The sequence below is a fragment of the Mastigoproctus giganteus genome, chromosome 2, assembly GCF_048544385.1.
Source record: "Mastigoproctus giganteus isolate SK-2022 chromosome 2, ASM4854438v1, whole genome shotgun sequence".
NCBI classification, from domain to species: Eukaryota; Metazoa; Arthropoda; class Arachnida; order Uropygi; family Thelyphonidae; genus Mastigoproctus; species Mastigoproctus giganteus.
In genome coordinates, this window is record NC_143576.1 from 90,831,808 (window position 1) to 90,962,394 (window position 130,587).

The 130,587-nt window shown below is 37.3% G+C and overlaps 1 protein-coding gene across 2 annotated transcripts; it reads right to left on the bottom strand.

The window, feature by feature from the left end:
- Positions 1-14,905: 14,905 nt before the first annotated feature.
- LOC150089412 (ribosomal RNA processing protein 1 homolog A-like) lies at positions 14,906-98,979 on the bottom strand. Of its 2 annotated transcripts, XR_016546666.1 has the most exons (6): positions 98,852-98,979; positions 92,549-92,628; positions 75,726-75,869; positions 58,652-58,846; positions 37,099-37,254; positions 14,906-14,967 (listed from the first exon to the last, which is right to left on the bottom strand). XR_016546666.1 is itself a non-coding variant. In XM_090368575.1 (5 exons), exons 1-5 carry the CDS (start codon positions 98,973-98,975, stop codon positions 37,237-37,239), a joined length of 561 nt encoding a protein of 186 aa, XP_090224701.1. In that variant the 5' UTR covers positions 98,976-98,979; the 3' UTR covers positions 36,997-37,236. The 2 variants fall into 2 exon arrangements, 1 of the variants encoding a protein (XP_090224701.1); XM_090368575.1 differs by lacking the exon at positions 14,906-14,967 and having other exon boundaries at positions 36,997-37,254.
- Positions 98,980-130,587: the final 31,608 nt, after the last annotated feature.

Sequence of the window (130,587 nt, forward strand, 5' to 3'; positions counted from 1 at the left end):
CTCTATTTTCGCTGTTAACAACTTTTTGTTTTTACGCTTGCTTTCTGTTTGGGGGGGGGGGGTCCCTGGACAGGCGTCTTCTGTGTCCTCCTGTTGTACACGACATCACACAAATACAAAGCCCACACACTTTTAAATCTCTGGCATTTCCCAGTGAACTGGTTCACCCACAATGAAAGCAACGCGGAGATGGGGAAACCCCTGGTGCCGTTTTCACTTCACTACCAGATATTCAGTGGAATGCAAAAGGTGTCATTGCCCGGCGCACAGTGATGCCTACTATTAATTAAACTTCAAAGTTGAAAACGATTTCGTGTTTTTATTCGTTTATTATTGAAATGATTACTGGAAATAGAGGATGCGCATACTATAAGCGGGTCCTGTTAATAAAAATATTCACTGCATTGCATTGTTTTTCATATAACTCCGTTAACTGTATATCTCGATTTAAATAGCTGGGGGTGCTGCAGTGCCTATGGACGAGCCGCCCGTGTGTATAGTACGCGAAGATAGGGTGAACCCGTGTTGCTGTTTGACACTAAACACAATCAACTTATAAAAGATTGTTTGCATGGGTGTTGTTGACTAAAGTAAAATGGCATTTGTTAAATCATGCTCTTCAGCAATAGTCTCTGATATTAAAATAAAAAAATACTGTACGATGATGTGCCAATAAAATATTCCGGCTAGAAATAAATGGAGAAATTATATTTTAAATTTAGAGATTTAAATTTTAAAAATTCATTTGTTAACATTTGGAACGCATCAGAGTATTAAACAAGACTCTGATGCGTTTTGATAGCAAAATTCTCTCAAATGCGCTGGACCACAAAACAATAACTGCTCCACGTTAGGGATCTGGATGTGACCCGTCGATACGTATACACCTCAGTATACCCCGTCGTACTGTATGCCTGGGAAATTTGGGGGTCCGCGGCCCCTACCAACATCAAGCGCGTGTACTCCGCCGAATACTGGCTCCTTCGTTGGATCACGCAAAAACATCGTCGTCCACCCCAGCAAAGAACAACTGCGATGGCGATGTCACTTCAGTTTGCCCGACTTCCAGATTTTGTATTTGAAAAACGCCTTGTTCTCACTGTCAAGATGACAACCGGAATGGTCTCGGAGCGAAGCATCTGGGAACTGTGTGGCTGAAGGATCCCTCTACCCGGACTGAGGTCAGCTCACTCTCGCTCAGTCGCTCAGAGACCGCTTTCTCTCCAGGGAGATGTTCCCCACAATCGTTTCAATTGACGGCGACCTCTGTAGGTTTGTGAAGGATCGGAGGTACCGAAGACAGATCCTTAAGAACCTGACCTTGGCCAGGCAAAGTGCGCATTGATAAGAGCAGCATAATAATGCCCAATATATTGTAAATAATGTTGGGCATTATTATGCTGCTCTTATCAAGAATATCTTGAAATAATAAAGAATATCTTTATTATTTCATTGTAAATACTGTCAAAAACATATATCCTGTAAATAATCTGACACTGATTCCATTTTATTGTTGGGTCTGGGGGATGAGCCCGAACTCCGATGTGGGCCCCGTTCCCCCAAGGCTATTGTCCACCAACCAATGTAAAACCCCTGGCTTTGCTGCTGTGAAGGTTCTATTGTATATACCATGTTTTATACAATAAAGATTATATATATAAATTTTTAAGACAGCAAGAGAGAACGTATGCCTTACTGCTCTAATGGCATAAGAAATTTTTATCAAATAAAACACGAATGAGGTACAAGAAGCGTAAACCACGCACTTTCTTATGAAATTTGATTGTCCCAGGAAACAATCCAATTCAAATTGATGAGATTCAATTATTGATTTCCAAAAATTAAATGAATAGCCTGCTAAGCCGCCCTCGGAATTATTTCCATTTTTTATACTTCCCTGTCTGTTTCCTGTTTTAACTGAACTTCACTCTGTAAACAGTTCGGACACCCCTTCAACACTAAATCAAACACGTCCAATGGAACGTGTGCAAAGTAGTCGTGGCTATAAAATGACACAGAGCAGCCTTCTTACAAATAGTAGTTTCGAAAATTAATGAAGTGGTTCGTTTCTAGCATAATGGAGGAGGCATATTTTCGAAGCCAGTTGTAGCCGAAGTTCTGATCACTTGAGTAATCTCTACTCTTCGGGAAGGCAGTATTACATTGATGTTTACAGATAATTATGTCTGCAGCATCCGTACGAAATTGTCTAGCTTTAATTTTCATTGAGAACTGACATTTACTTCGCATATGTCAACTACAGTGAATGGTTGGATGTCTTTGCTTGGCTGTAAGCATTAAGTGGGTTTGGCGAGTGAGTGAGTGCGACGATATTTACTCGGTGCAATTCCGGAGAGTGAAACTAGATGAGGATAGTGGTACAGGTGTCGCGATTCTGAACACTGAACTTCTCCGCCCACTTATGTGCTACAAGGTACTAATGAAAGTGACTTCAAGAAAAAATACTAGCAACAGGGATCGCAGTGAGTGCCTATCTTCAAGTGAGTTCCATTGTGGTTGTAAAGTTAATGGTGCGTTCCAGATAACAGTAATCGTGTAAAGAGAGGAGATAATTAACCAGCCGGAATTGTATCCTGTAGTTCAATTATCTTTAATAATATCAAATCTGCGTTTCAGCACTCTTCGCTCCTGGATTTGGAAACAACTACACTGTTCCATTCAGTTCAGAGCTTGATTAATGGTTTCAGAGAGAATATAAGACACTCATCCCTTCTACAATAATTTGTGTTAGGAAGTGTTTTCTACGACGTTGCTATAAATTTACCCTACTTTCTGCTGTTAACTGCTATTGTACTTCTACACATCAATTAAGTGGATCCCACGAGGAGTTTACCTTGATCCAAATCATGGGGCTCCTAGTAATGAGCAGCCATGATCAAATCAATGATGCAAGTTCAACGTGCTGGACGGCGCCTCATGTGGATAAAAAAGGCCAATTCAGCTAGCTGTCCGTAAGTCTTAAAATTATTGTGCTGTATTAAACGAAACACGACTAATTGTCTGACTAATGTTCACCTTGCAGTTTTAATTTCCTTAGAATGAAACTTTCAAATCATCCACTTAAATTTTTTACATATAATTTTCTTCAATTTTAAAGAATTGATACTATTTTTTTCCCTTTTGATAGGAAATGAACAATCCGTAATTAAGAAAATGATCCTTTCATTCTAAGAAGTCTTTCCTTTGTTTAATTTCAACAGAAAAATCTGTAAAGAAAAGATCTCGCGACATGCTTTGAAGCAACCACCCCTGGAACATTCTATTCAGTCGATGTGTTGGTACCTGCTCCAATTGTGATGCTTAAGGTTGTCGTTTAGTACAAAATTTATTCAGTCAGATTCGCTAAGGACTTAACTCCGCAGTATCTTCGACAAATCTGAAGACATTAAGGATTATTTAGGGCTTAAATTTCTGAATTTATACTTCATGTTACACTTTCTTTGAGAATTGGCACTGGATAAGCTGAAAGGCCATGTCTGTCTATAACGCAATAAGAATAACTAAGATTAATCCCAGATAGGCTGACTTTTCAATAATATTGAATGCAATTTTATATGAAGCGCAAATCTCGGGGAGATGAACTTGACAGGCTAATAATCTTAAAGGTTACCAATCTATTATTCCTACGTGATATAAACGAACGAGATTCTTTTTCACAAATCGGGATTTAGTTATCACTTTCAGCACGTAACAATCTTTGTTGGTTAGTTCCTCCACTGCTATGTACTCTATCGATAAGAAGCGGTAGAAAAATGCGTTTTGCTCAAACCTCAAGCGTTCGTTTTTCTGACTCCGTGGATGCGAAATGTCTGATAGTACTGCCGCGTCGTATCTACCTCTCAATAACTTGCAGAAGATATGTATGTTAGGCCTGATTACAATAGACATCTAAGGTGTCTGCTCTATATTTGTATACAGAATCTCTTGAGAGAAAAGTAGAATTGGAGGTCTTGTTTAACCACTAAATAAGCGATATTCAATGCTTAGGAAGGCTTTAACTTACGTTTCTGGGACCAATGACCAGAACGTTTTAGACGACCGTGGCTATACATTTGGTGTATTCTTTCACCAATTGAGCATTATGAGCTTCAGTCAATTCCTGTCATGATAGCTAGATGGCAGCTAGGGTTTATTCGTGTGGTTTTATTTTTTTTCTTTGTTAGTATTTTTCGGCAAGGGACAGAATTCAATGGGAAGAGGGCAGTGGTTCGAATTTTCTTATTCTGTATTAGAATAACATAACTTCTATTCAGGTAGACAAGGTCCAGCTTTTGATTCTGTCATGTTGACCTGCAAAAAAAGTTCCTACCAACTGATGAAAGGAGGATATCAAAGTCTGCTTCTGCAAACTGTGGGAGGGGCATTGAAGTTCACTCTCCGATGATAGTGGAAACACTATGAAGTACTGGGTCACCCAGTTCTAGATTTCTTATTCTCTGGGGGAAAGATTAAGTGGCTTTGAATGCTTAGATTATTTCGACATTATATGGTATATATACTTGACTTAGGTTGCACCCAGGATAATGCCCATCTCCACCAATCTGTATTCACCTAAAACTTCTAAAATAGGGCTTCAGTGTAACATATGTTATTTGTTGTCGAACAAGCTACTTTGCGAACGGGGAGTTGATCACATGGCATCAGCTTCCTGGTACATAGTCCAGCCAGGGTTTGCTCTTGTGTCTACGCATCATGCACATTAATCCATCAGTAGTGCAATACTGGTGAGTGCTACCAGTCTCAGGAGGTTGACACCTGAGGTTTTTTAAAGTAAACCAACAAATAAAATCAATTATTCCTTCCCGATCCTCGGACAAAAAATGAAAACTTAAGCCATTAACAAATAAAGTGCAACTGAAACCCCAAAATTAAAATTCCTTCACATTTTCATAGACAACGAGGAGAAGTACAAAGGGTACTAGGAAAGTTTTGCAATACAGCTTTGTTTATTTAATTTTTTCAAAGTAATTTCATCTACATTCAATACACCTCTCCATCCTCCGAAACCAATCTTTAAACCAGTTCTGCGAAGTTTCATTAGGGAGTAAAGCACCCTCGTTGTCCCAAGCCCGTAGAAGGTCCTCATCACTGGAAAACCGCCTCCCTTTTAGCTTCATTTTCACATGTGGGAACAGTGCAAAGTCGCAGGGAGCACGGTCTGGCCTGTAGGGAGGGTGCTCGAGAAGTTTCAGTCCTGTCGTGGTCAAATATTCGGTGCAGGCTTTGGCGCGGTGAGCTGCAGCATTATCGTGATGGAGGTACTAGTTGTCCATTCTTGACTTTGGCCGCAGGTTCTTCATAGATCCAATGACTTTAGGCAGGCATTGTTCAGTATACCACTTAGCTGTGACTGTCTTCTGTGTGTCCAAAACGACACGTTCCACAATTCCACTCGATTTGAAAAATACAGCTATCATTTTCTTCTTTACAGATCGTAATTTTCTGATAATTACGGGTGTCGTCATCATCAAAGACCCAAACTTTGTTTTGAGCCTTGGTCGGCAGATCGTAATAGTACAGCCAAGTCTCGTCACCTGTCACGATGTTGTTCACATACCGAGATTGTCCCTTATCAAACTTTTTTAACATCTCCCGGCACCAAGTCACACGTCGTGTCATCTGCTCTTCAGTCAGTTGATGCGGCACCCAGAGAGAACAAAGTTTCTTCACGTGCAAATGATCTTGCAGAATCGAACGAATTGCTGGTGCATTTAGCCCCAAGTATCCTCTATCTGTTGGTAGGTCACTCGCCTGTTTTCGTCAAGCATTTTCCTCACAGCAGTAACGTTTTCCTCCGTAACTGACGTTCGTGGCCTTCCCGGCCTCTCCGAATCCTCCAGAGTGGAATTTCCCCTTTGGAATTCTCTATACCACCTGAATATCGTTGTACGATGTGGATAATCATCATCTAGTGCAAGAGTCATTTCTTCTAAGCACTGGTCTATGGTTAAACCACGCACGAAATTATAAACCGCAAAACTGTCCTTATCTCATTTCGTGACCACGATGCCATCGCAAGCACTTTACACTCTCACTACTAATGAATAACTGAGCCCATCGACTTGGCGCGGCGGCTACTATGCACGTATGAACATGCAGCAACAAGCAGCTTCCTGTGAGTCATTGTCGCGTCATATTGCAAAACTTTCCTAGTACCCTTTGTAGACTAGTTGGATGGCTTTTGCCCTGTGATGATGTGTTAAAATAAGTTCCCTGGATTTATCTGTTTTCTTGTGTTTTTTGGCCCTCCCCCAGTGCAAGTATGAGTCCCTGAAAGAGAATTTTGTGGTGAGTAAGTGGAAACTATTGTCATGTTTGTCAGTGAAGGAGAAGAGACATACTAAATGAAAAACTAAATTCATTTTTCTGCGTTTATTTTGAAGTATTTCAGCATTATAAAATGGCTGACGCTTAACGTGAAATTTCCTTCATTGACCTTTTCTTGTTGTTGTTTTGACTTCTGGCTCCCTGTTTAGGGGTGTTTGAAGTCTTGTCACCTTTTTGGAATATCAGGGAGGCTGATTGGAACTTTGGGAATTTGATAGTGTATTTTATTGATGTTCATAGCCAGCCTAGTGAAAAATATAAATTTTGGCAGTGCCTACATTATTTCTAAAACTGTTGTTGTTTGGAAAAACGAGCGGACATCTTGTCTTCTCCAAATTATTGTCCAATAGGAATAACTGAAAATAATTTTGGCGGGAGAGCATTCTGCAGCCATTATCTGAATAAAACGTCATACTAATGAGTTGCCATGACTACCTTTTATAATTTTGAGTGTTACTGCTGTCTAGGTTATCCTGACTAGAATATATGTTTAAGTTGTATAGTGCCTGGTAAAAAATATTGGATATATTTAAATATGGCTGCCTCCATAGTTGCTGCCATTTTAGTTTTTTCTGATTAGTGGATTCATTTATAAGTTGATAATATGTATATTTTGCAAAAAATAGTGTTCCTTGGTAAGTTCTCTATGGTGTATCCTAACAGGCCCTAATTGGGCTTTTTGGGCTATTTTTGTGGAAAAACTCTAAAGTGTGATATCTTGACTTGTAAGGGCCCGATTGGGACAATCTTGGGTTCCCTTAATTTGTTTGAAGACCCTCTTTCTATTTATCAGGGTGACAGCTCCCCCTGGTGGATAGATCACTAGTTAGATTTTTTTTCTCAGCTCCTACTTACTGAAACTTCTTGAAACTCAGTGTACATGTTTCTTACTGAGGTTTACACCAATATACAAATTTTCGACCAAATTGGATAGTAACTACCCAAGATATTAGTTTCCTTAAATAGGCTCTTTTAATCCCGGAAAAAACTTCACTTCCGCTTTTGACTGACAGCGCCACCTGGTGTCAATTTCCTGAACATTATACTTTTCTTGTTTTAGCTTCGAATTCTACAATGGATGACTTCCCTAAGCTTGGGTCTGCTGGTAAATTACCTAGCTCTGAGCCTAATCCTACTAAAGCTCCTTCTGAAACTTTATCTGAGGATTCTAAGGTGGAGGTTAATTCCCCGCTTGTTGAACTTATAGATATTATCAGGAAAGATGATCCTGTCTTTTTGTTCCGGTCTATGGTAGTGCCTAAAACTTGCCGCTTTATTGGCACAGAACTTACTGCGTCAATACGTAGTGTGATGTCTTTGAAAGCTTTAGAGGAAGAGTTTCATACACTTTTTGAAACTGATCACACGGTTACTCCTAAATTAGTAAACGAGGCTTCTCATCTTTGGTCTCAGGCCATGAAAACTTGCCTTAATTTGGCGGTGGACGGCGCTAAGATCTACGAAAAGCTGGTCAGGTATCAGGATTCCAATACTAGGCTTGCAGACAGTGTTAGACTTTTTGACAAGGAATTGGAGAATTATAAACTACGGGAAATGTTTCACTCTCTGCAGATTCTAAACAAGCTCCAAATCTGGAGCTTATTGAATTAAAGGCTTCTAATGATGCCCTTACTGAGAAAATTGAAAGGCTTAATGTTGAACTAGAGCATACTATTGATAGAGGGCGAAAATGCTCTCGAGGAAAAGAAATTGAAACAAACTGAAAAGGGAAAAACTTAAAGCTGCAAATGACTCCTTGTCGAAATAGATTCTCTCAAAACAGAGTTGGAAAATGTTAGAACTGATAAGAACTCTCAATTTTTAGAAAGAGAAACCAATTTGAAATTAGAAATTGAGAAACTAAAGGCGGCAAATGATGTTCTTGTTGCTGATTCAAAATCTCTTACCTTGGAATTAGAAAATATCAAATTTAAAGAAAATCTTTCGGCTGACGGAGATTTAAATTCTAAAATTGCTGAAATTAATGAACTACAAGCAACAAATAATCAGCTTGTTGCACAAAATAAGATTTGTGTCCTTGAATTAGAAAACTTTAAACTTAAGGAAGAAAATGAAACACTATCTTATGAAAAACTTATTTGTTCTAAGGATAGGGAAATAGCTGTTCTTCAGGAACACATAACCAAACTAGCTACAGAAGCTACCTTAAATCTTAAGGAAATGGAAATAATAAAACTAAAGCAGAATGTAAATGATTTTCTTACTTCTGAGTCCTCTGAAATTTCTTTCGCTAAAGCCACTTCTAAACCTCCTAGCACTAATACAACAAACTCTTATTCCTAAAGGATCTTCTCCAAAACATTGTCCTTGTTAAACCAAATGAAAAATCCACTATGGTTACTAGTGAAGAAGTATGCTCAGCTCTTACCAACAACCTCAAAGAAGATTGGAAGCATGTCAGAATTAAATCAATAAAGAAAACTCGTCAATGTGGAGTGGAAATTGAAACTGCCTCCTCCACAGACCTGTTAACTCTGAAGCAAACTCCTAAAATTGCTGAACTGAGTCTTTGTCTAGACTCACCTAAAAGATTCAATCCTACCCTAGTAGTGTATGATATTGGTTCTGATGTCACTGAGCAAAACTTCTTTGAAGTATATAACAAGAATTTTGAAAATTCTACTATCTCTCTGGACGACTTCAAGACAAATCAAATTACATTTTAAGATGGCTGCTCGTAATAAAAATAATCGGCACTGGATCCTTGAGGTTTCACCTAGGATTAGAAAGTTTCTCCTTGACACTAGTAGCAAAATTTACTTTGAATGGACAGTACACACAATTAAAGACTTTTTTATCGCCACACGCTGCTTCAAATGCTTGCAGTACGGTTATACCTTTAAGTACTGCAAGCAAACTGTTTTTACCTGTGGACAATCTGGGCACAAAACTACAGAATGTCCCTCCTCTGAAAGTTCCCCATCCTGTTCAAATTGCAGGATCAAAAACAGATGCTGCTAATTCCTACAAGGATCTTAAGTGCCCTGAATTTCAAAAGGCACAATTGGCAAACAAACTTAAAACAAATTTTATCCCTTAGTTATTAAATCAAATGCAACTAATTGTCTAATTTTTCATATCATCTTGTTTGATATCTTGGTTTCGTTTGCCCTACCTAAATCCAAATTTAAACCAAGGTTTTAAAACCTTTTGTTGTTTTCGTACTGGGATTGAATACCTTAAGTTATACCATTTATTTTGAATTGTAACCTTGTCAAATTGTAATGAAGTTCCCCTGTTCCCGGTTGCAATTTACTTGATTATTATTATATTGGGCCTAATATACTATGTTTAACTTTGCTTATATCTTAAATTAAATATACCTATTAGACTTATTCTAAATTATTTACTTAAGAACTATTTTCAAATTTTAACTTCCAACTAGTAATTTGATTTTCCTTCTTGGGCTACCAGGCTTTCTGGTACCCCCCTTACTTTCGCATCTAGTTCCTGGCTAGGGACAGGAGCGGGGAGTCGGGCATTGGGCATATTGCCTCGGCTCCCCGCTGCTAAATGCCAGGCGCCGGCATATACACACAACAGTAACAACACTATACACACATTTAACTAACATTTCTTGTCTTCTGTTTTTACTTCTATCCTTTTTTTTTTTCATGCCGGCATTTGGCGTTTTCGCCTAATATACGACGGGTATAAGGGAGACCTTGGTTACCGTCAATTAACCTCAACAACACTTTGAAGTACCCTTTGTACACGTGACTAATTTTAATCAAACAATACAATAGTAAAGCGATCCCTGCTGTCCGATCTGACTGATCGAGAAAAAAAACGCTATCCATACTTCAACCTATTCTAAAACATGCAATAATTAACTCAACAAAAAATAAATTTACATTCGGCTCATGGCTTCAAAAATCATTCTTAAATTAATTCCATATTTTAAGAACGGTATTGATGAATTATAAATATTTAAAATATACATAAATTATCGAAATCTATTTCAAAGAAATAGTATATTAGAAAAATATTTTGTTCTCTTTTCAGTGGGAGCCATCTTTATTCCGAGAGTATTTTTCATGTGATTGACCAAATGGTCGCTCTTTAAAGTCACAGTGCACCATTGGCGTATGATTGCATTCTTTGATGTTTTGAATCAATATGGTGGGTTAGTGTATCACTTCTTGCAAATGTTTTTTAACAGGTGGCAAAAATTCTTTTCCCTAGAAAATTTAAAGAAAAACTAAATGTGGTAGAAACTTCGTTTCTTGTAAGCGCTTTTTTAATAAAAATTATAAACTGACTAACCGAATTTCAGATCTAGGAATCTGGGTTTTCTCAATCCTCCCAGATAATTGTAATGACTGGTCATGAAATCTAACTGGTTTACTTACAAATAATCAACTCCTAGCATTGAACTGTGTTAATAATTGCGAAATGTATTTACTTGTTTCTTCTCGTATGGAATATTTATTTTTCAATTTGAGTGGGCTGGAAAAGTGTTTTTTTTTTTTTTACAATTGTGTTTAGTAGTTGCCTTAAGTACGTATCGTATTCCAAGCGATAAATTTACCGATCAGATACAAAATAAGTCAAAAATTATTTTAGTTGGCTAGACTTGTTACTGTTAGATGTAGAAATCCGCTTGTACGAGGCTTGGATGGATAATTGCCGGGAGGCAGTAAATGATTCGTGTCGCCATGGTCACCTGACCGCAAGAACAAACTCATAGCGCATTTGCCCTCTAGCCGGAAGCGGTAGATATCTGGTCAGCCGTGAGTAGCAAAACAGCAAATTTTTCATATAAGAAAAGAATAAATACCTGGATGTCCAGGTCGCCACACAATGGATATCCTCTTGTTCAGCGTCAAATTAGGAATACATCAAAATCATCATATAAACCTAAACATAATTCTGTTAATTTAACTGATTAACAGGAGCAACAAAGACACAGCCGTACAATTTCTCCCAAAAACCAAACAACAACAATCATGCAATTTCTTATGAAATTGGATTGTCCCAGGAAACAATCCAATGAGAGATTCAAGTACTGATTTTCAAAAAATAAATGAATAGCTTGCTAAGCCGCCCTCGGAATTATTTCCGGTTTTTACACTTCCCTGTGTGTTTCCTGTTTTAACTGAACTTCACTCTGTGAACAGTTCGGACACCCCTTCAACACTAAATCAAACACGTCCAATGGAAACGTGTGCAAAGTAGTCGTGGCTATAAAATGACACAGACCAGCCTTACAAATAGTACTTAAGAAAATAAGTGGAGTGGTTGTTTTCCAGTATAATGGAGGGGTCACATTTTTGAAGTCAGTTGTAGTTTAAGTTCTACACGCTTGAGTAATCTCTACTCTTCGGGAAGGTAGCATTACATTGATTTACAGATAATCATGTCTAGAGCATCCGTAGGAATTTCTCTAGCTTTAATTTCCGTTCAGTACTAAAATTTATTTCGCATAATGGGAACTTCCGTGAATGGTTTGTCTTTGCTAGGATGTAAGGATTAAGTGGATCTGCTGAGTAAGTTTGACGATATTTACTGGGTGCAATTCCGGAGTGGGAAACTAGATGAGGAAAGTGGTTCAGTTGTCGCGTATCTGAACACTGAACTATTCTGCCCACTTATGTGCTACCAAGTACTAATGACAGTGACTTCAAGAAAAAAATACGAGCAGCAGCGAAACAGGGATCCCAGTGAGTTCCTACCTTCATGCGAGTTCCCTTACGGTGTTAACGTTAATTGGGCGTTCCAGATAACAGTACTTGTGTAAAGAGAGGAGCTACTTAAACAGCCGGAACTGTACCCTGTGTTTCGGTATTTGCATATTTAAAGTTATTGAAGGTCTATTCAATCTGCGTTTCAACGCTCTTCGATTCCGGAGCTTGATTATTGGTTTCAGAGAGAATATAAGCCACTCAACCTTTCGAGAATAATTTGTATTAGGAAGTGTTTACTTCCTATGAATTCGTCCTACATTCTGCTGTTAACTACCATTGTACTTCTACACATCAGTTAAGTGGATCCCACGAAGAGTTTACCTTGATTCGAATCAGGGGGCGCCTGTTAATGAGCAGCCACGCTCAAATCAATGATGCAACTTCAACGTGCTGGACGGTGCCTCATGTGGATAGAAAAAGGCGAATTCAGCTATCTGTCTTAAGTAAGTCTTAAAATTATTTTGGTGGATTAAACTAAATATGATTAGTTGTCTGAATAATATTCGTGTGCACCTTCCAGTTTTCATTTACTTGAAATGAAACTGTTTCAAATCATCCACTCATAAATTCACTACTTATGATTTTCTTCTCTTTTGGAGAATTGATACCGTTTGTTTCCCCTTTTTGAGAGGAAAAGAACAGTCGTTAATTAAGAAAATTACCCTTTCATTCCGAAAAGTTATCCAATTCCAACAAAACTCTTTAAACAAAAACTCCCGACATGCTTTGAAGCAACCACCCCTGGAACATTCTACTTCAGTGGACGTGTTGGTAGATGCTCCAATTGTGATGCTTAACGTTGTCGTTCAGTACCAACTTTAATCAGTGAGATTGGCTAAGGAATTAACTCTGCACTATCTCGGACAAATCTGATGAGATTAGAGATTATTTAGTACTTTAATTTTTGAATTTGTACTTAATGTTACATTCTTCTAATCTGGATATCGAAAAAAGATTATCTTTCTTTGACAATTGGCACTGGATAGGCCATGTCTGTCTATAACGCAATAAGAATAACTAAAATTAATCCGAGATAGGCGGACTTTGCTACAATACTGAATGCAATTTTATATGAAGCGCAAATCTCGGGAAGATGAACTTGACAGGCTACTAATCTTAAAGGTTAGCAATCTTATTCTTCCGTGATATAAACGAACTTGATTCTTTTTCACAAATCAGGATTTAGTTATTACTTTCAGCACGTAGCAAAATCTTTGTCGGTTAGTTCCTCCACTGCTATATACTCTGTCGATAAGCAGCGGTAGAAAAATGCGTTTTGCTCAGACCTCAGAAGCGTTCGTTTTTCTGACTACGTGGATGCGAAATGTCTGATAGTACTGGCGCATCTTATGTACCTGTCAATAACTTGCCCAAGGTACGTATGTTAGGCCTGATTACAATAGACATCTAAACTGTCTGCTCTGTATTCGTATACAGAATCTATTGAGAGAGTGAAGTAGAATTAAAGGTCTTGTTTAACCACCGAAGTAAGCAATATTCAATGCTTAGGAAGGCTTTAACGTACGTTTCTGGGGCCCAATGAGCAAAACGTATTAGGCGACCGTGGCTACACGGTTAGTGTATTCTTTCACCAATTGAGCATTATGAACTTCAGTCAATTGCTGTCATGATAGCGAGATGGCAGCTAGGGGTTTTCTTTGTTAGTATTTTTGGGCTAGGGACAGAATTCAGTGGGAAGAGGGCAGTGGTCCGGATTCCCTTATTCTGTAGTAGGGCAACATAACTTATATTCAGGTAGACTAGGTCCAGCTTTTGATTGTGTTCGTGTTGGTCTGCAAAAAAAGTTCATACCAAATTAAATGAAGATTTCGAAGGTTTTTTTTTGCGTCTGCAAACTGATCTTCTGAAGTCAACTGTGATGTAGTGGAAATACTTTCAAGTGCAGGTTTAACCAGTTCTAGATTCCTTATGCTCTGGGGTAAAGAAAGATTAAGCAGACTTGAATGCTTTGTTTATTTTGACATTGCATTGTACATATACTTGACTTAGGTTGCACCCAGGCTAATGCGTTTCTCCACCAATCTGTGTTCACCTAAAACTTTTACAATAGGTCGTCAGTGCAATATGTAGGTTTGTAGTGTTTATTTTTGTTGTCAAACGGGCTACTCTGCCACCAGAGTTGATCAAAACACATCAGCTTTCTGGTGCCCACCCCGTCGTACAGTCCTGGCAGGGTCTACCCTTGCGTCTGCGCATCATACACATTAATCCATCGGTAGTGCAATACTGGTGAGTGCTAGCAGTCCCAGGCTATCCACACCTGAGTTTTTTTTTTTTTTTTAAAGAAAACCAACGAATGACATCAATTATTCCTTCCCGGGCCTCGGACAGAAAAGAAGGAAACAATTTAAGCCATTAACAAATAACGTGCAGTTTAAAAGCCCAAAATAAAATTAACAAATTCCTTCCCCTGTCCCAACCATTGACAGCGACGAGACGGACACGTGACTAAATTTAATGAAACAACAAAAAATAGGAGTAGTGTCCCTCCGCTGTCCGACCTATTCTTAAACATACAATAATTAACTCAACAAAAATAAATTTACATTGGGCTCGTGGCTTCTAAAATCATTAAATTAATTCAACAATGTATTTTAAGAATGGTATTTATTGTTGAATTATATAAAAATACATAAATGTACGTACGAAATTTATATTTCAAATAAATAGTATATATTAGAAAAAATCATTTTGTTCGCTTCTTTTCAGAGGGAACCACCTTTATTCCGTGTGTATTTTTCATGCGATTGTCCAAAATGTCGCTCCTTAAAGTCCCAGAGCACCATTAGCATATGATTGCGTTCAATGACGTTTGGAATCAATATGGTGTGCTAGTGTCACTTCTTGCAAATGGTTTTTTGACGGGTGGCCAATTTTTTTTTTTTTCTGTCTAGAAAAGTTAAAGAAAGAGCAATTAAAATTTTTTTTTTTTTTTCTTTCGTTTTCAAGCGATTTTCATGAAAAATAAGCATGGTCATGAATAATAACTAATTTACTTACAAATAATTAACTCCTAGCATTGAACTGTCTGTTAATTATTGCGAAATGTATTTACCTGTTTATTTTCGTACAAAGTATTTATTTTTCAGTTTGAATATAATAATTTAGTTAAATAAACTAAAATATGATTATTTTAAGAAAATGTAGCATATAAAATTCTATTTCATAACTTATTTTAAATGGTATTATTGATGCATTTCGTTTTAGTCATTAGCAAGACAATTATGGAGAAATGCTGATGAGAATTCTTTCAAATTCCCATGTTTTAATGTATGAACTGTTAGCTAAATTTACACTTTAAACCTTTACGTAAATGAAATATGAACAAGTCGCTGAGTTTAATTAAACAAAACTTAGATGGAGCTACGATAACCTCTTAAAGGTAGATCAATTAATGGAATATGAAAAGACAAAATTAACCTTTATATTTACGGAGTCTTTTCAAAGCAGCCATTTTATAGAATCTTTAATCTGCGTTGGTGGCCAATTTTTCGTCATCGCAAAGCTTTTTTTGGCTGGTGAAGCTTGCTTTATATCATAAGCACTGAAAGGAACTGTCCACGTTCTCGTTTCTTTTCCGGTTTCAAAGAACGAATATTAAATGAGCACCGAAACTCTAATTTAGTTTTGTAATAATTTCTAGGTTATACAAGTCTAGTTTGATTCCGGTGACCACTGCAGATTAATTTTATTTGCCTATATTTAATTTGTTTTGTGTTAAATCGTTATGACAAACGGTTTGTCTGAACGAGCTACGAAACTGTCCTAATATCATATTAGCCTGTGCATCAAAACTCAAGGTGAATCTGGGATATAAGGTCTTCCAAAGATTTCCATTAACTATTTGTATTCATGGAGCTTAAACGCTCAGCTCGAGAAGGCAAAGTAAAGCGAACCTTTACTTGTGATCCAAGTCTTCTAATCTTCGGAATATTCCATGCAAATTAGCTGTATCACGGAATTTTCTTTGACATCTGGTTTTAAAATATCATGACATGTATACAAATCGGAATTGGTTGAACACATGTTGGCTGCAGAACTGCTATACAAGAAACTCAAAGTATGAAAAATTACAACCGTAAAACGACTGAAACTTTTTAACCTTTGCTTTAAATTTATAAATATTCCTAACTAGTCAGATTATAATTAGCCTCATTTAATTTAGTGGTCATATTATTCATTTATTTGCTGTTAATCTCAATGGTTAAATTGCTAGGTTTCGCAATTGACCTCGAGGCTATTCACCACTTCAAACCAGAGTGGAATTGTTATGCATCTTTGAAACAAGATTATCTTATGTGACTGGAATAAATTTGCCATTTCGTTTTTGCTTTCCTATTGCCTGGGTGAAATCTTTGTCCAACCACAAGACGTAAGTGTTACTGTGAGACAAATTCCCTTCACGCAATTATATCCCAGGGATTTATATTTAATGAAATATAAAGGAATTTAACAACACCACTGAATACACTATACGTGGTTCGCTTAACCACAGCATTGAATCAGTTATTTCAGAACGCACAGAACTGTTAAGCAGCAGTAGTCAGAGCGAACAATATCACGGTTTTTTTCCAGTGCTTTGGATCTTCTATTGGCCTTTAAAGGTCAATTTCAAACCATCTGTGGATTGTTTCCAACGCCTTGGCTATTACGAATCTATCGGCAATCTTCAACCTATTAGATTTCATCCTCTGTGATTTGGTACCTCTTCAACCAGACAGTTGGATGTCACTGGCAGTGCTGCCAGAAGCACGGTGATGTTAACCTCAATCAAGATGACTGGATTGATATCAGTCATTTCCAGGCAATGTCTGTCAACAGCAGTTCAGCAAGCTGCGTCGTCCTTAACTGATGGGAGATGGTGTTTACTGTTAGCCTGCTTCCGGACCCAGATTCAGTCCCATGTAAACTAATGGGAGTAGGGGTGGCTGACTCCTACAATTCAGCACCATACAATACAATTGGCAAATGCACCGTTATCTTGCGGTTGTCGGAGTTTGCTTCCAGTGCAGCAGTTGTTTGGTTATCCAATGTAGTTTAATTTCTTTGCAAGCCTGTCAACATGGGCCGTGAACGCATGTTTGGTGTCGGGTCATTCCCTGATCTGATTTGGGACAAGTATCCCATTTTGTTCTGCATGTACGAGTGTAGGTGATTTTTGAGAGAATGTCATAAAATAATGCATTTAATAACTTGTCACGCGGTAATTTTGCTGTTGTTGCTTTCGATTTTGATTCCTTCAAATTCTTTCCACTTCAGCACGCTCAACTTTAGCTTCATAATTTCTTTCAGAATTTATCAAATTACCATCAGTCATGCAGGTTGAATTTCTTTTCATCTGAGAAAATAACTAACTTCCACTGCTCGAGGGTCCATTTGACATGCTCCTTACACCAAATTAATTGGGCCTTTTTCATTTTTTGTGTGAGGAGGGGCTTCTTCTTAGGATGACAGGCTACAAGTCCATTTTTAAAGAGGCGTCTTCTGACTGTTACTGCACTTGCTACCAGTCCTGTATGTTCTTTCCAACTGCTCAGAAGAACAAGCGTTACGGTTTTTAAGGCGTAACTGCTTCAAAATGCAGTCCTGTTTTGCCGTAGAGACTCGTTTGCATCCAGTTCCTTTTTTTTTTTTTTCTATCAGCAGAACTAGTATTCTTGAGTTTGGAAAGAAATCTACCACTGTCGACTGATTACAAGACACTCTATAAGCAATATGACGGGAAGAACATTGCTTCCTCATGTAAAGCAACAATAGCACTCTTTCTTCGTGGCGTCAACTGCACGTAACTCGCCATGTGACACATTCAACGAATGACTGCAAATCTTGCAGAGCATGCTTATATAGCTGAAAGTAACAGCTGATGCAATATCACGTCATCACCTACGCATGTCGATCTTACCTGATGCAATCGGTAATAAATATGGCCATATACTTATGTTATTCAGACGACAATTACAATTTTAAGGGGTGATGCACTTTCTTTGAACACCAGTGTATTTATCCTTGGTCTCAGGCTTGGTCCTCATGCCTGTGACATTAATTCTGTAACAGTGGACATAAGTCCAGAAGAACCTGCACTTAGATTTTCATGTTGAAAACATGAATGTTTAGTTTAAACATTCAAATCCAACTTTTCCCAAGAAAAATAAAAATAGGTTACCATAAGCCTTACTGATAAAAAAGCAAACATTCATTCTATTGTTAAAATTCAATAATGCAGTGCATTGTACAGTATAATGGTACAGGGTGTTTCACATAACACTGGCTCCAGTCACTGCAAAATAATTAGAGAAATCTAGACAGGAGCAAAATGAGAAACACAAAAAAACTCTGTCAAAAGTAACTTTATTGATTGTCTTCAAATTAGATAGTATGAATCAGAGCTGTAATACTCAATACGTTCTATGTTGATAATAATATTTGTAAAATAATAAGAGCAGTTTACCTCAATGTAGTACGTAGAACACTTCCGTGTTCTACGTATTATATTGAGGTAAACTCCTCTTATTATTTTACAAATTCTCTTCGAATATAGTTATAAGAGATCCGGAAATGATGTCCTTGTGCATCTATTCACTTTTGTGAACGTGTAATCACCTTCAAGGTGACCCGATGTAAAACAGTGATGTCGATAGCCTCGATATTTCTTTGAATGCTGTCCTTCAGTTTATTTGTGTGGAGGCTGTGCTCATAAACTCTTCTTTTCAAATATCCCCGCAGGAGGACAAATCTAGAGAATGTGGCAGCCACAATCCTTTGCCTACTGTGCGTTCCTCTGTGAACCTGTCATGAACACAGGCCAGTGACTCACGAGATGTGTGACCGTGGCACAATCCGGTTGAAAATAGCAGTTTTCACACTCGTGTTCCGTTAACTGGGTGCAGAAGTTCTCAAAAATCTGAAGGTAAACTGCTGTGTTCACCGAAGTGTCAAAAAAAAAAATATTGGGCCAACGATTCGATTGGCAGGAACAGCACACCATACCCCTATTTTCTGGTCATGAAGCGGTTTCTGATGTAAGTTGTTGGAATTTCCAGCAAACCAGTATCGAGTGTTATGAGAATTCACATGACGACTATAAAGATGGAACCACGCATCATTACTCATGAAATAAAGTAGTGGGTCGAGTTCACCATCTGCAATCTTGTTAAGGAGCCACTCACAATATTTCAGACGTTTTGCTGCATCAGGTGGCAGTAATTCTTGGACACATCACACGATAGGGTTTTCAATTTCAGGTAATGAAGTACACAAAAACAACAAGTTAGTTTCACTCCAGTTTGTTGCAACAATTTCCTGATAGATTTTCTGAAGCTACCTAAAATTCTCTTTTGAATGTCCAATGCTGCCTCTGGAGTCCTAACAGAGGGTAGATGGTTTCCTGGTGCATTTAAAATGGAATCTGTTGTCACACATTTTGCAAGTAAGCACTGAATAGTAGTCTTACCTGAGATGGTAGCAAGAGGAAATTTCTCACAAAACAATTCCTGTGTTCCCTTAAAACAGCCAGTATGTACATAGGCTTCCACTATACAAATTCTTTTTTGCACAGAATATGGCATTCTTGACGATATGCTCACACACTGATCACTTATGAGAGGCAAATGCCAACTGTATGTTGAGCAACACAAACTGAAATGATTTGCTTAAATTCATTCTTTGAACAACTTCGTGCAGTAGTTATTCAAAAATGAATATCACACCGGTATGAGGAGAGCCTGTTTTACATGGGACACTGTGTATAGGGAATATGTAGTAGTACAGTTCAATATGTAAAAATAATATATGACCATATCTGTAATTGTAATCCAATAGGCATTTGCTTAGAGGAAACATTTAACTCCACAGATACCAATCAAAAAGAATTATGCTTTGCAGAAACTGTGGCACATGGTGTAGCTGTCTTAGTGTTCCAGGATATAAGTGCTAGGGGTTTTTTTTTCAATTTTGCCTGATGCTGTATAAACTTGCTATCTTGCATAATTTTCCATTAATAATGGCCTAATTCTAATGACTTACAACAGAGTGAGCTAAGGAAGCTATGAACTTAAATGCTAGACTGTTGATGGCTCACCCGTAGTCTAATATTTATCTCATACTTAACTTTTCCCTTTCCTCAGTTCTTAGTTTCCAGGTGTCCACTACTGCACCTATATGTCATAATGGCACCATGACCACTTGGCTGCTTAATAGATGCCTTGGATTACAGACAGAAAACAATACAGGTTAATAACCTCAGAAAATATGGCAAAGGCTTACCTGTTGACCTGCACCTGGACTGACATGTAAAGAAATGGAAGTCAAAAGCCAGTATATGTTAAAGTACAGATGAAATTTTCGTAAGAGAGTAACTGAATGTAGAGATATATACAATTTTTCAAGTTATTCCAATGCCTGAATTGAAATACAACACTGTAATCTTTCCTACTTTTAAACAATGAAAATATTGGTTGACTTCCATAAGTTCTAAGCAATTGCAGTTAGGATATGTATTTTCTAAAATGAAATGAATTTTAAAAATATTCTGTTTGATAGTGAAAATATTAGTCAACTATGAGACAAACCAAGAGGCCATGTTTCTTCACAACAGCTCAATCTGACAATGCAGAATTTAAAACTGTACTATTTAAATCCATGAGAATGAAAAAGTGGTGATACAAATATAACTGGTAGTACAACTGCAAATCCACATTATCTAAAGTTGGTTTCATTCACTCAGTGAAGGAATTAATATAACTATGTACAGTATTTCTTTACTTCTTTTGCATACTTTTGTCTCTTTCTTTTATAACCAAAACCAAGTAGGAAATAAACATCAAACTTTATTTTTTAAATACATAATCTGAAAGTAATGAGATTATTTGTTTTTCTTTAACTTTCTCATCTTCTTCCACTGACGCTTTTCAATGGAAAACGTATCATCATTCATAAGTCTTTGCAGCAGAAGAAATCCTTTTGTTTGTTATTGGAACACCTGCATCTGACACTGGCCTATCAAATGGGTTAATGCCTTTTAGATACATCATGAAATCTGAAAAAACATACCGTTTAAATTAACACTGACACAGATTTTCAGTATTGTGGGTGATATTATTGCACCAGTGTATTCAGTGAATTATGTCTGTACATAGGAGTGTTTATGGGTTCATTTGCATACTGAAAAATTTGGAACTCAGGTGCTCGTCATCTTTCTCAATTTGCATGAGATCACCTAATTACCTTGACCTGACTGTACAGACCTTTAAGAAATCTTCAATCAGAATCTTCTCTAATCGTTTGAAACCTTTCCAAATAGTGTGTGTATGTACACACACTATGCCAATATATATATAGTGGGAATGGCAATTAGTTAACAGTTATAAAGGTAAGATACAATCAGTGAAAACCTAAACAAAAACCTATCAAGGGTGAGAAGAGCTGATTAATGCCATCAGTGTCTAGATAAAATATTACATCAGTCTTAATATCTATGAACATAGTATGAGTGAGCAGGTGGTAACTAAGGGCTGTCATAGCTGACTTTGGTCCTTGGTAATAACCTAGTAGGGAAACATAATTGTTATAAAAAATGAAACATAAGGATAATTACTAAATAATTGTCATGCCAATTGTAGTAAAGATTGGGGGAGACACATTGCAAAGGACTTTATCAAGGGCTAACCCTTACAATGTGTCCACCTACAATTAGCAAGCTATCAGTTTCTGTTGTCATCTGCCTGTTAATCCTGATGAATGGTAAATGGGTATCATAGGGATATCTATTAAGTTAAGATTAGACTAGAATATAGTAGTGGATAGAAGATAATTGATTAGGGGGGGAAACGAATTTAAGGTGGTTAACAAGCCAGATGACTTTAGCCTGACCAATAGCCCAGACAACAAAATCAAAGCAAAAAACCAAATAATGGTGATAGTAGAGAACCAATAATACTTTATATAACATGTTATTTGATGACAAAAGATAGTCAGCTATGCTAAAAGAGAACGGAAAAGGTGATAGGACAGTGATAGGACCTCAATCCCCCTCGAATTGCTCTAATAGTTCTTGAGGTATGAAATGTAGAAAAAGATCCTTAAAGTGAAGGACGAGTGGTAAAGCAAAATTACGTCGGAAAATACCGGGACCGTAACTTCCTGTCCCTTGTAGTAAGAGAACCTGGTATTGCATTAGAGTTGTAAGCCAATTTGGAAGGTATAAAATGTATTAATGAAAGAAGAAAGGAATGGCCAATTCCTTATTACTTACGGCGTAGTATAACGAGTAAAGTAAACTTACCACAATGACAAGACGCGGGAAAAAGACCAGGTTGTGGCAAGCGTGTTAAAATGTATATGTAATGTATAAGATGCCAGCACCCTCTTACTGGCAAGTGGTTAGATGGGAAAAAATATATATTATAGCTTAAACCAAGATAGATCGCGAGCCAACTGTAAGCTAGTCTAGTATTAAATGGTTCTCATGAAAATGAAGGAAGAGTAAGGCAAGAAGGAAGCCAAGAATTGATTACTGCCTTAGAAGCAAATACAGGCTCAACTTTTTCAATGAGCATAAGCTGTATTAAATATGCTCCTAAGGCAGTGCCTAGTTATATACATATTTACAGTCTCTGTATAAAGTCAATCTTATATAATCCAGTGGGGAAGAGTTACTTCCTCAAAACAGCAGTTATAATATGATGGTGGTCAAGGTTATTGTGGTATTTTTTTTTTTAATGCTATCAACATGGCAGTATGTAGGTTTACGTTTATGAAGCATTTTGGGAATCCATTCTCAGATAACTTATGCTTAAAGTCTGTAAGAGTTCTAATTATGTAGTTTGCATTATTGCATATTTTAACTAATCTAATACTCTGGGATAATATTAAATTTTTTTGAATTCTTATAGAGATGTTAGAATGCCAGTTGGTAAGGCTAATGGTGTTAAAGCCAAACATATTTCGTTTGTCGTAGACGCAGGTATTTAACTGATTATTGTGCACTTGTATGTTGATATCCAAGTAATTGGCTGTTTTATTGCTATCTATGTTGGTGGCAACTATTTCTAAATCCGATGGATAGACATGGCCAGAATCAGTGAGAAAGTTGGGATGATTGAAAACGATTAAATCGTCAATATATCTGTAAAAGGTTATATCTTTATTAATATCAACTTCAAAGTAATGTAGGTACAGATTTGCCACCAAGCTAGAACTACAGGCACCCATGGCAATCCCAGTTTTTTTGTTTATATATATTGGTGCCATTGTAAATGTAACTTTTGAAGATACAAATATTTATCAAGGCATTCCAATATAGAAGATTGCATGGTAACAGGTTATTATGTTCTTTGTAATAGTGGTAGAGTACATGATTTAAACTATCGTGTGGAATGCTAGTAAAGAGATTTTTAAAGTCATAAGTGCTGATATGTTCAGTGCTGTGATTATTGTGTTTTAGAAATTCCAGAATAGGGTTATTATTGCGTATAACTCTAGAGTTATAAATGCTGTTGAAGATGATACTTAGTAGATAGGCCAGTTTTTTATGTGGAATTTTTGCATAACTATTCCTGCAAGATGTAATGAAGCTGATAGGTGTTTTGTGGAATTTTGGTATACAGTAGACAAATGGAAAATTAGTGTTTGGGTTGTTAAATTTAAATTTTTTATGCATAGCTAATAGTTTTTTCCTGATGGTGGTGCTATTTGTGGTCTCAAGTATGTAGGTAGAACTGTGGTTCAGTTTGTTTAGCACTGTGGTAGTATAGAATTTTTTGCATATAAAACTGTAATTGTTAGCAGCTTTGTCTATGGTGGTGATGATAAATAAGGCCTGCAACTTTTTTAGATGTTGCTTAGCTTTGCCCAAATCAAAGGTCTTGGCTGGCAGTGAGTTTCTATGTAGGATAGCAAGCTGTTTATGAACCACTTGATAAGTGAGGGATATCCATTTTTGGAAAGGTTCTAATGGTATATTATACTTATAAGATAATTTTAGACAAAAGTGCAAGAAGTCCTGGTATATAAGTTTATACATCTTTTTGGTGTTGCATGTAGTGTTGGGCCTAAATTTAAAACCGTAGGAAAGTTGCGTAAATCAGGATCTGTAATGATGTTAAGGTCACCAGTAATAATGTGTTTGTGATCTTTGTCTACATAAGTGAGATATTGAGGCAAATGGCAGAAACATTCAGCCTCAGCATCACTTTTGTCTAGGTTGCATACTACCTGCTTATAATTACAGACAGTAAGACCTATAGGTTTATTGTAACTGAATCTGGTACTTATAGTCAAATTATTGATGGGCAAATCTTGTTTATAAATATTCATGAGATGGTTAAGGTTTATGCGATCTAACAAGATGTAACTAAACAATGTTAATGTATTCTGTAGTAGCATTGTAGTTCTTACTGAGTCTGTATCTGAAGATATCTTTCAGTAGGTGATTCAAATGTATGTTAATGTGGTTATATGTAGCATTGGCTTTAGCTAAGGCTCTGAGTTTACTCAGTTTCAGGCTGAAGATAGTGTCGTGTATAAGCTTGACAGGTATGATAGGTACATCCCATGAGCTTAATACGTCTTCAAATCTGCCCAGGGTATTGTATGTGCTGCTATTTAGGTATTAGAAGAGGAATTGTTAGCTGTAGCTATTTTATATTTGAAGGAGGGTCTTTTGACCATGTGGAATAAGTTGTAGACACAAGTGTCAGTAGGTTTATTGGTGTAGCAGTGCCCGTTAAATAGGCTATTTAAACCATAAGGATAAATGGATTTGTATTTCAGTATGTTGGAGTTTTCTAGTTTAAGCCTGGTTCTATATTTATATTCTATATCTAAGATGGTGATAGTGATGTCATTAAAGTTATGCTGCTGGAAATGTTGTATTTCTATGTCTTTTTGGTTAACATTATTTTTGATGTGCGATCTGTGTGTATTAATTCTGATGTGTAATTCTCCTCCAGTTTGTCCTATGTATTTAGCCAAGCAAGTGTTGCATGTAATAAGGTAGACTATGCCTCTAGCATGGCAGAAGGTAGGATCCTCGTCACAGTTAGTGACGTGTTTGGTATTCATCAAAGGGCAAGTTTGACATCGAGTATTCCTGCAGGTATTGAACTTTAAGAGATTAAAGTTAACTAACGGAAGTTTGTCCTTAACCTGTGTGGTATCTAGTTGTGATCCGTGGTGATCATCAAGGTCTGGTGTATTCTTAATCATAGTATAATCAGATGCCACTGCATTAATATCATGGCGATTCTCCAGTGGGCCTAAAGCATTAGATGCTGTATGGCTAGTAATGAGACTTATCGGACCACCCAGTGGTATCCGCGGTACAGATTATCCTACGCGACCGACGTAGTATTTTATTATTAATTGTGGTGTAAAGACTCATGGTAAATAAATTCAACAATAGTGCAATGCCCTCTCCAGATTAAACGCAATGGACCAAGAGGTTGCTAAGATAAGTAATTAAGTTATGGTATAGGTTATAATTAATATATCTACATAGTAGATATACATAGTCAATTCAGTGTGTGTGTGTATATATATATATACACACTGAAGAACGGTTAACATGAAAAAATAAATCTGATCATAAGAAAATGCTGTGATTTCATACATTTATTTTCTTTTAACATGAAACTAAAGCACTTCACATGAAAAGATTTTGCATCTCAGAAGAACAAAAATATACCAGCCGCCGCATCGTCACTAAATTTTTACTCTTCATGACTTTAAACTCAACTTTCTATTGATTAGGCCGACATCTGATAATAAACAATATTTAGATAGTACAAGGATATTCCCCTTGCTGCACTCCACCCTTCCCATTTTAAACATATGGGATTACCCGTCAGCGGTGAACACATTTCATTTGCATTCTTGAAGTGAGTGACGTGTAGTGTGTAAAGTGGTGAATTTCGTGTTTGGTGATAAATTTATGGATTTTTTTACTAATCAACCGTACAATGGAAAAATCAAGGTGTAAATAAAGCGCTATTCTGCTTTGTTTATGCCCTGTTAAGTTAAAATGGAGTTGCTTAAAGCACTAGATGTAGGGATTCTTCGAAAAGACATTTGTAAAGTTCAGAATCGTTAACTCTACGTTGTCGGCAATCATAAAGAAAAGAGACCAACTTGCTGCAATGTTTGAGCCAGATAGGAAACGGATCAGAATGGCCAAACACAGATTTGGAGGCTGCATTGCTTGTTTGGCTCAAACAAGCTGGCTCTCAGAATACTCCAATATTGGGACCTCTATTAATGGAAAAAGTGGATGTGTTTGCAATTCAAATGGGGATTGAATCCAGGCTGGTTGGAATGTTTCAAGAAAAGAAACGGCATAGTTTTTAAAAAATGTTTGTAGTGAAGCAACTCAAGTTTCACTGAGTATGACATCAGACTGGGTGCAGTCTACATTGCCCACAGTGCTTGAAGAATATAGCGCGAGAGATGTCTTTAACGCCGATGAAACGGGGTTGATCTACTGCTGCTTACCCGATAAAACTTTATCGTTTAAGGGACAGCAGTGTTCTGGTGTCAAAAAAGTCCAAATAGAGCATAACAGTAATGGTGGCTTGCAATTCGGACGGATCTGAAAAGCTGCCCTTATTTGTTATTGGGGAGAGCATGAATCGGCACTATTTTAAAAAAAAAAAAATAATACTGGTTGAGTACATGGCAAACAAGGTGGCGTGGATGACTTGCGACAACATTTACTGATTGGGTTTTGAATTTAAATAAGTGCTTTTTACGCAAAAAACAAAAAGTTGCCATGATTGTTAATAATTGTCCAGCTCACTCTGAAGTGAAATTAAAAGCTATAAAGCTTATATATATTTGACTCCAAACACTAAGAGCATTTTACAGCCTTGTGATTGAGGCATAATACAGAATTTAAAATTTTATTACCAAAAACAATTGCTAAGAAAATATTTGAAGGCAATCGAAGAAAAGAAGATTTCTATGTAAACTTATTGGATGCATTGCATATGTTGCGCACTGCTTGGAATCTTGTAACACCAAAGACTGTCAAATTGTTTTTTCATGTGGGATTTTCCAAAAAGGATTTAATACCTTCTCAAGAGAATCAAGATGCTGAACCGACATTCAGTGAAATGTTTGGGCATGTTTCATCTCTTTTAGAAAGTTCGATATCTTTGGATGAATTTGTCGCAGTTGATGATACTGATTTGTGTACAGCACAGATTTTAACAGATAGTGATATTTTGGACATCGTATGACCTACGGAATGGATCCTGTGGGTGAAGATAGTGATGATAATGTAGACAATGACATCAATTTGTTAGTTCCTGTTCCTACTACATCAGAAATGCAAAAACTGATAAAAAGTATGCGCAGATATTTACATGTACATAAGAGTGGTGAAATGATGGACAATATTGAACAATTGTAGATAATAAGATGATAAATAACACAGTGCAAAAAAAATCAGATTTTTTATTTTTACATATTGTGTGTTTTTTTTCTTATGAAGTCAATGTTAATAAAACTGTTTGTAAAATGCCCCTTGTGTAGTGTTATAGTGCATAAAATGTTAACTTGTTTAAACTTTATCTTAACTCTTGATTATTATGACATCAAAAACATTGTTTTCTTTTTTGTTTACTTCTTTTAACATGAAAAAATATTTGTCCCCATGGTTTCATGTTAAATGATTTCCACAGAAGAGGTATACAGTAGTTGTTAACTATGTACTTAAATACTTGTTCTTAACTATGAATAAAATTTTGATAGAGTATTTTCTAAACATGTTACTCATTATTATAACAATTAAAATCTTTTAAACACATTTAAACGTTTTTCTGTTAATTGTATATGGTTGCATAAGTGTTTAGGCATACATCGAAAACAATTGGGGCTATTTGGGTGAGTGAAGTTTTTTGCAGAACTTCATGTTTTCACGATAGGTGTTGACATGTAACCCCTGCAAATATGAAGACCCAACTCTGTGTGTGTGTGTGTGTGTATATATATAAAATATTTAAGAGATTGTATTAAAGAGTAAAAACAGATAAGATATCTGAATGTTAAATAAATAGGATATGGCAAATGCTGCAAAGCAGCAGCAATGGATGCAAATGTAAGTATGTGCATATTATAAAAAAGACAAATAAAGATGGTAGTACGAAATGTCCGGAAAACTACAGGCCAAAAAGGAAGATAGCCTTTTTGCGCAGATATTTACATGTAAAAAGAAAATGGGAAATTTTTTTTTTTGCAAAAATACTTCAAAACAGGGAAGAAAAGAAAATATGCAATTAATAAAATTAAAATAAAATCTGATGACGGCAAAGTGAATATTGATACATGATCATCGGGGGCTGCACTTAACCATGCATCAAAGGACTGCATTTCATACTTGCTATACAAGAGAAACCTTAAAAATAGCTATGCAAGAGAAAATTTAAAAATGTAAACAAAATAGAAAGATATCTCTTCCACAGTATGGACATGGTAGTCCCTGTGCAATTTCTAAAATTGAAGATACAAGTAAAAATTAGTAAAATTAAAATAAAGCTGGAAGATTAAACAATTATACCTGAAAATGGTGACTAGAAAATACACGAGGTCGAACCGATAGCTGCAAACAAAGCAGTAACAAATAGGGACAAATCTATTAAATAATACAGCAACTAACGTGACAGAGCTGTTTTTTTTTGTTGGCTTCTGCGGCTATAATGCACCTCCCAAAGAGTTTGCATTTTACTCTGATCCAAGCCCGAGGCAGGATTCAAAACAGCGAGCTTTGGGTTGCCAGGCAGGCACTTTACCCACCTGGCTAGCCCGGTCGGCCAGAGAGCTATGAAAAAAATGGAGGACTGGTGACCTCAATAATAGATTTTAAGACAGTTTTTAGAAACAAAGAAAAATAAACTGAATCTTGTTTGGACAAGAAAGGTAAGAATGTGGCAAGAAGTGCAACAGATAGGATTATATAAAAAAGAAATAAAACAGAAGAGGCTGTAGTTTAAAATCGGCATCGTGCAAAGCAGCAGATTGCTAAAACTTAAAGATATAAATAGTGAATTAAAACCAGTGGAGATAACAGAAAAATAAAAATCATTTTGCCAAATCAAATGCACTAAAGCACATAAAGCAGCAGCAAAGGATGCAGAGGTATATATAATAATAAATGCCAATGCTAGTAACACTAAAGGCCACAAGGAAAAGTGTAGATTAACTATAAATTAAAGATTAAAGCCAGCATAGGCTAAATGGCAAAACAGAGTTACCATCAAAAGACTGCAAAACATAAATGGGTAGATTAACTATAGATTAAAGATTAATCTATAGTTAATTTAATTTAGTGTTACTAGTATTCTTAAAAATACACCCAATTTATGTTTTGCAGTCTTTGGATGGTCTTGTTTGTAAATCCGTTTTGCCATTTAGCCTATACTGGCATTAATCTTTAATCTATTGTTAATCTACTCTTTTCTTTGTGGCCTTTAGTGTTACTAGCATTTTTTTATTATTATTATTATTATATATCTATTTATATATATTATATGAAAGTGGCACCTAGTGCAAAAATTTTCAAAACTAGATCCAGAAAAGAAATTGTAAACGATGTATGGTATACTGATGTACACTTTTCTTTTTTTTCATATTGCTGCCAGATGGCATTATAAATATACACCAATGAGCCAAAACATTGACCAGCGAGTCGTTATGCAAATCGAGGTAACTGCAGGTGAACTACAGAAAGTGTGCGGATCGAGACACAGTATAAAAAACACCTGATACTGAGCTCCGTTAATCAGTTACTCTTGTTCTTCAGATGGGAAAGGTAGCGGACTTAAGTGAGTTTGACAAAGGCCAAATTGCAATGGCCAGACGACTGCATCAGAGCATATCCGAAACAGCATGGCTGCTGGGGTGCTCACGGTCAGCCGTGGTTAGTACCTACCAAAAGTGGTCCAAGGAGGGGAAACCCACAAACTGTTCGCAAGGTGTTGGATGAACACTGCTCCTCGATGCTCGAGGTGAGCAAAGACTCTCCCAGATCGTATGTGGCAACAGAAGGGCTTCTGTGGAGGAACCCGCCAGTAATTGGAATGCTGGTGACGGAAGTAACGTGTCACAACACACAGTATATCGAACCCTGCTGAAAATGGGGCTGCATAGCAGCAGGCTGCTCCAAGTGCCCAGGCTAACCACGGTTCACCAGCGACAGTGCCTACAATGGGCACGCGAGCATTGAAACTGGACCTTGAGTGATTGGAAGAAGGTAGTCTAGTCTGATGAATCACATTTCCCATTGCACCATGTGGACTATTGGGTAAATATGCATCGTTTACCTGGAGAAGTGATGCCGCCTGGATGTGCCGTGGGATTAAAACAAGCCGGTGGCAGCGGTGTCATGCTTTGGGCGATGTTCTGCTGGGATACCCTGGGTCCAGTCATCCATGTGCCAGGCACTCTGACCTCTACCAACTACCTAAACATCATTGCTGACCAGCTATACCCTTTCATGGCAACGGTCTTCCCTTCTGGCGGTGCAGTCTTTCAGCAGGATGCCACAGCGTCCGGATTGTTCGAGACTGGTTCGCGGAACATGAGGAAGGTTTCCGGGTATTATCCTGGCTTAAATTCCTCAGACATCAATCCGAGTGAGTATCTGTGGTTTGTGTTGGAACAGCAAATCTGATCTGTGGCATCTGAACCATGGACCTACCAGAAGTTAAAGGATCTGCTGGTTATGTGTTCATACCAGATACCACAAAACATTTAGAAATCTTGTAGCATCCATGCCTCGCCGGGTACAAGCTGTTTTGGCTGCACGTGGAGGACCAACATCATATTAGGTAGGTGGTCATAATGTTTTGGCTCATCAGTGTATGTCAGTTTTAGCAAGCATGATTCACTAATCCTTACAATTTTGTCATAATCAAGTTTCATTGCATTTATTTCTTCCCTGTCATACTTTACTGTGTTTATATACAGTAAAGTGTTTTTTTATCAACGATTTATATGTGCATGTTACCATGCCCCTCAGTGAATATAAAACACAAAATAAATTTTACATAGCTTTTAATTAAGCTGTACATGACATCTCTGTTCTTTTTGCAAATGCCTTCCTTTCTGGCATATTTCAGAAGGAGATCTCCAATTGCCTCATAATCAAACTACAAAAAAAAAATTGAAAAAAAAAGGCATAAGCTGTAAGGCGAGCAACATGACCATCAATCAAATATTTCAATTATTTATTAAGGTTTTCAGTCGTTTTACATCTCAACTTGTAGCTTTTGTTTATTTCTGCCACTTCAAATTTATTAAAATATTGAAAAATGTGTTTTATTTTGGCTCTTTCAGTCAATATTTAATGATTAAGCATGCCTGGCAAAACAAAGTTAGATGAATTATTTTCATACAAAATAATTCTTCAAAGAGGCCTCAGGGGTTGGGAAAGTTCTGACTCATAATAACTGCAATGGAATTCGTCAACCATTTATGACTGAAACTTTATTAAAATAATAATAATAAGATAGGATAAAATTGTTGTAAAAATAAGATACACTGACAATTGTAGTTAAAAGCGATAAAATTAAAATATGAAATATTACAAATTAAAAGTGATAAAACAACAGCTTTCAAATGTGACTACCACCTTTATCAACAGTAAAACTTTTCTGTCCTGGCACATCCTTAAATAACATCAGTGGGATCATGGCTCACAGCACTTGTTACTGTAGGAGCATGGGCATTATCCTCCAAACATGCACGGGGACCGGAAATGGCTTGGGAGCATGCTAGGCAGAACAGATCGTTCCGTCGAAGAATTACGGTTTCAAAGAGGGAATGAATATGGACTCCCCCATCTCTATTGATGGTCTTATGTCCCAAGGAACAAATCCACAAGCTCAAGCCATTTCTGGTTCCAATACCTAAGTGAACGATCAAAGATGACGGAATTGCCTGGAGAAATTTAGTGGTTCTCCTCCCAGAAGTATTCAGCCACAGCAGATTTCACACAGTCTGTGGCCTTTATTGTCACTAATATCTTCCTCCATACAATCTTTAAACCTGTTCTGTTTCTCCAACATAGTATTCCAGACATTTGATCTCATATATAACCCCACTTGTATGCTCAATAGGTACAGGATCTTTTACCTTTTGATATGACTGTGTGCAATCTTTGCCCTTGCAGCTGCACACAGCATGTCTAACAGGTGCGAAATATTCTAGAATCTGCTCTATTAAGCCTGGACAGCATTAGTAGAGGCATACGATGCAAGAAAGCAAGCTTATCTAGCATCAGCCAAAAAAGAAACCACTTGCCAATTCACCCATCCATTCACTCCAATTGTTTCTCTAGTTCTGCCTTGAACCTATTTAAGTTGTTGACCTCCACTGCAATAGATGGAAGTTTGTTCCAACTATCAACCACCCACAGGCTAAAGGCATTCCGCACATCAGTGCTAGCAAAATTCCTGTGTATCAATGACAAGATACCATGAGGTACTCTTGCAGCCTGTCTGCACTGTCAGAAAACTTCATATCTGACTGCACAATTACTCCCAGATCCTTTTCATTCTCCACTACCCTGAGCAGTGTTCTCCCCAGGATCTATCAAATGGGTGCACCGCCAGGCTAAAATTTAAGTGATTCTCTTGGTACAGTATGGTACTGCTCACCGATCTCCATCAATATTAATTTGAACATAGTATGTGATCAAGGATAATGCAACAGGAGCATATAATGTTAAATTATGCAATTAATTTTTGCTCTGGATTGCTTAAGTTGCATTTATAAGTAACAGAAAATTTTATAATATTGAAAAGTATTACATTTCCCCACCCAGCTATTTCATAATGCCACCAGGCTGGCAAAATTTTCTGGGGAAACACTGCTGAGTGTAGTACCACCCAGTTGGTACGTTACCCTGGGGTTACTGCTACCCATATGGAGTACTTTACATTTGTCAATGTTAAACTTCAGTTGTCTCAGCCCATCTGCTCAACTTTTTTTTAGATCATATTGCAGTAGCATACTGTCATTAACAACCTTGCCAACCTTCATTTTGTCTGCAAACTTGGACATTAAATCTGATACACCTTCATTAATATCATTGATAAATACAGAAAACAACAATGGGCACAACACTGAACCTTGGGGGAATCCACTGATAACATTAGTCCACAAAAAGCAATGTCAACTGATTACCACTCTGTCTTCTCCCACACAACCATCCCTTTATCCATATCAGCAACTTACCCTTAATGCCATGCTGCTCCAATTTGTACAGTAGCCTTCCATGTGCAACAGTATTAAAAGCTTTCCTAAAATCCAAGTATATATCAAAATTATTTTTTTTGCATCCAGTTCCTTTGTTTCCACATCATAGTATCAATTTTTTTTCTTGTCCTCGCCTTTTTCCCATTATTATATATGAGGTCAGAGTTTTTACTGTTTTTTGGCATGAAATTTTTACAGCTGGATGCCCTTCCCGACGCCAACCCTCACCCTTTTATCTGGGCTGGGGATATGCGGTGGTCATTTCCTGACCTTCCGCATCCCCCGTATTTGGTGGTCACGGGCGTGAACCACAGTCAAATCAGGAAGCATGTGCTATGCACTGCTGCTACTGCCCACCTGGCTATGGAGGCACCCCATCATAGTATCCAATTAAATTAGTCAAATAGGACTTCCCCTTAACAACCCCATGCTGTGTCTGAACTATAACTGCAATCTTGTCTAGATAATTCTGCAATGCTTCTTTAACCGGTGACTCCATTATTTTCCCCGGAACAGTAGTTAAACTAACAGGTCTGTAATTACTCGCGTCACCCTTTGACTCTCTTTGTGAAATGGAGATACCTTTGCACGTCGGTGCGGACCTCTGAGTCCAAGGATGCTCTCATCTCCGTAGCCAGGTTGGCAGGAGCAGCAGTGCATAGCACACGCTTCTTGATTAGACTGGGGTTCGAGCCTGTGACCACCAAACACGGAGGATGCGGAAAGGTCAGGGAATGACCACCGCATATCCCCGTAGCAATATGGCCTTAGTTGCTAATGCTCCTAAAAAAACCAAATAACAAATAATAATGGCTAAGGGTTTGCTTACTTCCTTTGCTGCGTACTTAAATATAACCGGATAGATCCCAACCACCACAGGTGCCTTTCTTATGTTTAACTTCAACAATTTCTCCTCTACTTTTCTGTTATTATAAAATCATTTAGCTTCCTGTTAGTCTGATAAGCTTCTGGCCTCCAATTCCTTAAAGAATTTCTCATGTGTGAATATAGATGTAGACTTGATTACAGACTAGCTTATATCTACCATAGTCTTCTATGTCACCTAATAATTTATATGCACCCCATGCATTCTTATTCTGTGCCAAGAGTCTCATTAGTTCATTTGCCATTCATATAGGCCTAAACGTTGAACAGTTTTTCTTAGTTGGTATGAAAAGTCTAGTAGCTAGTATGAACATCCTAGATAATAGGGAATGTATGCAGTAGCAGCGGGTGAGAACACCCGCATAGGTATTGGAACCGGAAATAGCTCAAGATCTTGCAGATTTGTTCCTCGGAACATAATACCATCAACAGAGACAGGGGTGTGTATTCATTCCCTCTCTGAAACTGTAATTCTTGGATGGGATGAATGGTTCAGCCTGGCACGTTCCCGAGCCGTTTTCGGTCTCCACACACATGTCCATACCATGCTCCTACAGTAACATGTGCTGTGAGCTGTGATCCTACTTATGTTATTTAAGGATGTACAATGACAGTTAAGTTTTACTGTTGATAAAGGAGGTGGTCACCTTTGAAAGCAACCGCTGTTTTATTTCTTTTCATTTGTAATATTTCATATATTTTAATTTTATCTATCAATTTACTGCCTTTAACTCTTCAATTGTCAGTGTATTCTATTTTTACAACAAAATTTTATCTTGTCTTATTTTATCTTATTATTATTTTAATAAAGTTTCAGTCAGACGGTTGGTGTATTCCGCTGCAGTTATTATGAGTCGGAAAATAAATTTTCTTTTGAATCTGTTATGATTCCACCTGAAATATTTTGAAATCAGTCAACTACCAAGCAGAAATCAGTTAACTTTGCATTTTTCTTTGGAAATTATACTGTCTAAGCAGTATTTAACAACTGTATTTCATAATCAAATCTATATACAGTACAGCCTTCCCAAACTTATGTAAGGGTTGCGTTTCGCAGAACTCTACGTAAGTCAGAATTTTTCTAAATGCTTATGCAACACTTTCAAATTTGATTCAAGCAAAAAAAATGTTTGAACATGTAAATAGAATTATTTATACAATTTTTTTTATCTCATGCACAAGAAAAATTACAAACTGTACAAAAACATTAAAATTACAAAAAGATAAAGGAGACAGGCATAACGTCAGCGAGTTTTACCTTTCGAGCATCATTGATTCTGGCAATGTCTCCAGCTGATAAGTATGCTGCTGGGGAAGTTGACGGCTGTGGAGATTTAGAAGGGGTTTTTTCCAACTCATCACGCAATTTCCTTGCAGCTGCAGAATCAGAACTGGTGACTTCACCACATACATTAATGTTTTGGAAACCAGAGTGATGCTTGAACCTGTTAAACCACCCATTGCTTGCCACAAACTTGGCTTGGTGTTCACATTACTTATCCTTAATACCTTCATAAAAACGTCTTGCTTTTGCTTGAATGGGCATTGGACTCGGGGAAACCCACTTCTGAATCTGTTTTTCCATCTATATTATTAATAGCTTTTCCATCTTTGATCTAGCACCTGAATGCTGTTTTGTGATCACCATTGATCTTAAATGCATTGATCCTTTAACATGTTCTTTTATACACGCACTATCCCTTAAAATAGGATTCACTGTTGAAGCAGCAAGACCTAATTCCTTGCAATAGATGACAACCTTTGTCCTGCTTCATACTTCTTAATCATTTACATCTTCGTTTCTAAATCAATTTTGTTTAGTTTCCTAACACTGCCAGCACTTGTACTTTCTGTTGGTCCCTTCCCTTCACCATTGTAATAAATAAATAGGAATGAAAAGAAGATTCTGATAATTTATTTATTTTTTTTTTTATGACTGAAGATTTCAGTGAAGGGGAAACACATTTCACCATAATGATGTAAAACCCACACAAAAATCAGTTATCAGTATTATCGCAAATGCAATAAGATCAAGTTTACTACCCATTTACAATAGATTGCTCTAACAGAAAAGCTCAATAAACCAGAAAGTGCAAATTGTTTTATGGTAGTGACGTCCAGAAATGTATTTTATAAAAATATCACAAAGCATTCAAAATTGATTCTTATAACAGAACATATGATAACGATGAAAGTGCAGTGCACTTTTTATTATGAAAATGACCTTTTAGAGAGACAAATAGCTTAGTTATATGGCAAAAATGTCAACTTCTGAGGTCTTGGAATGAGTTACTAAAGGGAAAAAAAAGTGTTTTTGGTTTCACATTATGATATTTTCATGATACCTTCATTTATTCCTACAGGATGCAAAATAAGTTTCCACGATTATTTTAAGTTTGCACCGGCCAGCAAAAACTTGATGTAAATTTGAGTATTACGTAAGTGCCGGGGAGTGGCTGTATATCCTCATTAATTCAATATTGGATTATTTGAAATGTGATGTATTTCAAAGTTTCTACTATTTCCCAACATACCAATATAGGATTTTATATGCATTTTAGTGCAGATTATACAAAATAAATCTACAATGTGACACTTGAATTTTCCAGCTACTTCATTTGCTAGAATTTCTACTTTAAGGTTTGACATTCCTGTAATCTTTATTAATTTGCACATTACTGTTCATGTGTTTGGCTGTAAAGATAGATAAAACACTATAGTATAATTCTACACTATGATAAAATTATCAGTTTTTATTCTGAAATCTTGCAAAAGTTTGGTCCCAAGGCAGATTAATTTGAGTCTTTACTGTACAGCATTAAGTTTACAATTTATAGAACAGATTCCAAATTTGCTATGAATAATATTTCTCTTGTTTGACACTTACTGGAATAACAGGCAACTCTTCATCTTCTAGGCATGAACCATTCTGGTTACTATTCCCTTTACTACCTTCATTTTCATCTTTTTCCTCAGCAGCAAGAAGTTGAGGTGACTGATAAAGTGGAATACATTCTTTGCAACACTAGACAGGAACATATTCCTAAAAATTAGCAAAATATATAATTTCTTAATGAAATAAATTAAAAAGTGTCAGATTTACATTAGAATTCTTATTTACAATTTTTAAATTGAATGTAATGGGAAAGTGAAGTGAGATCCAGAGGAAAGATCTGACTGGGGAGGTGTACACACACACAACTTTCAACTTACAGAATTTTCTGGTGATTAAATTCAAAACATGATATGAGTTATTCAAATGAAATAAACAAAAAGTGTGTACCTTTTACGCACAAAGGATGTTTTATTTTATGAAAACATCCTTGGTGTGGAAAAGGTTACACTAAACCCTCAATTTCAAATACATGTTTGGGTACCTCAATTGATGCTGTTTCCCAGAGACATTTAGATACATTGCAATTGCAAGTTCTCTTATTTTAGTTATAATAAATCCATTAGTTATAAAAAAAAAAAAAAACGCCAATTTTGAGTTGTGCTTTTTTGTCATACTGACTACTCTGGACATAGTATGCTAGTTCATATGATATGCTACTTCTTATTATTTGTGTCCTATACCTATACAAGATTTGAGCAAAATTTATGCCTGTACAGTTTGAGCTGATTTGCAAGTTGTGTGGGTTGAAAAACCTAGAATAACTCTCAGGTTAGAGATGAATATATAGATGCAGTGTTGCACATGACGAACTGCATTATACAGACAACCCCCGTATAATACGGTACTTCTACAACACATGTTTGCTCTAACACGATTGATAAATTGCAGCAATCCTCACACAACATGGTACTTATATAATACGGTTCTACTCTAATGTGGTTAGAGAATTTATGCAAACCTCGCATAACAGGACATTTTTGAGCTTATGTTTGATGTAAATTTTCAACGTTTCCGTGCTTTTTGAATCAATGATGTTGACCCATTAGTCAAAAAAAAAAAATTATTGAGAAATCCCTGTATTTTATTTTGTTGGGAAATCCCTGTGTTATGGGGATTTCCCAATTTTTTTCATGTATAATAATATTTTTTGAAGTGATTTATCTTCAACTTTCAAAGATCTAAGCATGTAAGCACTCTACTTACTTTAAGCAGTAAGCAGGGATGAGATCACCACTTAACTACTCTCCTCCCACATGGGATTTTATGAACTATTACCATTTTATGAATTATTCGATATTGTCATCTCAAGGCAAGATCAAACTACAGTTCTTTTTTTTTTTTTTTAAAAGTCTCAATCAGTTCCACTCTTGCACTGGTTTTTTTTTTTTTTTTTTTTTAGGAGCATTAGCAACTAAGGCCATATTGCTCCGGGAATATGCGGTGGTCATTCCCTTGACCTTTCCGCATCCTCTGTATTTGGTGGTGACGGGCTCGAACCCCGGTCTAATCAAGAAGCATGTGCTACGCACTGCTGCTGCTCCTTCCCACCTGGCTACGGAGGCGCCTCCACTCTTGCAACAGCTTCACAAACAGAACAAAACTAGCACCTTCACTCCTTGACATTTTTCTAACCAGATAATGGCAACTATATCTTGAATTAATTGACAGAAAACACCACAGATGTAAGGGAATATGGAGTTTGAATTACAAATCATTCAACCAAAGGAACAAAATCCTTGAAACAGTTTTTCCATAAACTGCAATAATACAAATTAAGTTCCACCCTTACAGAAATCAACATTACAATCTAAGATGTAGTGTCATGCCCCAAGTGCCAAGCGATTTTTCTTAAGCGAATTATAAATTGATCCTTCCAAGTGATTTTCTCCTGTTTCATTTCTAGCTGCTCTCTTATACTAAGTTCATTGTAGGTGGTTCTTTACTTAGCAGATTTTAAGTTAGGACCCAGGAAGGAAAATCACCTTTCTTTTATTAGGATATTTATCCATTTTCTCCCTAACAAACTAATCCCCCAGCCGCTTGGTCACTAGGTGGCACCGCTCCTGCCTCCCCGTGGCAGGGCCAGAAACCTGAAAGGAAAAATAATCCTTTCAGGGCTAAAAGAGCAACAAGGGACTCAACAAAGCAGGCTTCTCCTGGAACTATGGATCTAACTGATCATAATCGGCAGTATGATCCTAATCCATCTACTGCCAAAAGACAAATGTGACCCAAACCATCTCTCCACACTTCCTAATTTTTCATTCCTTATAAGACCAGCCAGTTAGTAAACTTTCTCCCTTTGAAATACAAAGGTGTCTAGAACATGTAGCTGGTTCACCACTTGAAATCAGGCAGCCTACTGATAGAAATTATAAATTACCGACATTCTAAGCTTCTTCTCAAAACCACAACTTTTGGAGGGATTTCCATCAAAGTCACTCCACATGCCACTTTAAATACATCTAATGGGGGACCTCCCGAACAGCTCTGAAGAAGAAATCGTACAAGAGGTACAAAACCAGAATGCCATACATGCCAAAAGAATCCTTATTAAAAAGGATGGAAACCTGATACCAACCCACACTATCATACTTACTTTCAGTACTCCAACTCTACCATCATCAGTCAAAGCAGGATACCTGAATTGCCAGGTAAAGCCATACATCCCCAATCCAATAAGATGCTTCAAGTGTCAAAAATATGGCCATTCCCAAACAGTATGCAGAGGACAAGCTATTTGTGCCACTTGTGGCTCAAAAGAACATAACAGTAAAGACTGCAATACACAGTCTCCTTGCTGCCCAAACTGCAAAGGAGACCACCCTGCCTATTCCAGAGACTGTAATATATTGAAAAGAGAAAAGCAAGTTCAAAAATATAAAACTGAACATAAGATCACATCAAGAAGCCAAAAGGCAGATACCACTACAGTCTGTCCTCGTATAACACGTGTTTACATTACACGAATTCGATCATACACGATTTATAAAGAGGGGAACGTTATCTTATATAACATGAACCGAATTCGCTTATGCACGATTTGCCTTTGTGTTTACAAGAAATGGCAGTCGAACGCGGAATCACCCCAAACAAACGCAACATGATAGGAATGAAGAAGATTCTAAAAATGTATTTGTGTTTTATATCAGTGAAGGGGAAACACATTTCACCATAATAACGAAAAAACCAACACAATTCCAGCTATCGATCTAATCGCAAATGCAATTAGATGGAGTTTACTACCAGTTTATAACAGAAACGAAACTGGAAACACTAGCAGAAACGAAACTGGAAATTGTTTTATGGTAGTAACCCCCAGAAATGTGCTTTAGTAAAATGTGAGGTGTTAATAGTGTATCTCGGCTTTAACGGTGTTGTTTATTCAGTTGCTAAACGCGCGCAGCTTTCTTTATGTGTGTATCAAGCGTGCCTCCTTGTTTTGTAATTGTGCTTTATTCCCTAAAAATGAGTGAAATACTTAAAAGGTGTGAAAAGAAGCGTCCTTGCGAAGAAACTGCAGATTCAGAGAGAAAAAAAAAAGCAATATCGATAAACCGAGGCGGACTGGATCAAAAATTGTTACCCAGGAAAATTTATAGTGGCCTCATACTACGGTTTATGGCCAAAATCACACAGGCCCACTGGGATTTCCCGGGTAAGGCTTATGGCCAGTCCGCCTGTGTCCATAGAGAAAAAAATATGAAATTGTGAAATGCTTTGAGCAAAATGAAAGACCATGTGATATTGCACGTGCTGCAGACCTAAATGAGGCGACGCCGAGAATTACAAAGAATGCGGAGAAAATAAAAACAACTTTCATAGCGGGAACAACTCAAAGTGTAACTAAAATCCATTAGATTAAGACAAGAATTGGAAGAGATGGAACGGCTGTCATCTGTTTGGATAGAAAATCAAACAAAAAACAAGTTTGCTTACGATAGAAGCAAAAGCATTAGCAATATTTTATTACGTAATAGTCGTAATAAAATACGTAAGCATTTTATTACGGATATTTTATTTCATATAATAAATTTTTTACGAATAAAATACGTATTTTATTCGTAAAAAATACTTTATTATAATATAATAAAAATATTTATTTTTTATTATATTATAATTTAAAAAATGTTCCTATTTTTTATTACGTATTTCATAACGATTAAAATTACCCGATTATTTATTGTGTTTGGTAATGTTTTGGTTCCAAATCTGTGTTAAATATTCGGTGGTCGGCACCTAACCCCACTTTTCCCATAGGGCCTGTTTATATTGCACGAGGTTTTCTAGGAACACAGCCATCGTGCTATACGAGGACAGACTGTACTTCCAGCAGTGAGATCATATGCAGCAACAACTGCAGTGCAGAAAACAAAGGTAACTGCAACACAGACTGACATCTCAGTCCTGCCTAACATCTCAATAGCGGATTGGACACGTAATCTTCTTTTATAAACAAAACCAAAAGTTGACCAGGCAATTAATACGCCCATTGTAATCTCAACCAGATGCTGAAGATCCAAACACCAACAAGCAATACAAATCCCACCAAACCTTTTGAAAACACACACACAAAAAAAAAAAATACTGACACTATGGAAATTGAAAAGGAGCAAGAAGACGAACCAGTTCTGGAACTTTACGCAAATGATGACATGGACAGTGGTGGAGTCACCATTTTGGTCGAATCTAATATTCCATCCAAGCATATTCAGCTGCAAACATCCCTTGAAGCAGTCACAGTACACATCGTGACTGGTGTTACCTTGACCATGGTTTCACTCTACCTTCCACCTAATCATGCATATACACTGCAAGAATTTGGAGACTTAATTGAACAATTACCATCTCCTTTCTGTTTGATGAGGGACCTTAATGGGCATCATATCATTTGGGGATCACTTCATACAGACAAAAGAGGACAGATGATTGAAAAACTTATAGATAATAGCAACTTAACACTCTTAAACACAGGTACTCGCACCCATGTCCATTTACCAAAAGGGACTACCTCTGCAATTGACCTCACCATCTGTTCCCCAGCTCTCTCTTCTCCTTGACTGGTTTGTTTCTGATGATAATTCTAGCAGTGATCATTACCCAGTTGTTTGTCACCTACTAGAAAATGACGTACCGCAACCTATAAGAAGTATAAAATGGAAATTTTGCAAAGCAAACTGGGAAAAATACCAATGTGCTCCTTCTTTAGATGAGAAAACCATAAGACATTATGATATCGATATGCTGTTACTGATATCACAAATCAAAGAATTTCTGCAGCAAATATTGCAATACCAAAGACAGCTAACCAGTTCCATAAACATTACAAGCAATGGCAGAATGAAGAATGCTTGGAAGCAAAGAAAGAAAAAAATAAGGCTCGGAATCAATTCAGAAAGTTCCCCACCACCACTAGTCTCATAAAACATAAGAAAGCCAGAGCGATAGATAGAGGGCGCTGACTCTATTTAAAAGTTACAGCTGTCAGTTACAAGCTCCGCAAAAACGATAAGTGTTTGCCTTTTATTTACATGATTGTTGTTTTATATTGTACTTAATACGTAGTCATATAGTTATAGTTACGCTGGTTATTTTTTATTTTAATTTAGATAAAGAGTTTTTGTGGATTTTACTTACGATAGGTAAAACCGTTATTTTTGTGTTCGATTTTTGTAGCCATTGTTTTTGTATATAAGGAATCCAAAGTTTTTGTAGGGAATTCAAATTTTTTAATTGAGGTAGCTAGGTAGCTCTAACGTTATATAGTAATACGCTTCACTGTTTCTATTTCATAGTTTCTATTCAAATACTACTGACATTTAATTTATTGATTTTATTAATTTAAACTACCATGCCCCGAACTAGAGCAGCAAAGCAACGGGCACAAAGTGGCAGGAGTGTTGTGACTCGGGGGAGAAAAGAGGGGGGCGATTCTCCAACGCGTCACAGCCTAAAAAAATGTGCAACTTGTGAAATGTTTGCCGAACTCTCTGGAACGGAACATGATATTGCCATCTGGGATGTCTTTGTGTGTGCGCGATGTAAGGAGTGTAAGGAAATTAGGCGACAACTCAGCGTTGTTATGGGCCTATATGAGAGTTTGAAGGACAGGGTGGATGCCCTCGAAGGAAATAAATTGAGGGGCCCATCAAGCTCTCAGCTGCCCACATCAACGCCAGAGCTTGCACTTGGTCATCGCGCAACACAGCGGCAAACCCCAAGGCAGAATGCGCTGGTCCCACAGGAACTATTAGTTGTTGGTGACTCTATTGTCAGGGAAACGGGGAACATGCTATGTAAAAAGGATAGGTGGAACAGGACCAGGGTATGTCTGCCAGGGGCAAAGGTTGATGACGTTGTAGAGCGGATATCATCTTTCAAGGGCACAAAAGGTGATATAGTTGTACACGTTGGCACTAATGATATTAAGAGTAGGAAACCGGCAGAATTACTCAACAAGTACAGGTCACTGTTGAAAAAAAGCCGTGAAATAGGGTTGAATTTGAAAGTGTCTGCAATTCTGCCCAGACACGATAGGAGGGAGTATATGATGAGAGCCTTGTCGATCAATTCGGCCCTGGAAAGATTGTGCAAGGCTCAAGGGGTAGAATTTTTTTCAGCCTGGACTGTACTTGTTAACAGGAGAGATTGCTTCTACAGGGATGGGATACACTTAAATAGAAAGGGTGCAAGAATATTTGCTGATGCTATCGAGGCAGTGTTAGGTGGGTCGGAAAACTGCTAACTTGGGGGGATACAAAGACTATAGTTTAACAGTAACCGCAGGCAGAGGTGAAGGTGATTCTTGCACAACTTCTATTAGAATAAGAAGTGACCTGGAGCGAGAGGTGTTGGGGGTTTCAGGGACAGATGGCAGTCATCCTGGAATAGTTGGGTATATGGGATGTGTTAGGGTAACAAGGAATAGGCATAGGAGCATGTATGCTTGCATGTATACCAATGCTAGAAGTATAGTAAATAAATTTGATGAATTTGAAGTGTTGGTCAAGACATCAAAGGCGGATATTGTTGGGATAGCAGAGACGTGGTGTCACAAAGATATAAGGAATGCAGAACTGGAATTTGGGGAGTACAATGTGTACAGAAAGGATAGACAGGACAGAAAGGGAGGAGGTGTTATGCTGTTAATGAAGAAAAACATAAAATCAAAAGAAGTGCATCCAGTTGATATAGATGGACAGTGCACTGTTGAGTCAGTTTGGTGTGACATAAGCACTGCGAAAGCAAAAATAAGAGTAGGAGTGTGTTATAGGCCTAATGACTCGAATGAGTACAATGAACAATTGTACAGAGAAATAGTGGGCCAGTAAATCAGAATGTCTTATAATGGGGGATTTTAACTTCCCAGATATTGACTGGAACTTGTGGGTTGGTCACTCACACACTAGTCAGACTTTTGTGGATTTATTGGATGATTGTTTTCTGCAGCAGCATGTTCGAGAGGCAACCAGAGAAAGTAATACTCTTGATCTGGTTATCAGCAGTGATCATTCGTGTATTAAGAATTTGCAGATAAAGGAACCACTAGGTGGCAGTGATCACAGTGTGCTGAAGTGGGATTTACTCAAAGAGGTAACTACCGTCAGGGGTAAAGGAAGGGGTTTTTGCTTCCGTAAAGGGGAGTACAGTGGTCTCAGACAGTTTTTAAATTCTGTACAGTGGGATCAACTGACGATGTTACAAACAGTAAATTCTAAGTGGGAAGCATTCAAGGAATTAATCGTGGAAGCTACTAGACTTTTCATACCGATGAAGAAATATTGTTCAAGGTTTAGGCCTAAATGGTTATCAAATGAACTAATGAGACTCGTGACAGAGAAGAAAAATACATGGGATGCATATAAATTATCAGGCGACGCAGAAGCCTGTAGCAGATATAAGCTAGTCTGTAATCAGGTCACAAAGGAGGTTCGGCAGGCAAAGGCGGATTACGAGAAATCTTTGGCAAAAGATGCTAAGAAAAACAGCAAGGATTTCTTTACTTATATAAACTCTAAAAGGAAGGGGATGAATCTGATTGGTCCACTTGACATCGATGGTTCGACTGTTGATGATCCTGCTCAGATAGCAAACAAACTGAATGAGTATTTTGCATCTACATTCACACGTGAGGAATTATTACAGTTTGAAAATGGAAGAAGGTTATCAAATTGTAGCAGTGTGCTTAATGATTTTGTAATAACTGAGAGCAAAGTGGAGGAGAAATTGTTGAAGTTAAACATAAGAAAGGCACCTGGGGTGGATGGGATCTATCCAGTTATATTAAAGGAGGCGGCAAAGCAACTAAGCAAACCCTTAGCCATAATTATGAGAGCATCCTTGGATTCAGGGGAGGTTCCCACGGACTGGAGATGTGCAAATGTATCCCCAATTCACAAAGGAGGTTCGAAGGGTGACACGAGTAATTACAGACCAGTTAGTTTAACTTCTGTTCCGGGTAAAATAATGGAGTCACTGGTTAAAGATGCATTGCAGGATCATCTAGACAAGACTGCAGCAATAATTCAGACACAGCATGGGTTTGTTAAGGGAAAGTCTTGTCTGACAAATTTGATTGGTTATTATGATGTGGTCACAAAGGAACTGGATGCAAAAAATAATTTTGATATCATATATTTGGATTTCAGGAAAGCTTTTGATACTGTTGCGCATGGAAGACTACTGTACAAATTGGAGCAGAATGGTATTAAGGGTAAGTTGCTACAATGGATAAAAGGATGGTTAAGTGGGAGAAGACAGAGGGTGGTAATCAATGGGTGCTGCTCTTCGTGGACTAATGTTATTAGTGGAGTCCCACAGGGTTCGGTGTTGGGTCCACTGTTGTTTTGTATATTTATCAATGATATTGATGAAGGTATATCAGGCTTAATGTCGAAGTTTGCAGATGACACGAAGGTTGGCAGGGTTGTTAATGACAGTAATGGCAGTGTGCTACTGCAACAGGATCTAGATAATTTGGGCAGATGGGCTAAGAAGTGGCAACTGAAGTTTAACCTTGACAAATGCAAAGTACTGCATATGGGTAGAAGTAACCCCAGAGAAACGTACCAACTGTGTGGTACTACACTTAAGGTGGTAGAAAATGAAAAAGACCTGGGAATAATTGTGCAGTCAGATATGAAGTTTTCTGAGCAATGTAGACAGGCTGCTAGGGCAGGTCATGGGGTTTTGTCAATGATATATAGGAATTTTGCTAGCAGGGAAAAGGAGGTGATTGTCCCTCTGTATAAGGCAATGGTCAGGCCACGCCTTGAGTACTGCGTACAGGTCTGGAGGCCTCATTTTAGGAAGGATGTAGATTTGCTTGAGCGTGTACAGAGAAGAGCAACACGATTGGTGAGGGGAATGAAGGGATCCTCTTACCAAGAGAGGCTTAAGTTCTGCAAATTGCAGTGGCTGGAGACTAGGCACCTGCGCGGTGATCTGATTGAGGTCTATAAGGCCTTGAATGGGTTGAGCACGCTGAATTCTGATGGGATCCTCCCACTTGTTCAGAATACGAACCTACGGGGACATAAGTTCAAATTAAGAAAGGATAGATGTAGAATAGATGTGCGGAAATTTGCCTTTAGCCAGCGGGTGGTTAATTGCTGGAACAAACTTCCATCTGTCATTGTGGAAGTTGATAGGTTAAATAAATTTAACGAGGAACTGGACAGGCATTTGGAGGGTATTGTGTGATTTTTTTTTTTTTTTGGCTGATGCTGCATAAGCTCCTACACTTGCTTTCTTGCATCAAGTGCCACTACTACTACTAACCAGTTCCATAAACATTACAAGCAATGGCAGAATGAAGAATGCTTGGAAGCAAAGAAAGAAAAAAATAAGGCTCGGAATCAATTCAGAAAGTTCCCCACCACCACTAATCTCATAAAACATAAGAAAGCCAGAGCAAGAGCACATTATATATACCGGAAATCTCAGAAAGAATCCTGGATATCTTTTGCAAGCAAAATTAATAGAAATACGGACAGCTTAATAATCTGGAATAAAATTAGACAAATTTCAAGCAAATATTCAACAGCATTTACACCGATCATAAGCTGAAAAGGTCATGACATAACTGAACCAGAAAAAAATTGCAAATCTACTAGAGGAATTGTCATCAACAACATCATACAGACCAATTTTTCAAACATATAAAGCTCAAATCGAAAAATACAAAATTAATTTTCACACAACTCATGAAATTTCATACAACCATCCCTTTACTATAAATGAATTGCATAAAGCCAAATCAAAGCAAATTGCAGCAGGTCCGGATGGAATCCACTATCATATGATTAAACACATCACCGAAAATTCCTTGTGCATGCTCTTGCTGCTATAGGATATACCTTGAGGACAAATATCTAGACTCTTGGTGACATTCATTTGTACTGGCCTTTCCAAAACCTGGGAAGGACCACTCAAACCTATATAATTATTGCCCCATTGCCCTTACTAGCTGTCTAGGTACAATTTTATAAAAAATGGTAAACGATCGGTGAACATGGTTTCTTGAATTCCACAATCTCCTTAGTCCTAGCCAAGACAGTTTTCGGAAAAACAGATCAATAATGACAAAAGCAGAATCAAATATACGCAATGCCTTTCTCTGAAACGAACACCTTGTAATGATATGCCTTGATACTGAAAAGGCTTTCGACACTACCTGGAGATATGGTGTCCTTCATGATTTGCACAAATTAGGACTTCGATGCCATCTGTCGAAGTTTCTTCAGAATTTCATGTCTAAAAGAACTTTTCAAGTCCATTACCACCATGTTCTGTCTTAAATATATAATCAAGAGCAGGGGGTCCCCCAAGGCTCAGTCCTCAGTGCAACCCTATTTTCTCTCAAAATAAACATTATTATCCAGTTATATTAAAGGAGGCGGCAAAGCAACTATGCAAACCCTTAGCCATAATTATGAGAGCGTCCTTGGACTCAGGGGAGGTTCCCACGGACAGGAGATGTGCAAGTGTATCCCCAATTCACAAAGGGGGTCGAAGGGTGACACGAGTAATTACAGACCAGTTAGTTTAACTTCTGTTCCTGGTAAAATAATGGAGTCTCTGGTTAAAGATGCATTGCAGGATCATCTAAACAAGACTGCAGCAATAATTCAGACACAGCATGGGTTTGTTAAGGGAAAGTATTGTCTGACAAATTTGATAGGATATTATGATGTGGTTACAAAGGAACTGGATGCAAAAAATTATTTTGATATCATATATTTGGATTTCAGCAAAGCTTTTGACACTGTTGCGCATGGAAGACTATTGTACAAATTGGAGCAGAATGGTATTAAGGGGAAGCTGCTACAATGGATAAAAGGATGGTTAAGTGGGAGAAGACAGAGGGTGGTAATCAATGGGTGCTGCTCTTCTTGGACTAATGTTATTAGTGGGGTCCCACAGGGTTCGGTGTTAGGTCCACCGTTGTTTTGTATATTTATCAATGATATTGATGAAGGTATATCAGGCTTAATGTCGAAGTTTGCAAATGATACAAAGGTTGGCAGGGTTGGTAATGGCAGTGTGCTACTCCAACAGGATCTGGATAATTTGGGCAGATGGGCTAAGAAGTGGCAACTGAAGTTTAACCTTGACAAATGCAAAGTACTGCATATGGGTAGATGTAACCCCAGAGAAACGTACCAACTGTGTGGTACTACACTTAAGGTGGTAGAAAATGAAAAAGACCTGGGAGTAATTGTGCAGGCAGATATGAAGTTTTCTGAGCAATGCAGACAGGCTGCCAGGGCAGGTCATGGGGTTTTGTCAATGATATATAGGAATTTTGCTAGCAGGGAAAAGGAGGTGATTATCACTCTGTATAAGGCAATTGTCAGGCCACGCCTTGAGTACTGCGTACAGGTCTGGAGGCCTCATTTTAGGAAGGATGTAGATTTACTTGAGCATGTACAGAGAAGGGCAACAAGATTGGTGAGGGGAATGAAGGGATCCTCTTATCAAGAGAGGCTAAAGTTCTGTAAATTGCAGTGGCTGGAGACTAGGCACCTGCGCGGTGATCTGATTGAGGTGTATAAGGCCTTGAATGGGTTCAGCATGCTGAATTCTGATGGGATCCTTCCACTTGTTCAGATTACGAACCTAAGGGGGCATAAATTCAGAAAGGACAGATGTAGAATAGATGTGCAGAAATTTGCCTTTAGCCAGCGGGTGGTTAATTGCTGGAACAAACTTCCATCTGTCGTTGTGGAAGTTGATAGGTTGAATAAATTTAAGGAGGAACTGGACAGGCATTTGGATGGAATGGTGTGATATTTTTTTTTTTTTTTTTTTTGGCTGATGCTGCATAAGCTCATACACTTGCTTTCTTGCATCACATGCTACTATTATTCCAGAAGTTATTCCAGCAACAGTAGAAACATATCTATATGCCGATGACCTCACAATTTCATGTCACTCACAGAATATGCAGACAATCAAGAGGTAGCTTCAATATGCTATTAATAATAGTGTATCAATGGATATCGAATCTCAGTAGAAATACACTTCTGCAGAAAACAAAAGATGCATCCTGATCCAGAACTAACAATAAGCAATCAACAAATCCCACTCAAACATAGTATCAGACTTCTAGTCTAATAATGGATTGCAAATTAGATTTCCTAGAACACACAAAATATCTATGTACTGTGTGCTTAAAGAAATTAAACATTCTCTTGAGCAATATCAGCCATGACATGGGGGGGGGGGGCCTGATCGTTACTCACTTTTGCACGTTTATCATGCAATAATAAGATCTAGATTAAATTATGGTTCTCTCATCTACTCCTCAGCTAGGAAAAGTGTGTGAACTGGTTGGATCCAATTCATCACAGTACATTACGTGTAGTTTCCGGAGCATTTCGTACCTCACCTGTGTATAGTTTATACACAGAGATCCGTGAACACCCACTCAGTCTTCTTCTGAACTATGCTGCAAAAGTTCAAAGCCTTCCCGGACATCAAACATGGCAATATCTGTATAATACGAAATGGCAAACTTTATATGCGAACAAACCTAACACATGGAAACCTGTGGGTATCCGACTAAAAGAAATACTCTCACAATTGAACTTAAGTACAGACAAAATCTACTAAGATACCCTGACATCCTTTCCTCCATGGGAAATCAGAACAATATCCCAAATCAACATATAAAACAGCTACATTCCTCTTATGAAATGCAATTCTCTGACTATTCTCATTGGTACACTGATGGGTCCAAGACTGATGCACACATTGGTGCTGCAGTCACCTTGCCAAACAGCATAATGTCAGTCTCTTCCAATAGAGTGCAGTGTCTATAGTGCTGAATTATTTGCAATAAGTCTCACCCTGGATCACATTGCCAAAACTTCTCTGGTAAAAAGTATAATTTTCACAGACTCATTAAGTGCAATATATGCTTTAAAACTAGAAAATCAGACATCTCATCCGTATCTAAGAAAAATTCTTTCCTGCCTATCACATTTTAAGACAAAAAAACCAAAGAGTCAGATTCACTTGGATTCCTGGACATTCTGGAATACTCGGCCTATGGACTTGCAGATCATGCTGCAAAACATTCGTCAAATGAAAATTTTGCTTGCATAAAATTCTGCTCAATGATTTTAAAAGCATCAACCGAAAAGCCTCTGAAAATATATGGATGCAGACCTGGAAATCACAAACAAACAATAAATTATACCAAATCAAACAGCAGCAGAAATCCTGGAAATTGTATCAAACAGACATGAAGAGTTATCCTCACCCAGTTTTGCATCGGCCACACACATTTAATGCACTCTTACCTCCTAATGAAAGACGATCCTCTGCAATGTTCTCAATGTCCGACCACACTAACAGTGAAGCACATCGTCACAGAATGTCCACGTTACCAAATTGCCCACCAATCAGCTTTCAAATCACATGCAAATGAACCATTAAGCCTTAAACTCATTATAGGAGAAAAATCAAATGTCAGTGAACTCTTTTCATACCTCAGTTTAATAAACCTTAACAACCATATCTAATATGTCAAATCAGTAACATCATATCAGGAAATAAAACTTGGACAGGTGCAACACAGCTGAAGCTGCTCTTGCGCCATTAAACCCCAAACAATAAGTAGTGTCAGCAATCACCCTCATACCTAATTCTTCTTTCATGACTTGAAAAATATACTTCACAGCTGTTTTCCCACACTTACATGAAGCACCACGTGTTGCATCAGAGCATGTCTGGACATGTCTTGTATATCATCAAGAAGAACCTAACAATAAAGTAATTAAATTCAATGAAGTCAAATAGGTTTATGGCTGAAGCCTTATGCTAGGAGAGCTATATAATGTAACTGTTACATGAAGGGCATAGCCACATTCTGTATCATATTTCTGTACCCAGTGTTCAGCAAACTAAGCCTGCTACCTAGTGCATCAATCTCATACTGGGCAGGCACTCCACCACAAGCTGCTTTGGTATTGCACCATCCTAAATAAAATGCACTGCTTCAATGAAGAAATATATTAAAACAGTGGACTCTATATCCAGTCACTGCTCGTTTAAATGGCAACTGAAATTTAGAAAATTACAGTAAAAATTCAGTACACATAGTGCATGTTACTTTACAAATTAAGGTTATGGAATAATGAATATGATATCACTTGAAATACAATAGGCAAAGTTGTCTCACATAGCAAAAATGTGATTTTATTTTCTTTTTTCTTAATATTTTTTAAGCAGAAAAAACAAGATAAAATTTATAGTGGCAATTACACTGCTTTTCTCATGCAGAATAAAGAAAGATTAATTAGTTTGGGAGAGAAATGCATATTAAGTGAAATTAATATGGTCTTAAAACAATTTTTTTTAAGTGTAATGGTCTCTTCTCCAATGGAGCCTTTCTCTCATTGCCATTTTCAACCTCATGTTATTTGGCACTAAAATAATGCAAAATGGGATGATCAGCGAGACTTCTATTCTTCTTTTCCTTGGTTGGATTACTGTTTTAAATCTCCTGATGGCAATGTTTTCTCATATTGTACCAGTGAAATTATTCTTGTAGGAATGAAATACTTTATTTCACATGCCACCTTAAAATCTCGCCCTTTATCTAAACCTTGGTTTTCCAATAAATGCGCTAAGATTGTTCAAGACGAGAATGTTACATACCACAATCCAAATCTCCAAGTTCATTTTCTGCATACATCAAAGCTTGCAATAATTGTAAAGCAGCTATTAATCAACCCTAACTAGATTTTGAACAGGTTAAGAGTAGGAAACTTGCTTCTTCTCTAAATGGTAGTCCAGCTAAACCTTTTCGCTGCAACTTTTGCCCATCTCTATTCCCACCTCTGTTAAAACCTCATAGTTCTATTGCCACCTCAGCTAAAGATAAAGCTGAATTGCTGGCATCGTGATCTTGGTAAACTGTTTCCTACCATTCTTGGTACATTCCTTTAATGCCTCTTGTAGTCTTCCATCAAAATAATTTTTAACAGTCTTAATGCCAAGAAAGCACCAGGTCCTGATGGTATTCTCCATTTATTCCCAAAACATGTGCTCCTGTTCTGTGTTGCCTTTTCGTACTATCTAATTACACTAGTGTTTTTTCTTCTGCTTGGAAATCTGCACACATCCAACTAGTTGCTAAAAAGGGAAACAAATCTCTCCCATCCAATTATAATGCCATTGCACCTACACTCTTTCTAAAGCAATGGAAAAATCCATTAACTGCCAACTCCAAAACTATCTACAAACCTTTCATTTCATCAATGATTGCCAATGGAAAAGTTCGGAAAAAATCAAGCTGTTGCTCCTGACATTTCAAAGGCATTTGATCATGTTTGGTATAAAGATTTTCTTAGTATACATCCATCTTACGGATTGCTAACTGTTTTTTTTTGCAATTGGGTATCCAGTTTTCTTTCTGACTGCTCTCTCTCTCTCTTCAGGTTACAAGACAGAAGGCTCTCTGTATCTAAGTTCTCCAATAATGCTGGAATTCCCTAATGTTTAGTTCTTTGTCCCACTCTTTTCCTCTTCAATATTAATCACCTTTTTCTACTGACTGGAAATCCTATCCACAGTTTTGCTGATAATAACACATTGTGTTCCAGCTTCCAGTTTGAGAAACCTTGCCCTGCATGAACAATTTCAACTTCTCAAATATCCACTACCAATTTCCTAAATTATGTGTGCAAAGTGGGGCAAAGAAATTAGTTAATCTCAATCTTTTCTAAATCTCAGCCCTGCCTTATATCCCACAAAAAAGGATTCTGCTCCTATGCTCATCTTCGACAACAAGATCATATTCTCTATTAGACATTAATAGAGCCCTCTCTACTAATTTCTCTTTGCAAAAGCACATCACAAATATTGCTTCCTTTGCATCTGCAAAAAAGTGGGTTTTCTCTTTTGCTCTTTGTGTTACTCTTCTTCTAAAGAGCTACTCAAATCTATACAAATCCCCATACCATGGAATATTGTTCCCACATCTGGGGCAGTGGCCCCATAACCTCTCTCAGGCTTCTAGACTCCACTCAAAAGAGTGGCAGTTAGGTTAATTAATGACCTGTCTCTCACACTTACAAAGTCTCTCTAATCACTGTCTCATAGATGTTCTGTTTATACTACATGCTTTTTCTATAGATACTTTCATGGGTACTGCTCTTCTCAACTGGCTTCTATAATTCTCCCTCTTTCTCTTCCAACCCAGTCTCAACACATTCATTCCACAACCAGTCAGCATCCTCTTACTCTCCAATTTCAATCTCACAGAACCAACTTTCCTTCTTCCTCATTTTATTCCTTCAACTTCTTTTTGCTGGAACAACCTCCCTTTGCACATTTCTGGAAAATTAAAAGCAACAAAAATTCAAGTATTTTTTTTTTTTTAATTTTTTCAACCTTCAACCCACACACCATACTAAGTACTATAGTTTCTGTTACCTTTCATATTTGGGGTTTTCATAAAAAAAGAAAAGTAAATTCGAAAACTTTCAACACAGTTTGGTGCAGAAAATATTCCTTTAAAATTCCAATATAAAAGGAGTTAATATTTCCTTTCTTATTTTGTATATTTTAACTGGCACGAAATTTATAAAAATAACAATTACTCTTTTGTAGTTGACAATATAAAACAATATGGCTTCAGAAATAGCAATGCATTGTTTGAAGGTAGCTAAAAACAAACAAATAAAGAAATTAATTATACAATGCCAACTGTCTATTAAACTACTCATTTAAAAAAAAAAAAAAAAAAAAAAAAACGCCAGTTACAAAGGATCTCAGTGCAAAGAATAACTCTGATATAATTTGGTTAAATTTCAGAAAGGCTTTTAAACAGTTTCACCTAAGTATTCAAGAAAATAATATATTAGAAAAGATACTGAAGCTGAAGGCCCCAAAGGCGGAGCCTTGCCTTCCTTCATGTTTAACATCCTGGTATTGTAATATAGGCAATATGTGAATGGAAAAGTAATGTCTCCAGAATCCACAAAGGAGATGCAAAGGAAATGATGGACAACTACAGACCAGTGACTTTGACTTCAGTAACAGGACAGATCATGGATTATGTTTTGCAATACAATACAGACCACTTTGATAGATATGGTGTTCTTTCTGATCTTCCTTAAAAGGCATTGATGAGGGAATGCAGGACGGTAGGAAGGGTCGTTAGCAAGCAAAACCAGACTACTTTGGTTTAAAATGATTTCGATCAGCTACAGATATGGTCCAATAAAAAAAGAAGGGAAAAAATCTGGCAATGATAATTTAATGCTTCTAAATAGCAAACAGAAATCTAGGAATTACCTATAAAGTAGAGGAGATAAAGTGCTTCAACATGAAAAAGACATGTCATAACACAATCAGATATGAAACTTACCATGCAGTGTCAAAAAGCAGCTAGGAAAGGACATTATGTCCTGTCTATGGTTTACAAGACCTTTGCAAACAGGAAGGAGAGTGTCATTGTTCCTCTGCATAAGATAATTACGAGACTTAATAGTTCAGATTTGAATACTACACCTGAATAAACACATGGAGCTTTAGCATGTTCAAAGAAGGGCAACCCACTCCCCTCCACAGGACTCCATTTCCTTTATCCTACTGCAATAGGATAAAGGAAATGGAGTGGAGTCCTGAACCCCAGTAAGACAAAAAAAAAAAAAAAACACAACCAAACAGTAATATAGTAAAAAAATAGCTTTCCATCTGCTTTCAAGTAATCTAACAATAACTGGCAAATATAAAAAAGAATTTAACGAAGTCAGAAGAAGAAGAGGAAAATAAGATATTATTTACTCGGGTATATCTATGATTTGCAAGTCCATTCCTATACAAAGGAACAGTGTTGGTGTCCACTGGATTAATTAAAATGTGATTGAAATAAATGATAATAAAATCAGAAAGGGAGGACAGTACCAAAGTTATAATTTATATCAATAAAATTAAAAAAGAAAAAACAAATACACAGCACAAGCCATTTGGTGGGTACATGTTTTATATGTCGTAAGACACCAAAGCAGCAAAGTGTATGCTACATTCAATATTTATACAGTCTGAAAACTTGAAAAGGAGCTAATCTACAAAATCTGATTGCTGTGAATGATTGCATTACTTTATGGTTAATGCTATGTATAGCTTTATTAAAATGATAGTTTAGATGTGGAACTGAAAATCAGTTTGTTTTGAATTTCTTGTAGAGAGCTTTTTAAATTGGAGATGCCAAAAGTAATTTGGTTAATTACAGATGCAATTCATAACTTCACAATATTTAAGTGGAAGCTGAAAAATGTCATCTTAATTTTTTTTCCTGCTATATCTGGAAATAAAATCAAATCCTTCCCATATACATTTCACCATCAATATTATCTAAATGATAATACAGTATTTTCTATTTTCATTTTCTAGATTACAAGCGGCTAACTCTTCATTTTTAGTGCATAACAGTGTCACATGAGCGAATGGTGTCCCCCACCCCAAGAATTAGCAGGCGCGTACAAATACTGTTCATCCAGCAACCATAATTCATCTATAGACTTACTCTAAAGGGTGGACTAGGATATGAGTTATAGGTAATATATTCTCACCAATGAGATTATAATTTGGTAAATTGTAGTCAATGAATGCATTTTTTCTGAAAATTGCTCTTTTGAAAGGAAGTATTATGATGGATGAAAGGCTGTAAACCAAGAGAAGGGGATATAATAAAAGATGAGTGAAAAACACATATAGCTCCAGAAATTTCAAACAAAAAAAAAGTGGGATAAAATATGTTAACCCTAATTAATAAAAAAAAAAAAAATTTCAATTCAATAAATATTTATTTAAAAAATAAATGGCATCTGCCAGATGCCATGCAACAGAGTATGTTCAATTCAGGAAAGCATTGGACGGAAGAAAGGTTAAGCAATGAGAGAGAATGATCTTAGCACAAACAGAAATGGAAATGTTGGCTTACCAATGTTGGCTAGCTGATCAAAAGACAAATCCTAAATAAGCTAGGCCCTCTTTCTATGACTTTGTCTTGATTAATACTAATTCAAACACTTTAATTTTATATACAGTGCAAGATATTTATATCACTACAGGCAATTCCCAAATCACACAGTAATTTTACAACACGGTTTTGCTCTAACACGATTGATAAATTGTGGCAATCCTTGCACAACACGGTACTTATATAACACGGTTAGAGAACTGCGACAAATCTTACATACACGGTATTTATGAGATTTTTGTGCGGAGAAAACCCTGCTAGAAATTTTTCAACATTTTCATTCTTTTCTGTGAATCCCTGCTGTTGACCTGCTAGTCGTTATGCAAAAAAAAAAAAAATTATTGGGAAATCCCCATGTTAGGTTTTGTGCTATTGAACTTGTGCTTGTTTCAGACCATAAAAAATTGACTTTGAAGGATGCAGATCTGAATTTTAAGGGTTCTGTTAAGGTCATTTTGATTTTTATTTGATCGTTTATAAATTTTTTCCAGATATGTATTACTAAACTTTGTTCTTAAGAACCGTACTGGGATAATTTCTTTTGTTGTGAATTAAATTTTAGCCCTAAATTATGCCTAAGTTCGGAAGTTAGGGTTAATTTGGGTAACTGATAATTTATTTAAAGAATGGTTTCTAAATTGTTTTGTGCCAGCTGTGGTAAACTATTTAATGTGGAAAAATCTAGAGTTTTATTACTATTGGATAAAGCGCCAAGCCATCCAAAATGTTGAAGTAATGTTCCTACCACCTAATACAACTTCTTTAATTCAGCCATTAGATCAAGCCATTATATCTATCTGTAAAATTGATTACCTCAGAATATCGCTACAATCGATTTTGGAAAAAAATTATTCCAAATATATTGAAGTGATGGAGGCATGGAAACATTTCCCAATTGTGGACTTTAATCACTCACAGAAGTAAAATCATCAACAGGTGCATGTTGGAAAAATGAATGGCCAGAGTCAGTTCATTCAGGAAATGTGGTCGAACCTGCAGAAAACGGAATCAGTGCGATAGTAGTAGAACTTGCTAAATAGTTGATAGGAAGGGCAGGTTTTGTTGGTATGACTACTGAAGATGTTCAAGAATTACTGGTAGAAAGGATTCAATGGAAATGGCATCGGAGGTAAACCAAATCATTTTAGAGGACGATAGTGCAGATGAAAATTTTGAAGTTCCAAATTTTACACAAAAAAAGCATACAGGAAGGCATAAACTTAGGTGAGCAATTAGAATCTTATTTTTGAATGCAGATCCTTTGACTGAAAGGAACACAAAATTCAAAAGGAAGGTTCAAAAATGCTTAGCTCCATATCATGCAATTTACAAAGATCTATCAAGCAAAAGCAAACAATCCCAGATTACTGATTTTTTAAAGAAAGCAAAAGATACACAAAATCTATATGCTGGTGAAGATATCATCTAAAAACAATAAGATTCTGCAACAGAGAAAACGTTCTCGTTTGATTGTTTAGCAGCAATGAAGAGGAAGAAAATTAAATGAGCATATATTATCTGACATATATGTATCACAGTTTTTAAGATCACAGTTTAGTTATTACTATTTCAAATAAAAATTAAGTTTCTGATAGTTATAAAAAAATGGCATATATTTGTTAGCTTTTGGAATGTAATCCCCCCTTTTGTACTGGTTCTTAGTCCCGTATATTATCGTTTTACACTACACAAGATTTTATAGGAACCTAACTACTGTGTTATATGAGGGTTACCTGTACTGCACATTTATAAATAAAGTAGAAAGAATATGCTTCAAATCTAAAATGACAATTTCTTCAATATTTATTTCTGAAAAAAAAATGTATAAAATGCTGACGGATCATATTTTGGTATAATCCATCATTCAAAAATAAGCAACTGTACTATTTACAAGTGCACAGTAAGTTTAGAAATTTGTCACATTTTTATACCAATATAAATTATATCACTATAGATTAAACAGTAAACATGCAATAGCATTGTCAACTGTATCAACAAATAGTAAAAGCATTAGTATTAGGCTTTCTTTATTTAAATACTTACTTCTTGGCCTCCAATTCGAGTGAGCTCGTCCACATATACATCTGCAAAATGTAGTTTCAACCCAAGTGGAACTTTATCTGAATTCGGACTAGTCACTGTTTTTTGTAATATTTTTTTCAAAGTCTGCATGTGCTTTTTATTCCATTTGCATTTTCGAATGAGTATAAAGCTTTCCCTTAAGAAACGCCGAACAAACTGTAATAAGGAATAAAACAATGTCATCATAATTATGGAAGAAAATCTAATAAAATAATAAAAAAAATCCAAAAATCAATAATTAATCATAATAATTAGCTGCTGACAACTGAGTACTGTTTTTAAGAGCTCATATATGTAGAAAATTCTTTTATATTAATGCCTACTTGCTTAACCAATTTGAGATGTGAACTGCTAGAAGAACAGTATGCCATCAACTTTAAATAAGAAATAGTAAATTACAACACTGATAATTTAGAATTTAGTGAGAGAGGTGGTTGGCTGTTATACATCACTAAACAAAAGAGTTACAAACTACACACAGATATAAATATTTTACTTTTCTTAATTTGGAACCATTAACTAGTACAAAATGTCACCAATCAGCAGTATCATCCTGTCACAGGGGTTGACAGCCTTTCAGAAGTAGTATCCTGAGTTCCTTCTAATGTGGAGTTTCTGGTGTAAATGAAATTTTGAAAATAGGGGGTATCAAGACCAAGCTTATCATCTAAAAACAAGAAGATTCAATGTGGCCTCAACACTTACTTTTATCACTAATGATAAGGCAACTTTCAATCCTCCTGAAACAGACTTTACATAAAGATAAGTCAAAGAACAAATGAAAGTATCTGTGAAAGACTAAGAAATATATACATATCACCCCAAAAGAGTCAACCTGATCTGATTATTCTAGCAGAACTAAATTGTAAAACCCTGGCACCACCATGCCATGATGGTTCTATTCTATTTTATGATTCTATTCTATAAACGACCTCACTTTAGATATACTGTATTTCCCCATGTATAAGACGCACCTTTTTTAGAAAAATTTGGAGTCTAAAAACTGGGTGCGTCTTATACAGTGGTTGTAGATTTTTTACTTGCATTTCCCACTTTTTCGCGCTTGTCTTCTTTGCGCTCATTGTTTCGCACTTGTTACCAGTATATTAGGTTATGTTTTGCCACGTTCTGCCCAGAAATGGCTCAGAAAACATTTTTGTACAGTGCTGAATTCAAGTTATGAGGAGTTGTATGAATTTTATGATGAATAAAACTTGAGTTCAATAACTTTAGGTAATACATTTTTTTTTTCAAATTTAGGACCCCAAAATTAAGGTGCATCTTATACATGGGAAAATACAGTAAATCTTTCTAAAATCTGAGCTGGAACCATGGGTTCTAGATTACAGGGACGGAACTTGCTCATACAACCATATCTCTGTACTGTAGCCATAAAAAGGATTTAATACATTTTTTTTTCTATGAGATGAGTGATTTTTTTTGCATCAATATCAATGGCTTCCCGAATGCTCTGGGTCACAGGCATAACCCTGAAGAATGGAGACATATACAGACTTGTAAAACCATACTTTTAAGGCCGAGCTGTGCCATAATGAAATTAATTATTCATTAAATGGATGTGTTATTCTTTTCAAGGAAAACTTTGCAAATATGGAATTCTACAAAAAATCAATTAGACAACCTGTAACTGTAAAATTTGTTGTGATCTAGTTAACTTTTTGCTGGGTTTTCAATTTGGTTTCACAAAACTTTGCAGTTTCTTGTGTGAATGGGGTAGCAGATTAAGTGGTTTCCATTATATTCAAGAATTAGTCATTTCTAAAAGTGTATATCTCCTAGACAGAAGAATGTTTGACATCCACCACTAATTGCCAGGGAAAATATTTTATTTTCCCCTCTAATACAGTCAAAATCAATTAGAGAGTACTGAAAGGACTGCAATATTCTTGACATTATAACAGAGGCTGAAATTTCTTTAAAATTATATTGAAATTAGTAAAAAATGTAATAATAAAATTTAATTAACAGTTGTAAAATACACTATTTACATACACAGATATTAAATTGATCTATCCAACAGTGGAACACACAAATTCTTAATTCCAAATAATTTGACAAAATTATCTGCTTTAATCCTTTAAACCACTTAATGGGATAATTTCACTTTATATCACCTTAAAGAGCCTTGTTGACATAAGAATGTTCAAGTTTACATATGCACTTCATTTTACTATAATCATTTAAAATTGACTTAATAATTTAATTTTTTTTTTGTTTTCATTTCCAAATTGTATGCCCAACTGAGTTCAATAAGTTAAATTCACAAGCAACAACGCTTCCCACTTTCTATGTCTTTAATAGGAAAAAAAAAACCCTTTCATTTATCCTCAACACTTACCTTTTCTCTTGCCATCTATTATAACAGTACTGTACTATACTATTTTGTGTAAAAACCATGTCTTGATCTTCACAAAAGAATTATATTAACTGACTGAAATTCAGAATGAAAACAACAGTAACCATATATGTGGGAGATACTAAATGCTTTAGAGTTTACTCTCAAAAAATACCTTTGGGACTGTCAGTTTCTTAAAACAAGTGTGCTTCCATACTGAGGCATATTTTATAGAAAGACTAATTTGTAGTACAGTACTAAACAGACTGCACCACAAAGAGTGGCCTGGTTATGTAATCAGTCTCTCATGTACACAAATAACAATAATAAGAGTGATTCAAATTTCCACCTTGACTGCATGTTTTGGTTTCATAAACTTCTACATGAGAGAGAGAGCCTCATATGCTACCACATTCTTCACAGTTTACTGTGCAGCATAATAAAATAAAAATAAATAAATAAAAATGTTCTTGTTTAAACTCTGTCATGGCCACAATGTCAGAAGAGTTTAATAAATCGTGAATACAACTGTTAATCGTATTTAGCAGTCACAAGCTTGAACCACAGTGTGTGTGTGTGTGCGCTCTTTCTCTTGACTACTCAGCTACATTAGGTCCTTCACAATGTAAACTTATAAAAAAAAAAACCCAAAAATCACTGAATTAAAGTAAATTTTACTGTAACAGATACGACAGCAAAATTATGCTAAAAAACATGACAAAAGTAACATTAAAAAACGGGATATTAACTTATATGGCAAACGCATCTTGCTGGTTAGTTTTCTGAAAAATCTAATTTAATAGCGGAATTCTCAATATTTCTGATGTCATTTTAATTGAGTTTGACTGTAAATCAAATTATGCTCAATGAAAAGTTTTGTAAAAGTGTTAGACAAAGAAAGATGTAACTTTGAAATTTGAAACAAAAAAAATCCATGGACTTAGCGATACAATTACGACAAAAATAAGAGGGAATATTCAGTCATCCACAAATCATGATGTTAATGAAAGAGTACTTAACATCCTTAATGTAAACGAATAGCTCCTATGAAATAGGAGTATATTTGCCTCAACCACAAAGTTTCATATAATGCATCTATGAAACTTTGTCGTTGAGGCAAATACACTCAGACAGGAAGTGTTTTCCAAACAATCTCCACAGCCAAATGTGTGTAGCACGATTTTTTACAGCACAGCACCATCTGCCACTGCTTTAGTATTCATATACTGTAAGCAACAACAACCAAAGGTGCAGCATAAGCTACAGGCTTCCTTGAACCATGTGACTAATAATAATGTGAATTATTACTTTCTGCAGAAAAACTCACTGAAGTAACTTTGTATCAATACTTTCTAAGTACCGTTCATTATTTTTAACAGAGATTTAGTTCTTTTTAGCATTAGTAGAGGCATATGATGGAAGAAGGCAAGCTTATAAAGAATCAGCCAAAAAAAAAAAAAATTTCCCATTTCACCCATCCATTCACTCCAAAGTTTGTCTAGTTCTGTCTTGAATTTATTTAAGCTGTTAACTTCCACAATGACAGATGGAAGTTTGTTCCTGCAATCAACCACCTGCTGACTAAAGGCAAATTTCCACATATCTATCTGTTCTACAAATGTTTCCTCAAGAATTTATGTCCCCTCAGGTGAGTAATCTCAGCAAGAGGAAGGATCCCATCAGCATTTAGAGTGTGCATGAATAGTTGCTGTGGTGTTGTTTGTTCTCCTGCAAATATATGCTAGAATGAATGATTCAAGATAAATCTGTTCCAACATTTTTATACACTCTGAGTCAGCGAGTGTTGCTCTTCACAACTCTGAAGAAAGAAGAATTCGAGAGAGAGTTTTCAAGCGATAGCAAACGAAATTTATGTTCCTCTTCAACAAGGTATCTCATAGTTTCTATAGGCAGCCATGAAGCTGGGAAGCTTTCAGTGTAAGGATTACTGTCTCGCAGGTTAACCAAGGTCAGTCACTTTACTGTTTTTGTCTGATTATAGCCTGCAAGGTCACCTGTCTTTGTTCTTACAAAGCGGACCGTGCCTTTCAAAAGACTACTGATTATTCTGCAGTGGTGTGACCTTAAGTACTGCGTGTAGTTCAAATTAGGACTGTTCTAAGCTTATCACTTGAATCACACTTAACCGTTTGAATGTATTTTAAAGAATTCTAAAGTATTTCAACTAATTCTCTGATCAGTTTACTGTAAAATTAGTTCAGATAGCAATAATACTGTTTTGAATACTGCAGATTTTATATTTTCCATTTTAAATTCATTTTAATATAAAAAGAAATTTATTGTTTTTACTGTTAATTACAATGGCTCCGCAAGTGCAAATTATTTGCCATATGTGAAAAAAGGAATGCAAAGACTTCCTCCAATGCAAGGTGGAATGCGGTCTTGTGTATTGCATAAAATGCATAGATTTGTCAATGGTGAACTGGAAAAAGATGTCACAGGCAGCTATCGATCCGTGGAAAGGTCCCTGTTGCATAAATTACAGGCAGACAAAGAAAAAGCAGACGAAAAATGAAAATAACGCAGGATCAAGCCCACCGGATCTTTTATGACTTTCTGACGGTGAATCTCTGTGTTTCACCTCATCGTCGAATGGCACTCAACAGAGTGGGCTCATCTAAGGACATACCTCATGACGTGGTATTAGAGCAGACAAAATGCTCCTTCTCTCACCTTCTTAACCTCGAAGTCTCACAAGTTGAAAATCCAAATGAGATGACCATGAAAATGATTTTTCTAGTCCTGGACACTCAAAAATCCATGATGGCCCCTATTCTTGACTAAACTAAAAAAAAAATCAGGTCAGAAAACGCCGAAATAAATTACATTTTACTACAGAAAATTTTGGACTTAACAGCCTTCTTCAAAACTCCAGAAGATCCTTCAGTCCTACATGTAACTTGGCGAAATCCATGGAAAATCCCACATTTCAACCGACTCCTACTCCTATAGCAGAAGTCACTTACACATCTATTGTAAAGGAACCTCCACATCCTCCAGTATATGCTCCAATTACTAGTCAACCGAAAAAATGTGTAAACATGGCAATCGATCTGTAAATCCACTCCTAGAAGATGTCATTTCCTCCAGGAGGCAGGCAGATCACATCGGAGGACAATGGAATCAAGACAAGAAGACATCGACACCCACCCCTGCTGTTATGGGAACAGCTACCAACTCATCAATTCGAGCAGTCCCCAGAACTAAAAGTTCAATCTAGGGTATTTTGTCTTGCGACTTGAACCCCAACTGTGCGGTACAGAAGTAGAGCAGAATATCAAACCTGAACTGCAGATAAAAGTAAATGTAATAAAAATGAATTCCAAACACGATTCGTACAGCTCTTTCTATATTCAGTGTCAACAAATGAACTTTGATCTATTACTAAAGGATCGCTGTTGGCCTGAAGGAGCCATTATTCAGCCTTTCTATGGATGCCTCCCTCTTCCCGGTACATGGTCATCAGCCAGTGACTTAGCTATCAAATCTAGTCAACGGGAATGACAATTCGTGCATTTTTTCAGATATTCTGGAATCCCAACTGGAAAGAACCTCTATAAATGATTCATCTATCTCTTCATCCTACCAGAATTTGAGTGACTCTAACTCTTGTGAAAACACCTTTCTGCCATGTCACTTGCCAACAATTAAACCAAATAACTTATCCCTTACTATAGCATTAAAAGATGCAATTGCTGTATTCTATATGAATGCTTGCAGTCACTTAAAACATAATGATGAAATCCTTGCTTAACCGACATCATGGAATCTCCATCCAGACCTAATGGTTTTTACTGAGACCTGGTTCTCTCCTGAAGTTTCAATCCAATTTCAAGACTATGCTCTCTTTCACAGTTGCAGATGTGATTCTAAAGGGGGTGGAGGTGCTATTTACATTCACAATCATCTGCGATGCTCTGCCTTCCCTATCACAAATCTGCCTAATCAAGCTTGTGAAATCACTTTTATCCACATTGCCTCTCTGGTGATTGGGTGTCTATACCGACCTCCCTCAGCTTCAGTCAACAGCTTCTTTGTAACTCTTGACAATAATGGGGAATGCTCACTAACCTATGCAGCACCGGATGCAACTATTTCTGATCATCAACCCCATGTTAATGGTAATTAAAAATGAAGAAATTGTGGAAGAGATTATGCACACTTACAGATCTGTCACTCCAGGCTCTCTCAATCAGCTCTATTATGACCTCCAGCAGCCTTCATGGGATGGGGTGCTTGCTACAGATGATCCTGAAATTGCGACGAACTTCTTCTTTGAGCATATCCTAAATAGTTACAAAAAATGCGTATCATACATCAGGAGCCCAGGGAATAAAGACCACTAGGCCAAGACAGAAATTATGCCCATTCATCTCAAACAAAATTTGTAACATGCTAAAGAAAAGGGACAAACTTGCAAGAATTGCTAGAGCAACACAAAAGGGGGCAGATAAAAACAAATACACAATGTACAGAAACAGTCACCAACAATATTCGCTCGGAGAAAAGGAAATATTATAGTTCCCAACTTAAAGGCATCATTACAAGCAAGTAAAAGTGGACAGTCATGGACAAGCTACTACAAGGTAGTAGCGTGTCCAAGACAGAGCTATGTTGGAGATGTAGTTGAGAATGAGGTACTCATTTCAGATGACCAGGAAAAAGCCGCAGCCTTCTGTAATCACTTTATCTCAAGTGTGAATAACCTTTTTAAAGACGAATTTGATTCTAGAGATAATGCAATGAGAGAATATGTGGAGCACTCAATGAGGAACTCTTTTTTTTTCTGGCTCTGCTCTCAGATCAAGAGATTTTAGAAGCAGGACATCAATTAAAAGAAAAGGGAACCCCTGGCTTTGATGAAATATCTTCTGCTCTGCTGAAGAAGGTCCTTAACTCAATTCTAACACCACTGAAGTATATTTACAATCTTTCCTTTCAATCTAGCAAATTCCTGTCTCAATTCAAAAAAGCAATCATTGTCCCTGTTCCTAAGGGGAGACACTGCAACTCTATCAACAATTTTCGTCCAATAGCTCTATTCTCCCTTTTTGAAAAATTATTTGAAAAAATTCTTCACGGCAGACTCATGGGCTTCCTGGAAATCAATCAGCTTATTCATCAACAACAGTACGCTTATCATTCGAAAAGATCCACTGATCTGGCAATTGTTGACTTCTGCGCTAGGATCGTGGACTGTCTTGAAAAGAGTCACTATGCAATAGCACTGTTTCTAGACCTATCAAAAGCTTTTGACTGCATAAATCATAAAATCCTACTCAAAAAGCTCAACAATCTTGGCTTGAGAGGAAAAATTAACCTTCTCCTCGAAGACTACCTTACAGATAGGCCATTTGTCATTAAAACAAACCAATCTTTTTCAGACATTTCTTATTTCTCCAAGGGAGTACCTCAAGACTCACTTCTCGGACCTATCCTATTTGTTATTTACATTAACAAATTTCTCTCTCTTCTTCCATCTTCCCACGTAGTAGTGTATGCAGATGACATTTCCATTCTAATCACTGATAAAGACCCTAACCAGTTTCAATGCAAGATCTGAAATGCATAGTTGGCTTCAAAAGAATCAGCTTATACTAAACCCAGAAAAATCCAAATACATGTTTAGGACGAAAAATAAACCATTAAATATTGATTTCAAAATAACTTACAAAGGAAAACAACTCGAAAGGGTGAATGATACCAAGTTTCTAGGAATCTGGCTAGATGATAAGCTGAGGTGGGATAAACAAATGATCACCTTACAAAAGAAGACTTCGTCACTAGCAGGAATACTTGCCCAAGCCTCTGCCTGGGTACCTCCTTTCCTTCTCAGACTAGTATTCCTTTCCTTAATACAGCCCCACCTCACATATGGAATCATCTCATGAGGTACTATCAGTCAAGATAACCTTGCAAGAATCAATTCAATTGTCAACTGAAGTGTTCGGTCAATTTTTGGCCTTCCCTGGAATGCATCGGTGACTTCAAGATATAAGGAAGCAAGATTCGCAAGCATCTACCAACTGATACAAAAAGCGGAGGCAGTCTTTGTGTACAATGCTTTGAAAACACCAAACTTTCCTCCACTCTTCAGATCCTTTTTTATAACAATAGAAGGAGAAGAAAGAATAGCATATAATTTAAGAAATGAAGCGAACCTGAAGGTTCTGCTTTTTAGAAAAGACACAGGTCAGAAAAATATAAAATACAGAGGTGCAAAAACCAGGAATAACCTTCCTGAAAATATCAAAAATGCCATTTCACTAAACTGGTTCAAGAAGCTCCTAACTGAACATATCACCTGGGATGTCTGATCTAAATCACCTTCCACAATGCATAGCAGTTTGAAAATTATGTAAACAAGTTGAAGGAATAGCTGTCAAAAACCTTGTAACACTCTACGCAATTATTTCATCATATTTTTCTTTCACGCTTCTTATTGTAAAAGTACTCACAATGTAATTATAAGTACTGTTAACCATGTGACATATGTGTTTGGTTTTCGAAGTCTGTGTAATGGAATGTAGAAACATGTCCGATTTATTTATGATGTATCTATTAAATAAAACCTGTGTAATTTCAGATCTGTTTTAATTGTTGTTATCTTCTTCAAGGGGAACACCCCCTAAAAAGCCTCTGGCTTACGTGTTCTCCCTCCCTTCTTTCTGTTCTCTCCCAACAATTGTAACACAAAATAGGGATAAATAAATTATCAATTAAGCTTGCTCAAACCATTCAAGGCCTTATACACCTCACAGGTACTTAGTCTCCAGATGCTGCAGTTTGCAGAACTTAAGCCTTTCTTGGTAACAGCAACCCTTTGTTCTATTCACCAATAGAACAAAGGGTTGCTGTTACTAAGAAAGGGTTGAGTACAGAGAAGAGCAATGTCACTGCTGTTCTCTGTACTCATTCCAGCAGCTCTACATCCAGTGCTGTAGTGATAAAATTAGCAGACGGTATACTCTATAAATGTTACGAAAAGCAGAGTATACTGTGCATATCAGGCTTATTAATAGAATGTGTTTATATACAGTGGAACTCCTCTATTATGAACTTCTATTTAACGAATTTCTCTATATTACGAATTTTTTTTGCAAAACATTGCACCTTGAAACAAAATTACATGTAAAATTAACCCCATATAGCGAAGTGTTAGTCTCTCTATAACGAATTTTTAAAAAAGTTAGTAAAAGCATTTTTGAAGATTTTCAAGCATTTACTGCTAAACACCCGCTCAAATATATGGCCCCCTTCCCTCCGCATTGCACATTAGCATCTGGAATTAATCATCCTTTTAGTGAATACTTGTGGCCATTGACGCCCGTAGGACGGTCTTTGTTTCATTTTTGTTACAGTTATAAAACCAAATGGGTTTCTTAAAAGTGGTCATAAACTTTACAATAAACAGGGTAGATTTGTAAATTGACGTTGGCTCAGGGGAAACAAAATTCTCTGCGGGAAACCTTTAGCATCCTACAGCGGCAATACATAGAATGCTGCCATACTCGGATTTTAGTAACGCCTACCGCGTGACATTCGCTTTTCACCTCAACCGTACCATGTGACCTTCCTGTCAATCACTATATGGTATGTCCATTCTCATCTATCTGGACTTCAAGTAGATGGTTTTCATGAATTTTTTTTTTTTTTTTTTTTAAATTTCGTTCTTTTAGAACAATTTGTTATCAATCACGTAGGCTATATGCTCTAGTATTTTTTTTTTTTTTTTTTTTTTTCTGAAAAGTAACATACAGCATACATTAACCATAAATTTTCTTTCGTGTATATATGAATGAAAGCAGAATAAAAGAAATTCAAAGTTGTATATTTCTTCAAAGAGATTGATAGGAAAGGTCACGTGATACTGTTAAATTGGCAAGTGAACGTCACTGAGTAGGCATTACTAACAATTCACTATATGGCCAGCGCACAAAGTTTGCGGTGTGTGTATCGGCAAGAGCTGCAGTCGAGTAATTTTTACAATTGCGGAAACAATGTCGAAAATAAAGTGTTTAAGTATTAAGGATAAAGTAAAGATTCTTCATGATATTGACCAGGGTTTTAAGAAAAGATGTTGCGGAGAAATATGGCATACCTGCAAGCAGCTTATCTACGATTTTAAAAAAAAATCAAGAATCAATTTTAAATGCAATTGAAGGAGGAGCAGACAAGAAGCGAATTAAGTTGGGTATATATGAAGATGTTGATAAAGCTGTTCTAAAATGGGTGCAAATGATATGTGAAAAGAATATACCAATATTGGGTCCAATAATTAAGCAACAAGCTCTGAAATTTGCATAGTCCCTTCGACATACAGAATTTAATGTGAGCACTGGGTGGCTAGATAAATTTAAGAAGTGCCACCGAATTGTGGAAAAGGTTATTTGTGGAGAAAGTGTTAATGTAAGCTATGAAGATTGCAACAGTTGGAAGAACAATACCTTAAAGAAGATTTTGGAAGAATATGAACCTAAGAATGTTTTTAATGCTGATGAAATGGGTTTATTCTCTAAATGTTTACCGAATAGAACACTTGCTTTTAAGGATGATAAATGTTTTGGCGGAAAACAATGCAAAGGAAGAATCACTGTGCTAGCTGGGGCAAATATGACAGGAAGTGAAAAATTAAGACTTTTAGTCATTGGAAAATCAAAAAACCCAAGATGTTTTAGAGGCACAAAATCTTTGGAAGTTGACTACACCTTTAATGAAAAAGCAGGGATGACAAGTGATATCTTTGAAGATTGGATATTAAAACTAGACAGGCGTTGTTGTTGTTTGGTTTTTAGGAGCATTAGCAACTAAGGCCATATTGCTCCGGGATATGCGGTGGTCATTCCCTGAACTTTCCGTATCCTCCGTATTTGGTGGTGACGGGCTCGAACCCCGGTCTAATCAAGAAGCATTTGCTACGCACTGCTGCTCCTTCCCACCTGGCTACGGAGGTGCTAAACAGGCATATGAAAAAAGGAAAATCGTGTTGGAAACTGACAACTGTCCGACACATCCTGCCAGTATTTCTGCCAAACTTAAGTGTGAAGTTGTTGTTTTTACCACCAAACGTTACGTCAAAACTCCAGCCAATGGACCAGGGCATTATTAAAAATTTTAAATTTCATTATCCAAAGAGAATAATAATGAAGATTGTCAATGTGTTATCAGAAAACAGAAACTTGGAGGTTACAATTAACCTAAAATTTAGAGATTGCATCTCTGAACTGGCAAAAGTTTGGACAAACGATGTCACTGAATACACTATTCAAAACTTTTTTTTTCGAAAGCAGGATTTGCATTGAATACAGAAGTCGAACAACAACTGGACGAACAAGATGAACTGCCCCTTTCCCAACTAAAAAACTTTTGGAGATTATTAGAATCATCCGCAAACATCAAAAATGAATTAATCCTGGTTAGTTATGTTTATGTAGATCAAGATCTGACTACAACAGAACATACAAATGAAGATGAAATAGTGCTGAAAAGTGTTAGACGCGACCATGATCATGAAGAAATTAATGACGATGCTGAAGGCCCAGCAGAACAACCCGTAGGAAAGCCAACTCGCGAAGAAATTATTAACGCTTTTGAAATGGTTTGTATGGGTCTACAGTTTTGTGAAAATGTTCCTGATAATATTTTTAATACTCTGAACAAATGTGAGGTTTTCTTTGAGAATCAGACATTTTAATTGTACTGTGCAGATGAAAATTACAGATTTTTTTAATTAGTGATACTTACCGGCGAAAATTGTGTAAACATAATTTAAATAAGTGTTTTTGAAATAAAATAAATTAAAAATAAATATAGATTCATTTTCATTTTCTAATTAAATAACAATTTTTAATAAAAAAGATATTCTGTGTAACGAAATTTCTCTATAACGAATTTTTTTGCTGGATTTATCAAATTCGTTATAGGGAAGTTCGACTGTCCATATAATAAATTTGTTTTTTAATGTTCAGCAAATATTTTAATTATATTGTTTTCTCGAGTCTTTCCAAAACCAGAAGGTATACGCTATTCAAGTAAAAAAATCCATAGGGTATTTGGTGTATCCGTATGTATACCCTCCATTACAGCCCTGTCTCCATCTCTCTCCTAAAATGAGGCCTCCAGACCTATGCAGTTTTCAAGGTGTGGCCTGACCGCTGCCTTATACAAAGGGATAAGGTCCTTATCCCTGCTAGCAAAATTCCTATATAACATTGACAAGCACCATGAGCTACTCTTGCAGCCAATCTGCACTGCTCAGACAACTTCATATCTAAGTGTGCATTAACACCCCCCCCCAAGTCTTTTTCATTCTCCACTACCCTGAGTGTAATATCGCACAGTTGAGTTACTCTGGGGTTACTGCTGCCCATATGCAGTACTTTACATTTGTCAATTTGTATTTTGTATGGGTGGCTTCTAGAACAGAAGTTCACCTCTGCCTCGTTGCTCTGTTCAGTTTTTACAGATTCTGTCAAGGTAAGGACAGTATGTGTCATGTAATAAAAAGAAAAGAAAAGAAAAAAAAATCATCCTGCTCAGAACTCGTCTATAGTGCAGGAAAGCAAGGCCTTCCCTACTATCTGCTCACCCTCCTCCCTGGGGAACGAGTTTCCTAGGGACGAAAATAAAACTAGAGTAAGGTGAAGAGGGGAGCCCAGCCCAGGATAAATTGTTATAAAAAAAAAAAAAAAAAAAAACAAGAGTGGGTTAGAGGTTGCTAGCCTGACCTGGAGAGCCCCAGACCAGGGCAGAACACGAGAACGAGGAAAAAAAAAAAAAAAAAAACCTTTAAATCCTGTATCCTGATCGCGGAAAGGAAGGGAGCGTCGATCAGGTTCAGCAACAGGTAGACGGGGAGAAAAATAAATATATAAATAATAATAATGATAAAAGTTTTTCCTCCCACATTTGACAGAGAGGGAAAGAGTAGCAATAGCAGGTGCTATTGCAGAAACTACTCCCAGACCCAAAGCAAAATATGGAGGGAGGGAGGGAGGGAGGGAGAGAGAGAGAGAACAAAATAATAAAATAAAAGTTACGATAGGACATTTATTTGTCAATGTTAAACTTCAGTTGCTGCCCATCTACTCAACTTTTCTAGATCCCGTTGGAATAGAATACTATCATTAACAACCCTGCCAATCTTTGTCTGCAAACTTGGACATTAAGCCTGACATACCTCCATCAATATCACTGATAAATACAGAAAACAACAATGGACCCAACAACGAACCTGGGGAACTCCAATAATAACATTAGTCCGCAAAGAGTAGTGTCCATTGATTACCACTCTCTGTCTTCTCACACTCAGTCATCCCTTTATCCACAGCAGCAACTTGCCCTTAATGCCATACTGCTCCAATTTGTACAGTAGTCTTCCACATGCAACTGTATCAAAAGCTTTCCTAAAATCCAAGTACAGTTAGTCCTCGTATAACACGTGTATGCACTACACAAATTCGATCATACACGATTTATAAATAGGGGAACGATACCTTATATAACACGAACCGAATTCGCTTATGCACGATTTGCCTTTGTGTTTACAAGAAATGGCAGTCGAATGCAGAATCACCCCAACCGAACGCAACACGATAGGAATGAAGAGAAGATTCTGAAAATGTATTTATGTTTTTTATATCAGTGAAGGGGAAACACACTTCACCATAACAACGTAAAAACCAATACAATTCCCGCAATTGGTATAATCGCAAATGCAATTAGATAGAGTTTAATACCAGTTCATAACAGATTCCACTAGCAGAAATGCAACTGGAAATTGTTTTTATTGTTTTATGGTAGTAACCTCTAGAAATGTGCTTTAGTAAAATGTGAGGTGTTAATAGTGTATCTCTGCCTTTCCGGTGTTGTTTATTCAGTTGCTACAGGCGCGCAGCTTTGTTTATGTGTATCAAGCGTGCCTCCTCATTTTGTAATTGTGCTTTATTCCCTAAAAATGAGTAAAATACTTAAAAGGTGTGAAAAGGAAGCATCCTGGTGAAGACACCACAGATTCAGAGAGAAAAAGAAAAGCAATATCGATAAACAGAAGCGGACTGGGTCAAAAATTCTTAGCCGGGGAAATTTATAGTGGCCTCATACTATGGTTTATGGCCAAAATCACACCGGCCTCCGGCCCACCGGGGGTGTCCCCGGTAAGGCTTATGGCCAGTCCGCCTCTGTCAATAGAGAAAAAATATGAAATTGTGAAATGGTTTGAGCGAAATGAAAGACCATGTGATATTGCACATGCTACAGACCTAAATGAGGCAACACCGAGAATTACAAAGAATGCAGGGAAAATAAAAAACTTTCATAGCAGGAACAACTTAAAGTGTAATTAAAATTCGTTAGATTAAGACACAAAGAATTGGAAGAGATGGAACGGCTGTCATCTGTTTGGATAGAAAATCAAACAAAAAAACAAGTTTTCTTACGATTGAAGCAAAAGCATTAGCAATATTTTATTATGTAAGTATTTTATTACGATTATTTATTGTTTCGTTCATTATTTGATTTTTAAGAGCATTAGCAACTAAGTCCGTATTGCTCCGGGATATGCGGTGGTCATTCTCTGACCTTTCCGCATCCTCCGTATTTAGTGGTGACGGGCTCGAACCCCGGTCTAATCAAGAAGTGTGTGCTATGCACTGCTGCTCCTTCCCACCTGGCTACGGAGGCGCCTATTTATTGTTTGGTAATGTTTTGGTTACAAATGTGTGTTCAATCTTGGGTGGTCGGCACCTAACCCTATTTTTCCCATAGGGCCTGTTGTTTATATTGCACGATTTTGCATTGCACGAGGGTTTCTAGAAACACAAATATCGTGCTATACGAGGACTGACTGTATATGATATCAAAATTATTTTTTTCATCCAGTTCCTTTGTGTCCACAACATTAGCATTAGTAGAGGCATATGAAGCAAGAAGCAAGCTTATATCATGGAAACCAATCAAAATAGTCAGACAAAACTTCCCCTTAACAAACTGATGCTGTGTCTGAACTATAACTGCAGTCTTGTCTAGATGATCCTGCAATGCTTCTTTAACCAGTATTTCCATTATTTTCCCAGGAACAGAAGTTAAACTAGTAGATCTGTAATTACTCGTGTCACCCTTTGACCCCTTTTGTGAATTGGATATATATTTGCACATCTCCAGTAGGCGGGGAAATCCCCTGAGTCCAAGGGGATCTTATAATCATGGCTAAGGGTTTGCTTCTTCCTTTAATATAATTGGATAGTTCCCATCCACCCCCAGGTGTCTTTCTTATGTTTAACGTCAACAATTTCTCCTCCACTTTTCTCTCAGTTATTACAAAATCATTTAGCTCCCTGTTAGAGTTTGATAAGCTTCTGGCCTTCACTTTCCTACAGAATTCCTCATGTTCAAATGTAGATGCAAAATACTCATTCAGTTTCTCAGCTACCTGTGCAGAATCATAAACAGTCAAACCATCGATATCAAGTGGGCCAATCTGATTCATCTCTTCCTTCTGAAGTTTATATAAGTAAAGAAGTCTTTGCTGTTTTTATTTGAATTCTTTTCCAGAGATGTCTTGTAATCTGCCTTTGCTTGCCTAACCTACTTTGTAACTTGATTACAGACTAGCTTATATCTACCACAAGCTTCTGTGTCTCCTGATAATTTATATGCATCCCATGCATTTTTCTTCTCTCCCACAAGCATTAGTTTATCTGACATCTATTTAGGCCTAAGCTTTGAACAGTATTTCTTAGTTGGTATAAAAAGCCTAGTAGCTTTCAAGATTATTCCTTTGAATGCTTCCCATTTAGAGTTTGCTGTTGGTAACATCATCAGTTGGTCCCACTGTATAGAATTTAAAAACTCTCTGAGACCATTGTAGTCACCTTTACAAAAGCTAAAGCCCTTCCCTTTACCCCTGATGGTATTTACATCTTTGAGTAAATCTTAAATCCAACATCAGTACACTGTGATCACTGCCAGCTAGTGGTTCTTTTATCTGCAGATTCTTAATGCATGAATAATCACTGCTGATAATCAGATCAAGAGTATTACTCCTGATTGCCTCTCAAACCTGCTGCTGTAGAAAACAATCATCCAATAAATCCAAAAAGTCTGTGGGACCTACCCACAAGTTCCATTAAAATCTGGGAAGTTAAAATCTCAAATTTTCCAATAGTTTTTCAATGTTTCAATACTTTTCTTACCATATGGCCATCCTGAAGTACAAAGAGAAGCTATCAAAACACTGTATAACAAGAGCAGAATACCCCCCCCCAGGTAACTTTTCATTTTCATGCTATAATTATGAAAGTTGAATCTGAATTCAATTGGAGAGTTGTAATGCATCATAGCTTCTTCAACCAATAAGATTTGTACTGTGAGTGCTGCCAACAGTTTGGAATCTGGTATAAGAATCCACTGATTGTATGTTTATTGAAAGTTGCATGAATCATTTGATAGATGCAGACTACAACAACAATTGCAAAACAAAGGAGGTTCATTTCTGCAAGACCTAACTGCCGTGAAATGAAGCAATCATTAAAAATAATAGGGACCTGAGATTTGTGTTAGCCAAAATATGGCTATAATGATAATTCATTATGACTTTTTTTTTTTCAACTAATATTGTAGTGCATGGTATTCCACTGTGTATTCAAGGGGAATACTTACCATCATAAATTTCTCTAACCTGTACCTATCTATTCCACCCCATTCTCTTGCCATGGTTTGGAAGAAAGTATCAATGAAAAGATAAGAGCCTTCTATATTGCCAAAGGAGTGTATCAATTTCCCTATTTTATCAGCCAGGTCTTCCTGAAAAAAAAAAAATATATATATATATACTATCATTGAATTATATTAAATAAAGTTATATTATAATGAAATGAAAAAGTAAATAAATAATTAAGCATTCATTAGAGGCAGCAACATACAATTCCTCCATATGAAGCTGAAATACATCCAATATTTCAAATTAAATAAAACATAAGCCAGTAGTATGGCAAAACTGTAAAGCGAAAATTAACATAAAAATAACGCAAATAAACAATCGAACGAAAAGAAAGAATATATATAAATAGTAGCCCAGAAACCCTTGTATAATTTCGATCTTTAAATCCAATTAATAAAAGCTGTACAAAATTTAGAATAATGCCAATTATTTATTAATTTAGCGGTACCCCCCCCCCCCCCGAGAGGTACCAGTTCCGAAAGACGGGAAATATCACCAAAAGAGGGTTAAAGGAACTACCAATCGATAACAAAACCAAAATAAATTAAAATAAAATAGACTGACCATCATGCCCCATATCGACAGAGGACCATGAGGCCAATAATGGTCATGGAATAGCTGCATTTCAATCGCTATACACATCGTCGCCATGGCGAAAGGATCGAAGTACCAATTCACCCTCCCTCCTCCGATCGATCCACAATGCAGAGGATTTGCACGGCGGTGGTCCTTATGCAGCAAAAAATAAAATATAGAACAGACAGCACTCTAGAGCAGAGCCACACCACTGACATACTGTAAGCTGAATCAGCTTATATAGAAGAAAAAAGGAAAATAGATGGCGGCACAGGCGTTGCTAAATTAGCATATCGACCCATTACTATTGAATTATATTAAATGTTGATGAAAATTAAATCATAATAAAATAAATAATTAAGCATTCATTAGAGGCAGCAACTTGCAATTCCTCCATACGAAGCCGAGATATATACTATCATTGAATTTTATTAAATAAAGTTATATTATAATGAAATGAAAAGGTAAATAATTAAGCATTCATTAGAGGCAGCAACATGCAATTCCTCAATTTGAAGCTGAAATACATCCAATATTTCAAATTAAATAAAACATAAGCCAGTAGTATGGCAAAACTGTAAAGCGAAAATTAACATAAAAATAACCCAAATAAACAATCGAACGAAAAGAAAGAATAGATATAAATAGTAGCCCAGAAACCCTTGTATAATTTCGATCTTTAAATCCAATTAATAAAAGCTGTACAAAATTTAGAATAATGCCAATTATTTATTAATTTAACGGTACCCCCCCCGAGAGGTACCAGTTCCGAAAGACGTGAAATATCACCAAAAGAGGGTTAAAGGAACTACCAATCGATAACAAAACCAAAATAAATTAAAATAAAGTAGATTGACCATCATGCCCCATATCGACAGAGGACCACGAGGCCAATAATGGTCATGGAATCGCTGCATTTCAATCGCTATTCACATCTTTCGGAACTGGTACCTCTCGGGGGGGTACCGCTAAATTAATAAATAATTGGCATTATTCTAAATTTTGTACAGCTTTTATTAATTGGATTTAAAGATCGAAATATACAAGGGTTTCTGGGCTACTAACTATATATATTATTCTGTCTTTTCGTTCGATTGTTTATTTGGGTTATTTTTATGTTAATTTTCGCTTTACAGTTTTGCCATACTACTGGCTTATGTTTTATTTAATTTCAAATATTGGATATATATATATATATATATATATATATATAAAATTATACACAATATTTTTTATATAAAATACAGTGTATCTTCAAAACTAAGTGGTTGTGAACATACCATATCTATCATGCCTGCAGTACAGCCAGGCCTTGTATAATGCGAGTTTGATTAACGTGTGTTTTTTAGTTACTGCTATCTGAAAAAATTATACCACTTTACACGATGCAAATTTCCATTTAACGTGGTATTTTTCATGTGATAGTTGAAAAAGATTTGAACCACATGCTTACCATGCATTGGACAGGCAATAAACAAGCGTTTGCCCGCTGTCAGACACGTTACTTGTTTGTCATCCGCTAATAGAGTCAGATGCAAGACTTGCATTTAAAAATTCAAATTTTTAAATGCAAAAAAAAAAATTAATTTTTAAATGAGCCCGATGAAAATGTTACCGCAAAGGAGATCATGATAAAAGAACTAGATGAAATCCTTCATATTGTAGAGAACCTCAAAATATCGCATATCTAAATATGCGATATTTCGTTGCATACGAAATACCGAATATAGGATACGAAATATCTGCATATCTCAGAGAAAATATTGCAGAAAACCTCACACAAAAGGTTTGAGGTTTTTCTCTGCAATATTTATTTCGCCAAGGCCTAAGGAAGATTGTTGTCAGCTATCAGAATTCCGTAGCCGAGGGGTCAGGAGTGGGAGTGCAGTAGCACATGCTCTTTGAGTAGATCGGGGTTCAAGCCCCTGACTGATAAATACGGTCGATCTGCCAACCCGCACTGGACCAGCATGGCAGATTACGGTCCGTTTCCCTCAGCATGAATTGTTGAGGAGGCTTCCTTCCTGCAATGGGTTGATAATGGCTGCAGTTTACCTTTTTTTTTTTATATTTCCATAACAAATAGTATCTTCATTGTGTATTTTATGGAATAAATGTTTATTTCTATAATTATTTTTATTATCTTTTATGCATACAGTTAAAAAGTTATTTAAAAGGAATTTTTAAAATTCTTTATGGACATTCCTGAAGGTCACGGACCAATTATAATTTTTCCATTTGGTTATTATTTTTGATGAATGTGTTTATTTTGCATGATGTGCTCACAGGATGAATTAATGCCATTAATCATGGCCGGCCTGTATTATGAACTAGGAAGAAAATGTTCAAAATGAAAAGCACTCACAGCTCTATTAATGGCTTTGAGTTTCAGCACAAAAATTTATGAAAAATATCACTTCTATTGACAGACCTCTAGAATTCAAACATTACTGCTAACAAATAAGGAAAAAATGAATAAAAAATATTCATAAATACAATGGTTAAATTTTGTGAATAAAAACTATCACCACAAAAATTCACACTCATTCCATAAATGATATGCTTGTTGTTAATTACTATGCAAAAAAAAAGTATGACTACATTTAACCATTTCTTAAGTGTATTTTGCCTGCAGAATCTAATAATTGCCCAGATTTATCTCTAGTGTCAATGTTTTGGATGAAATCGAAGGTTTTTGCAACATTTCTGAGTATTACATAAGTACCAATACTGTGATATACAAGAGCCTGCAGTACTCTCATAAAATTTTTTTTTTTTTGCAGTTTGCTCTGACTGCATCACTGCTGGAGGCACTAAATTTTGCAGTGTATATTAAGCCAATTTTGGAATGCCTATGAATGATTAAGACAAAGTTGGGAGCACTTCACAGCTGCTGTAGTAGTTGCAGGTCAATATCAGAGCAATGGTTTTTGCAGTAGCCCTAAGTGCATACCTTTTTTAATTTTTTAAAATTTCTTAATTCAATTTTTATATCTCAAATACTATTATTATTAGTAGTAATGGCATATGATACAAGAAGGTAAGCTTATAAAGCATCAGCCAAAATAAAATCACTCCCACATTACCTGTCCGCCCCTCCACTAATTTGCCTAGTTCTTCGAATTTTCAAACTGCCCACTTCCATAACAACCGATGCACTTTTAGCAAACAGTGCATCATTTTAAGACATCAAGCAAACAGTGCATCTTAAAAGATGCACTGTTTGCTTAATGTTTGCGGAGCAATCGGGTACGGAACATGATACTGCCATGGGGGATGTCTTTGTGTGTGCACGATGCAAGGAGTGCAAGGAAATTAGGCGACAACTTGGCGTTGTTATGGGCCTATATGAGACCTTGAAGGACAGGATGGATGCCCTCGAAGTAAATAAATTGAGGGGCCCATCAAACTTTCAGCTGCCCACATCAACACCAGAGCTTGCACTTGGTCATCTTGCAACACAGAAGCTTCCTGTGTGACCAGAATGTGCTGGTCCCACAGGAACTAGTAGTTGTTGGTGACTCTATTGTCAGGGAAACGGGGAACATGCTTTGTAAAAAGGATAGGTGGAACAGGACCAGGGTATGTCTGCCAGGGGCAAAGGTTCATGACGTTGTAGAGCAGATATCTTTTAAGGGCACAAATGGTGATATAGTTGAACACGTTGGCACTAATGATATTAAGAGTAGGAGACCAGCGGAATTACTTAACAAGTACAGGTCACTGTTGAAAAAAAAGCCGTGAAGTAGGGTTGAATTTGAAAGTGTCTGCAATTCTGCCCAGACACGATAGGAGGGAGTATATGATGAGAGCCTTGTCGATCAATTCGGCCCTGGAAAGATTGTGCAAGGCTCAAGGGGTAAATTTTTTTCAGCCTGGAATGTACTTGTTAACAGGAGAGATTGCTTCTACAGGGATGGGATACACTTAAATAGAAAGGGTGCAAGAATATTTGCTGATGCTATCGAGGCAGTGTTAGGTGGGTCGGAAAACTGCTAGCTTGGGGGGAGACAAATTTTTTCAGCCTGGAATGTACTTGTTAACAGGAGAGATTGCTTCTACAGGGATGGGATACACTTAAATAGAAAGGGTGCAAGAATATTTGCTGATGCTATCGAGGCAGTGTTAGGTGCGTCGGAAAACTGCTAGCTTGGGGGGGGAGACAAAGACTAATAGATTAACAGTAGCCACTGGCAGAGGTGAAAGAGATTCTTGCACTGCTTCTATCGGAATGAGCAGAAGCCTGAAAAACCAGATGCAGGATATTTCAGAGACTGCTGGAAGTCATTGCAGTACAAGTAAACACATGGGTTGTGTTAGGGCAGCTAAGAATAGAAACAGGTGCATGTATACTTGCGTGTACACCAATGCTAGGAGTTTAGTAAATAAATTTGAATTTGAGGTATTGCTCAAAACATCAAAGGCAGATATTGTTGGGATATCAGAGACGTGGTGTCACACAGATATAAGGAATGCAGAACTGGAATTTGGGGAGTGCAACGTCTACAGAAAGGATAGGAAGGGAGGAGGGGTTACGCTATTAGTGAAAAAACACAAAATTCAAGGAAGTGAAGCCAGTCGACATCGATGGACAGGGCAGTGTCGAGTCAGTTTGGTGTGACATAGGTAAATCAAAATTCAGAGTAGGAGTGTGCTATAGGCCTAATGACTCTGATGAGTATAATAAGATACTGTACAGGGAAATAGCATGGGCCAGTAAATCAGATAGTCTTATAATGGGGGATTTTAATTTCCCAGATATTGACTGGAATTTGTGGGTTCGTCACTCACACACTAGCAAGGCTTTTGTGGATTTATTGGATGATTGTTTTCTACACCAGCATGTTTGGGAGGCAACTAGAGGGAGTAATACTCTTGATCTGATTATCAGTAGTGATTCTTCATGCATTAGGAATCTGCAGATAAAGGAACCACTGGGTGGCAGTGGTCACAGTGTGCTGAAGTGGGATTTACTCAAGGAGGTAACTACCATCAGAGGTAAATGGAAGGGTTTTTGCTTTCGTAAAGGTGACTATGATGGTCTGAGACAGTATTTAAATTCTATACAGTGGGACCAACTGATGATGTTACCAACAGCAAATTCAAAATGGGAAGCATTCAAGGAACTAATCTTGGAAGCTACCAGGCTTTACATATCAACCAAGAAATATTGTTCAAGGTTCAGGCCTACATGGCTGTCAGATGAACTAATGAGACATATGGCAGAGAAGAAAAATGCATGGGATACATACAAATTAATGGGTGACATGGAAGCCTATGATAGATATAAGTTGGTCTGTAACCAAGTCACAAAGGAGATTAGGCAGCCAAAGGCAGATTATGAGAAATCCTTGGCAAAGGATGCAAAGAAAAACAGAAAAGAGTTCTTTACATATTTAAACTCAAGAAGGAAAGGGATGAATCAGATTGGTCCCCTGGATGTTGATGGTTCAACAGTTGAGAATCATGCTCAGATGGCTAACAATCTAAACGAGTATTTTGCATCTACATTCACACAGGAGGAGTTATTCAGGAAGGGGAATGTCGTAGGTGAAGTAAACATTGGCAGTGAGCTAGATAATTTTCTAATAACTGAGAGGAAAGTGGAGGAGAAATTGTTGAGGATAAACATAAAGGCACATGGGGTGGATGGGATCTATCCAGTTATATTAAAGGAGGCAGCAGAGGAAGGAAGCAAACCCCTAGCCATAATTATGAGAGCTTCTTTGGACTCAGGGGAGGTACCCATAGACTGGAGATGTGCAAATGTAACCCCAATTCACAAAGGAGGATCAAAGGCTGACACAAGTAACTATAGACCTGTTAGTTTAACTTCGGTTCCAGGAAAATTAATGGAGGCACTGGTTAAAGAAGCACTGCAGGATCATCTGGACAAGAATTCAGTTATAGCTCAGACACAGCATGGTTTTGTTAAGGGCAGGTCTTGTCTGACCAATTTGATTGGATACTATGATGTAGTCACAAAAGAACTAGATGCAGGGAATAACTTTGATATTATATATTTGGATCTTTGAAAGGCTTTTGATACTGTTGCGCATGGAAGACTGCTGCACAAATTGGAGAGGTGTGGCATTGGGCGCAAATTGCTGCTATGGATAAAGGGATTGTTGAGTGGCAGAAGACAGAGAGTGGTAATCAATGGACACTGCTCAACGTGGACTAATGTTATTAGTGGAGTTCCTCGGGGTTCAGTGTTGGGTCCACTGTTGTTTTCTGTATTTATAAATGATACTGATGATGGTGTATCAGGCTTAATGTCCAAGTTTGCAGACGATACAAAGGTTGGCAGGGTTTTTAAGGACACTACTGATGCTATGCTGCTGCAACAGGATCTGGAAAGGTTGAGCAGATGGGCTGAGAGGTGGCAAATGAAGTTTAACATTGACAAATGTAAATTACTACATATGGGAAACACTAACCCCAGATCAACGTATCAACTCTGTGGTACTACGCTGACAGTGGTAGAGAATGAAAAGGACCTGGGGGTAATTGTGCAGGCAGATATGAAGTTCTCTGAGCAGTCAGACGAGCTGCAAGAGTAGCTCATGGTGTCTTGTCAATGATATACAGGAATTTTTCTAGCAGGGACAGGGATGTGATTATTCCCTTGTATAAGGCACTGGTCAGGCCACACCTTCAGTACTGTATACAGGTCTGGAGGCCTCATTTCAAGAAGGATGTAGAGCTGCTGGAACGAGTACAGAGAAGGACAACAAGATTAGTCAATGGAACAAAGGGTTGCTCTTACGAAGAAAGGCTTAAGTTTTGCAAATTACAGAGCCTGGAGACTAGGCATCGGCGAGGTGATCTGATAGAGGTGTATAAGGCCTTGAATGGCTTGAGCATGCTCAATGCCAATGGGATTCTTCCTCTTGCTCAGAATAATCACCTGAGAGGGCATAAATTCAAATTGAGGAAGGACGGATATCGGATAGATGTGCGGAAATTTGCCTTTAGCCAGCGGGCAGTTGGTTTGTGGAATAGACTTCCATCGCTTGTTGTTGAAGTTGATAGCCTAAACAAATTTAAGGCTCAGCTAGACACGGATTTCGAAAGAACGGAGGGGTGAAATGGGAGTAGTGGTTGTTTGTTTTTTTTTTTCTTTCTTTGGCTGATGCTGAATAAGCTTGCTTTCTTGCATCATATGCCTCTACTAATGCTAACAGATGGAAGTTTTTTTTTTCAACAATCAACCACCTGCCGGCTGAAAGCAACCTCTGCACATCTATCCTTCCGCAATTAGAATTTATGGCCCCCTCATGTGTAGTCTGGGCAAGAGGATAAATGTCATCTGCACTGAGCTCGCTCAATTAGTTCAAAGCCTTAAACACCTTAATCAGATCATCTGAGAGTATTCAAACCATCATGACTTGTATGATAAATATACATGAGGTCTGCAGATCAAAAAGCTGTAGTACATCATATTTTTCCACTGCAACATTGCATTTTATATGATTGTAGAATCCCTGGTTTTGTTCTGATTTAAATGGTTCTTAGAAAGAAATTGGTATTAGTCTCAATCTAGAAGAGTGGCATCATTTCATAGACAGTTCAAGTGAAAGTTTTGTTGCTTCAAAATAGGAATGTATACCTTTAAATTCCTGCAAAACACTCTTCATATTAAAGAAGGCTACAGAAAATATGAAGCATGTGTTAGAGAAAACCAAGTATCATCAGTTAAATGAATGTCTGTGCAGGCTTCAAGATGCTGGGGGTTCATTATGAATTAGTGAAAAATTGTTCTATCATCACATAACAAATCAGAAAGATCTGGCAATAATTTTTCCTTTCAAATTCATTGTGTATATATTTTTAACAACAACTTTTGTTGTAAACAGCTGGAATTTGTCTTGGTACAGAATTTAAAGACCAAAGAAGAGTTCTGAGTTGCCAAGTGCAACTGAATGTTTCTACACTGAAGAATGCTGGCTGGATGCAATTGCTTCCTCCAATATTTTGATATTTTGGGCATACAAACTGAATACACACAGCCATACTTTTCATCCACTATATTAACAGTTGTTTAATTTTTCTAATTTAGAATAGTGTCCTAAGAAGACTTTGTTCCATGTCTTGCAACATCAGAGTACAAGTAAAACCAGCACAGAATTTCAACTATTGAATTTGTTTTATAAATAGGTGCACACAAATAAATGGCCTCTTCTAAAGGCTACTGTGATATGCTGACCAACTTAAGAAATGAAAATGGAATTGAATAAAGAGATGTAACCATGGTTGCTTCAACTACCATCCAACCACTTTTCCTTGTCACGTTATTTCATAATATAATTGATGTAAACTTGTTACATCAATTATATACACGTTATAGGCCTAATGACTCAAATGAGTACAATGAACAATTGTACAGAGAAATAGAGTGGGCTAGTAAATTGGAATGTCTTATAATGGGGGATTTAAACTTCCCAGATATTGACTGGAACTTGTGGGTTGGTCACTCACACACTAGTCAGACTTTTGTGGATTTATTGGATGATTGTTTTCTGCAGCAGCATGTTCGAGAGGCAACCAGAGAAAGTAATACTCTTGATATGATTATCAGCAGTGATCATTCGTGTATTAAGAATTTGCAGATAAAGGAACCACTAGGTGGCAGTGATCACAGTGTACTGATGTGGAATTTACTTAAAGATTTAATTACCATCAGGGGTAAAGGAAAGGGTTTTTGCTTCCGTAAAGGTGAGTACAGTGGTCTCAGACAGTTTTTAAATTCTGTACAGTGGGATATAGTGACAATGTTACCAACTGTAAATTCTAAGTGGGAAGCATTGAAGGAATTAATAGTGGAATTTACTAAAAGTTTCATCCCTATTAAGAAATATTGTTCAAGGTTTAGGCCTAAATGGTTATCTCATGAACTAATGAGACTCGTAATAGAGAAGAAAAATGCATGGGGTGCATATAAATTATCAAGGCGACACAGAAGCCTATGGCAGATATAAGCTAGTCTGTAATCAGGTGACAAAGGAGGTTAGGCAGGCGAAGGCAGATTACGAGAAATCTTGGCAAAGATGCTAAGAAAAACAGCAAGGATTTCTTTACTTATATAAACTCTAAAAGGAAGGGGATGAATCTGATTGGTCCACTTGACATCGATGGTTCGACTGTTGATGATCCTGCTCAGATAGCAAACAACTGAATGAGTATTTTGCATCTACATTCACACATGAGGAATTATTAAGGTTTGAAAATGGCAGAAGGTTATCAAATTGTAGCAGGATACTTAATGATTTTGTAATAACTGAAAGCAAAGTGGAGGAGAAACGGTTGAAGTTAAACATAAGAAAAGCACCTGGGGTGGATGGGATCTATCCAATTATATTAAAGGAGGTGGCAAAGCAACTAAGCAAACCCTTAGCCATAATTATGAGAGCATCCTTGGATTCAGGGGAGGTTCCCACGGACTGGAGATGTGCAAATGTATCCCCAATTCACAAAGGGGGATCGAAGTGTGACACGAGTAATTACAGACCAGTTAGTTTAACTTCTGTTCCGGGTAAAATAATGGAGTCATTGGTTAAAGATGCATTGCAGGATCATCTAGGCAAGACTGCAGCAATAATTCAGACACAGAATGGGTTTGTTAAGGAAAAGTCTTGTCTGACAAATTTGATAGGATATTATGATGTGGTTACAAAGGAACTGGATTCAAAAAATAATTTTGATATCATATATTTGGATTTCAGGAAAGCTTTTGACACTGTTGCGCATGGAAAACTATTGTACAAATTGGAGCAGAATGGTATTAGGGGTAAGTTGCTACAATGGATAAAAGGATGGTTAAGTGGGAGAAGACAAAGGGTGTAATCAATGGGTGCTGCTCTTCTTGGACTAATGTTATTAGTGGAGTCCCACAGGGTTCGGTGTTAGGTCCACTGTTGTTTTGTATATTTATCAATGATATTGATGAAGGTATATCAGGCTTAATGTCGAAGTTTGCAGATGATACAAAGGTTGGCAGGGTTGTTAATAACAGTAATGGCAGTGTGCTATTGCAACAGGATCTTGATAATTTGGGCAGATGGGCTAAGAAGTGGCAACTGAAGTTTAACCTTGACATATGCAAAGTACTGCATATGGGCAGAAGTAACCCCAGAGAAATGTACCAACTGTGTGGTACTACACTTAAGGTGGTAGAAAATGAAAAAGACCTGGGAGTAATAGGGCAGTCAGATATGAAGTTTTCTGAGCAATGCAGACAGGCTGCCAGGGCAGGTCATGGGGTTTTGTCAATGATATATAGGAATTTTGCTAGCAGGGAAAAGGAGGTGATTATCCCTCTGTATAAGGCAATGGTCAGGCCACGCCTTGAGTACTGCGTACAGGTCTGGAGGCCATTTTAGGAAGGATGTAGATTTACTTGAGCGTGTACAGAGAAGGGCAACAAGATTGGTGAGGGGAATGAAGGGATCCTCTTATCAAGAGAGGCTTCAATTCTGCAAATTGCAGTGGCTGGAGACTAGGCACCTGCACAGTGATCTGATTGAGGTCTATAAGGCCTTGAATGGGTTGGATACGCTGAATTCTGATGGGATCCTTCCACTTGTTCAGACTACCAACCTAAGGGGGCATAAATTCAAATTAAGAAAAGACAGATGTAAATTAGATGTGCGGAAATTTGCCTTTAGCCAGCAGGTGGTTAATTGCTGGAACAAACTTCCATCTGTCGTTGTGGAAGTTGATAGGTTGAATAAATTTAAGGAGGAACTGGACAGGCATTTGGAGGGAATGGTGTGTTTTTTTTTTTTTTTTTTTGGCTGATGCTGCATAAGCTCATACACTTGCTTTCTTGCATCAAATGCCACTGCTGCTGCTGCTGCTGCTACTACTACATGATGCAGTGAAAAATTTTCAACACATATTACAAAGCTGATAAATGAGGGAACCAAATTATCCAAATTAAAACTGTGTTACTTATGCCATCAAAGTTTTTCTTACAAACGCATGGCAATTTGTTCAACTGATATTGCAAAGTAAAAACCACTAGGGCTAAGGTAAAAAAAGGTAAAGTGCAGCCATTATCAACCCACTGCAGGATGGAAGCCTCCTCGACAATTCATGCTGAGGGAAATGGACCATAATCTGCCACGCTGGTCCAGTACGGGTTGGCAAACCAACCGTATTCAGCAGTCAGGGGCTTGAACCCCGGTCTACTCAAAGAGCATATGCTACTGCACTCCCGCTCCTGACCACTCGGCTATGCAGGCAAACCCTCCGTAGCCGAGTGGTCAGGGCTAAGGTAAAGAAAGCCACCACAAGAACAACGGGAAATGTCAAATAACTTACGCGGAAAATTAGTTTCCCAACACCAGACTCTAGCGCTGCTCGCTCGGTAAACAGACGGTAGGTGTTATCGGTCTGGAGCCGAAATCGGGAAGGATATATTGACTGATAGGTAGGTGTGGCAAACGATGAAATGATTGGTGGTGGGCGTGACAGACAACAAGCTACTGTGTAGTTATTGGTTGGTATTATGATGTGTATTTATGAGTAAAGAATGGTGCATAACAGTTTTGTGATGAATGGTACACAGGTAATAGTAGCAATGAATCTTTTAAAGATGGAAAAAATTTGTAAGGAAAATAAAACATTGGTTGATTTTTTGATGAAAACTAAATTAATAAAAGTTTCGTTCTGTTCATTTTTATGTTCTTCTTTGTTTTTTTCTCATTATTGAAAGCAGACATTTGGAGTTCATGAGTGTTTTTACTATACTGTTGATTTAGGTTTGGTTACGAAAAAAGGAAAAGGTTTCTTTATTTTTCTTTGTTTTGTAACCTGACATTAAATGGTAGGTTAGGAAATAACAAAAAAGTTTTCCTTATATTTTGTGACCTAACCTTAAACGTTAGGTTAGGAAATAATAGGAAAAGAAAGGAGGATTCTTTTTATATAAGCATTCAAACTTCACCATAACGAATTCGATAAATCCAGCGAAAAAATTTGTTATAGAGAAATTTCGTTATACAGAGAATATCTTTTTTTATTAAAAATTGTTATTTAATTAGTAAATCAAAATCAATCTACATTTATTTTTAATGTAATTTATTTCAAAAACACTTATTTAAATTATGTTTACACAATTTTCGCTGGTAAGTATCATCACTAATTAAAAAAATCTGTAATTTTCATCTGCGCAGTACAATTAAAAAATGTCTGATTCTGAAAGAAAACCTCACATTGTTCAGAGTATTAAAAACATTATCAGGAACATTTTCAAAAAACTGTAGACTCATACAAACCATTTTAAAAGTGTTAATCATTTCTTCGCAAATTGGCTTTGCTATGGGTTGTTCTGCTGGACCTTCAGCATCATCATTAATTTCTTCATGATCATGGTCGCATCTAACAATGTTCAGCAGTATTTCATCTTCATTTGCATGTTCTGTTGTAGTCAGATCTTGATCTACAAAAACATAACTATCCAGTATTAATTCATTTTCGATGTTTGCGGACGATTCTAATAATGTCCAAAAGTTTTTTAGTTGTGAAAGGGGCAGTTCATCTTGTTTGTCCAGTCGTTGTTCGACTTCTGTATTCAATGCAAATCCCGCTTTCGAAAAACAATTTTGAATAGTGTATTCAGTGACATCGTTTGTCCAAACTTTTGCCAGTTCAGAGATGCAAGCTCTAAGGTTAATTGTAACCTCCAAGTTTCTGTTTTCTGATAATGCATTGACAATCTTCATTATTATTCTCTTTTGATAATGAAATTTAAAAAAAATTTTAATAATGCCTTGGTCCATTGGCTGGAGCTTTGACGTTACGTTTGGTGGTAAAAACCAAACAACTTCACACTTAAGTTTGGCAGAAATACTGGCAGGATATGTCGGATAGTTGTCAGTTACCAATACGATTTTCCAATTGTCTTTTGTTATACGCCTGTCTAGTTTTAATATCCAGTCTTCAAAGATATCACTTGTCATCCATGCTTTTTTATTAAAGGTGTAGTCAACTTCCAAAAATTTTTTGCCTGTAAAACATCTTGGGTTTTTTGATTTTCCAATGACTAAAAGTCTTAATTTTTCACTTCCTCTCATATTTGTCCCAACTAGCACAGTGATTCATTCTTTGCTTTGCTTTCCGCCAAAACATTTATCATCCTTAAAAGCAAGTGTTCTATTCGGTAAACATTTAAAGAATAAACCCATTTTCCTCAGCATTAAAAACATCCTTAGGTTCATATTCTTCTAAAATCTTCTTTAAGGTATCGTTCCTCCAACTGTTGCAATCTTCTTCGCTTACATTAACACTTTCTCCACAAATAACCTTTTCCACAATTTGGTGGCGCTTCTTAAATTTATCTAGCCACCCAGTGCTCGCATTAAATTCTGTATGTCGAAGGGACTGTGCAAATTTCAGAGCTTGTTGCTTAATTATTGGACCCGATAATGGTATATTCTTTTCACGTATCATTTGCATCCATTTTAGAACAGCTTTATCAACATCTTCGTATATACTCAACATAATTCGCTTCTTCTCTTCTCCTCCTTCAATTGCATTTAAAATTGATTCTCGATTTTTTAAAATCGTAGATGAGATGCTTGCAGGTATGCCATATTTCTCCGCAACACCTTTTTTCTTAAAACCCTGGTCAATATCATGAAGAATCTTTATTTTATCATTAATACTTAAACACTTTCCCTTCAACATTGTGCTGGTTGAAGGGAAAAGCAAGCTCTTTGCTTTTCCCTTCAACTATAATGTGTAGGCTCTTTGCCTACACATTATAGCCTTAGTTGCTAATGCGCCAATAAAATCAAAACCAATCAACCAACCAACCCACCAATCTTTAACATTGTTTCCACAATTGCAAAAATTACTCGACTGTGGCTCTTGCTGATACACACACCGCAAACTTCGTGCACTGGCCATATAGTGAATTGTTAGTACCACCTACTCAATGACGTTCACTTGCCAATTCAACAGTATCACGTGACCTTTCCTATCAATCACTTTGAAGAAATATACAACTTTGTGAATTTCTTTTATTCTGCTTTCATTCATATATACACGAAAGAAAATTTATGGTTAATATATTCTGTACGTTACTTTTCAGAAAAGAAAAAAAAAAAACAAGAGCATATAGCCTATGTGACTGATGACAAATTGTTTTAAAAGAATGAAAAAATTCATGAAAATCATCTACTGGAAATCCAGTTAGACGAGAACGGACATATCATATAATAATTGACAGGAAGGTCACATGGTACGGTTGAGGTGAGAAGCGAATGTCACTCGGTAGGCGTTACTAAAATCCGACTATGGTAGCATTCTATGTATTGCCGCCGCAGCATGCTAAAGGTTTACCGCAGTGAATTTCGTTTCCCTGAGCCAACATCAATTTAGAAATCTACCCTATTTATTGTAAAGTTTATGACCACTTTTAAGAAACCCATTTGGTTTTATAACTGTAAAAAAAAACGAAACAAAGGCCGTCCTATGGGCTTCAATGGCCACAAGTATTCACTAAAAGGATGATTAATTCCAGATGCTAATGCGCAATTTGGAGGGAAGGGGGCCATATATTTGAGTGACTGTTTAGCAGTAAATGCTTCTTCAAAAATGCTTTTACTAATTTTTTTAAAAATTCATTATAGAGAGACTAACACTTCGCTATATTGGGTTAATTTTACACGTAATTTTGTTTCAAGGTGCAATGTTTTGCAAAAGAAATTCGTGATATAGAGAAATTCGTTAAATAGAAGTTCGTAATAGAGTTCGTCTTTAAAAATAAAACTACAGTAATAAAAAATTAATATTTTGTTAATAAACAATTTATGCGCTAGTCCACCCATGATTCTAATGAAAAAAGGTTAGGTTACTCCTCCATTTCAGGGGGGGGGTTCAAGCTCCCGTGGGATTCAAGTGGAAGTAACCTGACCTTTTTTTTCACCATTAGGGCATATCATTGAACAAGAAAATAAAAATACAGTCATAAAAAAATTTATTTTTTTATGAATGTATTTCTAAATATGACTGTGATTCTAAAGAAAAAAGGTTAGGTTACCCCTTCCACTTCGGGAGGGGTTTAAGCTCCCATAGGATTCAAGTGGAGGTAACATGACCTTTTTTCATCATTATGGGAAGCGTTCATTAGGGCATGTGCAATTAGGGCAAGTTACCATTAGTGCTTCTGCGTGATACTAAACCAGTTTTATCGTTTGTTGTGTTCACACACCAATCAGCACATCATTTGCCCCGCCTACCTGTCAATCAATATATCGTTCTCGACTTTGCTCCAGACTGATAACACCTACTGTCTGTTTACCGAGCGAGCAGCGCTAGAGTACTCTATCGGGAAACTAATTTTCCACGTAATCCATCCTTCTCGTGTTGGCTTTCTTTACCCTCTCCACCACTGGTTTGCAGTGGTGTGTGTGTGCATATGAATATTGGTATCCCATGCGTGCATACCCAAGTATAAAACAATAAATGCTAAAGTGAATTAAACTGATTCTAAAGAAGTGGGTGGGGGATGAATAATAAAATTGCTATATAAGGTGTAACAAAATGAGTAAACAATTACCATCCCTATTAGTTAGGCAATTATCACTGTTAGTTGAGGCGCCTCCATAGCCAGGTGGGAAGGAGCAGCAGTGCGTAGCACACGCTTCTTGATTAGACCGGGGTTCGAGCCCGTCACCACCAAATACGGAGGATGCGGAAAGATCAGGGAATGACCACCGCATATTCCCGGAGCAATATGGTCTTAGTTGCTAATGCTCCTAAAAAAAAACAAAACCAAAAACTGTTACTTGAACATCAAATAACAGTGATAATTGCCACAAATTCAAACCTAGGGATTGTGGACAAATATGATCATAGATCGCTGTGACAGCAGATAATTCTCAAATACACATTCGTATATTTGTTGTTGTTGAGAAAAGCAATCACTAGATAAATAATTCTGGCTAATACCACTAATAAGTACTTCATCTTCTTAAGTGTTTGATGTTTAATAGACACCAAGTGGGTGATCATATAAAATATTTAAAGAATACTACTAAAGATATCATCTAAGCTTGCTACATGAATATTTTATATTTATTAACTGTAGAAAATGACTAATTATAACTTCCGTTATGCATTTAATTTATTTTAAAAAATAATAAAAATAAAATAAGATATTCTACAGTAGACTTACCTGCACTTGTGGTTTATAACTCATCCACATACAATAAAATAAGCCTTTCCATAATTTTAGCATATCTGCTTCTGTAGAAACTATAACAAAAGTATGCATTACTTCAAATTTATAGTCAGTTTTTATCACTAATGCTAAAGATTATTATATCTATAAAATAAACAATGCTTTTTCATCATAAAGAAATATCATCTAATAAAATATATACAGTATAATCAAAGATACTACGATGATGTAAAATTAAATTGAATTGCTGAATATAGTTATCTTTTTGTCTGACACCCTAAAAATATGCTATTTATTATCAGCAAAGAAAAATGTATTATCAGTGGCAAAACCTACTATAATAATGGTATTACACTAGAGGAAAAGACACAAACATCTTATTTTGTAATAGGAATAGCTAATGGTTCTGTTTTTTGCGTGAAGAACATAGCAAAATTATACAAGTTACTTGCATATTCATACACTGAATTCTCATTTTCTCAATTTAACCATATTATCAATACAGAGATTCTGCAAAAGGTTACTCGAAAGGAACCTTTATATACAAATTTCTTTTTTCACGTTCATACAAACTTCAGTCACTAATACGGAAGACTATTTAATTCCTGTATATACATGGGCTGATCAATAAAATGCCTTCAAATCTTACAACCTATAAATTGATGAAATACAATTCCATTAGAAAAAAAACTTACTGCAACCCTTCCTCCACTTGCATTGGTCCTGCTCTATGACTCCTTTTAATACTTCTGTAATACTAGTAATAATTGAAATATTATCAAATCACTTTTGCTCTTACACCCCAAGATGTTTTGCCTTCTCAATGTAATTTTACTACAGTTTCTCTCTTAAAAATTCAAGAAATCTTTACTGAATAGGTTCAAAATGACCCTCAGATGCATAAACATGTATGTGATTTTGCACACTGTAGGCTAGTAGGTTTAAATACATTTTGTTTAAAACGAAGAGCGTGGCCATTCACAGCTACAATTATTATACTCTGTCAGAGACTGCCACAGAAAATGTGCAATGTGGGAAGATACACTGCCACAGTACAATATCTGCCTACATGTTCTTCAGGGTTTAGCTTGTAATCACTAAAGTATCTTTCGAAGGTGGATAATGGAATTTAATTTCCTGACAGAATCCAAATGTCCAAGCTTTATCTGCTATGATGTTTTTAGGAACTATAAAAACACTAACAGAAATGACTCAAAGATATGAAGATACACATATATGTTTTTGTTTATATTCTGACACGACCACCAGGTCAGAAGAGTTTACAATAAATTATCAGTACAAACATTAATTGTATTTAGCAGTGAATGGCTTGAACCCTGGTCTGCTCAAAGAGTGCGTGTTACTGCACTCTTGCTCCTGACCACTCAGCTACATCAGGCCTAATATATATTGTCCTCTTTCTGCACAAATATTACCAAACTGAGTAGTTAAATTGCATATGATGACCATATTACAATAATATAATAAACTTTCTTATTATATGATTTCTATTTTATTATTTCTAAATTTCAAATTTTGCTTAATTAACTATTTTCTCCTTCAGTGGGAAAGCTGTACCCCATCCTTGGCTGAAAATGTCATCAGTGCACTTCTGAAAAGAGCATAAACCATTTTATTTGAAGAAGAAAAATATAAATAAATAAATAAAACAACTAGTAATAATTGTTGTTTACCTCCCCACATAACAGTAATAGTATGTGGGGATTGACACAAACTGCCAAACAAGCATACTGAAAGCGAATATCACACAAAAATATTGTGTATGGTTTGCTTTTTCTTCAAACAAAATTGGTTTATGTTCATTTCAGAAGTACAGCAATGGTGTTTTCAGACTAAACTGCAGATGAAAAGAACTTTTCCATTGAGAAAAAAACAGTTGATTAAGCAAAACTTTAATTCAGAAATTATAAAATCTACTTATTCCAATTGTAATATAAAATTCAAAAATTTCAGCCAAAATATGACAACAAAGGCAAAGTGTCTAAACCTAAAAATAAGTGAGATCGACCTAGCACCTTTTAATTGAAACACCCTGTACATGGTTGGTATGCAAGCTTGGTCTTTTTCTCATAGTACTATCTGAATTCAACTAACAAGTATTGGCAAATATTGAACAATTTCTTCATGAAAAGTGTACGAAATGGAAGAAGAAAGGGTATTCAATCATTGAAAGAGGAAAGGGTACTCTTTGCTCCTTGAAGCGCGTATGAGAGATTTCTTAGATGCTTTCTGTTTACTAGCAATAATAGATAGTGTGTTTGATGTTTAATAGACAACAAGTGGGTGATCATGTCTAACTCTTTTGGAATCAAGCTAGAGTGTACAAACATCTCTCATCCAGCAATCATAATTTGCTCCCCTCCTTACTCTGAAGGGTAGGTGGGAAAATTAAATTATAGCAAACACATCTGCACAAATAGCAGTTTATAATTTGGCTTATTATAGTCCCTCTTTTTTTTTTTTTTTTTTCAAATCATGCTGGATGAAAAATTGAAAAGTGTAAGGGAGTAATAACAGAAGACAAGTGAAGAAATTAGTATAATAAAATAAAATTTCAAAGGAGAAATGAGATAAATAATGGAGATAACAGTACCTCAAATATGATCTGCAGAGGTAATGTTGTCATTCAGGCTAGTAATTAATAAAAAGGCACTTCACTCTGTTGTGATAAACCACTAAGAATGACCAAAATATATATATATACAAATATAATTAAACTGAAGAGCAAACATTAATTCACTATTTTAATTAATATATATTATTTTCATTTAGAGTTAACTACTACTTCCAGAAATGGCTAGCAACGTGTGATAACTTATTTACCTTTTTGAAATATTTCCTCAACCTTGTGTATGTATCTGGCCATTAAATTAAATGTTTTTGTTTTTTATTAAAATAATCAATACATTATAAAGTATCTTTTTATCAATATACGACTGTTTTCAATTCAATAAAAAAGTTAATTTTTTTTTATAACAAATATTTGAATCTAATAAGCATCACATGAGCACTTGTATTCTTTTTAGGGATGTAAATGGTTAATTGTTATTTTTACCTGATAAAATTGTAACATTTCTTCTGTGAATTTTTAAACTAGAACTGTAGATAACTTGGGATGGAAGGGTAGTTTCGCTACTGAGACTTGTATGGTACAGTTCTTAAAAGACATGGGGAAGGTTGAAAATCTCATGGAGATCCAAAAATTTGCAGTTAAAATTCTGATGCATCTGTATAATGCAGGTAATCATGCCTTTCTAATCCACTTTATACTCTTGTAATTTAATTAAAATCAAACATTATTTATTTATTTTTTTAATTTACAGTTTTATCACAGCTGCCTGTGCTAATGTATCTCTTAAAACTGAAGAGTTGCTTGCACTTATGAAGGAGTTCATTTTTATTTCTAAAAGTGGCATATAAAAATTTTGGAAATCCTCATTCTGGAATTATTAAAACAGATAACACTTAGCTGTGCATGAGTTAAGAAATGCATCAGTGGGAATAAGGAACGGCAATTTTTAAAATTATATAACCAGTGACAAGTACATGGAGGTCGAGGAGGAGGTGGAGAAAAAAGCCGAAGATTATAACTTTTCAGATAAGAGATACAGTGAAACTTCTCCTAACGGACACCTCTCGTTAACGGACATCTCTCTACAACGGACATTTTCAAATTCCCCAACTCACCTCCATTGGTTTTAACGTGTTTGCAGCTTCTGTCTAGCGGACATTCTCTGTAACGGACGCGGACAGGCAATCTGCACTGTTTCATTTAGATTAGCACTTAATTTGATCTCCCCATAACGGACAGCGGGCGAGCTTACGGCCCTTTTTCTATGAACGTTTCTTCCACGTATTGCCTCAATCGTGTGTTTATTTTCTATTTCCGATTCTCTGAATTTTATCAAGGTTTACGTCGCGGTTCTAAACCCTTTTTCAAGAATTTTAAGGCACGTGTAAAACTTCTGATGAATTCGGTGTGTGCAGGGGTGGGGAATATGGTCGGCCTTTCGTCTTTTCAGTTTTGTTCAGTGTCATGTGAAGTGCACAATGTCTTCTCGTAAACATTTAACTTTAAAAGATAAAGTCGAACTCATTAATGCGTATAATCGGCAAAAAAAAAATAGTGTTCGCAATCTCGCTGCAAAATTCAAAATCGGGAAGACGCAGGTAAGCGACATCCTAAAGAAAAAAAATGAACTGCTCAAACAATTTTGGCAACACGGAAATGATCAGGTTCAAAAATCATTCCCGAAAACTGTTGGACTTCAAATTGACAATGTTACGTATGAGTGGTTTTGTCACGAACGTGCTAAAAAAAATTCCCATTAATGGGCCTATTATTAGGGAAAAGGCTTTGGAGGTTGCGAAATCTATGGGAGTAAATGAGTTCAAAGCTTCTGTGGGATGGCTAGACAAGTTCAAAACTCGGCATAAAATTTCTTGGAAAACCCTAAGTGGTGAAGGTGGATCTGTTGATACAGGGGTTGTAACAGATTGGACCGTCCAATTGGAAGATTTATGTCGTGATTTTGAAGCTAAAGATATTTACAACTGTGACGAGACAGGGTTGTTTTTTAAAGCTCTTCCTGAAAAAACAATGAGTCAAAAAAACGAAAAGTGCCACGGCGGCAAAATTTCTAAGGAACGCTTGACTGTACTATTGTGTACAAATATGCTGAGAGACTTTGAACAACCTCTTGTTATAGGAAAACCACAAAATCCTCGTTGTTTCAAGGGCATAAAGTTGAATCTTTTGAATGTTGACTGGAAGTCTAATAAAAAAGCGTGGATGACACGAGATATCATGAGCGAATGGATAAGTCACTTTAAATAAAACATGATTCGTCAAAACAGAAAAATTATTCTTTTCATGGATAATGCTGCATCTCACCCGCACATTGAATTGTCTAACATTCAAATCGTTTTTCTGCCACCAAACACATCTGCAGAGTGTCAGCCCTTGGATCAACGGATAATAAAATTTTTAAACTTAGCTACAGAAAACGAGTTTTTAAGACATCTCATTGCAAACATGAATGATGTAACATGTGCGAGTGACCTTGCAAAGAAAATCAGCATCCTAGATGCGATTCAATGGATTTCCTCTTCAGTAAACGCAATTAGAAAACAAACTGTCGTGAACTGTTTTGTAAAGTCTGGCTTCTCAAACGCAAAAATTGAAGTTGTGAACAGCAATGTGGTGTACCAAGAAGAACAAGAACTTCAACATCTATTGATAATGTACGATACTTCCGCTACAAGTGACCCTGGCTACAAAGATAGAGACTCGAACCTCACTACAGAAGATGGTGCTCTAGATATCAACGACATTATCATCGATATTTTTCAAGAAGTTCCTCATGAGGATGAAGAAATGGAAGGGGGTCATTCTGTCGAAGAACATATTAACGACGAACCACCGATGAAAATAGAAGAAGCGCTCATACAAATCAATCGTTTAAAAATGTTTTTAGCCGCCGAAGAAGATACTGAAGGACTTTCGATGGTTTCTTCACTCCAAACAAATGTTGAAAACAAAATTATCAGCCGGAAGAAGGTGCAGAAGAAAATAAGTGATTACTGTATGTATTTTTCTTAAGATAAAGTCATAAAATGCATAGCACAATTGTATGTATATTATTTACAAAAATATTGTGCAAAATCTGTATATAATTTAATTTAATTTTACATTAAACGTTTAACGATTTTTCTTTATCTCTTGTGTATGTAATTGTATATTATTTACAAAAATATTGTTTAAAATCTGTACATATTTTAAGTTAATTTTACATTAAAGGTTTAACGATTTTTCTTTCTTTCTTTTTTTTTTTCCCTCAGACTTCTTGTTAGCGGACACTTCTCTCTAACGGACACATTTTCGTTCCCCATGACTGTCCGTTAAAGGGAAGTTTCACTGTATCTAAAACCCAGGAGCTCACATCTGGGGAGTATGGGCTTGGGAAACCCAGTGTGCTGAGCTGGATATCATCATTCTTCTCATCCTTGGTGATTCCCTTCTTTCTTTCCTTCTATCTCTCTCTCTCAGGGTAACGCGAGAATTTTTTTTTTTTTTTTTTTTTGGCTGGTGTAGCATAAGACTCAGGCTTCCTTGCACCATATGGCTAATAATAATAACCCTCACATGTCATTGTTGAAACATTGGAAAAGCGAATGTGCTTACAACCAAATGCATTATCAATAAACAAATACCACGAGTTTGCTAACGCGTGGGTACTACAATGAATTTTCGTAACTAAGAATTGTATGACTTACCATTGCTCGAATTTGATCTTACAGTAAGCCATATACGAAGATTTTTTAAAGCTTTATCTCGGATCTTTTTGTCATTTCCAGCAAGGCGTTGTGCAAACTGAATTTCAGGAGTAATTTTAAACATTTTGCCTTCTGTTTTAGCCGCCATTTCTCGTTTACAAGTTCTACAACGCCACCTAGCTTGAAATCAAAATATAAATTTCAAGAAGTAAATATAAAAAAATAATATTTATAAAAAGAAGTTGATCAAAATTTTGTCAAATCGAGGAAACTGGAATATTTTCACGGAACAGATCGAAACACACCTTAGGGTAATAAAAAATATAAGCTATTTAACACGTGTGCATGATGTAACCGATGCCTGTGATGGACGAACTGGAGCGGTGTTTCAGGACTTTGTCGTCCATTCCGAGCACGGCGTGTATAAAAGTAAATCCAAATATAGGTAAATATGCGCTCGCGCGCGCGCGCACACACACACACACACACACACACACACACACTTCATTTCTTATGGCTTCTAAACATTTGGTGGTGATTTCATTAATTTTATTTTTTTCTATTTTATTTAACTTTGCTTGCGGCACAACCTTCGACTATCCATCGCTCCATTTGTGGTGATGGAAATTTTACGTCAGAAAATAATATCGACAATACACTAATACTGACAGCACTACAGAAATCTTCCGCCATATATTCGTATGTTTCAAATCAGAAGGTTAGCTTGGATTGATCCCATCTGACCTTCAATTTTCCACTCATCTGACAGCTGTAAACAATCAAAAGCAGAGTAATAGAGTTGATGGTGGTGATGTGGGGGGATTCCTACCGACGAATTTCCAAACGGGTTACATTTACCCAGGTTTTTTATTTTAATAACGTCCTGGAATCATAATTAATGGTTGAAAATTTTGAACCTTTAGAAACTAAGTTATGCTAATAATATTTGGATACTTTGTTTTATTATATACTTCGAATATAATTCGAATATTGCTCCTGACATCTCAAAGGATTTCGATCGTGTTTGGCATAAAGGTCTTTTAAACAAGCTTCCATCTTATGGTTTGCCAACTGTTTTTTGTAATTGGTTATCAAGTTTTCTCTCTGATCGCTCACTGAAGGTGATGATAGATGGCTCTCTGTCTTCTAACTTCTCCACTGATCCTGGTGTCCTTCAAGGTTCGGTACTTTCCCCCCTCTTTTCCTCTTGTATATTAATGACCTTCTTCCATTGACTGGAAATCCTATCCATAGTTTTGCCGATGATAGCACATTACATTCCACTTTCCATTTTGAGAAACCTTACCCTGCTCAATCAGCTTCAACTTCTCGAATATCCGCTACCAATTCCTTAAATGCCGATCTCCAGATAATCCTCCAGTGGGGCATAGACAACTTAGTTGATTTCGATCCTTCTAAAACTCAGTCTTGTCTTATATCTCACTAAAAGGACTCTTCTGCTCCTATGCTTATCTTTGGTGACACTCCGATTTCTAGGCAAAATGATATATCTCTTTTTGGGATTACCCTGACTTCTAACCTCTCTTGGCACACGCACATAACAAATATTGCTTTCTCTGCATCTAAAAAAAATTGGTTTTCTCTTTCGCTCTCGGCGTTACTTTTCTTCCAAACAGCTGTTTACTCTGTACAGATCCCGGGGGCTCACATCTGGTGAGTATGGGCTTGGCACACCCAGAGTCCTGAGCTGGATATCATCATTCTTCTCTTTCTTGGTGATTCCTTTCTACTTCTGTCTGTCTCTTTCTCACTCTCAGGGTAACTCGGGATTTTTTTTTTTTTTTTTTTTTTTGGCTGGTCCAGCATAAGCCTCAGGCTTCCTTGCTGCATATGGCTAATAATAATAATAATCGAAAATCTGCCCTACAATGTAATATTGTTCTGACGTATGTGGCGGTGCCCCGAAAACCTCTCTCAGGCTTCTAGATTCCATTCAGAAGAGAGCAGTTACGTTAATTAATGACACCTGTCTAACAGAGTCTCCCTATTCGCTGTCTCATAGACGTACTGTTTCTGCTTCATGCCTCTTCTACAGGCTTCTGAATTGGCTTCTATAATTCCCGCTCTCTCTTTCAAAACAGTCCGAACACGTGCCGCCACCAGCCAACATCCATTCATTGTCCAACTTCAAACTGACAGAACCAACTTTTCATCTTCCTCGTTTATTCATTCAACTGCCGTTTTCTGGAACAACCTTCCTTCATACGTATTTCCTGAAAATTACAGTCTACAGAAGTTCAAGTATAATGTTAACAAATATCTTCTTTCGTCTTCTCAACCTCCAACCCAACACAGTACTAAGTACTATAGAAGAAGAACTCTTCATTATATACAGAAAGCACATTGCTGTATACAACTCCCTTCAATGCTACAAGCAAAGGGTTTACACAAAAGAAATCACACAACATAATAAACACAAAAAAAAAGAGCATTATGACTCTTGAAAGGTTTGAACAGATTCTAATACCTCTCGTGTTTTGGGTTTATATAAAAAAATAATAATAATAAAACGAATATTATATATTCGTTTTATATACTTCGTTCGATAACGAACGCAAGGTTTTCTGCTGTGGGGCTTTAAGCATAAGGGAAAAAACTATGGCTTCGGGCTCTGCTATCTGAAAGTACTTAACTCATTTTCATTTGTGAAAATAAAAATCTATAATCACATATTCTAGGGTCACTTCACATGGCTAGACTAAGGGCCCCCATGTCTAAATGCGCCCCCGATTCCTGATTTAACTTTCATCTAATAGATAATTTTCCTCAATAACAGAATCTAAGAAGCGAAATTATTTTTATATATAGTATATATATTTTTCACTCTTTGAACACACTGTGAGATTTCAAGTGGGATCAAGCTTTCTTCTGTGAGATACATGATGTGGTTACAGGTTATATCGATATAAATAACCACAGTATAATCCCTCAGGAGAAAGCATGATGCCACTTTGACCGTATAAATGTATTTGTACATCCAGTGCCGGCCAAATTAGCATTAGTAGAGGCATATGATGCAAGAAAGCAAGCTTATGCAGTATCAGCCAAAAAAAAAAAAAAAAAACTGCTCTCATTTCACCCCTCCACTCAGTCCAAACACCCGTCCAGTTGAGCCCCAAACTCATTCAGGCCACCAACCCTAATACTGCCAGCACTACATTTAATGGCGGTCTCCTATGATCAGTGATGACACCAGAAATTGCTGAAGCATACTTAACTATGAAGCTGAAAGCGCTCTCTTCAGCACAAAATAAGGGCCCACTCACATACGTACGTGTAGCGTGCCACTACCCAATAAGCATTAACTTTTGGGGTTGCCCTTCCAAGTTCGTAAATGAAATGGGGTTTTCAGGTCCCAAGCTGATATCATGGGTACACAGTTTTCAACTGATGTCATATGTCCTCAATAGAAAATTCGTTTAAGAGCCGGCAGTTACAAAAATATGATTGGTGTTCCCGTTGGTCTAAGGCCTGAACATGTTGCGTACGATATGAGAACATTTACAAGTTCAATACTGCCTGGCAGAGTGTGGACGTATTTCTGTAGACAGTCATCTCAGCTTCATCCAAGTACACCTTCACATTGCAGCAGAAACAACAGCTTCTGCCTGAAGAAAGTGAAGCTTTTGTCCACTAGTGTGTGGTGTAGTCCCGCCCCATAGCTTAATTATGCGCTGCTAAACTTACATAATAATTATATAAGTACAATACAGTTATATTTTTAATGTATGTTCCGACGAGCCATACATATCACTTTAATTAAAAACATACAGTAGAATCTTAAAGCCTTATAGAACTCCAACACAGAGTTATCTGATGAGGGTGAAGAAATGTTCTTTACACAGACCATGCTTACACAGCAAATAGGTCTGTAAAATTAGTTCTTATTGAGAGAAATGGCAGAAATATATATTTATTTGGGGGAAAAAAAGAAGATTTTAACAAGTACGCAATTTAGTATTAGTTGTAAACAAACAAATGATTAATAATAAACAATAATTTAAAGGAAATAAATCAGATACCTAGTACTATCTTTTGCCTTCAACATATCTTTCTTGATTAAATATACTTATAATAATTCCATCTTTCTAAAATTCTTTTTGCAAAGAAGTGCGCTACTTCTTTCACCCCAACTGTAAGGCCAATCCTACCATTGTACTTCTTAATGTTTTTATTCTTCGAAGGGAGGAAACTTCGTTCAGCAGAACAGATTTCCGCAGGAAGTACTGCTAATATATTTAAGTTTTATTATATTCGGTATTGGGTTAAACAGAATGAAGTTCTTGGTCCCCAAGAATGAAAATGTTTCTAATGTGCTTTCAGGACACAGAGGCTGATCATTTCAAAACATAAATTCTCTTCTGACAACTTTTTTCTATTACTATGATGATTTCATCAAAATATTTCAGTGCTAGAAACACTTTTTTTTTGGTAGTTGTTGGCGCATAGGCTTCTGTGGCCATAATGCACCTCCCAAGGTTTTTGCAGTACTTTGATCCAAGCCCGAGGCGGGAATCGAACTGCGACCTTTGGGTTGCTAGGCAGGCACTTTACCCACCTGGCTAGCCCGGTCGGCGCTAGAAACACTACTTGATCAAAAGATCAAGTACTTGCCATTACTTCTCTTGGAACAACAAATTGACTGAAAACATTCTCCGAAATTCAAAAACTGATGCTAAATTTCATGTATGACAAAATATAAGAATGGGATGTAGGCTGCTCTCCTAAAATATATTTCCTGCTGTATCTGCAGACATGCTGCTACTTGAAAGATGTGTCTTTACACTTCTGAGAACTGAAAGATCATGTCCCGATTTTTAGGACTGGCCAAACAAGACTCTAAAAGAGGTGTCGGAAGAACAACACTTCTTGTTAAATATTTCTTCTGTATATGTTAGGTCTTATATACACTGAAAAGACAGAATTCATGGGGTTCCTGGGCAAGGCGGCGCGCTCATCCCTCTCACTAGTGGACGAACCCACAGCTTGGCAAGTATATAGGTACACTGCATCACTGAATTCACATAGACGGTAATTCGATGCCAGTAGGGATAAACGTCGTGAGTTAACCGACTTTGAAAGACGCATGATAGTGGGTACCCAATGCATGGGTCACTGTATCGCGGAGGTGGTACACAAATTGCACTATCCCCGTTCGATAGTATCAAGAGTGTATCGGGAATATGCTATTTCTGGAATAACATCTCATCGTGGACAGAGCTGTGGGCGGAGAAAAGTGGTGGTTGAACGTGGCCGTCGACGTCTGTCTTTCATCCAACTGGATCGCGACAGTGGCACAAATCACTGCCAGCTTCATCGAGGGAGGTGCCAGAAACGTCTCCACCAAGACCATTAGGCGATCATTAGCGCAATAGGTTATGGGAACTGCCGACCCAACAGAGTCCCATTGCTAGCATCACGACACAGGATTCTACGCCTCAGTTGGGTGCAAGGACATCGGCATTGGACTTTGAATGATCGGAGATAGGTCTCCAAGTCCGATGAGTCTGGTTCCAGTTATTTTGAGCGGACGGAAGGGTGCGTATCTGTCGGAAACCGCACAAAGCTATGAGCCCGTCATATCAACAAGGAACTGTTCAGGCAGATGGACGGTCGGTAATGGTTTGGGGTATGGTCAACTGACATACGTTGATACCTCTGTTACGTCTAGACGCATCTCTGAACGTCCAGATTGTGTCCATCCTCGCAGACCATCTGCATTCCTTCGTGGTCACGTGCCCCCACAGGGTAATGGACTTTTTCAGCAGGACAATGCGCTTCCCCACAGAGCCATGATGACAAGTACATGGTTCGAAGAGCATTCCGCAGATTTTACCAGCCATGAACCCTGTGGAGCACCTTTGCGATGCTGTGGAAAGGTCCGTTCGAGCTTTGGATGCTCTACCCAGGAATGCGACGGATTTACAGACAGCAGTGCAGGAAGCCTGGATGTAAATACCTGTGGAATGCTTTCGTGAACTAGTGGACTCAATGCTTCTCCGTGACTGCCCTTATCCGGGCGAAAGGTTGGCCTAATCGTTACTAGGTAAGTATCCCATGATATCTGTCCACTCGGTGTATATCTGAATTGGGACAGAGCAGGATTTTTGAAAGATATGCATCATGAAAAAGAAAAATTCTCAGCGATTTTCAAAGAAATTATGAACTCAAAAATTTGATATTGAATTAATATAAAAGTGGAGGGAATGAAACCTGCAGATTAAGCTGCTAAACATTCACTTATTCAAGATCCAGTTAATTATCAAGTATTGTTAACTATTATAAGAGTGCCATGCAAAAAAGTTTTTAAAAGAACAACGAACACACAGTGTAAAAATAAACTACTACAATTTAAACAAGAACCGGAGCCATAAATGTTAAGCTGAAGATCGAACAAGTAGGAGGAGGTATTCTTTGCCAAAACACGAATTGGACTCATCCTAATCCTGCATAACTTTGCAGCACATATGGTTTATCTTTGTATTGTACGATTTCTGAAGTAAAATATTCTAAGCACTGGGGTGCTGACAGACGTTTCCTGTTATAACTTTGTGGATCTTAATTTGGTCTCGCTTTCTCAGAATGATTTTTGAAGGGTTTAGGAGCATCAGTGACTAAGGCCATATTGCTCAGTGTATATTGTTGTAATCTGCGCGTGTTCTGAGGTCGATTTTCTGTTTGCTGGCCGAAAAACCCACGCTATTCTCTCCTGAGACCGACTAGCACAACCACATTGTGAAAAAGTCCCATGAAAATTCCTCCTGTCATCGACGGGACTCGAACTTGGGTCTTTTCCTCCCGGTGTGGGGAGGATGGCGATCCTGCCAACTGTGCTACCCACGAGGGCCGCTTACTCGGACAGTAACAATGGTGGAGCATGCGTTCCACCATTTCCGTGATGTCTGAGGTGACCCCAAGCACAATTCGATAATTAAGTGGTAATGTGCAGATTTAAATTTATGGACTGCAAAACTTTGTTTTAATTTTTAATTAAAACAAAGTTTCTTAGTATGAAAATACCAAACAGGAAAGGTATTAAAACTTATAGTAATTAGTACCGAGCATGGGTTAAAGATTAAAGATACTCGTTGACATAACACTTGGAATTCTGTATACAGTAATTTTTAAGATATACAATTGAAGAAAAGTCGTTGCTGAAGACAGAGGCCCTCCGTGGGCAGGGGCAACAGTGCGTAGCACACGCTTCTTGATTAGACTGGGGTTTGAGCCCGTGACCACCAAATACAGAGGATGTGGAAAGGTCAGGGAATGACCACCGTATATCCTCGGAGCAATATGCCCTTAGTTGCTAATGCTCCTAAAAACCAAATAACAACAACAACAATCTGAAGATAGAAGTTCAAGGATAAATGAGGAAGAACCGTTAGTTCTCTTAGTCTGAAGTTGGACAGTAAAATGGATGGTGAGTGGCTGTGGTAGGTGGTCGGGCTGATTTGGACCACAGTAGCAATTGGAATCTCTAATCAATAACTATAGATGCTAATTCAGAAGAATAGTACTCATGAAATTATCTACAGAAAAACACAGAGCAGAATAGAATTCTTATGATACAGAGTAGAGAGACTTGGTAGGGTACGGGACATTAATTAACCTGAGTGCCTTCTTTTGAATGGAGTTTAGAAGCCTGAGAGAGGTTTTTGGGACATACAAATCAGCCGAACCATAGAATACTGTTCTGTAGATGCGGAAAAAATATTCTATTGGGCAGATTTGAAATTTGAACAGAGCGAGTAGCTGTTTAGAAAAGTAACGATGAGAACGAAAGAAAGCCAATTTTTTAAATGCAGAGGAAGCAATATCTGTGATTTTTTTTTTTTTTTTTTTAGGATAGAAGACAGGATTGAAATTAACTAAGTTTCTTTGCCCCAATGGAGAATTACCCGCAGATCAGCATTTAAGAAATCGATATTCGAGAAGTTGAAGCCGTTTGTCCAGGGCAGGGTTTCTCAAAGTGGAAGGGAGAATGCAATGTGCTACCATCAGCAAAACTGTGGATAGGATTTACTGTCAGTGGAAGGTCGTTAATATACAAGAGGAAAAAGAGTGGGAGAAAGAACCTTAGGGAATATCAGCATTAAAGATTGGATTGGAGAACTTAGAAGATAGAGAGCCTCTCTACCGTTTATCCGCAGAGAGAAAACTGGATACCCATTTGCAAAAAATAGCCGGGAAAAATTTCGAAGAAAATTTTTCCGACTGTTTTCTACAAATGGGTATCGTTTTCTTTATCCCTTTTCCAGCTGTTTTATTCAAGCCATTAACCTCCACAACACCAGATGGGAGTTTGTTCCAACAATCAACCACCCTCTGGTTGGGACAGATTTCTCCTTATCTGACCAGCAACCTCCTTCCTTGATTTGAATTTATATCTCTTCCTATGTAACCTCAGCAAAAATGAAGGATTCCATCAGCATTCAGCTTACTCAATCCATTCGAAGCCGTAAACCCCTCAATCATATCTCCTCCGAAGGGTGCCTAGTTTCTAGATGCTGTAATTTACAAAACTGAAGCCTCTCCAGGAAAGAGCACCCTTCTATTCCCGTCACCAATCTTGTTGCTCTTCTTTGCACCCGTTCCATCAGATCCACGTCCTTCCTAAAATGAGGCTTCTAGACCTGTATACAGTATTCAAGTTTTAGCCTAATCATTGCCTTATACAAAGCGATAATCACCTTAATGTGCCTGCTGGAAAAATTCCTGTATATCGATGACAAAAACCTATGACAGTGGTTTTCAACCGGGGTGCCGCAACAACGTTCCAGGGGTGCCACGTAATTTGGGTTTAAGTTACATAAACTTATTATTTTTTTTAAATTTATATGTTTATTTCATTATAAAAAGGTGTAGTATCTTTTTAATTTTGTGGTGATCTATAACTGATGTTTATTAAGTACCTCTATTTTATTAAAGAATAAAATTATTATATACTGTATACAATATATATATTTGTATTATCAAATGTAATTTTTATAATTATATTATTGTAATAACTATCATATAACATGCATTTTTTAATATTAGATATATATGATTATATACATACACACACACACACACACACACACACACACACACACACACACACACACACACAGGGAGCGAATCGGATCTAACAGGCAGAAATCGAGTAAGGGTGCCGCAAAATAAAATAAATTACTTAGGGGTGCCGTTTTTAAAAAGAAGGTTGAAAACCACTACCCTATGAGCTGTCCTGGCAGCCTGTCTGCACTGCTCACAGAACCCCAGGGCTTTTTCATTCTCCGCTGTCCTGAGTGTGGCACCACACAACTGGTACGTTAATCTGAGTTTACTGCTCCTCGTGTGAAGTATCTTGCATTTGTCAATGTTAAACTTCAATTGACACTCCTCAGCCCATCTGCTTAATTTGTCTAGGTCTTGTAGTTGCATTCCTTGATTAACTGAGATTAACTTCCTCTACCAACCTTTGTATCATCTGCAGACTTAAACATTAAGCCTTATGTGCTTTCATCAATATTAATAAATATTGAAAACAACAGTGGGCCCAGCGGTGAACCGTGTAGGACACCGCTAAAAACATTAGTCCAAGAAGAGTAGTGTCAATTCCTAACGACTGGCTTATCCTACTCAACAGTCTCTTTATTAAGAGCAGAACTTTCTGTAACATCCTCCAATTTGTATAGAAATCTTTTATGTGCAACTGTATCGAAAGCCTTTCTGCAATCGAAATATATGACGTCAAAATTATTTTATGCTTACAATTACTTTTTTACTGTGTCATGGTATCCAATCAGATTTGGTTAGACAGGATTGCTCTTATCAAATCCACGCTGTGAATGTAGTATATAATTATGAAACTATTGTCTTGTCCATTTTCATGCTTATAAAACCGTTATAAACACAAAAATTGGACATTTCGTCACGAGGACACATTTATTTAACAATAATCGAGAATATCGAATTATTTTAAATAATGATTCAAATACCATACGTAAGCTACCTTCCGAGATAGTTATGATCCCAAACATACAATTCTGAATTATCAACAAATCTAAGAACAACTCAGTAACAGTATAATTAGGAAGGTGGTGGGTAATAACAGTTACTAATAATGAAGCAGCATTTAACAAGAACTTTTTTCTGAAGGTTCTGTTAAAGAAGGTAACATTTGCTACTGGATTAAAATAAATGGATTGCAAAAAGCAATGATAAATCACTTAACACCAATTTACAATATTAAGTCGGTCTTTTAGGATAGGTTTACTCATGCTAAAATATATAGTTATGATCCCAGGGTAGCTAGCCAAAGCCTATTTATCCCATGGTGGAGTAAACATACTAAAAAGTAAGACATAGTGCAACTGAATTGATACAAAATTTGTTTCAAAAAATAGTTGAAAACAATTCAATATAGTGTTCACTATGGTGATTTCAATTCCGAATCATAAATATCTTGCAGTCCTACATATGGACACTGGGAAAGTTTTTTTTGCCACTATTATACGTTTTTTAAAGGTTAATTTATTTAGCCGTATTGACTAAATGTATTATACAATTTAGTCAATAAGGCTAAATAAACACTTAAAAAACTCATGGGAAAATATAGGGGAATTAAACCCCAAGAAAATAAATTTTTATTACTTACTTGTAGGGAGGGGAATTTAGGTGTTCAGTAACTACCAAAACAACTAAGGCTATGAGTGTCGGTGCAACGTGTCTATAAATTGTGATCTGCTCAGCTGTTTTTTTTTTTTTTTTGTATGAAAATCTTCAATAGGACAAAACCATGCTACACTCGCCCGAGACAAATTAATTCAGCCACATGAAACAAGATAAAAGTTCCTCCCACCATTGACTGGCTTGAGATCCTAGTCAACGTTGGGAGGAACACCTTGTGGAAGGACACTGATTATAACCAGTGCTATCAGTGTGCGTTGATTATCCTGTCTACCTCATAATACGTTCACTAACTAATCAGAGTGAGAATAATACCACCTTTTGACCACAATACAGTTCTTTTGCATCTTGGCATGGACCCCACTGGGTGTCCTATGGTGGCACTACACATGTGTTGCACAATGGGTCCAGTAATGCCTGCACATTGTAAGGTGGATGGTCGTAACATCGAATGCCGTTTTCCAGTAGGTCCCAAACATGCCTAATTGGTCCTTGCGGGGGTAGCACAGTTGGTATAATATTCATCCACCCCACACCAGCTGGAAAATATCTGAATTCGAATCCTGTCGATGACGCGAGGAATTTGTCTTTTACGATCCTCACAATTAATATGATATATAAAAATAATGAGATTAGAGAGTTCTGATCTGATAACACAGGCATTCTGTGTGTTCTCTTCAATATGCCTGGTCAGCATGAAGAGGAAAAGACCAAACCCTCCAGCACATTACAGCACGACAAAACAAATGGCCCTCAGTCCCCAGTGGTTTTCACTCCCCCTCTCGCAGCAGCGAGAGGATCAGAGTGAAAGCAGAGGGTGCTAACAATATCTGGGTACGACCAGGCTGCCATGCACGGAAACTGAACTTGGCCTGTTATAACGTAAGGTCGCTTATCGGTGAAGACAAGATATTAGAGCTGGAAAAGGAATTAAAAAATGTGAATTGGAATATCATCGGTCTGGCTGAAACAAGAAGAAGAAATGAATCACTTATAAGTTTATCAAGTGGAAATCTGCTGTACACCAATGGAAACAGTGAAAGAAGAGAAGGCAGAGTTGGCTTTATATTGGAAATTACAGCCCAATTAGCTTGTTATCCCACATTTACAAGTTGTTTACAAGTGTCATTACTAACCGATTAGAAAGAATACTTAATGAGAATCAACCAAAAGAGCAATCTGGCTTTAGGACAGGATTCTCAACTATGGATCACTTTCACGTAATATCACAGCTAATGGAGAAAGCAAATGAATATAAAACACCATTATGCCTGAAATTTGTGGATTATGAAAAAGCATTTAGTTCCATACAGCATAAGGCAATGTTTCGGGCACTGGAAAGATAAGGCGTAGATATCACATATATTATGATTTTGAAGAAAATATATGAGAACGCTACCTCCTTTATTAGACTAGACAAAGACAACAGGAAATTTAAAATTGAGAAAGGAGTTCGACAAGGAGAGAGAACAATATCTCCGAAGTTGTTTACAGCTGCCCTTGAGGAAGCTTTCAGAAGCTTAGACTGGTTGCAGAAAGGAATCAACGAGAATGGAGAGTAGCTAATCCATTTACGATTTGCTGATGACATTGTGGTCATAAGCCATGATCCCAAAGAATTAGAGGAAAATGTTAGTCAGTTATGCAGAGTTAGTAAGGATTTTGGACTAAAGATGAATATGGCTAAAACAAAAGTAATGAAGAACAAGTATGCCACAGAAAGGGATATAATGATTGAAGGAGCAGTAATTGAAAAGGTGGAGTCATATTTATCTGGGACAAGTCACTGGCTGTAATAATGATAAATGGCTGGAAGTCAAGAGAAGAATAAATTTTGGATGGATAGCATTCAGGAAATATAGTCACATACTGAGGAGCAATATCTCAATTTGTCTAAAACGTAGCTCACATCTGGTGAGTATGGACTTGGCACACCCAGGGTCCTGAGCTGGATATCATCTTTCTTCTTTTTCTTGGTGATTTCCTTCTACTTCTGACTCTTGTTCTCTCTCAGGGTAATCTTGAAATTTTTTTTTTTTTTTGGCTGGTGCAGCATAAGCCTCAGGCTTCCTTGCACCATAGGGATGATAATAATAATAAAAAATAATGAACCAATGTATTACTTCCCGCCATGACTTATGGAAGTGAAACTTGGGCACTCACCCAAAGAATGGAATAGAAGCAGAGAACGACACAGCGAAGAATGGAATGAATTATATTGGGAATCAGACTGTTAGATAAGAAGAAAAACACACAGATTAGGCAGCAAACTCAAGTAAAGGACATTCTTTTCAAAACTAAAGAACTAAAATTGTCTTGGGCAGGACACATAGCTCGAAGACATGATGCGGACTAAGAAAATAACAGAATGGTACCCAAGAGGAGATAGAAGAAAACCTGAAAGACAATGACGGAGATGTCTTCCATTTACTACCCACAAACTCATGAGTTTGTGGGTAGTAAAAGGATGGCCATTGCATAAAACAGAAGGAACTGGAAAGCTGCTGGAGAGGCCTTCATCCTGCAGTGGATTGAAAATGGCAGATGATGATGATAAAAATGATTGGACCAAATTTCAATGCTTACATTAAAGTGGCGGGAAGAGGGGAAGCAAAGCTAAAACAGTATAAAGAAAATTGGGAATAAAACTAACAGTTTTTAGCTTTAATTTTTTCTTCATGCAAAAATAGAATTTTCTGTGAAGCATAAAGAAAATTTTAAAAATTCTAATATTATTTGTACTATGGAATATTCTACTACTTCTCAAAAGTATCATAATTTATTTACATACTGGATTGAATTTAAATATGTTTAATATGGAGGTAGTCACATCAACTGCAATCTTGCCTGATCAAATTTGGTCATTTGAAGTTCTCTTTTCACATTCCAGTTTCACATTATTCATGATGTTACCATTCACTAAATTATTCGATAAGCAAAAGGATGAGCTAATATTTTCTTTAAAAACTAATTAGAACTCATGCAGCATGAATGAGTAAAATTACTTTTAACCCAAAGCCAGATCTGCTTTCCACTATGGAGATCTCAAGCCTAGACTAGCTTGTAGGAAAGTTTCATTAAGCCAGTGAGTCATCGAGTGCTGAAACATGTTGCTTTCACAGGGTAGTTGAGGCAGACAATTTGAATGAATTCAAAGGTCAACTGGATAGTTCCCTATTGAGGAGGGAAGCAAATAATTTGTATTTTCTTATCTACTTTCTTTTTTTATATATAGGCCAATGCAGCAAAAGCCTGTGACTTCCTAACACTATATGTCCATTACTATCATATAAACACACAGTATATATATATATATATATATATTCAAGCATGACAATTTCTTTAACAATCTATTTTTAATGAACACATAATTGTCTACTCCCTAATATCTGTTATCTGGGATAATTGCACTGTTAAAATAAAGCTCGTGCAAAATATTCATGCAAGACATTAGCAAGGCACATGATGCAAGAAAGCAAGCTTATATAGCTGATGCTATGTATGATCCCCTCGCTCCAAATGTCAAGTTCTGCCTTGAATCTATTTAAGCTATCAATTTCTACAATGACAGATGGAAGTTTGTTCCAACAATCAACCACTCGCTAGCTAAAAGCAAACATCTGCACATCTATCCTACAACCGTCTTTCCTCAATTTGAATTTATGCCCTCTCAGGTGATTATTCTGAGGAAGAATCCCATCTGCATTGAACATACACAAACCATTCAAGGCTTTATACACCTCAATCAGATCACCTCGCAGGTGCCTAGTAATTTGCAAAATATAAGCCTTTCTTCGTAAGTGCAAACCTTTGTTTCATTCACTAATCTTGTTGCCCTTCTCTGTACTTGTTCCAACAGCTCTACATCCTTCTTAAAATGAAGCCTCCAGATCTCTTTACAGTACTCAAGGTGTGGCCTGACCATTGCTTTATACAAGGGGATAATCACCTCCATATCCCTGCTAGAAAAATTCCTGTATATCATTGACAAGACACCATGAGCTACTCTTGCAGACCATCTGCACTGCTCAGAAAATTTCATATCGGCCAGCACAATTACCCCCAGGTCCTTTTCATTCTCTACCAATATCAGTATGGTACCACAGAGTTGATATGTTACTCTGGGATTACTGCTTCCCGTATGTAGTACTTTATATTTGTCAATGTTAAACTACATTTGCCACCTCTCAGCCCATCTGCTCAACACCTTCCCAGATCTTGTTGCAGCAGCATAGTGTCAGTAGTGTCCTTAACAACCCTGCCAACTTTCGTATCATCTGCAAACTTGGACATTAAGCCTGATATACCATCATCAATATCATTTATAAATACAGAAAACAACAATGGACCCAACATTGAACCCTGAGGGACTCCACTATTAACATTAGTCCATGAGAAGCAGTGTCTATTGATTACCACTCTCTGACTTCTCCCACTCAACCATCCCTTTATCCATAGCAGCAATTTGCCTCCAATGCCACACTGCTCCAATTTGTGCAGCAGTCTTCCATGAGCAACAGTATCAAAGGCATTTCTAGGATCCAAATATAAGATATCAAAGTTATTCTTTGCATCCAGTTCCTTTGTGACTACGTCATAGTATCCAATGAAATTAGTCAGACAAGACTTCCCCTTAACAAAGCCATGCTGTGTCCGAGCTATAACTGAAGTCTTGTCTAGATGATCCTGCAATGCTTCTTTAACCAGTGCCTCCATTAATTTCCATGGAACAGAAGTTAAACTAACAGGTCTGTAACCACCTCTGTCTCCCTTTGATCTTCCTTTGTGGATTGGGGGTTACATTTACACATCTCCAGTCCCTATGTACCTCCCTTGAGTCCAGGGAAGTTCTCATAATTATGGCTAAGGGTCTGCTTACTTCCTTTGCTGCCTCCTTTAATATAACTGGATAGATTCCATCCACCCCAGGTGCCTTTCTTATGTTTATCTTCAACAATTTCTCTTCCACTTTACTCTCAGTTATTACATGATTATCTAGCTTACAGCCAGAGTTGAATACACCTCTGGCAATCCCCTTGCTGAATAAATCCTCATGTGTGAATGTAGATGCAAAATATTCATGTAGTTTGTTAGCTACCTGAGCAGGATCATCAACAGTTGAATCATAGATATCAAGTAGACCAATCTGATTCATCACCTTCCTTCTAGAGTTTACATTAGTAAAAAACTCTGTTGTTTTTCTTTGCATCCTTTGCCAAAGATTTCTCATAATCTGCCTTTGCCTGCCTAATCACCTTTGTAACTTGGTTACAGACCAGCTTATATCTATCATAGGCTTCTGTGTCACATGTTAATTTATATGTATCCCATGCATTTTTCTTCTCTGTCACATGTCTAATTAGTTCATCTGACATCCATTTAGGCCTAAATCTTGAACAATATTTTTTTTGTTGGTATAAAAAGCCTAGTAGCTACCAAGATTAATTCTTTGAATGCTTACCATTTTGAATTTACTGTTGGTAACATCAGTGGTTGGTCCCGCCGTATAGAATTTAAATAGTGTCTCAGACCACCGTAGTCACCTTTATGAAAGCAAAAACCTTTCCTTTACCCTTATGGAAGTTACCTCTTTGAGTAAATCCCACTTCAACACACTCTGATCACTGCCACCTAGTGGTTCCTTTATCTGCAGATTCTTGATGCATACAGAATCACTACTGATAATCAGATCAAGAGTATTACTTCCTCTAGTTGCCTCACGAACATGGTGTTGTAGAAAACAATCATCCAATAAATCCACAAAAGCCTTGCTAGTGTGTGAGCGACCTACCCACAAATTCCAGTCAATATCCGGGAAATTAAAATCCCCCATTATAAGACACTCTAATTTACAGGACCACTCTATTTCTCTGCACAATTGCTTATTATATTCATCAGATTCATAAGGCCTATAACACACACCTACTCTCATTTCTCCTTTCCCAGTGCTTATGTCACACCAAACAGACTCAACATTGCATTGTCCACCCACATCAATTGGATGCACTTCTTTAGATTTTATGTGTTTCTTAACTAACAGCATAACCCCTCCTCCCTTCCTGTCCTGTCTATTCTTTCTGTACACATTGTACTCCGCAAATTCCAGCTCTGCACTGCTTATGTCTGTGTCACACCATGTCTCTGATATCCCAACAATATTTGCCTTTGATGTCTTGATTAACTCATCGAATTTATTAACTATACACCTAGCATTGGTGTACATGCAAGTATACATGCACCTGTTTCTACTCTTAGTTACCCTAAGACAGCCCATGTATTTACTTCTTCCACTGACTCCTAGCAGTCCTGGAAATCCCCATTGCCTTGCTTTCCAGGCATTTCAATAGAAGTAGTGCAAGAATCACTTTTACCTCTGCCAGCAGCTACTGTTAATCTATTAGTCCGTGTAACCCCCCAAGCTAGCAGTTTTCCGACCCACCTAACTCTGCATCGATAGCATAAGCAAATATTCTTGCACCCTTTCTATTTAAGTGTTTCCCATCCCTCTAAGAGCAGTCTCTCCTGTTAACAAGCACAGACCAGGCTGAAAAAAATTCCACCCTTCGAGCCTTGCACAATCTCTCCAGGGCCAAATTGATTGACAAGGCTCTCATCATATACTCCCTCCTATCATGTCTGGCAGAATTGCAGATACTTTCAAATTCAACCCTAACTCACGGCTTTTTTTCAGCATTGACTTGTACTTGTTAAGTAATTCCGCCGGTCTCCTACTCTTAATATCATTAGTGCAAACGTGTACAACAATATCACCCTTTGAGCTCTTAAAAGATGATATCTGCTCTACAACGTCATCAACCTTTGCCCCTGGCAGACATACCCTGGTCCTGTTCCATGTATCCTTTTTGCACAATATGTTCCCTGTTTCCCTGACAATAGAGTCACCTACAACAACTAGTTTCTTTGGGTCCAGTGCATTCTGCCTTGGGGGTTTGCCACTGTGTTGTTTGATGTTCAAGTGCAAGCGCTGGCATTGATGTGGACAGCTGAGAGCTTGATGGGCCCCTCAATTTAAATCCTTCAAGGGCATCCACCCTGTCCTTCAAGCTTTCATATAAGCCCATAAGAATGCTGAGTTGGCACCCGATTTCCTTGCACTCCTTACATCACGCACACTCAAAAACATTCCACTTGGCAATATCAAACAAGCAGTGCATTTCAATAGACTGTGATTCAGATGGCAACTGCACCCCCTCAGTTCTCCCCCTGAGCCACAGCACTTCCATTAGTTTGAGCCTTTTGCTTTGCTGCTCTGGTCTGAGTCATGATTTCTATTCAAGTTCAATAAAATTCCAATACAAAATATAACCGTAAACTTATATCCCAATGCAGTTATAACACTATATATATATGTATTTCGGTATCGAATCTTATCTCCGAGTTACGTTATATGACTTTCTTATCCCCTGTCAACTTATGTGTATTAATTTATGTTACATTTGTAAAAACTAGCTATATTTATTTAGTTACAGTACAATTCAATTGACAATGAAATTTAATAAGATTAATAAATTTTACTGATTAATTGATACTATTATACTCGCTATCTAGTTTTCCGTTAAACCTCATGCTATCTAATTTACCGTTAAACCTTACACTATCTAGTTTTCCATTAGACCTTACGCTATCTAGTTCAGCGGACACGTTGTATCGTATAACAATGGTGGCAAGTTATGAACGGTTAATCTATAGACACAAGGCTAAATAAACACTTAAAAAACTCATGGGAAAATATAGGGGAATAAAGCCCCAAGAATATAAATTTTTATTACTTACTTGTAGGGAGGGGAATTTAGGTGTTCAATAACTACCAAAACAACTAAGGCTATGATGTGTCGGTGCAACGTGTCTATAAACTGTTATCTGCTCAGCTGTTTTTTTTTTTTTTTTTTGTATGAAAATCTTCCATAGGACAAAACCATGCTACACTCGCCCGAGACAAAGTAATTCAGCCACATGAAACAAGATAAAAGTTCCTCCCACCATTGACTGGCTTGAGATCCTAGTCAACGTTGGGAGGAACACCTTGTGGAAGGACACTGATTATAACCAGTGCTATCAGTGAGGGTTGATTACCCTGTCTACCTCATAATACGTTCACTAACTAATCAGAGTGAGAATAATACCACCTTTTGACCACAATACAGTTCGTATGCATCTTGGCATGGACCCCACTGGGTGTCCTATGGTGGCACTACCCATGTGTTGCACAATGGGTCCAGTAATGCCTGCACATTGTAAGTTGGATGGTCGTAACATCGAATGCCCTTTTCCACTAGGTCCCAAACATGCCTAATTGGTCCTTGCGGGGGTAGCACAGTTGGTAAAATATTTATCCACCCCACACCAGCTTGAAAATATCTGAATTCGAATCCTGTCGATGACCGAGGAATTTTTATGAGCCATTTTCACAATGTGGCTGCGTTAGTCAGTCTCAGGCATGGGTAGCATTTTTTTTTCCCGTGTTAACAAGCCCGCCTGTTATAGTGCGTTCGCCGGAAAACCTTTATCACCTAGCGATTAAGACAATCAACTATTACAATTACTCAACATTCAAGTGTATATAAAATGGTTTTCCTGACAAACTCATCACTAACATTAGCATTCCAGGAGGCCTGAGCTTCGATCTGATCGACTTGCGATTTAGTTAGGACAAATTAATCTAGTGTTCTAAATTTACTCCGAGAAGTAAAGAGCAAATTGCAACATCTAGACGCGTTGTGTTTTTCATCCAATGACACCTCTTGGCTAAGGGCTGACTCGAGATGCCGCAATTAATGATTCTTTTAAAAAATGATTGTTCAGGAATTGTATGTATCTAGAAAGAATGGTCTTGACATAAATATTAACAAACAAAAATGGTTTATTTAACATATATGTATACAATGAGTACAATATAATTGGTACGTAAGTTAGATTAATTGGTATGTAATTGTTAAGTAAACTAACTGGATACAAGCAGTATCTTTCTTTAGCAATATTATAATTTTGTAATGTTCTTCATGAGACTTTTACACTAATTCTCTAACAAGTACGAAATTCTTTGTGTTTGTCATAACATAACCTTGTTCAAATACTAGAACAGGGAATTATATTAACTTAATAGTGTAATTAATATTTGACAATTAAATTAATAAGTTGCATTATCTATTAAAACTGAGTTCTAAGAAAAATAATACAATTGTCGGGGTAAATTTATATATATATATGTGAGAAAAGATGTCTTTTAAATGCATTAAAACGTATGCAGGTAATAGGTTCGGCTTTTGGGTGGTTTAATACAGTTTGTTATTAAACAATAAGGGTTGACTTACCCGAATATATTCTGCACCGCCTCGGGGGGGGGGGGAATCTGTATCAGACATCAATACGATTCTTTTCTCATCTTTTCCTAGTAATTATTAATTCACCTCTTCTTCACATAATGACAAAAATCGGCCAAAACTATCAATACTCTTTTCTTCAGTCTGTCTTGCTCAAAGTTAACTGTGTGTGTGTGTCTCCTCTCAATTTTTCCTCCTTTCTCGAATATATACATCCCACTTCCCCTCAACTGAGCTCCCTAAGAATTGTTTCGTTCTCACCAGTCAACTATGGGTGGGGGGGATTAAATGGATACTGTACCATGCACAGAGTGTCGAATCTAATATGTTTATAAAGGTCTCGTTACACAAGACGTGCTGTGTCTTGCCCTGGTAATTTCTACTCGTATAACCATCTACATACACCGTTCTTGGGACCTTGCGTGATCGATGCTCCCGTTACACAGGAGAACAGGTGACGTCACTGAGTGTAGTATTACAGCGAGCGCACCCCTGGGGTGATTGAAAAGGAAAGCTAAAAGCTTAGCTCTGTCAAGTGACGCTATGTTTGTGGTACAGACCGTGAAAAAAAAATATCAGGCACTATTAGGCAAAATTACTTCTTGAAAGTAAGCGAAAAGGCTGAAAAATGAAAATATTTTTCACACCCGGAAACCTGAAATTTTCGACCAGCAAACAGAAAATCAACCACAGAACACATTCAATTTACAGACAAAATATATACGGTGCAATAGGCTTAAGTTGCTGATGTTCCTAAAACCATATAACAAATAAGCATGTTAATCAAATTGCAATCAGCTCAGTTAGGCGGCCATGGGAGGATGGAGAATTCATTATCATGTTCTTGAAACCAATTAGCAGCCTGCTGATCTTTGTGGTATGCCATACATTCTTGTTGATACATACACCAGATGTTTGAATACCTTGTCCCCATGAAGGGGTACACAGTTGGTGACAACAGAAAGGTAAGCATTCCCATCGAGCTGTTGGTTAACGATGATCACAGGCCCCAGGGCATGTCACGAAAAGTTCCTAAACCACACCACTACCACCTCTAACCTGCGGAACGCCGACAGTTCATCCAGGTGCCATAGCCTTGTGTTGTTCTCTGTATGTTCATCAGCACAATAGTGTTGGAATCAGGATTCATCTGCACTACTTGTTTCAGGCCAACTGCCTCCAAATCTACAATCAACTGGGCATCCACCCTGATAAGTTCTGTGAGGACAAGCTCTACAGAAAGGAATGCCTCAAGAACTGTTACCAACTATTGAACCTGTGACGATCACCTACACCTGGGCTTTTTGCTTGCTGCTTATTTTTTTTTTTCTTTATTTATTTTTTTAAATTCTGATGTCTATTACTATAAACTTTTTGTTTTATTTGAAACGTATGTAAGTTCAATTATGTAAATATCTCGGGTCGAGCATGCATGTACCCTTGTACATGTGGTTCCTCGCACCTCATTATGTAAATCTCTCACCCTCCTGGCACACTGCCGTCCTGGGGTGACGCACAGTTTCTTATGGTTAATAAACGGATAATAATAATACTTTCATCAGAGAAGGTGACAGATTTCCACATGTCAGTGATCCACTGAGCTTCGGTCCGTGATAGCCTTCAACCACCATAGACTACAAAAATTAATATAGTGCGTATATCCTATGTGGAACTTGCTATTCTTACATTGTACTGGGTGGTTAGCTGGTCTACTGTGTTACAAGAACACACGAGGGTCAGCATGAGCGTCGACCATGCTTGGCTGTTCCACATGTGGCTTTTGGTTGGTTATTTGACCACCGTTGACTCAGTCACGGTAGAGACGTGGTACCACAAAAGGGGAGCACTTAACCATGTTGACTGCTTGAGATGCTGGCACTTGTATACCTTGTCCCCACAATCATTTCATATTTGAAATAGGAAAGATCTCGATGCCGATCTATTCTTCCTTGCAAATTCTCAAAAACTGATCGCCACGTGTGCGATCAGTTTATGGGTGTCTGTAACAGTCATGTATCAGCCATTCCCAGATTTGAGCTTTCACCATCATCATAGACCAGTCCATTCGTGCACAAGGAAGTGTTGAAAATGCTTCTGAGTCATTTAAAATGGTCTAAAGGTTGCAATCAATGGATTTACTTGTAGAAACTACACAGGGCCCAAACTCAGAATTATTATTAAAATCTCAACACCTAGGAGGTATGTTTGAAAAGTTTGTAGCCTATGCTTAGTTTGAGTTCTGGTAATGTGCTACTTTATAACATAATCCCCCATTGAGTCAATACACTTTTTCTGCTACCAATACTGCAATGCTTTGATTCTGACTGCAAATAGTTTTTTTTTCCTCTTGCGCCTCTAAGAATGCATCCACTGCAGTATTGCCCTCAGCTGGTGGAAAACTGGATGCCAACTGGGTATTTGTTCAAATTAGGAATTAGACAAGTCTAATGGAGTTAGATCTTATGAATATGGGAGATGATCCAAGAGTTCAAAGCTGCATTTGTGCAAGTGCAGCTATGGCAATGAAACACTTGTGAGCAGGTGCATTGTCCTGGTGAGACAACACTCCTTGCTGGGATTTTTTTTGCCTTTTGTCATTGATGTTTTTGTGTAATATGCCCCTGTGACTGTCCGGCCATTCTGAAGGTCTCATTCTCACTAGCAATGTGCCAACAGCATCCCAAAACACTGATGCCAGTAGAAGGAATTGGTTTAGCTTTCTTTGGAGGGGAGAGATCTGTGTATCCACTGTTTGGACTGCTCCTGTCTCTGGCTGAAAGTGATGGACCGAGATCTCATTCGTGGTCACAAACCTTATAAACAAATTTGCTGAATCTGCTTGAAAGTAATGAAAATGTTCACTTAACAACTCTTGTTTTTTTATCTGCTCTCAACAACTTTGGGATGCATTGTGCTGACACCTTTTTTCATAGTGAGAACTTGTTATATGTGGTATGCACATGCCTGAGATGCATGAATATATATTGGGAACTTTCCAACTTGCTAAAATGACGTCAGTAACATACACTCAAGAGCCAAAACATGGTTAGTTAGTTATTTGGAGCATTAGCAACTAAGGCCATATTGCTGCGGGATAAGCGGTGGTCATTCCTTGACCTTTCCGCATCCTCCGTATTTGGTGGTGACGGGCTCGAACCCCGGTCTAATCAAGAAGCGTGTGCTACGCACTGCTGCTCCTTCCCACCTGGCTACGGAGGTGCCTCCCAAAACATGGGATGTATCCTATATCATGTAGGAGTGACATCACTGTCCGACACAGCAGATGTAGCAACAGCACTGTAGCGTGTCTTTGATGTCTTCATGATCATTTTCTGAGACACTGGGGGAGCAGCATCTCAGCAACAGCAGGCGTTGTTGGCTGTTTGAGTGCTGGCATAGTAAATGGTTGAAAGAGACACACACACAACTACCCATGCCAAGATGGGGAGACCGTCATTGGTTGAGTTAGGTGAATGGTAGTTGGCACGTGCTGTCCTGGACAAGATGGTCCGTGATCCCTCAATTAACAATAGACTACAATCAAGGTGCACAGAGAAATGTTTCTGTGCACACTATCCAACAGTTGCTGATAGGCTTAGAGTAAGCAACGTGTTCATGTGCCCACATTGGCACCTTAGTCTGCAGTGGGCACAAGAGTACCATTTATGGACACTGGATGACCGGAAAAGTCACCTGAGCTGATAAATCAAGGTATTAGTTCCATCATGCTGAGGTGTATATTTGACAGAAAGCAGGTAAACAGCTGTAACCAGACTGCACAGCTGGGTATAAACAGGCCAGAGGTGGTGGTGGTGGTAGTATCATGGTTTGGGGAATGTTCTCATAGATATCACTGGTCCCCTCATCCCTACTGCCAGATCCAATCTCAGCATTGCTTTGCACCAAGTTTTGCTTTACATGGTGACAACGTATCCAGATGGCACTGGACTCTTTCAACCAGAAAGCATTAGTCCAGACTGCAGGAACGGTTTGAGGATCATATTCAAACATTTCGTGTGCTCCCTGGCTAAAATTCCCCTTAACACCAATCACATTGAATATTTGTGAGATGTAGTGGAATGTAGCATTTGCCAGTGTCTTACTCCATTGTTGAACTCTAGAACATCCTTCTGTACAGATGGGCCTGGATACCCGAGGACACCTTCCAGTCTCCTGGAGGCAATGCCACCTGGGTGCAAGCGGTTACCATGCCAAAAGGTAGCCCAATACCAATATGCTATAAGATAGATGGCCATGTTTAGGCTCATGAGTGTACCTAGGTTAATATAGTTATTCTTGAAATATAAAGTATTTTACTAATAAAGGATACAGCAGATTGATTTGGAGAAGTGCTTTATTGGTTTCTGTTCCAATAAAGGAACAGAAACCAATAAATTTTGGAATATTTGTGCTTCTGGTAGCTCTAGCTACTTGGTCTCTGAATAGTTTCACCTTCGATTAAAATATTGGTTTGTTTCATTGCCACTGTGATTGGAATTTACCTATCATTGAACGGAGGGATCAGTTGGTACAGATCCAACTGATCTCTCCATGATTTTGGGGTGTCTGCCTCTTTTTAGGACAGTAAGTTGAATAGGTTGAACTGTCTGAACAAGATAAAAATTAATTTCAGTTAAACAATTTGCACTGAAACTTTTAAGGAGTTTGAGTTATGAATCTTTGCAGATATATAGTTTCATGATTTCAGTTTGCATATTGATATTGGCCCTAGCTTAGAAATTGCTAATAAGTATAAGTTAACTCTAAACATGATAGGGATTACTACGAGGGCTATTCAATATCCCAATTCACCATCCATATTTTGATGGTCCCTTTCCAAGTAGTACCCATTTGATGAAATTTACTTATTCCAACATTTCTGCCATTCTTCAAAAACATGGTAACCATTTTATGACATGCTTTTGAGATTTGCTTGTCTTTATAACTTCTAATGACTAGAAATGCTTTCCTTGCAACTCCTTCTTTAACTTTGGAAATAAAAAAAAATCATGAGGTTCAGGGTAGGACAGATCAGAAACACATCTAACATTAATACTGGCTAAGTATTCAATGACAGTATGAGCAATGTGAGGTCTTGCATTGCCTTGATGCAGCATCCATTCATCTGCATGCACTTGTGGTCATTTGTGACAAATGTAATCCCATAGTGCGCAATAGAGTTCTGTAGTAAAGTCTTGTAACAGTTGTATGACATGGCACATGTTGGTAAATCATTCCCCAAATATATATATGTATATATAAAAAAGAGGTGATCATAACCTTTCCTGTAGAAGCCACATTTTCTTTTTTAGGTGTTGGCAATAACATGGACTTCAAAACAAAGCTTTGTTGCTTACTCTCTGGGTAAAAAGGATTAAGTCGTGTCTCATCCACCACTATCACCTTGTGCAGAAGCTCACCATCTTCAGTAACCATCTTTTGCAGCTTCTGCCAAACCTCATGTGAATTTGCTGCCCAGATGTGAGTATTCTTGGAACCTAGTGCACAAATGCATGCCATATGCACATGGTCATGGAGAATACTGAATGTGCTTCCTGCTGATATTCTCAACATCTCTGCCAGTTGCTTTACTGTTATACAACGATCATCTTTCATAATTATAGAAGCAGTGACAGCAGTGGCTGGAGCTCCAGGACTGCTGATTGAATCACATCCACCTTTAAACATTCTAACCCACATGCAAGCCATGGTATATGGATGTGTAATTTACCATAAGCCTCTTAACATTTCGTACACCTCAGCTGATGTTTTCTTCAGACAGAAATAAAATTCAGAGCAGCATATTGTTCCTCACTCGTCGTCCATTGTTACATAGACAAAACTGAACACACAGAAACCTGACTGTCAAGGTCACACTGTGTACATGGGTCAAATGCACAGTTGCAATGCTATGCAATGCAGCTTGGTTCGGTCTTAAATTCTGCAGCTCAGCTAGAAATAGCAAGCAGTACAGTTCATGAAAAATTATGATCATTCTTTATTGAACAGCTCTCATAACTGCATAGGTATCAGGCTCAAACTTTAAAGAAATTAACTATTATTTTGAATTCTGAATTTCTGTACTACATTCTTGGTACTTTGCTTCATGATGGACATTTCATAGTGATAGATTTTTACAGCTGGTGAGTGGATTTTCAGATGTGTTGGGCTTGAGTCAAGGAAATGATTGGCATTGGACATTTCTTAGGATTTTTTCAAATTTGATTTCAGGCAGGTGTGGGATTAATTATCCTTTGTACACCACTTGGTCACTCTTGGCTGGAGGGCATACAGTGGGAGAGATGGATTAGGCAATTAATACAAAGAACACAGATAGTATACACTGGTGTTCAAAGAAAGTGCATCTTCTAGGAATTTCACATTTCTAGCACTTTTTCACAATGGTATTCACATTAATGACTAGAAATACAAATATAAACAAAAGATATTTATTAATAGTTAAGGCAAAGCTAAATAACATTTGAGAAGTGCTCTCAAAATATTCCAAAATGAGCATTTGAAACCTTTATACCACAGTTTTGGTACACATGACAATTATGGCTGAAATGTTATCAGAAGCCCTCAATTTGCTTCTGTTTATCATTTTAAATGGAAAACAAAATGAAAAGTTCACTAGTTGCAAACTAATATTTAGTTGAACCACCTCTGGCCTGATGACAACAGCACACCATTGAGGCATTGACAAGATCAATTTCTGAAGATAATCAACTGATAGTTCGTGGTTCCAAACAAGAATTATGGCTGCCTGAGATTCACGAAGGGTCTTTGGGTTTCTTTCTGGCAACTTCAGATTCCACACTATGCCAACAGTTCTCTATAGGATGCAGGTCCGGCTGTTTCTGGCCAGCTGAGTTGTAATGGACCGTTCTTCCAACCATTTTTTCACCTGTAACAAATGTAAACACGTTACAGCCGAACCTCTAATGCAGAAATGAAGCTAAAGCAACTACAGAAGTGCCTACTTACACTTTTCATCCAATGACAAGGAGCAGTGTCGTCCTGAAAGATGCAGTTACTTGGCAGGTTGAAATGGTCTCTAATGGTTGGCAGCAATTTGCCTTCCAATATAGCCAGGTATTCATTGGCATTTACAGAACCTTTTATAAACTGCATGTAACCTACTCCACGATATGAAATGCACCCCCATATCATTTGGCTGGTAGAGAATTTCACTGCAGACACCATACAGTCTGCATGGTATTCTTCACATCTACGGCAAATTGTTTCTCTCCCATTAGTCATGCAGGTTGAATTTCTTTTCATCTGAGAATATAACTAACTTCCACTGCTCGGGGGTCCATTTGACATACTCATTACACCAAACTAATTGGGCCTTTTTCATTTTTTTGTGTGAGGAGGGGCTCCTTCTTAGGATGACAGGCTACAAGTCCATTTTTAAAGAGGCGTCTTCTGACTGTTACTGCACTTGCTACCAGTCCTGTATGTTCTTCCCATTCTCTTTTCAGCTCAGATGAACAAGCGTTACGGTTTTTAAGGCATAATCGCTTCAAAATGCAGTCCTGTTTTGGCGTAGAGACTCATTTGCATCCAGTTCCTTTTTTTTCTATCAGCAGAACTAGTATTCATGAGTTTGGAAAGAAATCTGCCACTGTTGACTGATTACAAGGGGGAGAACTGAGGAGGGCGATTCTCCAACGCATCACAGCCTTAAAAAATGCGCAATTTGTGAAATGTTTGCCAAACTATCTGGAACGGAACATGATATTGCCATGGGGGATGTCTTTGTGTGTGCGCGATGTAAGGAAATCAAGCGACAACTCAGCGTTCTTATGGGCCTATATGAGAGTTTGAAGGACAGGGTGGATGCCCTCGAAAGATCTAAATTGAGGGGCCCATCAGGGTCTCAGCTGCCCACATCAACGCCAGAGCTTGCACTTGGGCAACCCCCAAGGCAGATTGCGCTGGTCCCAAAGGAACTAGTAGTTGTTGGTGACTATTGTCAGGGAAACGGGAAACATCCTTTGTAGAAAGGATAGATGGAACAGGACCAGGGTATGTCTGCCAGGGGCAAAGGTTGATGACGTTGTACAGCAGATATCATCTTTTAAGGGCACAAAAGGTGATATAGTTGTACACGTTGGCACTAATGATATTAACAATAGGAGACCGGCAGAATTACTTAACAAGTACAGGTCACTGATGAAAAAAAGCCGTGAATTAGGGCTGAATTTGAAAGTGTCTGCAATTCTGCCCAGACACGATAGGGTGTATATGATGAGAGCCTTGTCGATCAATTCGGCCCTGGAAAGATTGTGCAAGGCTCAAGGGGTAGAATTTTTTTCCGCCTGGACTGTACTTGTTAACAGGACACTGCTTCTACAGGGATGGGATACACTTAAATATAAAGGGTGCAAGAATATTTGCTGATGCTATCGAGGCAGTGTTAGGTGGGTCGGAAAACTGATAGCTTGGGGGGATACAAGGACTAATAGTTTAACAGTAGCCGTAGGCAGAGGTGAAGGCGATTCTTGCACAACTTCTATTAGAAGAAGTAGCGACCTGGAGCGAGGGGTGTTGGGGGCTTCAGGGACGGATGTCAGTCATCGTGAAACAGGTGGGTATATGGGATGTGTTAGAGTGGCTGGGAATAGGAATAGGCGCATGTATACCAATGCTAGAAGTATAGTAAATAAATTTGATGAATTTGAAGTGTTGGGCAAGACATCAAAGGCGGATACTGTTGGGATATCAGAGACGTGGTGTCACACAGATATAAGGAATGCCGAACTGGAATTTGGGGAGTACAATGTGTACAGAAAGGATAGGAAGGGAGGAGATGTTATGCTGTTAATAAAGAAAAACATAAAATCAAAATTAGTGCATCCAGTTGATATAGATGAACAGTTCACTGTTGAGTCAGTTTGGTGTGACATAAGCACTGCGAAAGCAAAAATTAGAGTAGGAGTGTGTTATAGGCCTGATGACTCGAATGAGCACAATGAACAATTGTACAGAGAAATAGAGTGGGCTAGTAAATCGGAATGTCTTATAATGGGGGATTTTAACTTCCCAGATATTGACTGGAACTTGTGGGTTGGGCACACGCACACTAGTCAGACTTTTCTGGATTTATTGGATGATTGTTTTCTGCAGCAGCATGTTCGAGAGGCATCCAGAGAAAGTAATACTCTTGATCTGGTTATCAGCAGTGATCATTCATGTATTAGGAATTTGCAGATAAAAGAACCACCAGGTGGCAGTGATCACAGTGTATTGACGTGGAATTTACTTAAAGATTTAATTACCATCAGGGGTAAAGGAAAGGGTTTTTGCTTCCGTAAAGGCGAGTACAGTGGTCTCCGACAGTTTTTAAATTCTGTACAGTGGGATCAACTGACGACGTTACCAACAGTAAATTCTAAGTGGGAAGCATTCAAGAAATTAATCGTGGAGGCTACTAAAAGTTTCATACCTATTAAGAAATATTGTTCAAGGTTTAGGACTAAATGGTTGTCAAATGAACTAATGGGACTCGTAACAGAGAAGAAAAATGCATGGGATGCATATAAATTATCAAGCGACTCCGAAGCCTATGGCAGATATAAGTTAATCTGTAATCAGGTCACAAAGGAGGTTCGGCAGGCGAAGGCAGATTACGAGAAATCCTTGGCAAAAGATGCTAAGAAAAACAGCAAGGATTTATTTACTTATATAAACTCTAAAAGGAAGGGGATGAATCTGATTGGGCCACTTGATATCGATGGTTCGAGTGTCAAGTGGACCATCTGATGATCCTGCTCAGATAGCAAACAAACTGAATGAGTATTTTGCATCTACATTCACACATGAGGAGTTATTAAGGTTTGAAAATGGCAGAAGGTTATCAAATTGTAGCAGGGTGCTTAATGATCTTGTAATAACTGAGAGCAAAGTGGAAGAGAAATTGTTGAAGTTAAACGTAAGAAAAGCACCTGGGGTGGATGGGATCTATCCAGTTATATTAAAGGAGGCGGCAAAGCAACTAGCAAACCCTTAGCCATAATTATGACAGCATCCTTGGACTCAGGGGAGGTTCCCATAATATAGTAATATAGTACGTAAAACACAGAAGTGTTCTACGTACTATATTGGGATAAACTCCTCTTAATATTTTACAAATTCTCTTCGAATATAGATACAAGAGATCCGTAAATGATGTCCTTGTGCATCTATACACTTTTGTGAACGTGTAATCATCTTCAAGGTGACCCGACGCAAAACGGTGATGTCGATAGCCTCGATACTTCGTTGAATGCTGTCCTTCAGTTTATTTATTGTGTAGAGGCTGTGCTCATAAACTCTTCTTTTCAAATATCCACACAGGTATAAGTCACAGGAAGACAAATCTAGAGAATGTGGCAGCCACAATCCTTTGCTAACTTTCCATTCCTCTGTGAATCTGTCATGAACACGGGCCAGTGATTCACGAGATGTGTGACCGTGGCACGATCCTGTTGAAAGTAGCAGTTTTCACACTCTTGTTCCATTAACTGGGTGCAGAAGTTCTCAAAAATCTGAAGATAAACTGCTGTGTTCACTTTAGTGTCAAAAACATATTGGGCCAACGATTCCATTGGCAGAAACAGCACACCATACCCCGATTTTCTGGTCACGAAGCGGTTTCTGATGTATGTTGTTAGGATTTCCAGCACACCAGTATCGAGTGTTATGAGAATTCACATGACCATAAAGATGTAACCAATGCATCATAACTCATGAAATAAAGTAGTGGGTCGAGTTCACCATCTGCAATCTTTTTAAGGAGCCACTCACAATAATTCAGACGTTTTGCTGCATCAAGTGGCAGTAATTCTTGGACACATCACACAATAGGGTTTTCAATTTCAGGTAATGAAGTACACGAAAACAAGGAGTTAGTTTCACTCCAGTTTGTTGCAACAATTTCGTGATAGATTTTCTGGAGCTAGCTAAAATTCTCTTTTGAATGTCCAATGCTGCCTCTGGAGTCCTAACAGAGGGTAGATGGTTTCCTGGTGCACTTAAAACGGAATCTGTTGTCACACATTTTGCAAGTAAGCACTGAATAGTAGTCTTACCTGAGATGGTAGCAAGAGGAAATTTCTCACAAAACAATTCCTGTGTTCCCTTAAAACAGCCAGTATGTACATAGGCTTCCACTATGCAAATCCTTTTTTGCACAGAATATGGCATTCTTGACGATATGCTCACACACTGATCACTTATGAGAGGCAAATGCCAAATGTATGTTGAGCAACACAAACTGATACAATTTGGCTAAAATTCATTCTTTGAACAACTTCATGTGGTAGTTGTTAAAAAATGAATATCACACCAGTATGAGGAGAGCCGGTTTTACATGGGACACCCTGTATAACGAATATGTAGTAGTAAAGTTCAATGTGTAAAAATAATATATGACCATATCTGTAATTGTAATCCAGTAGGCATTTGCTTAGGGGAAACTAACTCCACAGACACCAATCATAAAGAATTATACTTTGTACAAACCTGACAGGCATTGCAGAAACTGTGGCACATGGTGTAGCTGTCTTAGTGTTCCAGGATATAAGTGGTAGGGTGTTTTTTTTTTTTTTCGATTTTGGCTGATGCTGTATAAACTTGCTTTCTTGCATCATTTTCCACTAACAATGGCCTAATTCTAATGACCTACAACAGAGTGAGCTAAGGAAGGTA

Bases quoted from the DNA above. Each gene is read 5' to 3' on its own strand.
- LOC150089412 (XM_090368575.1), bottom strand. From the start codon at position 98,975: ATGTTTAAAATTACTCCTGAAATTCAGTTTGCACAACGCCTTGCTGGA. The intron at 75,870-92,548 runs GTAAGTCTACTG...TTTTTTTTTCAG, and splicing joins GTTATAAACCACAAGTGCAG to GAAGACCTGGCTGATAAAAT. The intron at 58,847-75,725 runs GTAAGTATTCCC...TCCTTATTACAG, and splicing joins GGTTAGAGAAATTTATGATG to TTTGTTCGGCGTTTCTTAAG.